The following is a 121,896-nucleotide window of genomic DNA, read 5'->3' as shown; positions in this document are numbered from 1 at the left end:
TTGCAATGGTGTGATGTCAGTCTCTTATAAGGCCTATCAAGTCACAAGTGTAATCTGCTGATCATAAAATGGTTATACTATGAAGTAAAAATTGTCAATTGTCATTTACAGTGGAAATGACTTGCAGAGGAGGACATTTTAAGTGTGTCCAACTCCTTCAATGGGAATGGTGGAGGTGTGATTGAGTTGAGTTAAATGTGTATGTACCGTATCTTAACACATTTGGGGCTGTAAATGAATAGTTTGAAAATGAGGCTCTCACTTATGTTCTGTTTTCAGAATCAAAGGTAAGTTTGCACTGCTGTGTCTAAGAGTTTCAGTCAGTGGCACAGGTGCCAAATGTTTGCAATTAGGGAAGCATGGTAATTATGTTTCACCTGTGAGTTTCATTCTGCCATTTTCTGTGTGTATAGCAGAGCAGTGTGAGTCTCTGACCCATGTAAGTTTTCATTTCTGTAGTTTTTCACTGTTTAAGTGCATTTAATACTGACACAGTATTTGTAGACTGCTTTGTTGTGGAACGCAGTATTATTTTCATGACATCTGTGCAGTAGCTGACATGTTATGTTTTGCATGTGCATTTTGCATATACAGTATTGTACATTGTGAGGGACAGAGTAGTCAAAGCAGGCAAACACAGGTTTTCAAACTCAAAGTTTGTTTTAATTTTCAAAAAATAACAAATAATCAACAAAAGATTTAAACAAAAGTTACAGGGCCCTTTAAGAGGTCAACTAAACATAACTGTAACTGAAAATAGCATGTAGTGCTGCAAAATATGAAATGAACTAAACAAACAGACCTGAGATACTGAGACAGGAGGGGACTTATATAGGGGTGGACCAAACCAATACATACACCTAGGGGAGGACAGAACTTAACAATAACTAGACGAAACCACAACAAAGCCCATCCCCCCCTCTCAATCAAGTGCCTTGGTATGGTCCAACCTGGCTCCACCCTCATGCTCAGGAACACACTGCACAAAGAGAAAAAGGTATTTTAGTACATCTGACAATACAAAAGGGTATAATATAATGCAAATGTGAATATGGATATCAGGAGTCTTGTCTCAATGTGTGGCTGTGGTCCAAGCCATCACATACATGTTACAATTTAACGATTATAATTCCAACTTCTGTTTGTTTGGTATTAGTGAATTAACAGATCGATTTATGTTTAATGTAAGCAATGTTCATTTTCATATTATGATTCCAGTTCCGTTCTGTATTTTATAGGAACCACACCCACACACATCTACACACTTATAAAAATAAAACCTTGAGTGGAAAGAACCGGATGTGGCTGCATTTCTCTGACCGGAAGTTAGACCAGATTTCAGCACGGCCAGCAAAACAGTTTTAATAATTATCATTCACCAAGATTATATTTAACAACTGCCATCACCAAGGTCACTGGCCATACCTGGAATGGCCTTGAGGTGAAAGTGAAGGTGACCATCATCAATAACAGGAAGGCAAAGGTACGTTGAAACACTTCCACATGTCTGCTTGCTTATCTTCTGATCTTTATTTTACTCATATATTCTGGTTCAGATTAAATCAAACTGATTGTGTGGGATGATTTGGGTTGATGGTGGCTTAAGGAGCTGAGTTTTCTTTGTTGTAGATTCAATTCGATCCCACAGCCCCGCAAATGATCGTCCATGCCCTGAGCGCGTGGCCTCATAACAGGACTTTAAAGAACAGTAACTTCAACGCTGTAGCACTTACAGATCTTTAGTCCATCATTTTTTAAACTTGACATTAGTGCTAGTTATTGCCTTTCCCTTCTAAAGAGTAGTAGTCTGTAGGACTAATTTATACTATGTTGCACAATGGTTTTGTTTGACCAAAATAACGTTTTTTTTAAGCTAATGAAACTTGTGCTTTGGAGTGTAAATCTGAGTATAATCCAGAGGCTCAGATAGATCCAGCTCTAGAAACATCCACATGTGCCTACACCAATGGACAACTCTGTGCCTCTACATGCAAATGGGGACCTAAATGTTTGGAATTTAATTAAGTACCTGCCATCTCTCTCTGAATATGTTGGATTGACATTGAATGCATGTTCTTTGCTTACAGTCAAGAATGGAAATCTCAAGTTTGATCAGGTTGTGTCCATCGCTCGCGCCATGAGACGCAAGGGTCGGTCAGGTTGTGTCCTTTGCTCGCGCCATGAGACGCAAGGGTTGGTCGACTGCAAGGGACCTCTCTGGTATGTTGTATATTTATGTATGTATGAAAATGGCATTCCACTTTGTAATGAACAAGCAGACAAGTATTAAATACACAAACAGATCTTAATTCATGAGCTACTTAAGCTTTATAACATTCGCCCATCTACAAGCTCACAACATATTTGTAGGATTTGTGTACAATGTCGCACTCTAGTGGATCCAATGAGGTTGAGCTATCTTCATAAATTAAATATCTTTGGTATAATCCAGTGGAGGCTGAAATTGACCCAGCTCTAGGAAGCAGGGCTGCCTACATCAATGAGCAACATGAATTTCTCCAAAGTCTAAAAATCTAAAATTATCTTAATCTTTTCCATCCTCCCAGGAACCATCAAGTAGATTCTTGCTATCACCGAGGATATGGGCTGCACAATTGGTTGGGATGATCCTCGTGGTGTCATCGAGGCCATCAGAAGTGGCCGATTGGTGTGTCCACGACGATAAATGGAGCAAGGGCTGATTTTATTTTGTTTTGTCAGGGAGTTCTAACCTGCATTTTATTTTGTTTTGACAGGTAGTTCTAACCTGCATTTGATTGCACACCAATGTTTTATGTACTTTTGACCACTTTTGACCATTCATGGAGGTCTTTGCCTGACCTTCAAAACCAAGCACTCCAGGGCAACGGACACTAATTAATCACTCCATAGGACTCACAAAGTAATTTCATTCCATGTGTGACTTCAGCTGTGGAATGGGCCTGGCATATTAAGATGTAGAATAGACAGTCGCTTGCTGCAACTTTGCAAACTGCCTGAATAATGCATATCGTTTACAATTAACGTATGCTTTTTCCAGCGCGGTAAAGATGTTCATACAGTATGGCTGCGATTCACTCCAGCTCCCCTTTTGGGTAATTGCATTTCTCCCTTCTCTTCCTTGTATTAAGATCAATGTGACTGCACCCAAAAATATAAGATTGTCTCCCCCCACGGGCCTATTCAATCTTAGCCTTGTACCTGCCCTCTTCCGGAAACCATTTATTCAATCTACCATCACAATGTTTTGTGGTAATTTCACATGGGAATCTTCCCATGTGCTGTGGCCACACATCACTCGAGCAGTGTTGAGGCGAACTAACAGTCATTAGACATTCCACTGCACTTTTCTGCCAGGGCCAAGGCTCCATTCCCTGCTGTGCACTGTGTCTTTAAGAGTTTCAGTCAGTGGCCCAGGTGCCAAATGTTTGCAATTAGGGAAGCATGGTAATTTTGTTTCACCTGTGAGTTTCATTCTGCCATTTTCTGTGTGCGTAGCAGAGCAGTGTGAGTCTCTGACCCATGTAAGTTTTCATTTCTGTAGTTTTTCCACTGTTTAAGTGCATTTTAGGCAGGAACATTCACGTCAAGAAGATTTAACCATTTATTGCATAAATTGAATACAGTCAAGCAGATTTAACCATTTATTGCATAAATGGAATACAGTTAATCTTGGCGTTTGAAGGGCTCCGCGTTCGGAGATGCTCCCTAAATTTTGTGCAGGCTTTTCTGAGCATGCTAAGCAAAATCAGGGAACGCATAACAATACCCCCCAAAACTAATGAGCTTGCTCTCTGTCTTGGCAGAGCTCGGCCATACCAGAGAGCGCGTCAAAACCCCCCAAAACACGGAACCCAACGCCACATAAAACCTGTGTCAGTCAGACTCTGGTTATGTGTAGCAGCAGAGCGCCACTGCAGACTTCTACATGACTAAAGCAAAAGACTGCAGAGTCTTGAACCATGAGAAGCCATCCTACGCTTAGCAGTAACTATGTGTAGCAGCAGCTAGCTGCGATCTCTGCGTTGACAAATGTATTTTATGCTAAAAGATACATGCTGCATCTTAAAAGAGAGACCATTCTATGATTAGTGAAATGAAATAGCTAAGAGCAGCGAATCGACGCTGCCGACCTTTGAAATAATTATTACGTTAAAAAGCAGTTCTTAAATTAAGAAAAAGGCCATTCTACCATTAGTGTATAACGTGGGTCAGCTACGCTTGCTGTGCTGTGTGTGAGCGGTTCTAACGCAGAACCAAATTGTATTAAGCAGTTGGTCTTAAAGAAGCCATCCTACAATGTGAAGAAGAGAGAATCAGCTACGCTTGCTGAGTTGTGCCACCGCCCTTAAAGGGGGAGCGAGCGGTATGAGGTTACCCACCATGCTAGGTAGACATAACCCTGCAATTGGAAGTTGATATTAACAGCTGCGATACCCGTGCCAACCACCTTTGAGCAATTAATTAGACAAGCGTCTCCTCACTTAATGCCGCTCATTGCTTTTGAGCAACAAGAATGACCTCCTTCCTGGCAAGTAACATTCATAGCTGCTGAGGATCAGTGTCCATAACTTCCGAGTTGGAGCCAGCCCAGTTGTATGCATCGAGAGATGTACCGGTGTGAAGCCATCCCCGATGCTGCAGGAAGCATCTCTGGTAACCATCCTTCCAAGGTCCGATACAGCTTGCCTCCATACCAGATACCATGAAATGGAGGATAGAAAGAAGTATTAGTTTGAGAACGTAGACTGGATTGCCTTGTTGCACTACCCGGCTGAATATTAATGAATCATACCATCATATTGGTGCTGCAGAGACTTGAAATATACTTAAAATCATCTTGAGACTTGTTGCAACGATCATCATTATTATAATCATAATAATTATTATCATCCACAACCATGCAATCTATACAATACATCTGACTTAACAGCCATATAATTATGCCTTTAGATGAAGATGCAGTTTGATTAACGAATGACCTGCCTTTCATGGCTTCGGGAGGAGGTCCAGGTGAGCATCCTCGATCCAGAATCCTCGATCATCCCGACACATGGATGTCGCTTATGAAACAGGCAGGCAGCCACTCCCCTTCTGAATCTGTAGCGCGCAAGCAGGCGGGCCAGCAGGCGGGCAGGCAGCATGCAGGAAGGCAGAAGTACAGGCAGGCAGGCGTGCAGGCAGGCGGGCTGCATTCTTTTCATTTAGTCACCAAAAGCGCAGACATGGAATAGTGAAATATAATTCAGAAAATCAAAATCCCTTTTCTTATACTGTATAACAGGGATTCGAAAACAAAAATTAAGTACATAAATCAAATTTGTACAGTTAGTGTTCAAAAGCTCTTAATATAGCACCCTCCAATTTGGCAGCCCATATTGGCGGCGACAGTGACACAAAGGAACCTGTTTTCTGACCAGAGCCTGGTACAGGATCCTCCTCATGTTCCTCTCCTCAAACACGCACTCCTCTGGCCGTTTGCCTTGGCATAAAACCGATGCAAATGCAATTGCGAAAAGCCCACAATTGCTGGAGCTTTTCTGCATTTGCACTGCAGGTTTTCGCACAATGAATTGAGGTGCCAGTGGCCGAAGAAGCCATGACAGCTTTTGCTTCGTTTTTTTGGCTCACATTAACATTTAAGCTATCATAAATGGACACCTCATTTCGGCCACAGAAAGAATTGCTTGCTGTGACCCAATGGTTATCATTCACGTGAAGAACCTGGATAAAAGGCTTCCGTGGTGTCCCAGGCAGGCGGGCTGCATTCTTTTCATTTAGTCACCAAAAGCGCAGACATGGAATAGTGAAATATAATTCAGAAAATCAAAATCCCTTTTCTTATACTGTATAACAGGGATTCGAAAACAAAAATTAAGTACATAAATCAAATTTGTACAGATAGTGTTCAAAAGCTCTTAATATAGCACCCTCCAATTTGGCAGCCCATATTGGCGGCGACATCAAGGAACCTGTTTTCTGACCAGAGCCTGGTACAGGATCCTCCTCATGTTCCTCTCCTCAAACACGCACTCCTCTGGCCGTTTGCCTTGGCATAAAACAGATGCAAATGCAATTGCGAAAAGCCCACAATTGCTGGAGCTTTTCTGCATTTGCACTGCAGGTTTTCGCACAATGAATTGAGGTGCCAGTGGCCGAAGAAGCCATGACAGCTTTTGCTTCGTTTTTTTGGCTCACATTAACATTTAAGCTATCATAAATGGACACCTCATTTCGGCCACAGAAAGAATTGCTTGCTGTGACCCAATGGTTATCATTCACGTGAAGAACCTGGATAAAAGGCTCCCCCCCCCCCCCCCCCCCATGCAGAGTCTGGAATAAGACGCACGATTGGAAGCCATCAATGTCAGGATATGCCTGTGACATGTAAAAACATGCAGCATCAATGTCCTCATCTCTGAGCCAATAGGTAGGTTTAAGGATGCTGAACATGCGATCCTGATAAATGACAGGTGCCTTCGTCAGTCTTGTGGCTGGAATGTCATCCTCTGGCGTGTACTTATTCCATATTGGTCCATAACCTCTGACGCCTTTGTGTGGCTCCCTCGTTCCCTATGGGACAAGCAACAACACATTTAGTTTAATGAGAATGCTTTACTTGAAATGCAGTATACGCTGCACACACACTACAAAGTGTGTGGTACTGCTAGCTCTGATATTACTGTAATATATCGGCATGCATGATCATGACTAATCTCTCAAGACAGATTCAGGAGGAAATAAAAGAAAGGGGGGGGGGGGGGGGGGGGGGGGGGGGAATAGTTCCCTGTTGTTGTTTTTTTGGTCGATGGGTTCCCACATGACAGATGACCATCTTGAGACTGGCATCATTTGGAAACCTGTGAGGAAGTGACCACAACGCCTTACTTTGGCACGTGCATGCCACAAAAGCGATTTCAGATCATGCTCTGTTTTTTCCACTACAGTGATGTGGCTAATGATGGGACAGAAAGGCTGTTCAAAGTCTGCCCGGTCTTGGACTATCTAAAACCTCTCCTATTATCTGTTCAGTAGAAAGAACAGCAAATTGACAAATAAGTTGGTCTATTTTGGTTTGTATGAAAAAGCCACCGACACAATGTGAACAAAAATGCAATTGATTGAATAAGAAGAAAAGGAACACTTATTTGTCTTATTCTTTGTAATTGTTTTGAAGAAAAATACTGTAAATAGGCTCACATCATTGAAGTAAAAAAATAAAAAGATCAAGTAAGTTTTTAGCTTGATACAGTATCATTTACAAACACATGTTTTGATCAGATTTATTTCCTCAGAGGGCATATTTTGGTCAAACCATGCTTTATTCAAATTTCTATAAAGAACTGAACATGCCAAAAACATAGTTTTGAAGAATATACATTCACTTCTTTCATTAAAGCTATTGTGTGATATTGTCGTCATAATACAGAATATTGGGTTTTGAAAGATTGGTCAAAATGGCTAGAAGGCTTGGCAGGAAAGCAACACAGATAGAAATAAGTGCTATACAAAATGTAATGCCTCAACTCTTAGTGCTCCCAGTTAAAATATGATTATTTTGGGGGTCGCTGCCTCCCATTCCAGCTTCCAGGATGCAACCAGCCATGCATTTACATCCTGCTAACATTATTGCACAGTCTTCCCTGTACAAAGGCTCAATCTGATTATTCTGAAGATATATGCCAATTTATTATCTTTTTTTAAACCTCAAGGCCAAGGCAGGAGTCTACATCAAAACCAGCCTATACAACTGGGTTTTCAAGAGTGACTGTGATGGAGCTGGTCTGATCTACAGGCTCTGGTGGACATGCTACAATCACCGCTAGTCTGTATTTAACAAACAGCAAAGCTTCATCAGAGAATTGGAGCCTGTTTATTTATACTGATCCCCATTAGCTGACGCCTTAAGGGGTTAGTTCAGATTTTTGAACATAAAGCATGAGGAAATACTTTCAATTAATATAGTGGTTCCAAAGTTATTAAATGGTCGCCAGAGTCCTGTGGTCAGAGTTCTGTTCAGTTTGAATGTAGTGGGGGTCCCTGCTTCATCTCTCTCTCAGCTATACAATAGGCAGTGGGCCAGGGGTCCCTGGTTAATCTCTCTCAGCTTTATAATATGTAGTGGGGTCACTGCTTCATCTCTCTCAGCTATATGTAGTGGGGGTTCCTGCTTCATCTCTTCCTGTGGAAATAAGCCTCGGCTTTCTAGGATCTCCTTTTAGTTGACCTTGTACCAGTGACTTGTACTGTCATGAAACTGTACTTTTTTCTATTGCAAACTTCTAATAAATGTTTCAATCAATCAATCAATCAATCTCTCAGCTATACAACAATATGTAGTGGGGGTCCCTGCGTCATCGTTCTCTCAGCTACGATGACACGCCTACATACACAGAAGTAAGCAGACACATATTTTTCTGCATGCATTTCTCATAGATGTATAATAATATGGTTCTGGGAGCCTGGTGTTTCTGTGCTATGCATGACTTTTACTTAAAATATTATTTATTATTTCTTGCACATGCTCTGGAGCTGCGCTAAGGTCCAAGACTATTGGGGGGGCATTCATGAGAGGCTGCAGAGGATAACCGGCCTGACTATCCCATTCAATCCCAGTCTGTTTATTCTGGGAGACCCCAACACACTGTCTGTTATTTCCCCCCTTCTGGCCGAATGGATTCAGACCGCTATCATGTTAGGCAGGAGGCTGCTTGTCAAGGATTGGAAAGCACCAACAGTGCCCACTTTCTCTCAATGGTGGGCATCTCTAGGTCAAGTTGCCTCCTATGAGAGATTGTCCTATAGATTGCTCAATAATTCGGACAAATACGATCTTAAATGGGGACACTACCTGCTGAATGACTTGGGACTGGGCGGCGTTCCCGGCTCGTGAGCGAGCCTGTACTCACTGGTGAACGTGAACAATAACATTTTTATAAGGGGTTTGACTGTGGATGTCCGTTGCTCCTGTGCGCGCTTGAAAACTGTTTATATTGTATTTTTGTATTTTTATTTTTTGTATTTGTATGTTGTATTGTCATTATTGTCTTGTTTAAAAAAAAAGGAAAACTTAATAAAGTACCAATCATAAAAAAAAAAAAAAAAAAAGAGCGCTTGTGATTAAAGAGACGTCAACACTACTGGAGAAGACACGAGAGGAGATCAAGGTCGCTACTGACCGCCTTGAAGCTGTATACACAGACAAGACTGTCTTTTTAGAAATTAAGAAAGAAATTGACCTTTTAAAAAACAAAACTCACGAAGAACTACTATCCGTGAAACGCAAGAAGTTCAACCGAGACACCAGAGACTACAAGAACGAGAACGTCTACTTCTGGAGGAAGACTACGGCACCAGACCTGCCCCCAGATGGAGTTCCACCATCGCAGAGCGACCATCTACAGGGCCGCCTTCCTCCACTACCATCTTCTTGGCTGTCCACCTCATCCGTCGACTCTGATGCCAACAGTCGGGGGGCCCCTTTTTTAGGAGAACCCACCCGGCGTCAGCAGCGCGGCAGGGTGAGAGGACGAGGACGTGGACGAGGACACCCGAGAAACTACCACCACGCTTCAGACGACTCAGAAGAGGCATACGGAAGAGATCGCGTACACTACACACGGTCCACCAAGAAAATACGGTAATGAACTTCTCATCCAAGCCTCTGCCTGACTTGGCCATATCGGCCCTAAACAAAGGGCTGTCTTTTTCACCCACTGCTACCACCAATGATTTTGAAACTTACATTGACTTTCAAAAATTATTTCGAACACTAAGACTCAGAGAATTTTTTCATCCTAGTACGTCTAACAATTTTTTTCGTTCTACTACCTCTAATTCTAATGTGTCCTCTGACATTGTACAGAGTGATGTGGTTCCAGTTATTACTGAACCAACAGGGCTTTCTCTTATGGGCAATAAAGTTAATACTTTCAAGAAAAAATCTACATTTATGCCTCCTAGAAATAGAAATGCTTCGCTTGAAACGTATTGTCGTATGGTTGAACATGATGTGCAATGTACTCTGAAAAAGAAAAGGGATTTTAAAACCTTTAACAATCTGTCTAAGGCCGAAAGAGAATGTCTAAATGATTTGGGCAAAGACACCTCCATTGTCATCAAACAGGCTGACAAAGGTGGCAGCGTGGTTATTCAAAATGCCACGGACTACAGCTGTGAAATCTTGAGACAGCTAAACGATACTAATTTCTATAGAAAACTCCCTGGTGATCCCACAGTCCAGCTCAGAGCACATGCACATGATAAACTTGATTTCTGGTTCAACAATGGTGAACTCAACAAAGATGAATTGGCTTTTATGAAGACTGAACATCCTATTACTCCAGTCATCTACACTCTTCCCAAAGTTCACAAGTCTCAAACTGTTCCATTGGTCGGTAGACCTATAGTGAGTGGAATTGGTTCTCTAACTAATAATGTCTCCACTTTTGTAGATCACTTATTGAAGCCCTGGGTCATAACTCTTTCTTCTTATACTAGAGACTCAATTGATTTTATTAATAAACTGAAAACCATTGATATACCCTCTGACTGCCTTTTAGCCACTTTTGATGTTTCCAGTCTGTATACTTGTATTCCCCACAGTGGTGGCATCGAGGCTGTCAACTTTTTTCTCAGACAAAGAGACCCCTCTGACAGACCCAGTACTCCATGTATAAGCGAACTTGCAGAACTTGTACTTACCACTAACTATTTTAAATTTAAAAGTGACTTTTATCTCCAAACCAAGGGCACTGCCATGGGCAGCACTATGGCCCCTAACTATGCCAACCTGTACATGGGTCTGTTTGAGCTCTCGTTTGTCCTTGATTCTGAAGTGAACCCCTTTTTTTCTCATATACTTACGTATCAGAGATATATTGATGACATTTTTATTGTTTGGAAAGGTACAGCTGAACACTTGGGTCTTTTCCATAATTATTTAAATTCATGCAATGAGCATTTGAAATTTACATTCGAATTTAGTGATTCACATATCAGTTTTCTAGATGTCCGAGTCATTAATAATGGTGGTTCTCTACAGACGGATTTATTCCGGAAGCCAACAGACAGGAACACTTTACTTCATGGTGACAGTTTTCATCCTGATCACTTGATCAGAAGTCTTCCCATTAGTCAGTTCCACAGGGCTCGAAGGATCTGCAGTACTGATGAAAGTTATCAGATACAAGCAGCTGATCTAACTAACCGTTTTCTGTCACGAGGGTATAAACCTGAATGGGTCAACACTGCAGCTAAACGTTTTGAATCGACCTCACAAGAAGAGTGTCTTAACCCAGTTAAACGTCCCCAACAAATAAACAATTCTCCTTTTTGTATTACTAAATATTCTCCTATTGGCTCTGAACTTAGAAAGATTCTCCATAAACATTGGCACATCATTGATACAGATCCCAAATTGAAAGTGGTCTTTAAAGAGCCCCCAAAACTAGCGTTCAGACGTTCCCCCAATTTAAGGGACCAACTCATACGCTCTTACACACCTTCTACGACGACCACCACTACTACTTTTTTATCTGATATATCTCCTGGCAACTACAAGTGCTCCAACTGTGCCCAATGTAGCTTCACCTCCAAATGTAAAACCTTTACCCATCCTCATAGTGGAAAGGAACTACCCATAAAAGGGGTTATTACATGTTCCACCACGTTTGTGGTATACCTTATAAAATGTCCCTGTGGATTGGCATATATAGGAAAGACCAGCAGAGCTCTACGTACACGCATCAGCGAACATAGAAGTAAAATCAGATGTGGGGATGAACGAAAGCCTGTAGCAGCCCATTTCAAAAAAATGGGACATAGTATTAGTTCTCTGCGCTACTGGGGCATCGAAAAAGTAGACAGACTCCCTCGGGGTGGAGATCAGAACCGTCTATTGCTACAACGCGAATCCTACTACATATATACACTCAATACCATGGCCCCCCATGGGCTCAACAAGGAATTCGATGTAAAACCCTTCTTATAATTGCTGTAAAACCCATCTTTTATAAGTTCTATAATTGCTCTAAGTTTTCTAATTTGTCTTTTTATATTTGCTTCTTATTTGTCATGCTGTACCTTATTATTTTTTTGTACTGCATTTCTGTACTCACTGCTTTTATTTATTTACTTTTTTTGGTTCCTTTGCCCAGGCCTTGTTAGGAGTTTAGAACTCTTTTATATTGTTCTACTCCTATGTGATTGGATTGGATCCCAACACCCTGTTTAATACAAGAATGCCTTTGGCCCTGTTGCCTCTTAAAATCTGTTCACCTGTTTACATGTCTAACTATATCTGTTTACATGTCTAACTACTATACTCATACTGCCTGACATTACAGATTTTCCCCTGTAGATGGGGTGGGTGTGCTATTGATCCTCTTGACACACAGCTGTCACCAATCTCAGACTTATCCTACACTTGTATTTAACACGACTACTATATGCATTGTAACCAGACCTGAAGAAGACCCGTTGGGGTCGAAACGTTGTTCTTGATGAAATAAAAAGTTGTCGCTGGAGCGTCAAAACAGTGTGCGGACTTCCTTCTCTTTTCATGGTGCGTATTTTTGGTCCAGCACCTGTAAATATTTTGGAGATGTGCGTGCTTCCTCCTCTGCTCTGTACTCCAAGTTCTGAACACCCCCACTCATGACATGGACCTGCTCCATATTAATCCAAGGTTCTTCTTTTAACATTGAGCATGTTTTATACATTTCTATATCATGTTTACTTTGATAATTTTTTAGAAAGAGGTCTGCTAAGTCTACAACGTTCTATAACTATGCTGACGCAGTATCTTGTGTAATAACAGCAATGTTACTATTTTTTGATTAGTTTACTTTCCATAAGATAGCAAAGATAAATGACTGGTGATGAGTGCTGTTAGAGAACATGTCATGGGCAGGCAATCCTGTCGAGTAAACAAAAAAGAAAAAACTAAACAAAGACATTATAATTATATAACTGTGGCGTGTCTGCAATAAACGGGCAGCTATAGTGTAGATACTATATTAATATGCTACTTTAATTTAAACAAATTCCATCCACACCATAGAGTTATATTAAGAATAGAGAGGGCAACTGATATCCCCGCCCGGCGCCCGTCCACTTGCATTGAGTTCTTGCTCACCCAGCGCATGAAGCGTACTTCCGCGTTTGAAACAAAGAAACGCCTCTGAAACGTGACGTAGTGGGGCTACTATTTGGCTTCTGAGCCAATCGCGACGGTCGGGGAGCGAGAAACGGGGAGGCGGGGGTAGCGGGGGGGGGGGCTATCTGCCTCAACTGAACTAACTGTTTGAATAGTAGCCCCAACTGCAGTACCTCAAACGGCCACCATGTACTTTTTGCTTCAAAGCGCCCCCAGGGTTCTGGGGGCTTGATCCACACTCACAAGCTAGCCAACTTGCTACCTGCTAGCTTAGCTAGTCAGTCAGTGTGAGACCTTATCGGACAAGTTCACGCACACGCACGCACACACACACACACACACACACACACACACACACACACACACACACACACACACACACACACACGTAAAGAAAATGGGGGGAAAAAGCGATCTGAGCTTTTTGATTCCAACACCTACACTAAAACTAATTTAAAAGATAATAATTGTATTAATTAGTAATTCTAATTATTCAATTATTTACCTGGATTTGGTAAATAATTGCAAAAAAAGGCCGAAATCAAATAAACATTCATCCTTCGTGTTTTTTACCACAGATGGGAATGAGTCGGAATGAGCATGCTGATTGGTCGACTCAGTCACGTGTCCCCATACGAAGCGAATCGGCGGGCCAATGGCGTTGCGCGAATCCCCCCGTGCAGCTGCGTGCAGCAGGAGCAGGTGTTTAAATGACAACAGCGGTTCTCAAGCCGTCAGATGCTCTCAGAACCTTCACTGGATCAGTCACGCATCACCAGCTCCGACACAGAGGACGTTACTTGGCTTTCAACCTAACCTAACGAACTCGTTTTGGCGTTTCAACTCCAACTACAGTTTCAGACAGTTCTTGACTTTCACGGAGGACGTTGCTTGGTTTTCAACGACGACGAGGACCTAACCCCTTGTTTACTTGATAGCCTACCTACAGCCTGCGTTTTGGTTCTTTGTTCCGAGTTTCTTCCAACTGTTCCAGACCAGAAATCATCATGGGTCAACTTGGGAGCAAACTCCGCAAAGTCCGTTCTACTGACAGCCACACGACCACCTTCTCAGCCCGCCTGGCTGATTGGCTGAAGCGTACTGAGCCAGACTGCAGCGCAGAGGTGACCCAGTACGTCTTCTTCGAAGAGGACAAGCCGTATGAAGAAGATGAGATCGATGACAGTTTGTAATGGCTTCCTGCAGCGATCTCTATCATCATCATCGGCGGTCACTCGATCGTAGTCGACTATGACTGTAGGCCTACTCCTTGGTCCCAACCTAACCTAACTGACTCGTTTTGGCGTTTCATATTTCAATTCTACATCTGCAGTTCTTGACTTTTCTTCATTTTTGGGGAGTTAACGTTCAAGTTCTTCGTCGACCGTCAACCAGTTCTACCGAGAGGGTAAGTTGACAAGTTTTTGTGACAGTTAGCTAATGTTTTCATTTAAAAAAGGGTGGCTCACAGTATGTTGTGTTGGGGAATCACTCCAGTCGTTGTGTCGCTTGACATAGCCTATTTGAACTGCTATGGTGATGTTGGGTGAGTTTCTGTGACAGTTGGCTAATGTTTTAATTTAAAAAAGTGGGCTCACACAGTATGTTGTGTTGGGGAATCACTGAAGTCGTCGTGTCGCTTGACATTTGAACTGTTATGGTGATGTTGGGTGAGTTTCTGTGATTCTGTAATTTGCCTCAAAACTATTAACATAATGCTGTTGCCTTTTAGTTTTGCGATTTTATGGGGGGTGTACATTTTGTTTTTCCTTTTGAGGAATGTCGGATTGAATCGGCTAAACGTCTGGATTGAGATGGTCAAAGGGCCGGTTGCGGCTGGGCTCTACGTTGCCCATGATGTGTGCTTTAGTGACTCCCATTTCAGTGGTGTTTGGTAGTCAGTATGCAAATGTGTTTTATGGAGTTTTCAATTTTAAGCATGGAGCGTGTGTAACATAGCATGCCTGCCTCTTGGCTAGTGCATACTGTACTTGCAAAAGAGACTTGGTCTTAATGTTTATACTGGTTAAATTCATTATATATGGGGGTAATATGTCATTTAATATTCATTTTGTAGCTATAATGGGCCAGATTTGATTGTATCTGGTTTGGTGAATTAGTTAAAGGTCTTACAGTATATACAGCAATCTCATTGTGGTTAAATTAACTTGGCCATCATTTGTCTCATGTTACTTGCCAAAAAAATTGTAGATGTGTTCATTTTTGACAATAGGTACAGCTTTAAAGTGTGGTATGAAGTATTCTTGTGTTGTGCAACCAGAGGTCCTTGTCAGATTTAGATTATAATACAAAACTATTCAAGGCCTTCGGTAGGGCGTTCCACATTTAAGTGGTATAGCAGGAGAACAGATTTTACCCTTTGTTTGAGCCGAACTGGGTTGAAGATGATCTGTGGAGCTGCCTCTGGTGTTGTAATTGTGGACATCCTTGATGTTTTGGAAGTATTTTGTCAGGTACATGGGTATCTTGGTGTGTAGTGTATCTTGTACACCAGGCCCATTGCAATATGCTGTACTCAGTAATCTACTTTGAGCCACACCACACTTGAAAAGTGAATAGCGGTGATGTGAGCCAAAGAAGGAAGGTTAAGCAAGACCCTAATTAGTTTGTTTGGGGCCTTTGAGGCATCGCAATACCATACGTGGACTCATAGTCATAGGGGCTGAATGAGTGCACCCGCTAGTGTCTTACCATCGGGGTGATCCTCTGTAAGAAATGAGTTTGTTTATTGTGATTTTTTTTTTATTACCTATATAGTCATCTTTTCATTGGAAAGATTGGCCTCAAGGATGCAACCCAATTTTCTTTCGCATTATTACATTGTCACCCACTTTGACTGTGATGTTATCAACCTTGCTAAAGTTATGATTTGATCCAAAGAGGATGGTTTCCGTTTTACCTAGGTGTATTGATAGTTTGTTGTCATTGAGCCAGGTGCAGATCTTATTTAGTTAAGAGCTAGCAGTTAAGTGGAAGTCGACATGAGTGAGGAGTCTCTTCTGATTGGTCACAGAGGTCCCCTCAGTTGAAATAGGTTAGTTGAGCCCTAATCTTGGTGCGTGTGGACGTGTTTCCAGTAAGGATGGACGTCTGAAGACGGCTGCACTACCACTTGCCAGTGAGCCTGACTCTTCAGGTGAACGCACAGTGCAATGATGGGTCCCAGGTTTGAATCCCCCACGGAGATGTCACTTTGCTCTGTATTTGTTGTTTTTTTGGGCTTTTATGCCTTTATTGGATAGGACAGTAGATTGACAGGAAATGGGGGAGAGACAGGACAGATGATGTGGCAAAGGTCTGGATCGGGAATCGAACCGGTGACGCAGTCAGGCATCAATGCCTATGTGGTATGCTCCTGGACCAGTAAGCCAGCGGGCGCCCCTCTCTGTATTTGTCTTGATTGATTGAGGAGTCTCTGACTGGTCACAGAGGCCCACACAGTTGAGCTGGGTTAGTTGAGCCCTACTCCTAGCCTCTCCTGGTGGATGTGGACACATGGACGACTGCAGTATGAAGAAAGCTGCATTATCTTGCCAGTGAGTGAGCCTAGCTCTTCAAGGGAATTCTCTTTGTAATGCCGCCCCACTGAGATGTCACATTGATTTGTATTTATCTGGATTGATTGAGGAGTCTCTTCTGACCGCTCACAGAGGCCCCTCCAGTTGAGCTGGGTTAGTTGAGCCCTACTAACCGCTCCTGGTGGACATGGACGACCGCATTATGAAGGAACCTGCATTCCCCACCTCCCACTGGGCTGTTACTTGATTGTTTGTCTGGATTCCCTCTGTACTTTAAAAATTCCAAAAACATAAAAAAAAAAAATACAAATACAAAAAAAAAAATATCTGTCTAACTAACACTACTAACTAACTCTATCTACAGGTAACTAACACTAACATGTCTGTCTAACTAACACTACTAACTAACTCTATCTAACTAACACTAACTAACTAATACACGCATGCATGCATTGCACACACACACACACACGCACACACACACACACACACACACACACACACACACAATCAAAACAGTATGGAGCGTCTGGGTGTGGTAGAGGTAAAATCACACCCTCTCCCGCCACTGCAGACGGCTGGGTTTAATACCCAGTAGCAGCGGTGCCTCCAGCTTGGCCGGGCGCTCCAATAAACACATTTGGCAGTGTTTGATTAGTTTAGTTTAGTTTATTAGCACATTGCAATACAAATATAACAATAGTTAGGGGGTGGGAAGCTGGTGAGGATCAAGTGATCGTGTTCTTTTTGCTGCTATGCAGAAGCTGCTGATGCACATAACCTTGATGCACATAGCAGTTTATACTGTAGCAGCAACAGGAACTGCAGGACACTTGGGGAACATTTGGGAATTGGCAACGACTAAATCGGTCTTCTCCCTGGATTGTTACCTTGACGTGGTGGAGAAGCTTAAGTGACCCAAAGAGCTCACCTGGCAGGTCCAACAACCATGCCAGATAGCTCAAAGGGCAGGGGTCAGACTAAGGACAATCCCTTGTCCTCCATATTGGAGGTTGGGAATGAGGTTAGCAACCTCGTCCCTTAAAACAAACATGGTTACAGAAATAATCTCAAGAAACCAAAGCAGTAAGGTGCTCCAGAGGATGAGACACCAGGAGACACAGCCACAACAACACCTGTGCAAGGTAGTAGGAAAAAGTACTCTTTTTTTTTTTTTTTTACTTTTTCTTGACGGTTTTCCAAGCATTGATGTGTAATTGTACATGATCCGTCTCTCGTGAACTGCCGGTATAGTGATCCACCCATTACATTTACACATGTATTCAATCTTTCACAGATGGTGGAGAGTCTGTATAGCTCTCAGACGTCGCTGTCTTGTGATGATTCCTCTGATGACGGGTCCGGTGAATGGTGGTGACCTCAGTGAGAGCGAGTGAGACGCACCGGAGGCGACAGTAAGATTTTATTTTATAATCGTGAGATGAATGATTATATATATGTTTTCTATATAATCTTAAATCGCTCTGGATAAATGTGTCTGCTAAATGCCTAAGTGTAAATCAATTTGTTCTTTTTTTTGTACTTCATCTGTTATTTAGGCTCAGAGTCGGTGTTGGTGATGATGACTATCATGAAGAGTCACGTGATGGTTCGGGAGGTAAGATTATGGTTATTTAAACACGTCCATTTGGTTCCATTTGTATACTGTGTCTTTGTTCATTGCTTTTCACTGGCACATGGTAACTAAGACATGATGATGATGAGACAATGATTTTATTTTGTGCACATCATAACTATTTTTGTTTGTGTGTTTTCAGTTGTGGAGGGAGCCTGCAGCATCCGTTCCACCTGTTAGGAAACCGGGAGAGACAAGCAAGGTAAGAAATAAAAGTGTGTGTGTGTGTGTGTGTGTGTGTGTGTGTGTGTGTGTGTGTGTGTGTGTGTGTGTGTGTGTGTGTGTGTGTGTGTGTGTGTGTGTGTGTGTGTGTGTGTGTGTGTGTGTGTGTGTGTGTGTGTGTGTGTGTGTGTGTGTGTGTGTGTGTCAAAATATATTTTATTGTAGTGAGAGAGAGAATGTATTGTATTGTACAGTTGTGTGTTGAGATCGGGGGACCGATCAACTGGAATCAGTATCTGCCGATATACCAATATTCCCGATCACAGTGTTTAATCCACAAATTATTTTATTTATTGTGTTACTGCAGCAGCATTTATATATTTAATGATTCTTCTTATAAAACATTGACATTGTATAAAGTATAAACATTAGGAGATTGCAAGCTGAGGTCCTTTAGTATCCAATTCAACTTATAGATAAATATTGTGAAAATAGCTGATCTAGCTTGTAGATCAGCAAAGCCATAGAGGCATTATCGGCCGATCGCGATCACTCATTGATCAATCGGCACATCTCTAGTTCATCTTGTGTGTGTGTGTGTGTGTGTGTGTGTGTGTGTGTGTGTGTGTGTGTGTGTGTGTGTGTGTGTGTGTGTGTGTGTGTGTGTGTGTGTGTGTGTGTGTGTGTGTGTGTGTGTGTGTGTGTGTGTGTGTGTGTGTGTGTGTGTGTGTGTGTGTGTGTGTGACTAAATGTATCGCATTGTAAATGGATATGTTTTTCTTTACTTATAGGTAGAGGACAGGCGGTTTCTCCTGAATGGTTCGGTGCAGAGGTGGCTTGGCAGCCTGCAGACTTCACTTTACAGCTACACCATGACTCATCAACGATGCCGCAACCATCCAGTCCGACCAACCAGCAGACTTCCTCAGCCCTTTTTTGATCGAAGTCTTGCTCAGTGGTATTGTGGAGCAGACCAACATTTATGCTGAACAGTGCCTTGCCCAGACCCTAGAGATGCCACACTCAAGGGTCAATGACTGGCAGGAGCTCACAGTTGAAGAACTAAAAACATTCCTTGGCCTCCTGTTTCTGACTGGCAAAAATACTATAAATACGTCATTGAAGTCAAAAAATAAAAAGATCAAGTTAGTTTTCAGCTTGATACAGTATCGTTTCTCTCAGATGTATTTCCTCAGAGGGCATATTTTGGTCAAACCATGCTTTATTCAAATTTCTATAAAGAACTGAACATGCCAAAAACATAATTTTGAAAACTATACATTCACTTCTTTCATTAAAGCTATTGTGTGATATTGTCATCATAATACAGAATATTGGGTTTTGAAAGATTGGTCAAAATTGCTAAAAAGCTTGGCAGGAAAGCAACACAGACAGAAATAAGTGCTATACAAAATGTAATGCCTCAACTCTTAGTGCTCCCAGTTAAAATATGATTGTTTTGGGGGTCGCGGCCTCCCATTCCTGCTTCCAGGATGCAACCAGCCATGCATTTACATCCTGCTAACATTATTGCACAGTCTTCCCTGTACAAAGGCTCAATCTGATTATTCTGAAGATATAAAACATATGTTGTGCCAATTTATTATATTTTTTTTAAACCTCAAGGCCAAGGCAGGAGTCTACATCAAAACCAGCCTATACAAGTGGGTTTTCAAGAGTGACAGTGATGGAGCTGGTACAGGCTCTGGCAGACATGCTACAATCACCGCTAGTCTTCATACTGTGACCCTTTAACAAACAGCAAAGCTTCATCAGAGAATTGGAGCCTCTTTATTTATACAGATCCCCATTAGCTGACGCCTTAAAGGGTTAGTTCAGATTTTTGAACATAAAGCATGAGGAAATACTTTTCATTAATATAGTGGTTCCAAAGGTATTAATTGGTTGCCAGAGTCCAGTGGTTCCAAAGGTATTAATTGGTCGCCAGAGTCCCGTGGTCAGAGTTCTGTTCAGTTTGAATGTAGTGGGGGTCCCTGCTTCATCTCTCTCTCAGCTATACAATATGTACTGGGCCAGGGGTCCCTGCTTAATCGCTCTCAGCTTTACAATATAGTGGGGTCACTGCTTCATCTCTCTCAGCTATACAATATGTAGTGGGGGTCCCTGCTTCATCTCTCAGCTATACAATATGTAGTGGGGGTCCCTGCTTCATCTCTCAGCTATACAATATGTAGTGGGGGTCCCTGCTTCATCTCTCAGCTATACAATATGTAGTGGGGGTCCCTGCGTCATCGTTCTCTCAGCTACGATGACACGCCTACATACACAGAAGTAAGCAGACATGTATTTTTCTGCATGTATTGAGCTTGGCGTTTCTGTGCTATGCATGACTTTTACTTGTAAAAGAGTATTTCTGCAGTGTTGATACTTTTACCTAAGTACGAAATGTTAGTACTTTTTCCACCACTAATAACACCATTGTTATTATCATTGAAAACTACTTTAAAAGAATATAGAAAATTAAAAAATAGATTTACTATTTTCCAAAAACGTTATTGATTATTTCATACTGTATGTTTGTGTAGGTCTGGGGGTGACTGGGTCCCCCAGGACTCAGGAGACACCAAATTGATTCTGAGCCAATCATTTACTTCTTCCAGACTAGAGACGACCCTTTAACAGTAGAGGGCGCCAAAAGCTTGCGTACTTTGTAACTTAGGCTACATAAGGTACCTTTCCCCTTTGTGAAGTTTGGTGGATACATACATTGATAACGAATCGGAATGATACTAGAATAGCCTACACTATTATTAGTCAGAAATTAATTTGGATATGTTTCTGGATTAGGGTTAGGAGAAGGCTTTGTTTAATGTCTTGTAGTTAGTCGTTATAAATCAATGTGTAGTTGTAAGCCTATGTGTACTGTTTACTTTGGCAAAAGAGTACCTTATGTCCACAGAGCAGCCAGCCAGCAGCCAGCCTGGGGACAGGCTAGACTAGGGTATGCACGTCCACTGGGACCCGCCCCCCTAATCTAGACTGAGTGGCAAAACATTGAGCAGCATGGAGCATTGGAGTTTGGAAGTGCTAGTTGCAAATCACTCAACGGCCCTGCATACCACCTGTTTCTAATTTGCACATAATGCAGAAGGCAGCAGGATGTTGTGTTGTTGAAAACAAGTGCTTCCAAACTCTGACACTTGGAAAAATAAAAACTAGTACAGAATATATTGACAGAAAGTAGCTCATAACATGCCTATGGTGGATTTTTATGAAACAAAAACTTTGCAGATAGAAAGAGGATAATTCAAGCTTTCAGTACAGCCGCAATGTTGGTGAGTTAACTTTGTTTAATACAATCAGATAGGACTTTTCTGTTTGGATGTATGGGCTGTCAATGGCAGAAATTAGTTTTTTGCCACTCAGTAGGCGTGTTCCCACATAATTTCCAGCAACAGTGATGTCACGTGCATACCCTCTATTGTCCATTTCTCCTACTAGAAATGGACAATGTCTAATCTATGAATGTAAAAAATCTGCCGCTTTCTGAAGAAACTTACAAGTTAATTGAGTTTGGAAGTCGTTTTTCTTGCCATGCAGTATAGTCGTATTCGTAGGCTATACACTAAAAACACACTACAAAGTGTGTGGTACTGCTAGCTCTGATATTACTGTAAAACATAGTATATCGTCATGCATGAGCTGATGAGCATAACTAATCTCTCAAAACAGATTCGGGAGAAAAACATAAAAGAGGGGGGGGGGGGGGTAGTTCCTTTTTTTATTGATGGGTTCCCTCCCAGAAGACAGATGACCGTCTTGTGATCCAAGGCCATCACACTGTGCACTGTGTTTTGGACCTTGCGACTTCCCGTAGAAATGCTGTATTATGCTTCGTATGAGATAGCAAACTGTGTAGCGGAACGAAGCTATATAAAGCTCTCATGTCGGTGTTTTATGTCTATTCACTCAACAAGACATTAGATATGGTGTCAGATGTTGTAACTTGAGGACTATCATCACAGTGACCAAAAAAATGGACAGACATGGTAAGAAAGAATGCTTGGAGTCTGATCAGCATTGTTGCTTTCCCTCAGCATTTATTTTGAACCTCTATATGATTTGAACCCATTGATTGATCGATAGGGGATAATTGTGCAGGTTACAGGCAAGGTCCTATTTTTGAAGGTAAGGGAAATGTTTCTTTGGGGTGGTGAAACTACACAGTATTGCTTGTTCATAGAACAAGCTGTCTAGAAGCTCATCTACAGCAATGAACATAATGTCTTGTCAGTTGTCATAATATGATTATATGACAAGACAAGCACGGCTTGCGACAAGTGTTCATTGTAGATGAGCTCCTAGACAGTTTGTAATTATGTCATTAATTAGATCTTAACTTGTATGACAGTGGTTCTTTCCTGGCCGAGACCCCCAAAATAATCATATTTGAACTGGGGACCGTTGGGGAAAGTCTCATATAATTTGACAATTTGGACATTTTTTGACCAGATTCAGTAAATGGTCTTCTTTCTTTCTTTGCTGTAGATGAGCTTCTAGACAGCTTGTTACTATGTCATTGATTAGGCCTTAACATGTATGACATACAGTTATGCATTCCAGGCAGTGCTGAAGCACTAGACCTACTTCCATTAAATGTAATGATGTGATGTTCTTCCTGCAGCCTATATAGGAAGCTAGAGCATCATAACGTGCTGAAACTGTGTTAAACAGCTAGGAGGCAGTTTGAAGCTATATTTTGTTGAGTAAATCCCCCAAAAAACAAGAATTATTTATAGATATTGAGTAGGCTATTTGGAATGTATAAAGAATACACATGCTTCAAGTGGCAGCTTGATATTGATCAGATTATTTTCTTATTATTCATTTATTATTCATTGTTATTGACCAAATGAACAACATATCTGTTACAAGTAAATTGAACAGTTTGCTATGCATGCATAAGCACATTCTCCTGCAAAAAAATAATTCATTATTCAACTGTTGTGTTGAATAAGTATTATTAGTAAGCCTACTTGAAAAGACAAAGTACAGAATAGGTTATTGCATATGTTGCTATCAGACATTTGTTGATGCAAAGGTCATTTTTCAGGGTGTTTTTGCTTCTTCAGGTCAGATGACTGTCTTGTCTTGTGTTTTTTAAGCTCTGTCATTTCCTTTTTGCCTGAAAGGCAATTCCCCTGTCAGTTTCTCTTATACACAATGTTTTATGCCTTACTTGGAATTTCTAAATAGCTGTTGCTAAACTGTTCTACATGGTCTCTTTTATTTTTAGAGATTTGTAAGTATGCTCATATATTTCTGCTAATATTATTATTTAAATGTCACTGCAATTTGTGGGTAAGTTGTACTACACCTGTAATTTGTGGGTAAAGTTGTACTACACCTGTAAACTTAAACTAAAGTATGACCTTATACTGTGATGACTTTCCACAATTGTGGGTGTTTGTGTGAAGGTCTACTCTACTTCGAAGTTGGAAAGATTGAGATTTGTTCCAGCCCATGTAGCTTAAAACACATGACTGATTATGGTTGGTTTTTACACCATGCCAAAAAGCCAAAGTATATGCAAACCTGATATGTTTGGTGTTGCATTTAGCAGGCACCAGCCTTGTCAAGGCCAAGGGATTGAATGCAATTCCTCCTTGATAATCAGCTTATTGCTGAGTATGAGCTAATATACAAATAATTGAGTCACACTGAAACTTTGTAAATAATCTGGCAATTTAGAGGTCTTCAGACTTACAGATAGGATTAAAGTGGGTTCAAAAGTATTAGCTGTATAAGACTTTGATACATTTTGCACTTACTATAAGGGTTCTGGGAGGTGGAACATTATGTGGTAGAAACTTGTTGCTGTCGTAGGGTAGCTGACACATTTATTGTGTACTTGTCTTTTACTACTTACTATGTGGGAGGTTAATGTGTCTACATCACTGAGATAATAAACATGTCTTGTTTTTGTTTAATGTTATTTGGTCAAACTGAGGGGGAAATTAGTTTTACCCCCTGCACAAATAGTCTAACATTAACATGCTATATCGGTGTCATATGGTCCCTCAATTAAATATTTAGGAAATCAGGCAGTGTTCTCTTTTAAATCACTTCTGAAAACCATAAAAACTCACCTTTATAGGCTTGGTTTTACTACCTGCTGCATAGTCTGTTTTGTGTTCTTATCTTTTTATGCTTTGTTATTGTTTCTCTTTTTTTTTTTTTGGACACTGTTAAGTGATTTGTAATTGTTTTAAAAAGTGCTATACAATTATGGCGTTATTATTATTACTAGAAGCTGGGCCGCCCTTCGGGCGGCCCAGCGTCTAGTCGGCGACCTGGCCAACTCGGAACAATGTAAATAGGGAATGAATGCCCCGCCCTTTAATGCAAACCCCATTATACCTGTTTTCATAGGACCCGTTTTGACCATCTGTCTGCCTGTGTCCATTTATGCCCATATATGGAGATATCTGTATCTGTCTGTCTGTCTGTCGGCGTCCATTTTATGTCCATATATGGAGATCACTGCAGTTATAGTTCTGGGTCCATTTTATGCCCATATATGGAGATATCTGTCTATCTGCGTCCATTTTATGCCCATATATGGAGTATCTGTCTGTGCCTCCAACTGTGTTGCAGACACAGTGCCGGTCCCCCCTTTAATGCAAACCTCATTATACCTGTTGTCATAGGACCCGTTTTGAACATCTGTTTGCCTGTGTCCATTTATGCCCATATATGGAGATATCTGTATCTGTCTGTCTGCGTCCATTTTATGCCCATATATGGAGATCTTTGACCATCTGTTTGCCTCTGTCCATTTATGTCCATATATGGAGATATCTGTATCTGTCTGTCTGCAATCCATTTTATGCCCATATATGGGGGCATTCATTTTATGCCCATATATGGAGAACGCGCGTGCCCGTGGGACGAACGGTTCTCGAGATACGCGGATTACATACATACATACACACTCACAGAGATTTTTTGTTGACTCATGTGGCGTACGTGATGTCAGAGCCTTTTATGAAGTGATGTCACAATGAGTCAGAGCTTTCGCCGATTTCCTCCGGAACAGCCTGATGTCAACAATCAACCCCGCATAAGGAGATTCCGAACGTTTCGCGCCGGTTCGGGAAAACCGCGCGTCGCGTCGGGTCGAGGCCCGGCACTGCACTCCGTGCCGCGGCGGGGAACGCGCGTGCCGAATCTGAAGCCGGTGGGACGAACGGTTCTCGAGTTACGCGGATTACAAACACACACGCAGAGACTTCTCGCATTTATAGATAGATTAGGTCTATTGTTATTATTATTAAATCATTCATCATTACCCACTTCTGTGAGGTTTTTGCATCATGGCATACTAGGCATAGCCTCCACTCCAGTACCACTGTTACCTCCACCTCCTATGAGTCACTGCTGGACTGACATTGTGAAATGCATTAATTGGAACATAATAGATTTGATGTATACCTTCTGCCTATCTTCTAACCCCGATGTGTAGCCTATGTTTGTAGCTGACTTGATATCACGTCTGTCGCACGCCATTAAGATAAATAGGCTAAATAGATCTGCTTTTTGTGATTTGGCATGTTGCCTGATGTGAACCGGCAAAGGTGGGCGTGGCGTGAACCGAATGTTTAAGAAAAAGAAAAAAGGGGCGTGTCAGCCGAACGCATACAGGTTGCAGACGCGAAAACCTGTTATCAAAAGAGTCAGACTCAGAGACAGAGAGCATTACTTGGGTTTAACCGTTTAACGTATTGTTTTTAACATTATAATGTTGTCCTTAAAGGAGCAATAGTATTATTAGGATATTCGATTAGTGCTTATTCTAAAGTTGCTTATATTCGTGTGAAGGCATAAACCTTCCCCACCACACCAGTACAACAGGTAGTAGGGATTCATTCTCCAAGAGGCAGGCTGGCAGCAGCGACATCAGATATGTGTTTTCCGGGAAAGTCTGTGGTTCGTATTTGACGGTAAGCAGCAGCGTGCGCTTTTGTCTTAAAACAGGTGTGCTTTTTGACAGCTTTGATTTTTAGTAGCGTTGTGATTTTCGTTGAGCTGTAGACCTACTACCGTATGTTTTGCATTATTGCCTGGACGCACCAGGTAATGATGACCTGTAGGCTATATCTCAATACAACACTGCAACATTATTTATACTTTTTCATGACTTGGATTATGCTTACATAGACGAAAGAGGAAACGTCAAAAGCAGTGGACTTTTGTGTCAAACCCAGAAGTTATTGTCACAATGAAAGTTGAAACCCTATGATGTAACCACCACCACCTAGGAAGTAAAGTAAAAAGAATATATAGGCCTATATAATAATAATAAAAAGTCAGACTTTTACTTTCCTATAGCCTAGATATGTAAATGTCAAAATCGATCAAATAGGCCTACATCTATGATAGTATTGATGTTTTTAATGTGGATATTGTTTTAATTTTGGTCTGGAACATAATTATTATTGCACATTATTATTGCATTATTATTGATCACATCACCAAAGATGGCCATTCTAGCCAACATTGGAATTTATTTGTTTCAAATATCCTGTACGTGGCACTCATGTTCATCTACTACTTACTCGTGTTTTGCAGTTCTGACAATATTAACTTAGTGGGTGTGTATGTAGCTGGAGGCTAATGCATAGCCAATTTAAAGGTTTGAATGGCATTAATAGCTTATTGTTACCTGTTGTTTAGGTTGTGTGGTGGAGCCGCAGAGCGGACTTCCCTCACCCAGTACCAGAAACCCCATCTTCTGCCCCACCTCACACATGGTAAGAGACCCTCATGTTTTTAAAGAGCCCTATGTTTTTAAAGATATGTTATGGGGCTTTTATGCCTTTATTGATAGGACAGTAGACTGACAGATTGGGAGTGACACCCAGCAAAGATAGTCGGGATCGAGAATCGAACCAGCGACACGCTGTCAAGGTACACTGAGCCTATGTGCTATGCGTCTGGACTGGTAAGCCAGCGGGCACCCCATATCCTCCTATGTTGATGGCTTCTGTTAGTTTCTGTGCTTTAGCGTAGAACAGGACTCCATTTACAAACGGTAGGGAGAGGCACACTGGTCTGGTGTTTTAGAAAGTCCCTGTCCCTGTGGAGCCCTGTGCAGTGGCTCTGGGGTATAGCGGCGAGGTTCGCAGTTTGATCCCGGGCTGCCCCAGAGTTGGTGTCGAAGTGTCCTTGAGCAAGACGCTGAACCCCTAATTGCTACCGATCTGCTGGTTGGTGCCTTCCTTGCATGTTTTCTCCGCTGTCTGTGTATGAAGGTGTGTGTGTGAATGGGTGAATGTAATGCACAATCGTTGTAAAAAGCTTTGGGATTTACTCTTATCAGTATTTTCCCAATACAGAAGCAAATGAAATACCCTAAAATATATTTCAATCACATTTAACCTGCTGTCCCTATTTCAGGCATAGGTGGAAATTGCACATTTTAGATGTAGCTGTATTTCTTTTATTTATACTTTAATAATCATAACCTACAAATAATCATAAATAGCAGATTGACATTAATACAACACATCATGAATGATACAAGTGCAACACGGTTTGAGCTTGTAGATCGTCTGGTTTTCCTATGAATACGGGTGTGCCTTAAGATTTTAACTCTACCAATGGACAATCTGTGCTCACTGCTTCTTCTGTCATGCAAAGTTGTTGCTGATAACCCTTTCTGCTGGCTCAATGAATGAACATGACTCTCCATTGCTGGCACTCTCCTGCCTCTCTTTCTCTTCTATGTTGTCCTCCTCCCCACCCCTTGCTCCCAGGATGTGCAGGGGTATAGGTGGGTGTGCTGGCGCGTGTGGCTGTGTCGACTAGGGGGCCTGCTGTCTCTGGGCCTTCTGTTCCTCCTGTTCCACTGGTGGCCACGGTTGGCTGTACTTACCCGTTGTGCCCCCTGTCCTCTGGCCCTGGCAGATATCCTGCTACTGAGAGTGAGAGGATTCGTTTTTATTTTTACATTGTAGTTAAAGGGGGCAATTATAATGTATTAAGGCATATTTGTAGCCTGCTTCCAGACCATAGACCCCACCCACTCTCAGAGTGGACTCTTTCTCTGGTCTGGAGCTGAGTACATGAATCGGGATTTATTTTCGGCTGCTCCAATGAGCGCGGGGGGTGGGGGTGGGTCTAACGAATATCCAATCCGCGCAGCAGTTGAAACAATTCAAACGAAGTTCACACACACAGGCAGGCTGAGGAAGGCACACACACACACACACGGGCGCGTTGATTTCACCAAGCTGTTAATGTTGATTACATGTTTCTGGTCGCAGTTCTGTGTGGAAGCAGTCACTGGCACAGACAGAGACACACACACAATCACACACACACTCCGCGACCACCGATCACCGTGCGTCGCGATCACTCGCAAAAAAGTCCCTCCTCCGTAATTCGCTCAGAATAGGCACAGTTTCAGACTACTGCGTGAGCTGAGTCTGAGATCAGGCTAGCATATTTGCCTTATTAGCCAGGGATCCTTTTAAGGTTAGCTGTTACTGATCTTATTGCGTTTTATCTAATTATGAAACGGCACTGATCATGTTCCCATTATATTCTCTCTGATGCAAACTAAGCACTTTTGATCTTGTGCAAGACTATATTTGCAGGGGGGGGGGAAAGCAGCGTTGAGGATTATGAAGTATACATTTCCTTTCCCCCCCCCCCCCCCCCCCTTGGTTCTTTTTCAGTAGTTCTGGTGTGATTTTATTTTTATCTCTCTTTACAGGATCATTTCGGCCAGCAGCATGTTGTGGAGGTCTTGACCAAAGAGCTGGAGGAAGGCAGGTCAGCTCCGCGACTTCCACCAGTCACAACCTACAGTAGTACACAGACAATAAGAGTGCAAGGGGATTGCATGTTATCTAATAGGGCTGGGAAATAGATTGTTCATATTGTGAGATGAGACTAGACATTGTCTGGGGTTTTTTATTTATATGTCCTAATATCATGATATAGCATAAGTGTTCGTAGAAATTTCCACTATTTTTTCACAGCATTGTTATAAAATAGGGATTTTGTCGTTAATTGATTTGTCGATACGATATATACAAAATGTAAACAATTTAAGATCAATCGCAAAACGAATTGATAGAATAATCGCTAAGAAATACATTTTTCTTAGCGACATTTTTTCGTCCCTCTTCAGTGTGGAGCTGATTGAAGACCTGGAGGATAATGAATGGAGAGACAATGTCCAGCTCCACAAAGATGAGGTAAGGTGGAGCGGCAGAAATGTTTGCCGTTGACATGTCAGAGTTTATTCCTCCTAGAATAACGTTGTCTAATACCCTTTTGTCTTTCAGAAAACACTGATGCGCTACTACTCGTTTGAGGGACTCCATTATGTCTGGCTGGCCAGGAAGGGAGCCTTCTGTCGTGTTAGGTACTATATACTATTCAGAACCGGCCCACTTCTGCCGGATTTAAACATTATTGTGCTCACTTAATCCATTTAGGCCTAGAATTATTGACTGCTTTAACTGTTAGCAGATATACAAGCTCACAGTGCAGCACAGAGTGCCACGCTGCGAGCTTGTAGATCTGCTATTTTTGAAAAAGTCGTGAAAATGTGTGCAAATCTTTGAATATATGTATTTTCAAAGCGAAAGTTTGTAACTCAAATTTTGCTTCTGGGTTAGGGTTAGGGTTAGAACTAGGATGTTAGAACTGGGACTAAGATGCGGGTCCGTGGCCAAATACATATCAGTTTGGGGGTCCTTCACATGAAAAGGTTTGAGAACCACTGACATAGTAGTCTCTCAAGAACAGACTAACTGAGTTCCAGTTAAGTGAAAAGGACCTTTTCTTTGACGGTGGCTGGCCAGATTGTTGACATAGAAACATATGTTTTAAAAAGAAACCTTAGAAGGATTCAAAAGACACTTGTAGAATCGGGTCAAAATTCATATTTTCATGATTTTTCAAAAATAGCAGATCTACAAGCTCGCAGCGCCACGCTGTGAGCTTGTATCTGCTATTTTTCAATAGTTAAAGCGTAAAATAATGATACACAATAATGTGTACCCGTTAACAAAACAAGAAATTAAATTAAAAAAAACACTTTCAACCTGACATCCCTACTGTGGATGAAAATGTAGAAATGAAAATCTTGAGAAATAGCAAATCTACAAGCTCACTGTTAATTAGTTAATTAACAGTCAAAATATGCGGAGTAGACATGTGATATTATTCCAGAAGTGTTTTTAACCCCTTTCGAAGAGTCGTTTCAGGATACATGTTACTCTGCAATCTGGATATTCTGTTTACTGAATGTTTATTTATTTATTTTTATATATCACTACACAGACATCATAAAAGTTTATTGCAGTATTACAATATTGCCTCTTTGTCTACAGTGTCCTCAATGAGGACTGGACCTGCAACGATCTGTACCGCTTCCAAGATGGCCTCAGTCATCTGGACCAAAGCATAAGGTACTGTAAAGTTGGGAGGAGCAAGTACTTATTTGATCAAGATGAACTGTCTCTATCCTTCTTCGTTTTGATTCTTACAATACAGCTCCTTCACTGTTCCATCATTCATTATGTTTTTATTTTATTTCAGGCGGCAGGTTTATGGGCCCAACCTTATTGATGTACCTGTGAAGTCCTACCTGGGTTTGCTGGTTGAGGAGGTACTGTAAAACAGAGAATGCTGTGCAATGCAACATAAAGAACACATTTGGAAGCTAGCTGTAAAGCTAACACCTGCTGGATTAATTTGAAGATTAGATTTTTGTACACTTAAAGTGTTATGTGATATCTGATTCATGTGTTTCTTGCCTGTCTGTCTTCATCTCTTGGTCCAGGTCCTTAATCCATTCTACGTGTTCCAAGTTTTCAGCATTATCCTGTGGACCATTGATAATTATTACTACTATGCTTCCTGTATCTTTATCATCTCGGTCTTATCCATCAGTGTTTCCCTGTATGAGACCCGCAAGGTAAGCTTCGGCACCTTGGTAGTTCAACCCTAATGCCTATATACTTGATTGTTTCCAAAAGGCAGCTCTACAACCTCACAACGCTCTGCTATTTTGCTCAAATGTTCACCTATGTTTGCAGAACTTTAGGTTTTTATTATGACATGCCCAGAATAGGGAGCAAGGGTTCATGTGGGTGGTTAGACCAAAGTTGGTAAACATCTTCCCCTATAGCAACTGGTGTGTTTTTAAGATGGATGGTGTTGCAATTTGTGATCATAATCTATATACCAGGCAGGCCTTGACACTAAGGCTTGCCCCCTTAGTGCCCCCTTACCTGCCTGCGGCAAGTAAATAAAACATTGGGGCAGGTGAAGTTTGCTTTCAGGTTGCCCGACCGTGCAAGTGCTCATTTGAGAGGAGAGGCAACCGTCTATAAACACAACACGAGATATCTGTCTATACACCTGAACATGGCCAGAGGGCTGTCTTCCTGTCTGTGGAATACACTTACAAATATAAAATAACGTTTGAAACCACAGACATATTTAATCGTAGCTATGTAGGTATTTGGATTTGGAGGTATGACATTTTTTAGCACACAGCCCCAGAAAGTAAAGAAATAAGTGTTTAATTGAGCGGTAATTAAAATCTTGCCCATCATTTTATACTGGACGATTTACTTTTCGGGCAAGTGGGCATGACCTTTGGGCAAGTAGAACATGACCTGTACTTGCCTGACGGGCAAGTGCCACTGAGACCTTAGTGTCAACCCCTGTACCATTATCAACAGACATTTAGCTTTGTTGTGTATTTCATGCCGTTTCTTTGCTCTTGACTAAAATGCCTCCATGTTCTGGTCTCCCTAGCAAAGAACTACTCTACGTAGGATGGCTCAGCTCATCACCAATGTCACCATTCGGAGAAGTTCAGGAGGTACTCTTTGATGTATTCGTTTATTTTCATTGACCACTTACCTGAATAATTTAGTCATTTTTGATTAAACATCGTTGCACTGTAATTGAAGTCATCCTTGACCAGTCCTGTACACTTGAATTCCGTTGGCTAGAATTTCGTTGGCTAGAATGTTCAGATCTGTGTCTGTTTTAAATGCAATAACAACACAACTTGGACAAAAGGTTTTCAAATGTTACTAAATTTATGTTGGATTACCTATCTCAAGCGATTTTCAAGTCTCTGTAATTTTAGTTTCATACCACCATTAGCGTGTGGCCCACGTTTTTTATGCTCTGGCTATTTGGAAGTTGGTTAACAGTTGTGTGTTCTTTAGAGGAGGAGTGTGTGAGTTCAGTGGAGCTGGTACCGGGCGACTGTCTCATCATCCCCCAGGGAGGCCTGCTGCTGCCCTGTGACGCTGCCCTGCTGGCAGGGGAGTGCTTGGTCAATGAGAGCATGCTCACTGGTAAGCACTGGCACACTGAGCCTTCACAACACAATGCCTCATCATTATCCTGACTGAGCTCCTTGAATATCAGGGGGTTTGTGACATTTTAACCTCTTAAGAACGATTTTATTTTATTGTTTTACGACAGTGTCTCACAAAAGTAGTACAGTAGCTTGTATTTTCTCTATTTTTGATCATTTTTCAAAATGTGTGCACACTTTTGAACGTTTTGGACATTTTGGGCCTATAATGACATCCGATCCCCCCAAAAAGGGACCACTTTGGTACAGTTTATAGTTTAGGCATTTAGCAGACGCTTTTAACCCAAGCGATTTACAATAGCAGGTAATACATCAATATAATAAGCAAGATAATATGTCAGTACATCATCAACAACAATACAACAAACTTTGTGACTTTGTGGTTATTTGACCATTTGAAGATCTGGATCCAGATCAGCACATCTTCCTAATGAAAATCAACTGGAAGTTGACATTTTATAAAGAATGAAATCTGGGTTTGGTGATTTTCCATAATATATTGTCAGATTAAACTTGGTTTGTGTTCGTTTCTGGGATAAAACAGCTCTCCTGAGTCTCTTCAATGTACAATGTAATGCAGAGCATATTTTGATATATATTTCTAATCAATGGAGCAAATATTCTTCCCCACCTTTGGACTTGCATCATGGCAAGGTAAACAAAGTGGTCCAGCCCTTTAACTATGATGAGATATTTGAGTCAAAAGGAAGTGGGAAAGCTGTCCTTCCAGGGTGCTAGCAACAAGCTGTTCATTTCTGTGTCCAGGTGAAAGTGTGCCTGTGATGAAAACACCACTGCCAGCAAGTGATGCAACGTACAACTCCGAGACCCAACGGAGACACGCCCTTTTCAGTGGCACACAAGTGATCCAGGCCAAGTCTGGGGGGGGTGTGGGAGCCATCGCTGTGGTCACAAGCACAGGTAAGAAGGGAGGACGGGGCATACAGTACCTCTCTAGACTAAAGAAGAAAATGTGTGTTCTGTGTGAAATATTTCCTTATTTATTTTCAATGTAAGAGAGCAGGTAGTTTAGTTGCTATATATTAAAATGTGTTCCCAACTTTTTTGTGATTATGGGCCACTTGAAAATCACGAAAGTGTCGTAGCCCATCCATGTGACCAATATCAAGGCATTAGAAGTCAAATGAGCACGCACATCTTGCAAAACACTTTCCGGGTGCTGAGCAAAAATACGTACATAGAGATAGAAGAAGGCCAGCACATTCGTCAGTGCCTGACGAAGACCCTTTCATGGGTCGAAACGTTGCCTAATAAAATCCCCCTGGGAGCTTCAGACGGTGTGCTGGCCGCCTTCTATCTCTACCAATATCAAGGCAGCCATTCAGCTGCCGAATGGAATCTGCTGCAGGTTGAGAATTACTGTATAAATTGTTCAGGGCTTTAGTGTTATTTCAGATTATTCATTAGAATTCAATACACCAGAGATTAGAATAAATTACAGCTGTGTAACAATCTAAGATGACGCTCGCTGCTCTGTAAACCCTTTATTAGTGAGTATCAAATGTCATTGCCAAGCTATTGTGTTGTGGGTGTGTCTCTCCCTTCAGGGTTCTTCACAGCTAAAGGTGACCTGGTTAGCTCCATTCTCTACCCTCAGCCTGTCGACTTCCGTTTCTACAGAGATGCCAGCAAGTTCTTGCTTTTCCTGGGTGCTGTGGGTAAGAGCTGAATCTTTCTGATGTGTCAAGGAATATGGTTTAAGAGATAATGTAAGGCAAGGTATGGCAAAATGAACCCCGGCAGGGAGACGCAGAACAGATGCAAAGTGGATGACCTGCTTCCTGTACGCTATCCTGTACACTACACTACTTAGAATAAAATCAATGATTTGACAGACAATACTTGATCATTTCACTAGCTTACAAGCTTCAACTTTCATAGCAACAAAGGAAGTACAGCATTTTGGTATTCAGAATAGCGGTCTGCTATAGAAAACTAACTGACTACAGAATGCCTTGATTGACCAATCAGAATGGCGCCGATAACAGAGTGGTGTACCACATAGGCTCGGCTGCCTGACAGCGAGTCCCCGGTTCGATTCCCGGGCTGGGCAGACTTTGCTGCAAGTCACTCTCTGATTTTCTCTGTGTTTGCTGTCTCTCTACACAAACTATCAATTGTGAATAGAAAATACAGAATAAATACAGTACAATTGAATATTCAACAAAGAGATGTGGTGATATGTTAATGCTAAATACGTTGTTTTAATATATTGTAAGCAATAATAACTGACTCCAAGAATCATGCAAGTAATATATAAAAAGGGCTTTCTATTATGTTATCACAGTGAAAATATGAACAATGTGACTGGCATATTTGGTCTAATTAACAAATGTTGTTCTTTTCTTTCCCTTTCGTTTTTGTTTTAGCTCTGCTTGGCACAATTTACAGCCTTTTGGTCCTCAGCAGATCCAATGTAAGTATCATATTTCTTCAACTGATGTTTTGATGATGAATGTTTTGATGCTCAAGGATCTATTTTAGTTGTTTTGCTCTATACAGCAAAATACTGATGTTTTGTTTTGTCCCCAGGTGACTGTGGAGCAGCTGGTGATCCGGGCCCTGGACATCATAACCATCGTAGTGCCGCCAGCCCTGCCAGCTGCCATCACCACGGGCACCATCTACGCCCAGAGTCGGCTGAAGAAGCAGGGGGTCTTCTGCATCAGCCCTCCACGTATCAACGTCTCTGGCAAAATCTCACTCTTCTGCTTTGACAAGGTGAGATCATGTGCGTGAGTGGAAAACGCCACAGCTGCCATAACTCAGCAAAACATCACGTCTTGCAGGAAAGTAGCATCAGGATTCAGGATACAGATCGGTGCTCATACACACAAAGTAACTGATGTCACTGACAGAAAGGCCCATACAAGGAGATATGAACATGTGTCGTGTTTGCACTACTCACTTCGCACCGGTGCGATTCCTTTTCACAACAATTCCAAAGTATGGACAAACATTATGTTACATGTCATCATCTCAAGTGATTATCAGAAAGAATGGTGATGAGTCCTGATTGGCTGAACTGCAGTTAGTAGTGGGATGAGTGACTGCATGTGTGTGTATGTGTGATATTTAAAATGGTTGATTACGTTTAGATTTGTTAACTTGGTAGTCTTTTTGGTTGTCTTTAAATCCATTTAATTTAAGGTGTTATTCCTAATGGAGGCCCTACTAGTGGCATGAAAATAATCTGAAATCCAGTCCTAATCTGCATGTCAACAGACTGTGGACCCATCAAGCCAATGTCAGCTTGCAGCTAGCTTCTCTGCTGATATCATATACTGTTGGCAATTACAGTACTAACACTATTGGAATCTGTTTGTTTGCACTGGAAATATGTAATTTATATAAAATCTCATAATGGACAACTTTCCATGTACCAAAGCTATCCAAGTGTATACAGTATACCTAGCTTTGCCCTGCTCAAACTTACATCTAATAGCGGTAAATGACTGCCGTAGTAGTGTATTTGTGGTCTATTCTACCAACCAGTCATCCACCACTGCCTCTTTGTGCTCCTGTTTCCCCAGACAGGAACCCTGACAGAGGAGGGTCTGGATATGTGGGGGGTAATGGAGGCAGGGCAGACTGGCTTCTCAGAGCTAGTGGCAGACCCCAGACTCCTGGCCCCGGGGCCCATGATCTCTGCCCTGGCCTGTAGTCACACTGTGGCCTTGCTGGGGGGCCAGCCCCTGGGAGACCCTCTGGAATTAAAGATGATTGAATCCACTGGCTGGGTAAGACGCCGAGAGGCTTCAACAGATTTTGATTATGCATTCAGCCTTGCATCCCTGTCCTTGTGTGCCTATTTTGGACGTGCCGTATGCGAACATTTTCAAAGATAAAAAGAAAACTACAGCTGCTACCTGGGATTTGAACCTGACGGCATGATCAGGCACAAACAAATCAGTCAGCTCCATATTTAACAAAAGGGGACATGCCCATATATGGGCATATACTGATGACATCACAGATCTCCATATATAGCCATAAAAGGGACAAGGACTAACAAATACAGAGATCTCCATATATGGGCATGAAAGGGACAAGGACTGACAGATATAGATCTCTATATATGGGCATATCAGTCGGATTGGCGGTGCGACGGAGGTGTCTCTAGTAGCAGAAATAGGGGATGTGCAAGCTCACAAGTTGTCACAACACGTCTGTTGTGAGCTTGTAGATCTGCTATTTGCGCTGCTGCAAGTATAAAATAGCGCTTCGTTAAAACAGTGGTTCTCAACCTGTGGGTTGGGACCCCCAAGGGGGGGTCTCCAAATTATTTTTGGGGGTCCCCAGATGATTAACTTAATGGGCAACATTGTTTTCTCACTCAACAGCAAACAAACCAACATAAAGACAAGTTTAAGTGTATAGAGGGTATCTACACATTTTTAAAGTGACAATTTAAGGACTTTTTAATACCTCTAAAATGACAAATTAAACATTGTCCAAATTGTCAAATATTAGAGGCAGAGATTGTGAAAATAGCCGATCTACATGCTTGTTGAGAGCATGTAGATCTGCTATTTTCACAATGGAACCTCAACGTAGTGCTCGTCAGGTAGGGGGGGTCCCCAGTTAAAAATATGATTATTTGGGGGGACCGCTGCGTTAAAAGATGGTTGTGATTCCCTCCATTTACTCTTGTCTCCTCTAGGAACTGACAGAACCAGAGGGAGATCAAAAGGCACTAGACTCAGAGTTCGGAGGTCACAGAGTTCTGGCGGTCATGAAGCCTCCCACACAGAAGTTCCAACCTGCAGGCGCTGTGAGTGTGATTTCAACTTTGTATGTTATTTTGCAATATTTGCAATAAAAGGCTGATCTACAAGCTCGAAATGTGACGTGTTGTGAGCTTGTAGAAAACGAATAAGATATAATAATATCTGTGGGCTTTATAAGCATTCAATCTTGGAACACATCTTGTTCCATGTGTGTTCGTTTACATTTCTAACATTACCAACTCTACACGTTGTAACAGGAGCTGGCAAAAGATTCAGTTGCGGAGAGCTGAAACGTGTCTTGAGAGATTAATGAACATTAAAGCAATGAAAAGTATTAACAACAGATTGTGACTAAATAATAAACTACATTGGAACACAGGTTATTTTAGACATAAAAAGTTTCTGCCCAAAAGCATCGATATGTATTCTATAGAGCTCATCATAATTGCTATACAACAGAGCAACAAACTGCGTTTTTTTCCCCCTCCAGTCTATAAGTGACGGTGTGGCCATCATCCGGCGCTTCCCGTTTTCTTCGTCCCTCCAGAGGATGAGTGTGGTGACGGTGGCTCCTGGGGGACATCCAGCTCGTGCCTTCATCAAAGGCGCTCCAGAGATGGTGGCTAGCCTCTGCCTTGAAGAAACCGGTTAGAATCTCTTGGCATAGCCTGGGGGAAATTTAGGCCTAGGCTACACGGAGCTGGATTTTTCATATATCCCGGTTTTTCAGATATCCACATAGAAAAATATCTAGGTCCACACGACAAAGATATCTAGGTCTAAAATAGTCTGATTCCCCAGACCTCCACTAGGGGGACAATCACACACACACACACACACACACAGTAAAGTCTTCAGAGATATCCGGCTTCCATGTCTACACGGATCCAGTGAATCGGATATTTTTCAATGTCTTCACTTATTTATCCGGTTTAAAAAATATCCGGTTTCACATCCGAAATATCCAGCTTCGTGTGGCTGCAAGCCCCAACAGCACACATAAATGTCTAGCTTCAGAAATATCCAGCTCCGTGTAGCCGGCACCTAAATGTGTATTAGCCTGATAGCATTGTTGTGCCCCTCAAAGACTGAATATACATTTCGAAGGTTCAAATACTTTACAATTACCAATAATCATAAACACTGACAACTAAAATGTATTTCTTAACAAAAACCTTACTCTACAAGTCAAGCTCATAGTTTTGACTCAATAATACATTGCAGATTGTGTTTTGTAGGTGTAATGTTAGCTTGTCTTTGTTTTATAGTGCCTACACAGTTCTCAAGTGTACTGCGTACGTCGGCGAGCGATGGCTACAGGGTTCTTGCACTCGGCTACAAACCACTGGATGAGCAGACTGACCTGAGGACCATTGAGCGGTTAGATCACACGTTGTGTTGTTGGTTTCTATGTGCTACAGAATCCTTCACTGTCTTTGAAATGCTAAAACACAGCTCACAGAGTGAGGGTAAAGTCCTGTTTTAATTTAACCCATTCAGAACGGGTACTATTGTGTATCATTAACTATTGAAAAATAGCAGGTATACAAGCTCACAGCGCGGCACCGAGTTAGTACAGGCAATCTAAGAAAAAAAACGGGCCAACCTTGAACAAATTGCAACACAAACTCTTTCAACTTTTTTTGTTTCATAAATATGTTAGTAACAACATATCAAAAGTCCTAAGAAATCCAAGTGGTGGAACATAGTGGAAAAATGCTGAAATAGATGATGTCACAATTCCCCATTAACGCCCATGTTAAAAATTGATTTATGGAAGTTTTCTTAGCTGTTGTCCAAAGAAAAGGTTCAATACTTTCCAGAATTACCTAGAAACTGTGTTGGATGCAGTAAATTGATTGTTCAAAGGGGAATTGTTAATATTATAGCCATTTTGTGAGAAAAAAGGGACAAACTTCACCCAAGAGAAAATCGGAATTAAGGTTTATCAATGCAATAAAAGGTAAAACTATAAACACAACATTATACAAAACTTTAAAGTTATAAAAGCAATGTTGTCATTATATTTAAACTGTTCATCATCATCATCATCATCATCATCATCATCAGTTTCAATCAGACATGTGTTTGCACACCCCATGTCTGCAGTTTGCACATGCAACAGAGCAGTCAATGCCATGCTTCTTGCAAGTGCACCTCATCTGATGACCTGTAGCAGTTCCTGTGGAGCTGGAGGTATGTCTGTCTGGACAGGGACAAGCCCCCCATAATTCTCTTCCCATCCCCATTATTGCGGCAGGAGCTCACATGCAGTTCCCTTCCACTGCTGCACTTGGTAGTACACACGGAGACTGTGATACTTTGCTGCTGCAGCTGTAGGTGGCAGACTCTCTGGCTTTACAGCTTGAGATGTGCTAGTAGCCACCTTCTCACAAAAGCGCTTGTATCTAATGAGTCAAGACCCTCCCCAGACTTCCCATTGTACAGCCAAACCAAAGCCTTCTCTCCTGCTGAAACAACCTCTGCTGTTGATGCTGGCTGTTTGTCAAACACTGTAGCTTGCTCACGGAAGTCATTGATGGTTGTGATTTTTTTTTGAGGGGAGCTGCTTTCCCAATGCCATAAAGCCGGGAGGTAGTGTCACACCCAGCTACTGCGTGGATGAAGAGAATGTGATTGCACACACTGGGACCCAGCTGCTGTTTCAGAGATTTGATGTTCCAGATGTGGCTTCTTCACACCCTTTAGATGAGGTTGTGTGACTTGAGGTCAGCATGGTAGATGAGGTGGACGAGCAGATAGATCTGTGTCATCACCAATGACCACAGTATTTGTTGTGGTTGCAGATTCCACTGCTTTTTGTACTATGAGGAGATCAGCATCTCCTGGGGCATGGTGTGTCTGACAGTTCTGTGTCTGTAGGTGACCACTGAGCATGTTGATGAACTGCTGTTTGTTTGTGTTGTTTGCAAGGAACTCGTCTTTTTGCATTGCAACAGGCAAGTACTCATCTATGGTCACGGTTGCTCCAGTCCTCCCACCTGCTCGCCTTAGGTGTGTCATGTCTTTGGTGGATGTGCCCTCATGTCCATCGAACACGACAACTGCCTCTCTATAGTGTTTTGTGACATACTCGCCATACCGCTTGCATGTGTCCATGTAAGTGGATCCACGTGTCCATGGGATGCGCTGAATAAGTGCTCCACCATCCAACACATGCTGAATAGGGCCTGTGACTTCTGAAAGGTCAGGTGTAGGGAGTGCCCAGATGGCCTCAGCTAGCACTGGCTTCTGTGGCTGTCAAAGCATCAGGGAGGTGTCAAACAGGGCTGGAGGATGACTACACAGCTCATATTTAAACACTGATGGCAGGCGAGTATGTCACAAAACACTATGGAGAGGCAGTTGTTGTGTTCGATCGATGGACATGAGGGCACATCCACCAAAGACATGACACACCTAAGGCGAGCCGGTGGGAGGACTGGAGCAACCGTGACCATAGATGAGTACTTGCCGGTTACAATGCAAAAAGACGACTTCCTTGCAAACAACACAAACAAACAGCAGTTCATCAACATGCTCAGTGGTCACCTACAGACACAGAACTGTCAGACACACCATGCCCCAGGAGATGCTGATCTCCTCATAGTACAAAAAGCAGTGGAATCTTTAACCACAATCTGCAAACACATGTCTGATTGAAACTGATGATGATGATGATGATGAATAGTTTGAATATAATGACAACATTGCTTTTATAACTTTAAAGTTTTGTATAATGTTGTGTTTATAGTTTTACCTTTTATTGCATTCATAAACCATATTTCCGATTTTCTCTTGGGTGAGGTTTGTCCCTTTTTTCTCACAAAATGGCTATAATATTAAGAATTTCCCTTTGAACAATCAATTTACTAAGAAAACTTCCATAAATCAATTTTTAACATGGGCGTTAATGGGGAATTGTGACATCATCTATTTCAGCATTTTTCACTATGTTCCACCACTTGGATTTCTTAGGACTTTTGATATGTTATTACTAACATATTTTTATATTAACAAAAAAAGTTGAAAGAGTTGCAATTTGTTCAAGGTTAAACCCTAGAATGCCTGTACTAAGTGCCGCGCTGCGAGCTTGTAGATCTGCTATTTTATATAATATTCTGACCCGATTCTATGTGTCTTTTGAATCCTTCTAAGATTTTTGGAAAAACCTATGTTTCTATGTCAGCAATCTGGCTAGCCATCATCAAAGAAAAGGTCCTTTTCACTTAACTGGAGCTCAGTTAGTCTGTTCTTGAGAGACTGCTATGTCAGTGTTTCTCAAACCTTTTCATGTCGAGGACCCCCAAAATGATATTTATTTGGCCACGGACCCGCATCTCAAAATATTTAGTTCCAGGGACCCCCCAGAAGAAAGATTTGAGTTACAAACGTTCGCTTAAAAAATACATATTCGGGGCGCCCGCTGGCCTAGTGGTCTAGGTGCATACCACATACTAGGCTATGATGCCTGCTGGCGTCGCCGGTTCGATTCCCGATCCGGACGACCTTTGCCACATGTCATTCCCCCATCTTTCTCCCCATTTCCTGTCGGTCTACTATATCCTATCAAATAAAGGCATAAAAAAAAAACGTATATTCAAAGATTTTCACACATTTTCACGACATTTTCAAAAATAACAGATCTACAAGCTTGCAGCGCGGCACTCGGTGCTGCGCTGTGAGCTTGTATATCTGCAAATTTTTCACTGGTTAAAGCATTCAATAGTTCATGAGGTTCCCAATTAGGGTTAATACAAAAAAAGACACTGGATGAACTCTCCTTTGGTTAATCCTGAGTATTGGCTGAATGTCCATCTACAGGGAGGCGGTAGAGAGAGACATGCACTTCCTGGGTTTGCTGCTAATGAAGAACCCTGTGAAGCCAGAGAGCCCAGATGTCATCAGAACGCTGAGGCTGGCACACCTTCGCAGTGTCATGGTCACCGGTGAGATGGAACAGCCATTTGCATTGTGTTCACTTTGTTATATTTGATCATGTAACTACGTCAAATATATTCTATTTGATTAAGTCAAATAGTATAAATTGTCGGCGCGTTGTGTGTTTGCATATTTTCACCAAATGTTTGCCTTTGGCGCAGAATGTTTGCCTAATATGACATTAACAGAAGGTTCATGTAGTTAAAACCATTATAATTGTAAAAAAAAAATATGTGTATATCACAGTATTATCTTGGTAAAAGGCAGTTGGAGAGGTTATGCTCTGCCACATCAAGCACTGAAGGGCAGGTTTCTGTTTCTCTCTCCCTCAACACCTAGGCGACAACATTTTAACGGCCGTCAATGTTGCTCGAAGTTGTGGGATGATAGGCTCCGATGACAAAGTGATATTTGTCCACGCTACCCCTTACATGGCCCAATCCATGCCCACCCTGAAATTTCACCTGGGAGAGATGGCTTCCCCAGGCTCCATAGAAGTCCTCACTCAGGTCTGTCTGTATGCTCTCTCAAAAATGCTCTGGGCAAGAAATGCCAGATTGTCAAATTTGCCATTTGTCAAATTTCCACTCTTCAGTTCTTTCACCTGAAGAAGACAATCTAGTGTCATTTTGTAGACATTCAGAAAAACAACATGAGAAGTCATGACAGTTACTATTGGGCATATAAAAGAGAATTTGGTCATCTGTGTTTTGAGTTTTCCTCTTGCAGCAAGAAACATATTAAGCAACATCATAACCTGTAATGGGTGACACGTAATATCACACAATCGCAGCCTTCTATGTCGCGTGCAATTTAATACTACCTCACAACCACTGGCTTCGAATTGGGTAGCTAGCAGTGCTATTCTTTGTTCTGGTCTCTCCCCAGGGCCTGTACCAGAGTGGTATCAGCTATCACTTGGCTATCAATGGAAAGTCCTTCGCTGCCCTCTGCGACCATTTTCCTGAGTATCTACCAAAGGTAAAGGGTGATTTATACTTAGTTATGTGAAGGTGAATGCACTTAAATAGCAGATCTACTAGCTCAGAAGCTTGTGAACAACTGATCTGAGTTCCCAGAGGTTCTTGCATAAAAACGGGAGGGGCTGAACAACTAATCATTGCTTAGATACCACACACACATACTGTACAGGGTTCCCACGGTCATGAAATTCCTGGAAATATTTTGAAATTAGAAAAATATTTTTCCAGTACTGGAAAAGTTTTGGAATTGATCAAGGGTCCTGGAAGGTCCTGGAAAAAATAGCTATGCATCGTCTTTGGTTATTGATTTTGTTAATACCTCTGAAATGATATTAGATATTAGAGGCAGAAATTGTGAAAATAGCAGATCTACATGCTCACAACGCCTCGCGTTACGAGACGTTGTGAGCATGTAGATTAGAAACGTGTTGTACAAAATTCCTCAACTCTTAGTGCTCGTCAGGGTGCCGGGGTCCCCAGTTAAAATATGATCATTTCGGGGGTCACAGCCTGAAAAGGTTGAGAACCACTGGCATACACTACCTGTCTTTGGGCATTGCGCATAGGAGTAAGCGACTTGTTATTGAGCTGAATTATTGTTATATAGTCCTGGAAATTGGGTTAAATATTCTGGAAAAGTTTTTGAAATGAATTGGTAAATTTGTGGGAACCCTGACCGGGTCTAATAACTGTGTGACTTCCATGTGGATCTCAGTCATCTTGTAGCCGGTCTATGACATCAGCCATCTCCATATTTTGGCAAAGTTTCAGCCCAATCCAACCTCCATTGACTTGATCACATAATGTTGGGCAGAAACCTCATAAGTTTGCTTTGGTAAATCAGTGCCTCATACTACAGTGTCACATAAAAGCAGCCAATCTACAAGTTCCTACGATCTGACTTGTGGTGAGCTTGTAGATCTACTATTTTTGAAAGTGGTGTGTCAGAGTTTTATAAACATTCAACCAAGGAGAAATATAACAAGAGCTTGTGACTAAATTACTATATTGGATCCTCAATTGATATCCTGGGTAATTAGTACATTAACCAGCATTTTTCAAGAACTTAAAAAATAAAAAAAATTGTGCCTAAATAAAAAGTTAAATAAAGTCTAAATAAATACAACTTTAATAGGTATATACATATATATCATTATCACCCGCTGTCATTTTCAGGTGTTGATGCGCACCACTGTGTTTGCACGCATGGCCCCTGATCAGAAAACCCAACTGGTGAAGGAGATGCAGAAACTCAAGTGGGTATTCATGCAAACGAAGTTGATGAACATCACAGCCAATTCATGCTCTGTTAGATGACCGCGTCACTTGTTCAAAATTACAAGAAAACATTTTGCAGAGCGCCACGGCATGAACAGTACTTCTCTTTTCTAACTACGTTTAGCATGCTACCTCGTTCTTCAGACCAGCTCAGTGGTCTTGTGTCCATCTGTTATTGTACCGTATGCTTGATTCTTATGTTGTGAGCTTATAGAATATCTATCTTTGTGTGCGTGCAGCGCCGTCGTACGATGATATAGAAACAGGCTTTTCATTGTGATTGTGTTGCATAAGGTGCATACAAGCAGTAATAAGAATATGTTGTTGTTAAGGACCCCCAAAATGATATGTATTTGGCCACGGACTCAAAATATCTAGTTCCAGGGACCCCCCAGAAGCAAAATTTCAGTTACAAACGTTCGCTTTGAAAATACATATATTCAAAGATTTCCACACATTTTCACGACTTTTTCAAAAATGGCAGATCTACAAGCTCGCAGCGCGGCACTCCGCGCTGTGAGCTTGTATATCTGCTATTTTTCACTGGTTAAAGCATTCAATAATTCTAGGCCTAAATGGGTTAAATATGACATTTTCAGCCTGTTATTGTGCTTATTGAACAAGAATGGATGCACTTTTTGGCTGATAATGGAGACATAATGACTGCTGGGTGTCCTTTTGACTTTGTTTATTTGGATTTGTAATACTTAAATGTTCCATGAAACTAAAGAGACAAAAGAGAGGCTGAAATCTAATCAGCTGCACAGCAGAGCCTAGGGGCTCTCAAGATAGACCTGGCGGCTCCACCCAGGAGCTGAAACCGGAGTTATAGTATAACAAATGCATCAACTGTATGTAGAGTTGAAACAGTAGTATCAAACAACAGGATATGATTGGTTTTTCCTACATACTGTATATCCATGTGCTGCCAGTGTAAAAAAAGAGAAAGAGAGCACGAGAAAAGGGGAAAAAAAGGCTTTGAAATGTCTTTAAAAGCTTTTTTCCAAGATAAATTGTGTTTTTAGACAGAAAACGACCTTTCTGGAGAGCTCAATTCTTCACACTCTATCTGAGGCTCTAGTTCAGGGATGTCAAACATACGGCCCGCGGGCCGAATCCGGCCCGCGAGATGATTCAATTCGGCCCCCCAGGCTAGAGCATACATTTCTGAGCATTTAGGAAAAAAAAGTAAGTCTCTAGCCCATTCCTGTCAAGAGTTATGATTGTTTTAAGAATTAACCTAACTAATGTCTGTACACTGCAGGCTAGGTTTCTCCCACCTGGCAGTGATTGAGTTGATTGATTGGAATGTTAAGTGACCAGCTCTCTCTCTCTCTTTGAAGATGACAGCATTGCTAGGAATAGGGTGGTTGGTCTGGCTATGAATAATACGTGAACATACCTACAATATTCGAACTGTTCTCAAAGATTACACAAATTAGACATGGAAATTAATGTTGTTAAAAAAAATAACTTATTTAAAAAATATAATAATAAAAAAATGTAAACGTTTTATTATTCCGATAATTTCGGAATATTCCATTATTGTTCATTACTTTAATTTTTTATTATAAAATACAATAAAAAGAATTATTGTCCTGCATCAATAATATTTTTTTTTAGCCATTTACAAATTATAGCGTACTGGAGACTATCAGGAATTGAATTATTCTATTATCAAATGGTTTATTCTTATTGGCACTTCTTAAAGGAGTAGTTCACCCCCAAAATGCCATGGAGCCAATGTAGACTCATTCCTAAAACAGAAATTTGATTACAATAAATGCATGCCTATTGATTCCGGATGGGGACCCAAATGCATTTGGGTCCCCATCCGGAATCAATGGGGGGAATCAATGGGGGGAAGTGTACTATTATCACATTTTTGTCTTAGTAATGCGACAAATAAAATAAAAATATATTATTGAACTCAATTCTCCATGGCGTGAGTAATCAAAGAAAAAAAAGTCATTTTGGGGATGAACTACTCCTTTAAACAAATAGCATCTCTCGTACCTAACTGCAACTGTAATACCAATAATGAAAGTAGCTATTTTACTTAATAATGAACACAATTTGTAAAATGATATACTGCTATACTGCTAGCTACAGCAGTGGCTGAGACGACAGGAAGAAAAACAGAGCGAACATGTGCGCGAGTGTGCATGCCATCCGATCCGCGACTGGTTCGGCCCTCATCAAGTCACCTTTCATCCAATCCGGCCCTCACCCCAAAATGAGTTCGACACCCCTGCTCTAGTTCAATGTAATTATTATTACGCTGCCCCCTCCTGGTAAACCAGATTATTATAACGCTTCAGTCTCAAAAAGGGTTATGTTAAAATTCCATTCATGCAAACATCTTGATCCTGCACATTTCCCAAGCCTTTATTAGTTGACAGTGGACAAAAAGAACCATTAACACCTTCTAAGCCTGGCCGTACTCCCTCGGACTTCCTACTGGGTCCCATCAGCCACGCCGTCTATTCCCGGACTTTTGATATAAATTATAATAAAAAAAAAAAAAACATCGGAAATTCTTCTCTGTGTCTTTTTGGAGCGATCTGAAAGGGTTAATATGCTCTGACAGTCATTTTCTGGTGCTGGGTGTGATACTCCTAATATCCAGCAGGCCACGCCGTTGACTCACATTCTGGATGGATGGCTGGCCAGGAGGAGCCTCATCCTCTCCCCAGTGTTGAAACTCAGCAAGAAGCTCAAACAAGATGGCTGGTCTTTGTCTCTGTTCGTGGATCGCGGTTTCAATCACGTTCGGGCGCCGCTTCTCTATCGCTCCTTTCCCTGCTTCGCCGCACGTAAACGAATGGAATTGATCTCCCCTCCGCCTCGCCAAAGTAAGATCGCCGACCTCTGCAGGATGAATATGTACGCTGTGTCGAGCACTCCAGTACGTGTTGTTATCATGTGGGCTTTGTTTTTTTAAAACATGTTTGTAAATAAATGGCTTATTTCTTCGGCGCTACCTCTGTTCAGAGGGTTCTGCCGCGGCTTGCAACGTGTTAAAAAAATATATAACATGGTACCAAATACTTTTTTTACTACTAAGACAGGACATTTTTCAAGAGGTAACAGACTTCTCATCTTTTTTTCGTTCACTAATAATGGGCAAAATCACCTTTCTTTACACTGCAGCAGTACAGTGGAATAAGCTGCCCACAAATCTTAAATGCAGTGTTTCACAGAGACCGTTGTCTTCAGTAAGGGCTAAAGGGCTAGTTTTAAACAAGAACGCAATCTGGAGCCATTTTCCTGCAGATCATTCCATTGCTTCCAACAGTGGATTACACTTCCTATTTCCGTTTTCTCCCGATGGATTATGGGGATTTGAGTTTTTGCTTCGGTGCTGGGTTCTACAGAGCGCATGCGGTGGTCGACGGTCACATTTGAAATCCTGACTTTAAAAAAAAGTTAATTCATCGTAATCGAGATAAAGGTTTGAAATAATGGTGATAATGATGTGAAGTCGTATCGACCAGCCCTAGTGCCAACGACTGTGTTTCAACTGCTCGTCTCATTGCAGCTACCGTGTGGGCATGTGTGGGGACGGGGCCAATGACTGCGGGGCCCTACGAGCAGCAGACGTGGGGATATCGTTGTCGGAGGCAGAGGCTTCGGTGGCGTCATCTTTCACCTCCAAGTCTGACAACATCAGCTGTGTACCACTGCTCATTAGGTAAACAGTAACACAAACACATAATATAAGTCAAGTATTCGTGTCCTCAGCATAAATTCAAAGACTGTCAGTAGAACCACGATTTACAACCACATTTGGTTGTAAGTTGACAGACGGCAGCATTGTTGCAATTACAAACCACTCTCTGATGCTGAACTTAATGGTACAGAATTCTACAACTTAAAGTACTCGCCTTCTTTTAGTGAAATGTCACTATTTTTTTATCACAGTATGATATCATTCATTGTCACAAGCGATATGAAGGCATTTGGTCAAAGAATTGTGTGATGTTGATTTAATTGAAGATTCTGTCTATATCGCTCAGCCCTGCTTGGCAGTGTGTGTCGGAAACGAATCATCTCCAATGTGTTTTGTGTGCAGGGAGGGAAGATGTTCCCTGGTCACTTCCTTCAGTCTCTTCAGATACATGGCCTTGTACAGTCTCATTCAGTTCTGCTCCGTCCTCATCTGCTACACAGTGAGTAGCGTCCTCATCAAACAGTCATGGTCCCTATCAACATGCGTTTCCTCACCTCCTCAGCAAAGCCACAACACTTGCACTTCGTTGGTGTTTTCCCGTAACACTAAGTAGCCACTTACCACAGACAAACAACCACTCTACCATTGCCACGGACCACCATTTGATGAGATCTAACCTCCCAAACCCCAAAATATAAGAGAGTTAAAGTAAATATATTTGGATGCATCCTGTGCTGAATACAACACATATTATGCAGGTTTGAGCCAATAAAAAATGTTTTTATTATGCGATTAATCGTGTGATTAACTACACAAATCATGCGATTAATCGCGATTAAAAAATGTAATCGTTAAACCGTTCAGGACAGAAGGGATTCTTCAGAACTTGTTCAGAACTCTCAACTCATCTGATTGGACAGAGGAGAAAAAGCAGCAACGGTCTTGAGTTGTTTCAAATAAAAAATCCCTGTCTTTTGATTTAGACCAAGAGTAATATGTTCCTATATGTAATATGTTCCTATATATCATTAGATGGCCTTTAATAGCCATGCATTTACAATAGATATTTGGTCAAGGTGTGTGCTTCATTATAATTTTACGATACAGCTGTACCCAGATAAAGAATCTTTATATTTCCCTTCCCATTTACAAAATGTAAATGTAAATTGATGATACATAATAATCAGATTCATTGTTCTTCATTACAAGAAAGTATGAGTAATGTTACCTTTAACTGCTGTGTGCATTACAATAGCCTGTCTGCTATCTTCAGTGGGAACAGTGGTATATAGCCATTAGCCACCACTTAAAGGTGAGCTTGACAAGATTTCCTCTGTAATGTTTCTGACAGCCCAGTTACATTGTGGCCTTTTTTGTCAACCTGAGTTAAATATGACAGTTAAGTGGACAGTTTTCTTTTTGTCCCAGTGTGGCCTTACACCTTTAATTGGAATGGATAACTAAGGATAACAGGCCATGGTGGAGAATAGTACGACATTCAGACAATACTGTACAGATAGTGTTCAAAAGCTTTTAATATAGCAATCAATGTAACAAACTTTTAGCTAAACAGTCCAATTTCAATGCAAAGGTTTGTGCTGCATTCTTTTCATTTAGTCACCAAAACCGCAGACATGGAATAGTGAAATATAATTCAGAAATCAAAATCCCTTTTCTTATATAACAGGGATTCGAAAACAAAAATTAAGTACATAAATCAAATGTGTACAGATAGTGTTCAAAAGCTTTTAATATAGCAATCAACGTAACAAAATTTTAGCTAAACAGTCCAATTTCAATGCAAAGGTTTGTGCTGCATTCTTTTCATTTAGTCACCAAAAGCACAGACATGGAATAGTGAAATATAATTCAGAAAATCAAAATCCCTTTTCTTATACTGTATAACAGGGATTCGAAAACAAACATTAAGTACATAAATCAAATTTGTACAGATAGTGTTCAAAAGCTCTTAATATAGCACCCTCCAATTTGGCAGCCCATATTGGCGGCGACATCAAGCACCATCTTGATGGTTCCTGGGGGGATGGAAAGGTATTTTAAGGCACAATCGCTCACTTCATCTAAACATGCACGGCTGTCATAACTGTCTAAAATGAAAACATTTTAACACTCGTCTTTTCTTTTCTCTATTACGATCTAAAATATGAACCCTTGTTGTAAAAAAAAAAAGTTGTCCTTTAAACGTGACTATCTCTTTATATTATCACTACAGTGTACTGTATTAGAAGTGTAACAGTCTCTCATTTGGGGGAGAGAGAATTTAATGACACCTCTATGTATGATTCACACCTTTCAACAAATAAAACAATCAAATAATACATACTGCCATAGCGATTTGCATATCGTCGTTGTCGTGTGGAAACCTTGTAAGTCCAAAACCGTTCATTTTGTATGTATCATTTAAAAAATGATTTAAACTAGTGAAAACAGCCGATCTACAAGCACACAAAGCCTCGCACCGTGAGGCGTTGTGTGCTTGTAGATCTGCTGTTTTCACTACTTTTGTGCGACGGCCTTGTATGATGAAGCAGGGCTTTATTTTTGCAAAAAAAACTGACAAATTTGAAACTTGGAGATACGAGGTTTCTGCTCGACAGTGACGATATAAATAAAAAGACATATGGGGCCGTTGGTGTATTTAATACTTGTCTGCTTGTTCATTACAAAGTGCATGCAATTTTCATACAAACATAAATATACAATAAAACATACCAGGGAGTTTCGTGGGCGTTCCTTTCTTCTTGGCCAACATGGCTTTAGCAACATCAACAATCTGGTCCATCGCCAGATGTCCACCCTTTACTGTAAGCAAAGGACATGCATTCAATTTCAACCCAACATATTCTCTGCTCTTTTGCACTCTTTTTATTTCCTAAGTCATTGTTACTTATTAGTTATTTTTTATCTTTAGATGTGTTTGCTGTGATGTGTTGCTTTGTTTTATATATACACCACTGCATTGTCTGTAAGGAAGCCGAACATAAACAAGTTTTACTCTTATATAGCCTACATGTACACAAGATGTAACAATAAAGTACAACCTCGCAGATGTTTCCTTTTGGATTTCTTTTTGTAGCTCTTGTTGCAAGTCCACTTGTTCAGGGCCTTTTTAATCAGTTGAGGAGCCGTGGGATCAAATTCGACCTACAACAAAGAAAACTCAAATTTGCCACCATGCAGGAAATCTGACAAGCTCCTTAAGCCACCATAAACCCAATTCATCCCAGAAACAATACGTTTGATTCAATCTGAACCAGAGTATATGAGTACATAAAGATCAGAAGATAAGCAAGCAGACATGTGGTTGTGTTTCTACAGGGAGCGTGTTGCTGTTAGATGTCATCTTTTCGACACCCGACTCTAATCCTCACCCTAACCTTAACCTCCGTGGAGTGAGTCGATAACCCTCCGGTCAAAATGATGGGCGTTCGCAAAAGCGAGATTTCCCTTTCTACGTACCACTGTATCCTCTGTATTGCCTCTTTCCTTGATGCTGATGGTCACTTTGATCGTGACTTCAAAGTCTTTCCAATCACCGCCAGTGATTTTAGTGATCTCCTTTAAAACTTTCTCTTTATCCCCCTGAAAACAGAACATGAGAATTCAAACCACTCATATACGGTACAGCCCCAAAAGTGTCAAGATACAAGTTGCCTTAATGGCTATCGGATTCATATTAATTTATGCAATTACATACACATTTAACTCACCGAAAATTTCTCACCAAATTTAGACCCATTGAAGGCCTGGGAGGCACTTGCGAAAAGTCCTCTGGTGCATGTCATGTTCACTGTGAATGACAATTGACAATTTTTACTTTTTTATTTTATCCACTCATTTACAAGTAGGGCAGATGCCAAGGAAAGATGCCAAGGGACGGCATAGCTCAGGGGTAGAGAAACCGTTATTAGAGCACGAAGGGTTCCCAGTTCGAATCCGGGCTCCCCCTGAGTTAATGGTTTCCTCCGCCACCGGTGTATGAATGTGTGCGTGAATGGGTGAATGTAATGCACAATCTATGTAAAGCGCTTTGGATAAAAGCGCTATATAAATGCACCATTTACCATTTACCATTTATGCAGTATACGCAAGTTGTGCGCAAAACACGCAGAAAGCTCTGCAATTCCAACAAAAACACTCGCATTGTAGCCTTATACTCACATTACCACTGGGGTCATTTCCATTTCCTTTTTAACCTAGTTTCCCTGCTTTTGGGGTGCGATTATAGTTGTACAGAAATTGTTGTCTTAGGATGAAGCACATATATAAGACTTAAGTAGTAAACTTGGCCAAGGTCTATAACCTTTCAACAATAAACCATGTGGCTGTATCTTTGTGCCCATCCAGGTAAAGACCAATCTGGGTGACTTTCAGTTCCTGTTCTGTGACATGGTGCTGGTGACACTGCTGGCCATTGTCATGGGAAGAGGAGGCCCCAGCGATGAGCTTCACCCCCGCAGGCCCCCGGCCAGCCTGCTGGCCCTGCCTGTCCTGGGCAGTCTGTTTCTGCACACCATCCTCATTGTGCTGGGCCAGGTGGCAGCCCTGCTCATCACCACCTCACAGGAATGGTCAGAGACACTTTCAACATTAGTAATCAGTCACGCACGTTGCAAGTATCCATTATTTTCTTAGTGCATGGGGTCTTCAACATTTTCAGGCCAAGGTCCCCATTAGTTGAGAGAGAAATGAAGCAGGGACCCCCCCCCCCCCCAACAACCTTTTCAGAGATTACATATAGTTTCATTGTTTGACAGCACAATCATCAGTGTATTTTGGATTCCTGTCAATTTGTGTTTTCAGATATTTAACCACTTGAACCGTCAATACTTAATACATTTTACCTTTCACTCTGTACTTAGTACTTGTACTTGTAGATCTGCGAATGCATCAATGAATGACATTGATGTAAACTGTAAAATGGTATTTCATGTGTTCCTCTAGGTTTGTTCCGCTCAACTCAACAGTGACTGGTGCAGCCAACCTACCCAACATGGAAGACACAAGTATTTTTGCGCTCTCTGGTTACCAGTACATTATCATGGCTGTGGTGGTTACCAAAAGCTACCCTTACAAGAAGCCTCTGTACCACAATGGTAAGCAAGACAATGAACCATACTGCTCCCAATGAGCAGGTGGGTGCCTTGCATGGTTTCCTCTGCCACTGGTGTGTGAACTGTGAATGAATGAATGTGAAATACACTGTAACGCGCTTTGGAGAAAAGCGCGTCATAAATGCTGTCCATTTACCAGTTCCATTTAAACAACCATTTTTATACTGTTGTTTTCTGTCATAGCAGGGGATTATCACTAACCTAACCCCGCCAAATGGTGGCGTATTTAGTTCCTCATAAGCCTCCATCTGTAACCATCAGAGATTGGTGCTACACCACACAGCACCCGGTTCGAACCAATCAGCGGCAGCTACAGGCAGGATCTGACCGAGACCGGGTGTGACGCGAAGTGCCTGTTGCAGTTGCACTGTAGTTCTTTCACTATTCATCTTTGCTGCTACCATGAACTAGTCGGTGCTGCTGCAAGCCTCTTTTTTTCAAGCGCACTTAACGTCGCGGTCCCCCATGGCTTGCCTCGATCCCCATTGGGCGACTGCGGCGTGAAGTGCGTTTGAGAAAAGACTAAAAGAGGCTCGCGTTTAGTGTTTACTTTCCTGACGGCGCAGCTAATATACGTCATGCAGACACGTCAATATGAGTGTTTGGAGTTAGCGCACCCAGACTGTGATAGACAGACGGTCCCATCCAATCACCTGCCAAATAGCTTGAAAACGGCCTTCAACAGCGGTCGGTCCAGATGGAGGCATATGAGGAACTCAATGCGCCTTACAACAGGGACACCAGCACTTACTTTAGAATGAATTCTTCCATTTATTTAAGAATTCATTCTAAAGTGAGTGCTGGTGTCCCTGTTGTAAAGTTCATTGGTTGCCTGAACCGTGCACCCAAGACGAGTGTTTTGTGGAACTGTTTGTTTTTTTGACGAGTGCTCCTCTTTCCCTCTTGTGAACTCAATACGCCACCATCTGGCGGAGTCAGGTTAGACTATCACTACATTTAAGCTGTTATTGCTTTCTATAGCTAAACACAAGACGGCAGAGATTTTAGTGTCTACTTATCCGTTTTTATTATTTTATTTTGTGTACTGTACTAAAGGAGGGCATCAGTTATGGAAAGGCTGCTTCTGAGCTTTAGAAAATTACTAATGTTTAAAAGTCATCATCAAAGGATTCTCCTCCTCTCCTCTTTAGTGGTGTTCTTCTGTATACTGCTGGTGCTGTTTGCACTGATGACATGGCTGGTACTTCATCCTGGTCATATCTGGAGGAAGGTCCTTCAGCTGTACAACATCAGTGATATGAACTACAAAATGTTGCTGGTGGCAGTGGCTGCCCTCAACCTCCTCCTCTGCTTCCTGCTGGAGGTGTGTTTTCTCTGTTTCTTTGTTTAATTGTCATCCAATGCATTGCACCAGACTTGGCTAATTAGCCTGTTGTCCTTGTCCCCAGATGCTGATAGACTTCGGTATGCTGAACTGTCTCCGTTGTCTCCGCGGGACACGTGAGTCCAAGAAGCAGTACAAGCGTCTAGACGTCCTCCTGTCTGAATCCCTGTCATGGCCACCCCTTAACCAACCTCTCTCCTCCACACAGTGCACAGTCATTAGTGTCAGTGTAAGCTAGCGTCCTGCTGCACAGTAAAATCCTCAGTGTACGTTTAACGCTGAGATTGTAAAAAAATTAACCAAATGGTTACAGGTCCATTTGGTTATATTTGTACACTCTTAGGAGTTGCAAAGTATCGCTAAGGATCTTACTGTGTGTATTTTGGACAGTGCGTTAACTCTTCTTTAGCCAAAGAGTGCCATGGATGACTGAGCCACATCCATAACTTGACCAAACACAGCAAGACTTATGTACAGTAGCCTACTACAGTGACTAGCCAATGGGCTAACCAAACAGCATAAGGTCTTGAAAGTGTATGTTTTAATTTAATTAATAAAATACTATTTTCTACATGTGTGCCTATTTTGATTTAAATGCTTCTGAGTATACAGACAGAGGGACCAGCAGCCATGTTATCCAAGCTGAACCTTAATAATCCAATGAAGCTGTTCTGGCCATTGTATAGCGTTAGACTAGCTGTGATATTACATACATTTCATGTCATCATGTCATAATAGTGCTGTCAATTTCAAAGTGAATGAAGCTATCTATGAAAGTGTAATCTACAATACAATTGTATACAATATGTAGTGGGAGTCCCTGCTTCATCTCTAAAATAAGGGGTCCCTGGCCTGAAACGTTGAAACCAATCAATTGGCAGTCAATTGGAATCAAAACTGCTGCTACTAAGCAAGAGCAGTGCAGGATTTTTGTTCGTGAAATACCCTTTGCATGGTTGTCAGTAACCACCTATAATGACATGGAACTTGTGGCGCAAACAGAAACAACTATAATTCACATAGATTGCGCTCATGTGAGCAAACTGATTTTAAGAGCAAGACAGACCTCTAGTGGACAAAGGGAGAAAAAGCATGGAAATGACACAATTAAGTATTGTTTAGTCACTGATGGCTTGTATTTTTGTTCTTCTGGAAATGTCTCACTACTGCGTGAAGCTTCAACAGAACTTTGTTTCTACTTTAACTTGGCTTTGGTGAATGACATCCTGAATCTGCTTGAGCTTCATTGTTATATGCTGCTGCTGCTTACACAATTTTGATTGGATTTTACTTGATTTAGTTCCGTTTTTATAAACAAGCTTTCCCTCAACTATCTCAGACTAACACTGACATCATAGGATTGTATTTTCCTTGATCCTTAGAACTCAATTTGAAACAATTTAATCTGGGGTTAGAGCTCATTTGAAGCAACCTTCCTGAATGATCATAACCATGCCACAGCCTGCCATAGCAATGAGCCTTTAAGTTCAGCACATGAAAGACTTCTTTGTTTTTACAAATAGTTTTTTTTATTAAATCAGTATTTACAGGCAGTTTGTGTTCTCTCTCTGAGCTCAACCCTGTTCGTTTCCCAGCCTTTAAGCTACATTTCCAGAAAGTTAACGGTGTTACTCATAAATTCCCTTAAATGTAGCTTGTCTCGCTTACATATGGACCATGTTCAGTAAGCAGATGGGCAAGAAACCGATACCGGAGGCACAAGCTGAATTCAACAACTACAATACAGTTTTCTGTAGGGAAAACAAACTCTTGCAATAATGTGCAGCACTGAACATGGCTACGATGAGATCTCCCCCTTGCTATGACATCAGAGGGTGGTGAGGATTTCTGAACACCTATTGGGCACAACGGTACTGGACAGCCCAGGAAGTTGCCCAAAAAAGCTTCATTTCTACGCCACATAGTTGATTCTACACATTCCATTTTGGTGCCAGAGCATGAAGTAACATACCAGCCACGTTCTCAACAATCACACGTCCGTCACCGTTTCCTTGTGTCTACTTACTTGACACAGCCATAAAGGTGAGCAAACAAGATTCAACTACCTGACAGACCTAGCTTTCATTGGTTCCTTTCATTCCAAAACATACACTCATCATTGGAGAGGGACATTTTTCAGTGACATTTCACTGCACACTCTACGAGCATTATATCTCTTAAGTAGGTGCCAACCTTAAATATGGACATTTACTTGCTGTTCATGTTGTCATCACTATCAGAAGAAAAAATACAATCTCGGTTCATTTCATTCCATTCATTTAGCCTCTTTCACTTGCACCTGAGTTCATACGTACATCAGTGAAAGACAAATGAAGAAACGAGCACACAGCTGACAGTAGATTAGAGGGTGTTAAGACACCGCCTCGACACTGACGAGTGAATTACCTGATATACACACAATTTAAAAATGGGCTTTTAGTTCATTCAGGTTAAAATACTGCGCTGACGTCACTACCGTCTTTTACAAAAAAAAGGCAGAAAAGCTGCTTAGAAATGGGCTGAAATCCACAATCCCCTCTTCATTTGTCTTTTTTGTATTTTTCAATCGTCATTTTACTTTATTTTAAATAGAAATGATGACCGTCTGAGGAAGGAAGGGAAAAAAAAGAAAGAAAAAAAAGACAAACCGTAAACAGAACATGTCAAATATTCAACTTCCACACACAACTTCACCCTCCCTCAATATTAAAACAAATGGCAATGTACATATTTCATTATTCAAGAAAAATAAAATAAAAAAAACCCAAAAACATGACAAGGACATTAAAATAGTTGTGGGTGGGGGCGGTATATCAGGGAAGGTGGATTTTAAGTGATTTCTGATATTATTGCTGGAGAGGTACACGTGCACCAGCCCATCTCATTTTGCTATGGCCCCTGTCACAACTCCTCTGTCTCTTTCTTCTTTAATTATCCATCCTTTAATCAACACTCAAGTCTTTGCCATACAGCAGTGTCCGTAGCTGACATCCAAAGGAGCCTTGAACTCCATGGGCTTCCCGCCACGGACCAGTCTCTGAGCAGAAGAAGAATCCCTGGGCTTGGTGGGTGTAGGTGTGCGGGGAAGGGGCAGTCTCTTAAAGGGATCATCACAGTGAGTCCAGAAGATGTCCTTTTATCACAGTGTCAAACAAGGAGGAGTGGGGAGACGAGAGAACACTTTCCTTTTTCACTTCCAAGTTATTTCCTCCACTCCAAATTCCACAATTACACAAGTGGGAAGTGGTGGTGGGGTTGTAGCTGTATTCATAACCCGTCCGGCACAGTGGAAATAAAAGGAAAGTTGTTCTTTTTTTAAAGCAACGCTGTGTTTGCTAGGAGGCAGGGCAATTTGATATTCCACTCTCCTCCTGTTGGTCTCTCTCTTTCCCCCCATGGCTAGGTGGCTCTTGGCCCACTTATCTGTGCTGGCGGAAGCCTTGGGTGCCGTCTGGGCCCGCTGGCTGGCGGACAGCGTGATTGTTTGATCGGGTCTCCTCTGAAGGCAGGGCAGAGTTATTGCGCCCTGGTCTGCTGGAGAAGCACAATAAACATCAGGCGGTTCAACAGGATGTGAAAACATGCAACGCTTTGAAACTGAGGCGATCGGAATCAAAAGTACATGCATGACAGCAAAACTGCACAGGCCGTAGAGCAAAAAGTGATAAATCATTGGTAAATCCGTCAACAACCTTGAGTTGGCTCAAGGACCCCGCCCACTGTTGTGTTGCAGTTCTAACATTTCCAAAGATCAATGCGCCTCCCAAACAACCAGATGGTGTTTTCTTTCATTTATATGGTAGAAGTGGTAGAAAAGCAATTTACCATTCGAGGGTTGTGGGTTGTTGGCTGATTTACCACTGTTTCGGGGTTGTGGTAAATCAGCAAACAACCCACTCACTCCCTCTCATGGTAAATGGCTTACATTATTACCTGTCTGTGGTGGGCTTATCCTGAGGCGACTCTTCGGGGCTGGCACTGCCCAATATTCTCTTTCTGGCCTCTGCGTACTCTGCCTCACGCTGGGCCAGAGACTTGACCTGTGGCGTAGGCTTGTTCTGAGTTGTAGGCGACCCCAGTGTCCCGTTGCTGGAGGGGCGCTTCAAGATTCTGATCTGGGGTGGCGGCGCTGCCGGCAAAGACTCATCCTGGATCACTATGGCTGTCTTCAACGGTGAACGTGAAGAATTATTACTGGACACTCTGGAAACAAAACAGGACATATGACAGTCAAACAGTTACAATATAGGAGGACGGTGCCCATAAAATCTTAGACTGAACCAAACAACTAGGTTTGAAGGCTGTTTTGTTTTTGCTTTGCAGTCCTTACTTTTCTTTCTGGCTGATCCTTAGCTTCTCCTCTAATCTTCTTTCCATTTCCTGTAATGAAAGAAATGTCCAAAGATACGATGCTGTGATTAAAAGACATTCAAATTGAATTTGGAAATATTTAGCATGTTGGTAGTAAGTCAGAGAGGCCAACAGACAGGAGGCTAGTTTCAGTTTCAAGCTATTTATAAGTTACTTCTGTGGGGCATTAGCCAAGTCATGTTCTTCTCCCCCTACCCACCGTGGGGGGGCAGCCCTCTATTAAGAAACACCCCTATTCAGAAATACCCCCACTGAGGTTAGGTTTAAGGTTGAGGTTCAGTGCCATAAAAATTATTCTAGATCTGAAGACAAAAATGGGTCCACATTTGCCCTAAGAAATGTTGTAACCTTCTGACTTGGGGGAGTAAGGTTCCCTAATATTTACTCTGTGTGTGTGTGTGTGTGTGTGTGTGTGTGTGTGTGTGTGTGTGTGTGTGTGTGTGTGTGTGTGTGTGTGTCTCCATGCAGGGACCCCCAGGGGTTCCTTTAGGAGTTATGGGTCAGTAACTCTGCGTCTAAATGGAAGGGTTGAGAATCACTGGTCTAGTTGCCATTACCAGGCTTCAGGGCCTAACTACCTGGTACCTGTTGACAACATGCTATGCTGTCAGCTCAGTCAAAGAGACCAAGGACAAGTAAATGACGTCACAAACAATCAGGGAAGTGTGTTGCCTCACTTGCCTGTATGTTTCATTGTTGCATGGACTTTTGCTTTTAAAGTTACTTTACTGTTCTTTAAGGCCTACACATCCGTAGCTAACTGATCAGGTGTGCAATCTGTGCATACATCTTCCCCCCCCCCCCCCAAAAAATAGGTCATTCATTTCATTGTTGTCTAGCCTCTAGCGACACCTGAACGAAAGGCATGAACGCGAACGAAAAGGTCGTACATTAGACGAATGCGACACCGGTGCCAATTTTGCGATGCCGAATGAAATCCCTTGGGGCGAAAACAGCAAATCTACACGTTCACAGCATGAAGCAGAAGTGACAGTGGCCGTATACATAAAGTTGTGATCTTTCAGATCCGCTATTTTCGTTACGCGACATCGTCGCACGAAGATGTACATGCGACTTTTTGGGGGGACGCCTCGTTGTGACGTGACTGACGCCTCCTTTGGAATCTTTACCTTAGGTATAACACGCAGACAACTACCAAGTTAGTTTAGCTCAAATGCTAATAACTAGCGGCTACCGTTAGCAAAAGCCTTCCTTGCCGGGACCCTCCAATTAAAAAAAAACTACATCTCAAGGAAGTCTCCTTTTTTGTTTGAGCCACCGCGATGTCGTCGGCTTGAACAAGTTCACACTATTAGTTAGTTGACGTCTTGTGGGCCCGAAGCGACATTTCTTTTAGCCAAGGTGGCTACAGTTAGCTACGTTAGCTCACACTAAGTTGTGTTGGGCTAACATGCTAACACGGCTGGCCTGGCTAAGAGGAGTCGTGACATGATGGGGTTGGAGGGGGAGAGGGGGGGTTGATGACTTGTTCACAGCGGTTGATCAGGCTCCATAAAGCCCAGGAGAGAGAGCCATCCTCCTGGATGTGTTTTTATGAAAGCGTAGCGACAACAAGGCGAAGCTCGTGGTTCTCTTACCCCGCTGTCCGCGGCTTCCTCCCAACTTTCGGCGACCTCCTCATCCATGTTTCATTCTGTTTCTTCAGGCCGACACGCTGCTGCTGCTGTCGGGACGGCGGAGGGGCTCCGTCGTCACGTCACGTCAGAATGGTGACGGTCCGCCCCGTTCACGTAAACACACACACACACACACACACACACACACACACACACACACACACACACACACTACACTACTGCTTCTCAAACACTGGGCCGGGACCCATGTGTGGGTCACGGACACATTCTTATGGGTCCCTTAATTTTTGGTTTCCTACATTTTGTTTTTAATTATGTTATTAATTCAAAAAACAGTCCCCAAAAAGCTAAAAAATTTCATGAAAAAAGAAAAAATGATTTTTTGACATAAATTAGAAAACAAATGTCTAAAGAAGTTGTGAAAATAGCCTTTTTGATTGATTGAAGACTTTATTAGAAGTTTGCATAGGAAAAGGTACAGTTTCATGACAGTACAGTTCACTGGTACAAGGTCAACTAAAAGGAGATCCTAGTAAGCACTTAGCTTATTTGCACAGGAAACCATTAAAGTATCTCATATAACATTGAATGGCAGACGGATATAACACAGTACTATGCAGTAGATATAGCCTAGCCCTAGTCAGAAAAAAAGGAAAATAAAATAACAGTGCAAAAAATATATAGGCCTACAGTAGATAATTACAGAGAAGGGTCAGGGGGAGGGTAAGGTTTGTTTGCTTTGATTGACTTGACTCTGAGTTGAACGTGATGCCGTGATCTGTGGCGCTGCCTCTGGTGTTGTAACTGTGGTCATCCTTGACGTTTTGAAAGTATTTTGTCTGGTACATGGGTACCTTAGTGGTGTAGTGTATCTTGTACACCAGGACCAGGCCCACTGCAAGATGCTGTACTCTGTCATCTACTCTGAGCCACCCCACTCTTAATTAACTGGTGAGTAGCGGTGAGGTGAGTCTGATAGGAAAGGTTAAGCAGGACCCTAATTCGTTTGTTTTGGGCTGTTTGGAGCTTAGTTTTCAGGGCTTTTGGGGCGTCATGATACCAATACCATACATGGACTCTGTAGTCAAAGAGGGGCTGAATTATTGCACCAGCTTGTAGCCGACCTACAAGCTGCGTTAATTTTGAGCTTGTAGATCTGCTGTCTTCACTAGTTGGGTCCCGGACAAATGGGAATCTTCTCTTTTGGGTCAGACCAGACGTAGACAGGTTAAAAAGTTTGGGAACCACAACTGCACTACACACACACAGCAACATCCTCAGTGTAAAGGCCTGTCCATACTCTCTCCAAAACCGAACTTTTTTTGGAGAGTAAAGGCCTGTCCACACTTTGACCAAAACCGCCCGGAAATTTGCACGTCGGAAAGTCCAACTCACCGAACATTTCGGAGATACTATGGACAGGCCTATAGTCTCTCCGAAACCAAACTTTTCTTCAGAGAGTTCCGACTTTCCGCTATGCAGATTTCCGAACTCTAATTCGGTGTAATGCTTTTCAGAAGTCGCGAGTGATGTCATTTTTTGTTGAACCGGACCTTTCCGACGAAAAGTTTGGTTTCAGAGAAAGTATGGACAGGCCTTTATGACTTTCCGACATGCAGATTTCCGAATTCTAATTCGGTGTAATGCTTTTGAGAAGTCGCGAGTGACGTCATTTTGTCGTCGAACCAGACCTTTCTGACAAAAAGTTCGATTTCGGAGAGACTATGGACAGGCATTTATAAAGCTGCAATCCGTAGGTTTCACTTCCTACTTTTCTACTTCCAAAAGGAATCTCGGCCCACTTGGCCATGACCAGGAGGGGAGGGACTCCCGAGGGAGGTTGTGTGTTGGACTTATAGCCTCAGGCTGTCATTAAAATACGTTTTGTATTGCTGCTTTAATTTATTTGGGTACTTTTTGACTGGTTACAAACAGATACATTAATCTGCACACAAATTAACATTCCCATTACACAAACAGAGTACCGGTAATTTAATTTACAATTTAGATAAGGAAAAGAACAAGGTCATGACTAGTCAAATAGAAAAATAGACAGAGCTTTTTTTTATTCAATAAAGGCAGATGTGCTCTCAAAACTTGAGACAATGAAGAGTTGTTAATTTGATAACAACTGTCACCATGTGTTCTGTAGTCACCTGTATTTGACACATGAGGAGTAGTAATCAAGAGTGGGAATGTTGCATTTCTTCTCTACAAGAAGTACAAGAGATCCAATTACTGCAGCCCATAGGCGTACTGCTGCACACGCTGCACACACTGGGAAAGTGTAGGCTAGTAACTCTACAGCAGTGGTTCCCAAACTTTATAGCCCCAAAAGAGAAATTAGACATTCGCCCAAGACACAAACTAAAGGAAATAGCAGATACAAGCTCACAACGCGTCGCTTCGCCCACGTTTAGAGATTGTAGATCGGCTATTTTCACTACTTCTTAATTATTACTATATTTTATTCATGGAATTCGATTTAACCCTGTTTGAACAATTATAAAATTCTTACAAAATATATAAAGGAAATCCCTAAAAATAAATGATATATTTCAAAAGATTATCCATCTTTTTAAATATATATTTGATTTTTTATAGGAAAATAAAATGGTATTCTTACTCGAGTCCTGGGCCATACAAACTGGTCCGAGACCCACAATTGTTCTTAGAGCACCTGGTCAGTGACATTTGTCACTGCCCTGCGGGGGCAGGGAACCAACATGCCAACTGCTTGTACATGTTGGAATAAGAAAACATGTAACGACAGCATGTTACAGCTGTCTTGACCTGGTAAAAGTAACACAGCTGTCCAGTCTTTCTTCATTTCCTGTCATGTGAGGCATGCAGGGATCACACAGCTGGAACAGATGGAGCCTCCTCCTCGGTGTCACCAAGACACTCACCTTCATGTCCAGCACATTCCTAGCACATTCTGGGAGGCTCACCTTACACCCTGTATGAGGTGAGCCTTTTTCTGAAGTCAATGGTTGTGCTATTCAGCATGTTTTGAATAAGGGTAATTTGATTTGGTCCACCAACCACAAAGAAAACAATTAATAGTTTCACAAGGGCTGATTAAAAAGTACTTAACGTTTAGTTATAAAACATATGATCTACTGTCCCTGTCAAGCTAATCTCTCCCAGATGACACACAGTTGTCTCAACATTCCTGACACTATCGGAAGCGATTCAGGAAGCATTGAACTGGTATGGCTCCAAGTTCTCCTGTCGCATAATTATGGATGGTTGGAATGTCATTAAATCTCTTTCTGCTTAATCCTTCATTGAGAGCACAGCGAGGCTATAGAAAACAAATGCACTGCACTGTATAAAACAAATATGAGCACTCTCAGTCTGTATAATGCAGTTTGCCGGGTGCACAGCTCACCAAGATTCACAGTAAGAAAGTAAATCCAGCACCTCAAAGTCCTGGTAGGCTACTTTTTAGCTGGTCAGCAGGACCAGCTCTTTAAACAGATTACATTGTCCTGAGACATTCAGGGGACCTAGGGGACCTATTTGCCGATTGGCTGTCCATGTCACATGGTCACCGAGCTCATGATCCATTGGCCAGGCCCTCCAGATCTGTACTGCTGTAATGACATATTTTGTCCAGCAGGGAGCACCATTCCTTCACACTGAGGCGGTGCCTGTGGCCAGCCTGCTTGTGATAAATGAAACAGAAGAAAAGAGAGGTCTATACTTGAGTAAAAGTACAAAAGTATTGGCATCAAAGTACAAAATGTTTGTATGATTGCTTGTAGATCGGCTATCATTCTTTGATTTTCACAAGTCATTGTTGACATCATCATCCATTTAAGCTTTATAATTAGCTTCATACTAACATTAACATTATTTTTCTTCTTTCAATTCTAAACGTAGAGATTAGGTTATGAAAGGAAGGTGATTAGGTCATGAAAACTAGCAAAACTATAGCAGCCATTCACTTTAATCAACGCGATGCATCCAATGTAATTGTGATGAGGATGTCAAACAAACGTTAATCACGTCGTATTTAATTATACTTCATCTGTTACAGATGATTGTCCAAATAAACCGTACGTTATTTAAACTGTGAGCCATTTATAGACAATATGCAGTGTTGCCCTGGGCATCGTTGTAGGCTGTAGTAGGTGATGTGTCACACCATCTGCATACCATCTGCATTAACATATGAACTGAACGAGTATGCAAGTTGTCAATGATTTAACTCTATGACCATGATATGGGCTTTGGTGTGAAGTCATGAAAATATCGTACCCTACACAATTTACAAAAGCAACACAAAGTACATTCATTGATGAGCTGCTTCTTCCTGTCATCTGATCAGTGTCCACACAGTAGATTAATTCGAGTTGCATTTTAATATCAAATGAAACAGAGCAAAAACGATGTGCTGAATGAACCAATGCGAGTCTTTGAGAATTACAGTTAGTATCTTCACAAATAATGAGCACATTTCTAGAGACACGGTAACACATTCATTGTACTAAATGACAAGAAAGCATATATTTAGAACGATATGTAGCAGTGAAATACCACAAGATTTTGGAAAATGCCTACAATCAATACACTTATTTGAACACCTTGGTTACATTAAGTTCTGCATAATGCGTACTTTCTGCTTTTGGTACATTTCAATACAAATACTTTTTATACTTGTACTCAAGTAAATTTTGAATACAAGTCTTCCACTTGTATGATACTTAAGTAAAGAATGCGAGTACTTTTCCCACTACTGCCTAATAAGCATGCTAGTTTTAGTAAAATCAGACATCACAGATAGATTTATAGAGTAATAGGCTATATGGCAACTGTAAACTTAGCAGGAGTCCTCCAGGCTATGGGGGAAAGTAGCTGTTGGAAAAAGTACTCAAATGTTTTACACTTGTTTTTTTAAAAGTATCTTAAAAGTATCAATACTGCACTGTAGATGTACTCAGTTATAAGTAAAAGTCACACACACACACACACACACACACACACACACACACACACACACACACATACACGGGGGGGGGGGGGGGAGTGACAAAATTCATAGATCTAGAACACAGACTTCATAGATATAGAACACAGAATATGTACAGTACAGTACAGTGAGGTACAGTATACAGTACAGTAAAGTACAGTAAGGTAATACGCAGTTATTACTGTTGTTTGAGCACGCCCGAGTTTTTTCAAAACTTTTTTTTTCCAAAAAACATTTTTTTCCAAAACTTTTTTTTTTCAAAAAACATTTTTTTTTTTTTTTTCAAAAAACATTTTTTTTTTCATCTGACCAGCTTATATATTGACTGTGTCAATTCTTGTTTCATATGTGTATGGTGTGGTTTTGTCCCCCTACCAAACATTCTTGAATAGAAACAAGAAACAACAGTATGCAATAGAACGCTGTTTCCCAAATACATTTTTATGGGTCCATTAATTATTTCAAAAAACATAACCCAAAAAGCTAAGATTTTCATGAATAAAAAAAAAATGCAATGGTTTTTCCAAGTAATTTCATTAATTAATAAAAGGAAAAATCGAAGAAATCCCATAAATTAGAAAGCAAATGTTTAAATTCAATGGTGTTCAAAGGAGGAGTGGTGTTATCATAGAGTAATACACCCCAAAAGTTCATTGAGTTCAATGGAGGAGTGGTACAAACTTGAGGATTGGTCAAGCTTCACATAACATTTTGGCTATCCAGACTATAAATAGGCAACCACACTTGCAATTTCCCAGAACTGCATCTTTCTAGTATTGATAGACAGACAGACAGACAGACAGACAGACAGACTTCTGTCCGTGATAGGGGAATCAATAGGGAATCAATGGGAGTGGGAATCAATAGGGAATCAATAGGTCGAGCTTCACATGACAGTTAGTTTACTGCAGAATATAGCAACCGTCAGCAACCACACTTGTAATTTCCAATTGCATCTTTTCTAGTTATACTTGCGCCAGCAGAAGGCGCAAGTACTGGGTCCGGTGTATCTGTGCGTCCCTGTGTGTCTGTGTTTACTCATGCAATGGGAAAACCCTTGAAAAAATCACACCTCGGTTCGAAGTGAAGCGGTGAATTTTTATTCTATGTGTTCTAGAGCTGTGAAATCTGTGTTCTAGATCTATACATTCTGTGTTCTAGATCTATACTTTCTATGTGCTTTAGTTCTATATTTCTATGCATTCTGAATGAATGAATGATTTTGTCTGGAGGGCCAAATTGTCATGTGAAGCTTGACCAATCCTCAATTCTGGACGCACGGGACATGATGACACAGACACGGGACTCCTTGGAAGCCTATGGGACAGACTGTACGGGACAAAGCCACTCCTTGGAAGCGGCTTTCACCGCTTCAAAAACACAGGGTGACCACCAACAAGTGCGATCTGATATAAATAACAAGTTGGCACCTCGGCAGAGTGCCAACTTGCCCACCCACATACATACAGACAGCACCGATCGCAGTACTTGCGCGCTCTGCTGTCCTTCATAATCCTCTCAGCCCTCCCCAAGCACCTACTGTACTATCATACATACTATCATACATGTGAGTCCTGCAGGAACAGGACGAACCCAACAATTGCTATTAACTATTAAATGTTCTGGCTCTCATGTCACTACAGTAGTACTGGTATAGTTTAACTGTAATATATATTAAAAAGATATATATATATATATTATAATGAGTAAAAGGCATCTTACAGGGTGCCCGCTGGCCTAGTGGTCCAGAGGCATGCCACATAGGCTCTGATGTCTTACAGGGTGTCGCGGGTTCGAATCCCGATCCTGACTACCTTTGCTGCATGTCACTCCCCGTCTCTCTCCCTGTTTCCTGTCTACCTACTGTACAATCAATAAAGGCAGAAAAGCCCAAAAACCTATCTTAAGACCATAGACTTATAATGCCACACTTAATCTTCCTCGCCTTTAGACCTGAGTATAATATCTATTATACAGTATTATGGAGTGATAGTCTTACCATTATCATCAGTCAGACTGCAGAGGGCCTCAGTTCAAACTGAAACTATCAGATGACCTTTGGAACAAGCCAAGCCTCTGACAAGGCAAAGAGCAATGTCAGCGCCACGGAAATACCCAATGAGACGATAAATATTTAACATTATTGTAATCAGATCTGGAATAATCAGTGATTTTCTGTGCAGTGGGGTCGTTAATTGTAATACAATGCTTTTCTCTAAAACCTAATTAAGTCTATAGTGGGGGGAAAAAAGAAGTCTGTCAGGACAATGTTATCCATGCTTACCTCGTTGTTTCCTAATTTGTCACCCTGGCAGATTCTGGATGCGAATCCACTGGATAGTTTACTTCAAGGTGAGCTCCTTGCTTCATTTACATTTATCTAGTTTGGGTAGGGCTTTGACAGCGATTGCATTCTACAATATCTAGATTACCACTTAGCTTCAGTGTGGCTATTTCTAAATCCTATTGGAGAGAGAAATGTGTTGTTGGTGATGACAAATGATGGCATCTAATATCTGACCTATACAGGGCTGATAGGCGCATGTGGGATCTCTGTGCTATGTAACCTGATGAGAGTGCATTTATTCTTAGAGGCTGAGACGTGAGTTTTAAAAATACGTTATTTGATATGCGTATGAAGATTAATTTGAATGTGTATGTTCAATACCTGGTCAAATTACAAAATAATGTTTTATTTACTCTTATCAAAATATTGATTCTGGCCTTTACTTTTTTATGTTCCTCTTTTTTCTCCCCCTCAACCAATCACTATATAGTGATGAAAGTGATGGTGAAGACAGATCAGGCCAGAAGACACCCAGACATCAAAGCAGAGCTAAAAGCGGGTTGGGTGGAACGCTCCATTTCTTCTTTTTGATGGGGCTGCTTGCTGCGGTTGGATCCCGAGTGGCCTCCCTGGTGGTTCTAGAGTTTTCTCTTCGAGCTATTTCTGCTTGGCTCACAACTAGACCAGTAAGAGGCATACTAACCGTATTAGTCTGGTAGGAAGATAGGCCTCCCGCGCACCCGAGAGATATATTTTTCTAACCTACCTTTTTAGAATCCTTAAGGTGTCTAGTTAATGAATTTTGATGTTCCCAGATCCAATTATTGTCCCATATATGTTTTTTTAACCATATGTTGTGTCCGTCCTGGATTTTTGGCTGTGAAAACGAATAACTTTAAATCAACATAGCTCCTGAACCATACATCCGACAGAAACCATTCACCCCATTTTATGTTCGTCTTTGCAAGATGAATTGATTGATATGAAGATTTGCCATGGTTCCATCATGTTTAGTGCATTAAAACCCAAATAAACACAAAAAAAGTTAAAATTCGCCTAAACTGGATCACAACAACTCCTCCCCCATGCACCCAAATGATATATTTTTTCTAACATTTGCATTTTTACAATCTTCAAGATGTGTAGTAAACAAATGTTGATGTTCCCCACTTGAAATATTGACACATGTATGTTTATTCTGGCATAGTGTTTGCTATAGTGAATCTTTGCAAATGCAAAAAAGAGAATGTAAAATATACATAAGGTCTTAACTATACATTATTCTGAGACAAATGTCCAATTTGTCTGTTTCATTTTGGCATGAGGCATTAAGGGAGATGGCTAGTGACATAATATGTACATGTATGGATCATCAATGCTCAAATAAATGCTAAAATGCAGACAATTCAATAGGCGGATTTACATAAGGTCTTAACTATACATTATTCTGAGACAAATGTCCAAGTGGTCTGTTTCATTTTGGCATGAGGCATTGAGGGAGATGGCTAGTGACATAATATGTACATTTATGGATCATCAATACTCAAATAAATCCTAAATTGCAGACAATTCAATAGGCGGAATTGGGACAGAGGACATTTACCAATACAAATGAATGATGTTTTTTTTTGTTTTTAAATTGTTATAAATATGAATGCTTTAGGTCAGGGGTGCCCAAAAGGTAGACTGTGATCTACCAGTAGATCACCAAGGGTGTGCAGGTAGACCACATGACATGCCCCTAAAAATATATAATTAAAATATAAAAAGATTACCGGTATGTCAATATGACATCAAGGACCTGTCGGCTCCCTTCATGGCTTCTAATGTAGGCAAACCTCCAATGCAATACTTTGTTCAAGAGTCAGTAGCATTACAAAGAACCCCAAAACCTACCACAGAATGGGATGAAGACATTTCCCCCAGTATTTCCCATTTATTTCCCCCTTACAGTAAGTTTGTTTGTCTAAAATGTAACGCCAGTGCTGCTATTCCAAAGCCCCCCTCAGGCCCCCAGCTAAAACATTTTGGATGGGTAGATCATGTTGAGCTAGTCATTTTAAAAGTAGATCTCGCATCAAAAAAGTGTGGGCACCCCTGCTTTAGGTGCTTGATACACACATCCCATCGCCAATTCAAAATACTAGAAATTCGCGGCCGCTCATATCTAGAAATCGCGCCCTGACGGGCGCTCACATTTGATCATAGTCATTGAAGACACAGAACTGTTTTAAAGTAGCAGTGTATAATCTACTGTCCCGTACTGGGAAAGATCATAATGTCTGCACTACTCTGTCCTGCCACCAGGGGACACAGTAGGCCTACTACACTCATCAGTACACTGCAGCGTGGAACAATTTGTAAGTCTGTGTTTCGGCCGGAAGGTTTATAATGGACGTACTATGATGTAATTCGCGTCATAGCATTAAATTATTGTTTTGTTTAATTGTACATTGTGCAAGTACAATATGTTCAGGGAAAGCAGCTAGGAATGTAGGGGGGAAATGCAGCGATGTATGTGTGAAAGGAGGAATCTGTAGAAGGAGTGGTGTGAGAGTCTATCAATGACATGCTTAAACAACACCAGGAGCTGGCCTGTCTATTATAGTAGAAAGATAGTGCTAGGTTTTAATTTTGCCTACAGTCTTGGATATCTGCAAACATTTAAAATATACATGTCTTAATTAATGATATGCAAAGACAAATTACCCTATTTTGTTTTATTTTGGCATGACATGTCATGCCAAAATATCATTTCATGCCAAGATTTGATTCTAGACAACCTCAGGTTTCCAATGGAACCAACCTTGTGCTACCTTGTCTGGCAGGGGGGGTAAATGCCTAATGATTCAAAGATAGACAACATTTTGGCAAGGGATAAACGGCCATCACCAATTTTCAAAAGGACCCTTGAGCTTTCGCGTAGATTCATGTGAATGGAAACGTGTGAAAGCCTCCCCTGTACAGACATGCCAAATTTAGGACAATCTAATGCTGTGTTGGGTAAGAGCCATGCAGTTTTTTGTATTCAGTACAAATATGTAATTTACGCCTATTGTAAATCTGTTTATGAACACATACATTAACTACTGTACTTTCTTTACAGGGGCGGCATAGCTGAATGGTCAGGGAGCCTGCCTGGGGAACCAGAGCTCCTGGTTGTCCCAGGTTCGATTCCAGGCAAGGGTAGCAATGTTGATCTGTGTGGAGGAAAATAGGTAGGTACAGCTTGCCCTACAGTGGCCTGTAGGGCAAGCTGTTACAGGGCCTGGGGCCCCAGGCTGTCCTGCATAGACCACAGTAGTGCATCTGTTGACCACTGTACTACATCTACAGACACTACATTGGTCAACAGATCCATTTGAGTAGTCTACAGATGCACTAATGTGGTAAACAGAATACCACAGTTGCACTAGAATGGTCTACAGATCACAACAGTGGTCTACAAATGTAGTACAGTGGTCTATAGATGTAGTACAGCGGTCAAAAGATACACTACTGTGGTCTATGCAGGACAGCCTGGGGCCCCTCAGGCTCTGTAATAGCTTACCCCTACACATCAGAGCTGCAGTAATCAGTCTTTATTAAAGACCTGCCTGATCTTTAGCTGAGACTGGCAGTCCATGATCTTCCTTTACTGATGCTAATGTTTTGCTTTTGTTTATTTTGATATTCTATGCTATTTATATTGCATTGTTATGTCTTTTCTATTATTGTTTTTAATTGTACAGCACTTTGGGTGACCTGGTCATGTTAAATGTGCTTTAGAAATGTGCTTTTAATTGTGTTGAGGTGAGATGCAGTGCAGTTGTCTATATAGATAGATAGATAGATAGATAGATTTTCCTCCACACACATCGACATTGCTACCCTTGCCTGGAATCGAACCTGGGACAACCAGGGGCTCTGGTTCCCCAGGCGGGCTCCCCAACTATTCAGCTATGTTGCCCATATAAAGACACTACAGTAGTTAATGTATGTGGTCTAAAACAGATATACATTTTTACATATTTTACTGGATTAAAAAACGGCATGGTTCTTACCCAACACTGCATGGGATTGTCCTAAATTTGGCATGTCAGTACAGGGAAGGCTTTCACACATTTCTGTTCACATAAATCGAGGTGAAAGCTCGATTGTCCATTTGGAAATTGGTGATGGCCGTTTATCCCTTGCCAAAATGTTGTCTATCTTTGAATCATTAGGCATTTACCTGCATGGCTAGGTTGGCTCCATTGGAAACCTGAGGTTGTCTAGAATCAAATCTTGGTATGAAATGGTATTTTGGCATGACATGTCATGCCAAAATAAACAACCCGGGCTTCCCACGCGAAGTCCAATATCTTAACCATCGCTCCAAAGGGATATCCCTATGGAACAAGGGAGATACTAGACTTTTGAGGCTTCAAGGCTGGGGCTGCGACTCTCTCCGCCACAATCACCCCCCTTTAGACCTCCTAGCCCGATCCGGGACACGGCACCATTGTAACGGAGGTGAATCGGACCTCCCCACCCGGGCTTCGAACCTGGGCCTCCCACACGAAAGTCCAATATCTTAACCATTGCTCCAAAGAGATATATCTATGGAACAAGGGAGATACTAGACCTTTGAGGCTTCAAGGCTGGGGCTGCGACTCTCTCCGCCACGTATGCATATCATTTAATTAAGATGTCACGTATATTTGATATTGTTTGCAATGTCCAAGACTGTAGGCAAAATTAAAACCTGGCACTATTTTGAATTGAGGATGGGATGTGTGTATCAAGCACCTAAAGCAAAGCATTCATATTAACAATTTGAAGAAAGAAAATGCCTATGTCCTCTGGCCCAATTCCGCCTATTGAATTGTCTGCATTTTAGTTTGAGTATTGATGATCCATCACTAGCCATCTCCCTCAATGCCTCATGCAAAAATGAAACAGACAAATTGGACATTTGTCTCAGAAAAATGTATAGTTAAGACCTTATGTAAATCCGCCTATTGAATTGTTTGCATTTTAGCATTTATTTGATTATTGATGATCCATAAATGTACATATTATGTCACTAGCCATCTCCCTTAATGCCTCATGCCAAAATGAAACAGACACATGGGACATTTGTCTCAGAATAATGTATAGTTAAGACCTTATGTAGATTTTACATTCTCTTTTTTGCATTTCCAAAGATTCACTATAACAAACACTATGCCAGAATAAACATACATGTGTCAATATTTCAAGTGGGGAACATCAATATTTGTTTACTACACATCTTGAAGATTGTAAAAATGCAAATGTTAGAAAAAATATATAATTTGGGTGCATGGGGGAGGAGTTGTTGTGATCCAGTTTAGGCGAATTTTAACTTTTTTTGTGTTTATTTGGGTTTTAATGCACTAAACATGATGGAACCATGGCAAATCTTCATATCAATCAATTCATCTTGCAAAGACGAACATAAAATGGGGTGAATGGTTTCTGTCGGATGTATGGTTCAGGAGCTATGTTGATTTAAAGTTATTCGTTTTCACAGCCAAAAATCCAGGACGGACACAACATATGGTTAAAAAAACATATATGGGACAATAATTGGATCTGGGAACATCAAAATTCATTAACTAGACACCTTAAGGATTCTAAAAAGGTAGGTTAGAAAAATATATCTCTCGGGTGCGCGGGAGGCCTATCTTCCTACCAGACTATATGATCCGAAACGTCCATGCAAATAAGCAGTTACAGGCCTTATTTATGAATCATTCAAATTTACTGAGCTCCATTCGTTGTTTAAACTACAGTTAGGGTTCCCACACATTTTTACCAATGAATTTCCAAAACTTTTCCAAAACTTTTCCAGAATATTTAACCCAATTTCCAAGACTATATTATAACAATAATTCCGCTCAATAACAAGTCGCTTACTCATACGCAATGCCTAAAGACAGGTAGTGTATGCCAGTGGTTCTCAACCTTCTGCCGTGACTTCAGAAATAATCATATTTTAACTGGGGACCCCGGAACCCTGATGAGCAATAAGTTGAGGAATTTTGTATAACACGGTTCTATTGTGAAAATAGCCGATCTACATGCTCACAACGCGAGGCGTTGTGAGCATGTAGATCTGCTATTTACACCAAACATTATGTCCTTCTTTTGTTTTGATGTGCCTCTCATCTGCATCTCCAGCCTTCAAGATCCCTGGAGTCCAGGAGGTTTCTGAAGCACCTGCTTGTTCAGTGCCAGTTCTCCTTGGGTTGTGCCCTAAGCTGTAGTCTACACTTCCTCCACGAGGGGGCGCCCCAACGCTTGCTATGCCTGCTCCTGGCTGCAGCACTCAGCTGGTTCCTGGCCAGGCAGGCTTCTCATCTCCTGCACCATGTCGTAGCTCTGTACAAACTCCACAGCTCCCAGCGATACTGTTGCGTGTGCATCGGCCTCCTCTCATCAGGGGACTCCTTGCTACCCATGCTGTGCAGGGTACTAGTATTTGCCTTTGCTGTGGCTGTGATAGCTGCCATATCGATCATCAATAAACACTTCTTGTCCGCAACAGAGGCTCTCAGGTTCTGGACACCACTGACTATATGCTACACACTGCTGGTGATCTACATGCAGGGTGAGATAAGATCCATGCAGACTGGCCTAAATTGGGCTATAGGAAATTGATAGTTTATGTCAGGTTATGTTGTTAAATGACCCTTCCTTGTGTATTCTATATCGCTGACCCATCAGGCCCCCCTAATAAACCCATGGCCCTTGAGAATTTTTTTGATCATGAATCCCAACTAAGTTTCCCTTTGTGGATTATTCAACTATATCCCTTCTTCCTTCCCGTCTTGAGTCAAGGTACCAAAAGCATATGTGTCGATAAGATATCCCTGTTTTTGTATTCAGATAACTGACGCCTCAATAGTTTCAAATTGTGATAAATAGGATGTTAAGTAGAAAATGTGGCCTTGCAGCTGTCCACCACAGTAGTCTATCTCTTTAATAGTTCTCTTAATTTTATAAATGATCTGCATGAAAGCTAACCACCACAATGTTGTTGCTGTTGTGACAGACGAGCAGCAGCGTCATCCCAACGGTCAGGCCGTTCTTAACACGGTGGTGGTGCGTCTCGGGGGCCTGTTGGTCCTGATGCTGACTGTGGGCCGCTGGGCGGACGTGATCCACATCCTCATCTGCTTCCTGGGCGAGGCCAGCTGTCTACTTCCCACCATGAATTTGCTAGATGTTGCGTCCTCACAGGTCAGTGAGTCTGCCTGGAGAGTGCTCAGTACTCGTTTAATCAAATAGACCAAATGGAGTTGACTGATAAAGGTCCCTTTGTAGCCTACACTGTCTGAGTTGCAAATGGATAAATCATCACCCAGGACTTTCACTTCCTGTCTGTTGAGCCTAAGAGTTACACATTTGGATCCCTGGCAGAAAAAAGTGTAAGGCCTACTTTATTAGCAGATATACTGTATTGTTTATCAAACCTTGATTTCAGTATTGCTCAACATTTGTTAAAAATCAAACCTCGGTTCGAAGTGAAGCGGTGAAATTTTATTCTATGTGTTCTAGAGCTATAAAATCTGTGTTCTAGATCTATACATTCCGTGTTCTAGATCTATACTTTCTATGTGCTTTAGTTATATATTTTTATGAATTCTGAATGAATGAATGATTTTGTCTGGAGGGCCAAATTGTCATGTGAAGCTTGACTGTAGCGAAGGGTCCAATATGTATATAATATATTTTTTTATTAATTCTGAGTGGATGAATGGTTTTATCTGGAGGGCCAAATTGTCATGTGAAGCTTGACCAGTCCTCACATCGGGACGCACGAGACGGACAAAGCCACTTCTTGGAAGCGGTTTTCACCGCCTCAAAAAAAATGCAATTGAAATAAAACGTAGAGGACTTGTACAATGCGGTTCACACTGCCATCCAGAACTTATTTTGATTAATAAAATGTTATTTTAACCAATCTGTAGGGTTGTTGAGTATGTTAATACAATATAACTAGCAGTGATTGGAGGTGGTCTCCCTACTAGTCCCTGGTATCAGTTTGGACACCTACTGGTTGATGCTAGGTAACCTCGTTCCCAGGCTTTTCTCATCTCGCAAGGAGAAAAGCCTGGAAAACAACTACAGCTGAAAGTGTTCATAGACTTTTTGGACCAATCACAACATGGTTTTCATGCCCTGGGAATGTAAACAGATCTACACAGCATCAACGTAACTTCCTTGGGTGGTACTTCCTGTATGTCCGCTTAGACACTTTCATTAGCAGTTCCTTTCCAACATAGTTTACAGGTCTTCCTGAAGCTCATAATGACAATATATATTCCCAGGCCAAGCGTGGATTTCCTCTGGGTTGTGTGGTAGATATTTGTTCTCCCGTTCACAAGTCCAGGGTTTGAATTATCCCAGGTTGAATTATGTTCTTCCCAAAAGTGTCTGTCTTCTAAATATGTAATTTTTTGTGTGCAAACTGTAGGATGAAGAGGAAGACTATAAAGAATACATCAGAAGAGAGAGACAACGGAAAGCAGCACCAATGCAGGGGCACTGAAGTTAACTACCCTGGCAAAGAATAATGAACATTGATTCTTTCTCATAGAATCCTTATGTGCCATTCGAAACAAATGTACTATTATATTATGCAGAACAACTTTTGTAAAGTAGCATGATGAAATAGACAGTATGTTACAGTGGCGCCTGAAGGTATTAAACCCTTAACAATTGGCATTATTTTGTGGTATTAAAGCTTGAATTCCAAAATTCAAGATATTTCCAAACTAGTTGGCTACTGCTACATGATGGAAAAAGATATATCAGTCAGTACTTTGTAATTGTGCCTGTGGAATCTTATTTGTTTTTTGAACAAGCTATTAGTTATAAGCAGGGGTCATCATATGTTATACACAGACAAATGTGTCCGTGGCAAGACTTGTCCTTGTCTGGGGTCACAAGACCCAATTACTGAATGTCAAGTCTCCAGGTCTTCTTCAGAATATAGTTATTCACTACACCACCATGGCATATTAGGAGCCTGACTAGTACTAGTGGTTCTCAAATGTTTTATTTGCAAGGACGAATTTAACTCTTGAGAGGGTACAAATGGCACCAAATGGACCTGTGAGCGTCCATTTGTACACTCAGAGTTACAGACCTGTTATGGACATTCAGGGCTAGCTCTTTATGTGTTTCTGGTAATATTGTTGTCTGTTCATTTTGTATGTCCCTGGCAAAAATGGATTTTTGACAAAAATGTCCACCACAAGCCAGCATGGAGATGACCCCTAGTTATAAGCTATACTGATCATGAGATAACACACCAACTCTTGAGAACAGCAAGAACATGAAATAATAGTGCCAAAGATGTGGGGTTTATGGAGCCAACGCATATGATCAAACTGTTTGATCATAGCACAGTACAGTTTATTCGTATAGTTTGCATGCAGCTCTATCATGTTCATATAGAGCTGCATGGTGACTGTGTAACCACCTGGATTTAAACCTCAGTTTGGAAACCAAACGTCTATTGTCTACCATCCAGTCAACTCAGCTACCCATACTGATATTATGACTAAATGAGAAAAAACAAGACGTTGGTCTAGCGGTTACTCGGTTACAGCACGTAACACATAAGGCTCTAATGCAGCCTGACAGCATGTCCCAGGTTCTATTCCTGAGCCCAAGTAGCTTTGAAGCTTGTCGCTCCCTGTCTCTCTCTACTGAGTAGGCTACTATCAATAAAGGCAAAAATGCCCCAGAAAATATAGCTCACTTTTATATAGCTATAAAAAGATTACTATATAGGACTTGACATTGTATGTCTAAACAACTAGACAATCATGTAGTAATGACACAAATGGTAATAATTACATATCAGCAAATAATCTTGGGTAATTTATGTTCATGCTATATACAGTAGATATCTGGATTTTGGTCAAATTATCAATTATTTCTATTTCATCAGATGACCTAATTGTAGGTCAAGGTCAGGCATTTCAGGCTTCACTTCTGCTTCTTTTTAACACCAAACAATTTGATGGACAGCAGATAAAAGAACTGCAAGAATGCCATAATGATTATGACACTGTTATAAAATATGAGCACAGCCAAGTGAGCCAACAATGCCTCGTGCCTTTTATCATGATATTGCAGGTTTAAGCATTAACTCTATGCAAGTAGCCTAAGCCCACTGATAATCTTTATATTTATCAACTGAACAAAGGCTCGTCCATTCCCACACCAATGGCCTATTACAGTATGGTATTGTGGTGGGCGTTAGGCCCTCACAGATTCGACAGCTTCAAAAGAAAGGCAAAATGGCTGACGACAATGTTAATGGTGTAAAGTCACAAAATGGCGTTACACAAAGAAATGGCTACTTTAACTTAGCTTGTATGCATTCTTGTACCCTACAATCAAAGATCAATGTCAAACAACACTTTGTTTAGTAGCTTTTGCTTTTATAATTAGACAGATACTATACTAGCCCAATTCAAGACGATAAAAATGTTATTAAAACCCTCTAATGCCATTTGTGACACTTCTGTTATAGCCTATTCGTCTTCATAGTAAGTGACAGCCTTACTTGCACAGAATTTTACATTTCTCTAAATTATATCCCCGACCACCCCAAATTGAATCCACATTTTGACGCTGGTATGGTGCCCATTGGGTGTATCTTTATTGAAAGCTGTGAAGTGACAGGATCATGTATATTCCACGGGGATTCTTTTTATAATTCCGTCATTACTCCACGTGAAAAAGGCTTGTGGAATAACATAGGAGGGTTTAATAACCCTGCGTGGCGGTCCGCCTTTTCCCAAGATAATCCATGGACTCGGATCGCTTGAGATGGAATTTTGTTTCGTTATTCCACCACAAAATGTTGGCCTTGACAGTGAGCAAAATTGTACTATCCAGTGGTTTATTGAATTATTGTTTTATTTGACAGGATAGTTCCCATAAATGAAGATGGATTCGATGGAGACGAGTGGTTTGGTTGTTTCCAGGAGGAGCGCCCGGCTGCCGTGAAGATCGCCATTGAAATGGCAGCTATTCCTTGGGAAACAACAGCTACATTCTTCACCGAGCCTATTTCTAGACGAGAGGCGGTCCGCTGCGCGTGCGCTCTCTGCGGGTTTAACCTTCGTTGTAGGCCGGTGTCGCGCGCCAATAATGGCCGATGTACAAGCCCACAACGCGTGAGGTCTGCGCCGATTTGTGGACTTTTAGATCGGCTATTTTCGGCACGCGACACCGATGTACGCCAGTTTATAGCCTGTTTAAGTATTTGCTTTTCCTCCCTTCTCCTTTTACCGCAGTGTTGCGCATGCGTTGGTCTATTTTAGAAAGAATGAAATGTTCCTTTCCTGACCAACGTGAAAACAATATATAACAAAAATAAATCAACAACAACAACATCTATGTGTTGTTTTTATTTAGTTCTTCAGATCATTTGAGTTGCACCCACGGGCAAAAATATAGGCTACGTCCACACTTTGATTGGTGGACTTTTGGACTCTTGTCTGATTGCTTATGTTACTACCTATTTATTACCTACTATGGCTACCCTAAAAACAAATAGAACCCGGACTAGACCAAGTAGGCTAGCTGACAAATACACTCAAAGTTGTGCAACCCATGCATTTTAAGCCAAAGAAGATATTTTTTGGCGTAGCTTTTGTGTTGTTTAGATCTCTTAGATCATATCCTTTTTTGATGAATTATTTTTATTGGCTTTTTTGCATTCAGTCACATCTACCCCCCCCCCCCCCCCCTTTCTTTACGAGGATGGTTTTCTATTTCCCTTGCAGTTTCCCAGACACACACGGATCCTACAGATTCCTCTTTATTTCTCAGGAGTGATCATTATTCCCACGCTTTGTAGATCATTATTTATTTTCACAAGATTGCCTGTTCGTATAAAAACCTTGATTATAAGCGAAATGTCACTTGGCCCAGACCAAGGGGATGCAGTCAGCCTATGTAGTCTACCCCATGAAAATGCTATGCCAAATAGACATCCTCTTAAGGCCAAATCGAAGATAATGATCTATTATATATCCAAACAAATTAACCACAAATTATAACCTGTCTATCACTTATAGCATAACATTAACATTGGTTATGAAATGGCTTATGAAAATCAGGATATGGAGCCGTTTCACCGACTCAGAAGCTTGGACAAGATACGGATGACCATGACACTGACTTTATGTGCCATACAAAAAAATAACACATTGCTTTTTTTAAAGCTCGACTACTGGTCTACTCATAAAAACGACTTTAAAGTGCTTCTGCGTGCGATCTCAGCAGATCTTCTTGGGAGCTCCACGCACAATAGGCCTAACCTCGGGTATGCCTGGGATTTAAAACAGCCTGCAAAACGAGACGGTCGCCTGTCAGGGGATCCTCTCCAAACTCGAGCCTCCTCTCTCAGATGTCAAAGCCTCCTACATTCAATAACGGGGTGAGGAGGGGGGGGGGTATTCTCACGCATGCGCGTGTGGGGGAGAAAGACGATCTCATCGAGGGGGTGGGGATGGTGGGGGGTGTGGGGACGGGATGGAGGGGGGAGGGGGGGTGTAGTTCACACAATGCCACGCGTGCGCCGTATGCCCGTCATTACGAGCCAAGTTGCTGCTGCATCTTTTTAGGTAGCTACAAGCATTCTTTCGACAGCCAAAGGTCGCATGGTGTCAGGGACGCGCCTAGTCACGGGAACAGTTTAGAGAGAGAGAGGGGGCGCGTTCACGACGAGATGCCCGGATCGCGCTTCAACCAACAGCGGAGAGTATAATCAAACAGCGTGCTGCCTGCGCGAGGAGGATCGAACCCCCTAATGTTATAGTTACATTGGGTCAAAACGAGCAAGTCAGTCAATGATTTCCACGGAGGAGCGTTCATTTCGCCGCGTTTCTTCTGCAGCCAGCTCTACCATCTTGCACGGGGAGAGAGAGAACGACGCCGCTAACTCGATCTGTATGATCGGGGGACAGGAGCGCACAGTATGGTCCGGGAAACCAGACATTTATGGGTGGGAAATTTGCCCGAAAATGTGCGAGAGGAGAAGATCATTGAGCACTTCAAGCGGTGAGTGAGAGCCTGATGTGTGTGCGAGGCGTTTGCTGAATGTAAAAGACTTAAAAGTCAGCATGGAGCCCCAGCATCTCTGGTCACATTATTGAAGTCAGGATGAGGCAGGAGGGGAACCCTGTAGTCGTTTGGCAACTGTGCTGTCAGCTCAAGCTACCTACAACATTGCGGACTGCCTGGGAGAATAAATGCATGGCAACAATTAAACAGCCAAACCGTGGCTAGATACTGTAAAATCCCCATGCAGTGCATGTCCATTATTTATTTAATGGTGAGAGTCTTCTACACATGGATCCACAATTAACTGGAGATTTTACTGTGTGGCAGGTGTGGGGGGGCTCACAATGTAATACTAATATCCTCAAAGACTTAAATGTACAACATGTGTATGTGGTCTTTTCTGTAGTGTGGCTTTTTAAGGACTTTTTCCCACGAGGTAACTTAAGAACAAGCGTTTCCATAGGCTACTAACACACAACACCACCCGGTGTAAACAAACTTCAGCTATGAGCAAAGGTTGATCCGCTTTCCAGGTGGAAGTTAAGACATTTGGTGTGTGTGTGTGTGTGTGTGTGTGTGTGTGTGTGTGTGTGTGTGTGTGTGTGTGTGTGTGTGTGTGTGTGTGTGTGTGTGTGTGTGTGTGTGTGTGTGTGTGCGCGCGTGCGTGCGTGCGTGCGTGCGTGTGTGTGTGTGTGTGTGTCTGTGCGTGTGTTGTGGTGCTGCTCCAGTCTTCCACCTGACTTTTCTGGGAGTTTGTCAGTTCATCCCACACGTGCACGTCTCCCAACACAATATGGTTAATTAGCCTGCTGCAGAGTAAAACCCTCACTATTCATTTCACCCCGACAGGCATTTTCTTTCTGTTGATGTTGCAAAATCACACAGTGAAACTCTCTCAGTGTTGATTTAGGCAGATTTTTACACTGATTGTTTTTTTTTTTTTTTTACTGGGTGACTAAATACTGCAGAGAAATCACCCAGTTTTATCCTCTCTCTGACAAGAACCAAAAATGTCAAAGGCGCCGACATCACCCTGCTTCCCTCACTCACTGCAACATTGTTGCAAAGTGCGTTTATTGCGCAACCTGGCGATGTTGTAACATTTTAATTTGTTTGCAGGAAGGAAGTTAAAGCATAATGATGCCTTTGGGTTCTCTCTGCAACATTGTGGCGACTCGCCTTTCCCCCCGCTGCTGCCATGGGATCAGTGCGATGTGAATTTGCTTGAATGAATGATGCATGCGCCTGAACTGTAACTGATCAGACGTTTTTCCTCCAGACAAATAAAAGCCTCGTCGTTATTTCTCCCCGTTTTGAATTATTGCGACTGAGCTTTTAGTTGATGCCACATTTACATGACGTAACCTGCACAGTCCATGCATTTTGCGTTGGTCTTGCGCTGTTCTTTGTTTATCGGAATCTAAATATGATGTGTGTGTGTGTGTGTGTGTGTGTGTGTGTGTGTGTGTGTGTGTGTGTGTGTGTGTGTGTGTGTGTGTGTGTGTGTGTGTGTGTCACTGCTATCTGCGCGCTCTCGCTTTGCTGGCTGGAAGTGGCTTTGCTGTCAAGGAAAAAAAGCAGCCCGCCTATCTGCTCCTATCCAAAACGAGAATAGTCTGTTCAAATATGTCGGGTTTCTCATATTTCAGTAACTACACATGACTAAGCCAAAATAGGTCACAATCTGCCAATTAACAACCAAGTATCATATAACGCCTGTGCAATAGGACGTTGCCCCGTATAATGACTCCAAATGGACATTAATTCGATCAATTAGATTTAGATCTGTTTGGGTTTTATTATTTCGTTTTGACGTCGGTGACTAATGCTTTATAACCAGGCTATACAGCGACTCAGTCTCCGCCGTTCGACGGTGTCGCGCGGCCGGGGAAAAAATGCAGACCTACAAGCTCACAGGGCTTGGATTTGGATGCAGTATGAGCGTGTAGATTGACTGTTTTTTGGGGGCACAACACCGTCGTACCATATGGTCAAACCGGGCTTCAATCTTCAGATTGCGGAGCCTTTTAATCTTGCGTCTTTCCATGCAACCTTATTCCTTCACAATTATAGCTTCTTTTCAACACGTAATAGGCTATTTGATTCACATTATAATATAGCCTGTCAATACAAAAATGCATAAAGCCCAATTTATAACACGTAATACGACGGTGTTGCCTGCCGAACGAAGCTTCATTTTTCGGGAACCTTTTTATATGGATGGCGTGTCGTGTAGATGTTTGAGAATAGCGGTTAATTCACGGCAGGGAAATGGTGTCGGGGAGGTAGCCCGTATTATTTCAGCTCCATTGTACCGCCGTGTGTGTGTGTGTGTGTGTGTGTGTGTGTGTGTGTGTGCGCGCGTGCGCGCGTGTGTGTGTGTGTGTGTGTGTGCGTGTGCGCGCGCTACGTGCGTGCGTGTTTAGCCGGGGTGGGTAGCCTATGCAGGTGCATGACAGCCCAACGTGTGATAGAAGTCATTGAAGATGGGGGACGGCAGGCACACAATGAGTAAGCAGTGTGAACAGAACAGCTTTCTAAAATGGCGTCTGAGGCTATTCAATGTGGGAATGAACGGGCATACCAATATATTTATTTATGGGCACTTCACTGTCTGTCTCCCCCCTGACACCTCCTGAAAGATATGGTCGTTGACTTCTTCTTTCGTTCTTTTTTTTAAGTTAGTCTATGTTATCCAAATATTAAAATATACAAGTTTTAATCCAGCCACATACTATGCCCACAATTTCTCTATTAGTCTATAGGTTCTGTACTGTAGGGGTGATTATGCAAAGATGCAGGGGCTATGATGAAACCTGCCTGCATGTAGCAGCCTATTGCTGCGTGAATAGCCTTATAGCCTACAACTGTATGAGGTCTCAGGTCCTTGTTAACTTATTTAATGAGTAGAATTTTTAAAAGGAGATTGTGCAAAGCTGTTATGCAGTCAAACAGACATTCTCAGGGTTAATTAAATTCTTAGAGTGTGCAAAATTGAAACAAGTGGACCCGTAAGGGTAGCCTATATGGTACATTTGGTTCCATTTGTAGGCTACACTCTCTGAGTTAAATTAACACTGAGACATCTACTGTGAAGGAGCCATGGCATTGCATAATGTATCTGTGGGTTCTTCTGAAACCCACAAGCAGCGAACCAGGATGTCACATGTCACCCAGACCCCACCGCGAGCTCAAGACAGAGCTACCTCCCTCCCTCTCATGGAAATAGTCTGGGCATTGTTCCCAAATGTATGCATTTATTAATATGCAGTGTGCTAATGTTTCAAGCACAGTTGCTGGGTTACTGTTGCCTTGAGTGAGATTTCAAAGGTACCCTTGCCTTTTCTACAGTATAGTCATAGGCACTCATAGCCATGTGTGGGAAGCTCAGCTCACTGCAATCCTCCCCATCACCACTAAAGGATCGTAATGAGAACAGTTGATTGCCTTTATTTAACAAAATTGCAATGACTTAATTAAGAACCCATAATACGTGGCTGATTATAACCACTTTAAACCTGGTGTGCATGACAATATAAGATTATCAAAATGTTCGAAAGTATCAAAACTGACATTGCTTCGCGATGCAACGTGTTGTGAGCTATTTGTCGTATGGCAAAGTACTGTATATGGTGCTTGTGTGGTTAACAAAACGCTACAAATTGTAACCCGTTCATGTCATTTCCCTTCCCTTGTTCCCTCTTTAGATATGGACGAGTGGAGAGTGTCAAGGTCCTCCCTAAGCGGGGTTCAGAGGGCGGAGTCGCCGCCTTTGTGGATTTCGTGGACATTAAAAGTGCTCAGAAGGCTCACAATTCTATCAACAAGATGGGAGACAGAGACCTGCGCACTGATTACAATGAACCGGGCACAATTCCTAGCGCCGCAAGGGGACTGGATGATAGCCTGTCATTAGGCTCTCGGAGCCGGGATGTAACAGGGTTCACTAGGGCGGCAGGGGGGCCAGTGTATGGGCCCCCTGCTTCGCTCCACAGCAGAGAAGGACGCTATGAACGCAGACTAGACGGGTAAGTGGACAAAGTTTCTCTGAAGGCAGGGGGACCTTGCTTTCTTGTATCGCCTCACCCCCAAGCATCTTTCCACCATCTATTCATTTAACTTGTTTGGGGGTTAAAGAGGATAAGTCAGAGTTCATACTCAGGAATGAATCATTTAGGCATCCTCTCTAAAGTCCTCAGAGCATTGCCATTGCTCTTGGATTCATACGTTTAAGGTAGACACCAAGATATGCTGTAACTGAGAGCATGTTTGTACATTCTGCACATAAATGTATCATATCTCTTTTGTCAGTAGTCGATAGTGTAAGTGGCTGTTGGGAAGTATCTTTGTGAGCTGTAACAGCTCTGTGAGGTGGATATATCATTTGTGGAAAACACAGGCAAATATTGGATATCGTAAAAAAAAATCCCGGGATTATTGGAGTTTGCTGGAGAGAGAGAGAGAAAAAGAGAGAGTGGTCCAGCGTCCTTCCCTGGGATTCCCCTAATCTGGAGTTACAGTGCCCTGCTCGGTGGATTAATATCACCTCTTTTACTGTCATATTACAAAACAGCCAAGAGCTCATATTTACACATTTATGAGACACTTACAAGTGTCTGGATTAGTCAAATTGGGTTCTCAATCACTCTGCATCCCTCCTGGAGGGGTTTCCTCCCTCGTGAGTTGGAGTCATGTGGATAATCTAACCAGGATGTGTACAGTATACCAACCCTATTGGATTAATACCGGCCAGTCACCTAAAGGATATCCATCATGCTAAAGGTATGGGTTTTCTTCTTTCATTTTTTTTTGTTTTTGTTTTTGTTTTTGTTTGGGATTATATCTGGGCTCAGGGCATTACCGTTCAGCGCGCTGGGAGACCTCTACTTGTGATCGAACTTCATAGAGACAACAAACAGTGAGCAAGAGCCTTTTTTTTCTTCTCAATTCATGATGATTTTTATGTGATTATTATATATTTTTTTGAGACTGGGACTTGCAGTCTTGACATGGGCGGTGGACTGGACTATGTTTGGATAATACAACTAAAAGAACTTTGGGAGTAGAAAAAGGTGGCGCCGTTGGAGATTAATTGCCTGTATCCTATGGATTACCTCACTCCATCTTAAATGTGGAACTTTACTTGGATACAACTGGAGACAGAATCAGAAGTCTATGCTGCATCTGTGAGCTGTATTTTAAAACTTTCCATAGAATTAGCTGAGGTTGCGGGACTGATAACTCGCTTGTTCTTCTGCCTGTGAAGGAGATTCACAGATAGACTTCAAATATGTATGTATGTCCACAGGCTTCAAAATGAGAATTTCCCTTGGGAATGATTACACTGCTGAACAAGATGTCTGGATTGTAAACTTTTTTTCCATTCTTCTTTTTACTATGTTGACCACTTCTTCCCCCTGATGGAATTAAGACTATTGTACCTCTATGCACAGTGTAATCAATGTGGAACGTTGCAGGACTGTTATAGATCAAGATTAAAGACTATTTTTCAGACAGCTTCTTGACAGATGAATTGCCGCTGAGGAATCAATGGAGTTTTGCTTATTGAAGTTGCTGCCCTGGATACTTTTTCTTCATTTGACTGGACTTAAAGTGCAGTATCGATTGTATTTTTGCACATTATATTTTTGGCAGTCGTTTTTTGGAGGTACATATGGACGGACATGGATGTTCCCCGATACAAGATCTCAAAAAGGATTGGGACGAGGACTTTTTGTTTTTTAATTCAAATCATGCCAGCTCATCCACACACCTGAGGTCTCCTGCCATGCTGACGAGGATGTCCTATTAATTTTGCTTCAATTTTTCATGCCCACTCAACATTTTTTTGCCCATTTTTTTGCTCACAAAGTTCTATCTCCCTAGATTGTATTTGGAAATATAGGTCAAGTTACCACTCTCTCAAAAGGTTGGTATGCCCTGCCCTGTGTATTTTAGCTGTTCTCTCTAACCTCCTAGTTTGAACCCCTGTCTCTCTCCATTTTCCCCACTAACCACAGTAAATAGACTGTTATTACTGCCTGTTTGTCCTTAAGCAGACTCTGCACCGTACCTATATTGTTTTCCTTTCGCTTCCGCTCACTTTTACCCTACTCCCAGCTAACCTCTGTGCTCTCTATACTCAAATACTTGTATGTTGCTGGCATTTGTCAGTTGAGTTCAAAGTGTAAAATGTCCTAATTGATGTAGGCTGGCTTAAGTGTGATTTATACTTTGTCGCACACCAGTGCCACGTGCTGAAGATAGCCGATCTAGAAGCTCAGAGTGCGTTGCATCCCGTGATGCATTCTGAGCTTGTAGATCTGCTGTTTTTTAGTTCACGACATCTGCGTAAGACAAAGTGTAAGTAATTAGGCATTAATGTAACATAAAACGATTAGAGCTGTGGAATGTTGCAATGTAATGCTGCTTCTTCTGGCTTTTAAAATGCCTCCGTGAGATAGAAATAAATGTTAAAATAAGCTTTAATCAAATTCAGCTCAAGTTACTCCCAAAAGGAATGTTTTGTCAACCTTTTTTTATATGGTTTCAAATTGCAGTTAGATAATATTACATTTGGTTTGTAGCTTTGGTTGTATCCTTGAATCTTTAGTAAAACCAGTGGTGCATTTCTAATCAAAGCGGTTGTCGGCGTACACAAACACAAATATATGTAATTATTTCTGTAGAGGTTTGAGGCTAATCAATCAATAATTCATCATTCAGTATTTTGTTTTTATCCCAATGTCGAAGATGTCATTTTAAATACATCTCTTGTATTAATGCAGTGATGTTCACCACCAAACCTTGAAACAGTCAATGTGCTTGACATTCACCGTAGCACAACCCTAATACTGCAATCATAAACTACTGATAGAAATTCTGTCAAATATATAGTAGAATATATTTTTCAACCTTAGTGAATAATGTAAAAGCCTGTTTTTGTGCAGAGTGAAATTGAAGGCTATCTATTGAGTGGTGTGCCTATCCCTCTGCCAAATTAGCATTTTCCAGAGCATCTAGGGGCCAAGGTAATCCATCAATTTCACAACACACACACCACTGCGCCATAGCAGATATTCATGAATTCGGCACACAAATGATTAAATAAATAAGCTCACATTGAATTTGCCACGAACATGCTGTACCTATGGTATTGTGCTGTGCTAGACTAGTTCCTTAAAGCCTTTGTTTTCTTCATCATCACAGTCAGTATGTCCACTTTGTACTCTTCCCACACTAGAATGTTTTTTTTAAGACTTAATAATAAAAGACAAGACTGCTGCATGTGACCTGAAATTATAGCTAATAATAATGCCTTTACACTTATAAAAATATCCCTCCACCCACCTTGGATATGACATTGTAGTAGATGGTAAATGACTATCCTGTGGTCTATTTCTGTCATCCATAACATTTTGTGTTTTAATCTGGCAAATATCACCAGTTTGACCTTTTTCGTTTTGTTGCAAAAATTCAGAAGGCATGAAGAAAATATTGACTTTCAGAAAAGGTATTATCCTGTTAGCTGTTAGCGTTCCAATCTAAGTTGTTGAAATTAGATACATAAAATGTAAAACCTTTTCATTTCCTTAGAATAAGCAAGTCTACTCTATCAAGACTTGCAAAAGTGTTTCACTTTGCGCCACCTAGGTCCTGCTTTTGGAATGATTATGAAAAACTATGAAGGGTTTGAGTTGTAGCTATACAAATGTACTTAAAGGAGTAGTTCACCCTCAAAATTACCTTTTTTCTATTGATTAGTCACACCATGGAGACTAGAGTTAAATAATATTTTTTTGTTTTTTGTTTTTTACCCCCATTGATTCCGGATGGGGACCCGAATCTATTTGGGTCCCCATCCGGAACGAATGGGGGTACATTTATTGTTATCACATTTTTGGAATGCAACAAAAAACTAAAAATATTATTGAACTCAAGTCTCCATGGCTTGAATATTTAATAGAAAAAAAGTCATTTTGGGGATGAACTACTCCTTTAATGCAGGCTTGTGGATACAGCATGAATGGCACAAGAACGGTCGCCACCAAAACACCGTGCCCGGGTCAAACCTTGGACTGGTCACCACCAGGTATTCCTAAACGTAACCTCAGTAAAACTATGCCTAAACCTAACCTTATTCCTAACCGTAACCTCAGTGAATACATGCCAAAACCTAATCTTATTCCTAAACTTAGTCTCAGTAAAACTAGGCCTAACCTTAAACTTATTCCTAACCTTATCCTCAGTAAAACGAATACAAGAATCGCTGGAGGGAAAGGGCAACCGAAACGCTCACCCCAAAACACTCTTGCCACCACCTTATTATTAACATTTCCAAGGGAAACAATATATGGAGAGTTCCAGCCATTCAGCTCATGAAATTTGAAAGTTTTCACTTAAATAAGCAGGGAGGACAGTTTCATGTCTCATTATATTCCTGCCTCATTGAGGAAAGTGATATTTTCTAACTGGCCAATACAGAGAAACATTCAAATTTAAATTATTTCAATCAAAACCCTTTATAATGTATAAAGATGTATAAAATAAAATAAATGTATTGTGCATTTATTACATTGATTTAAATTAGTATTAGATATAAACATATAGGTTTCTACAACACTGACAGCACCTAGACATCTTTATTCTGATTTAGCAGAGAGATAAAGGTGTAAATCCTGTGCAGGAAAATGAAGTGGAAAATGGAATGTACTCTCTTTGTCCTAAACTTTACTTGACAGCTGTGTGGGCATACATTGTACGGTGACCAGAAGTCATGGTTTGTCCGAGGTGTCCCGTTTTCAAGCTGGGTGACCTGAGTCTTGACAAATATCTCTAAAACACAAAAATGTCCTGGTTTTAAACATTCGCTAAAATGGTCCCGGTTTCCAATAATACAATATAAATAATAACATAATAGTATAGACTATGTTTTCAGCACAGATGTTTATCAGGGACTGTCCCACTCTTTATTACCTAACCATCCACGTGTTGAAAGGTGCAGTTTCTAATGCACTGAGCACCAAAATGATTGTCCCCATTCCTAGTGAACGTGCCTATGATGCGTGTGTACGTGTGCACACAATGTACGAGTGCATGAACGTGCATTTCGTTCATTTTAATGGTCCCGGTTTGGAGCTTTGAAAATATGGTCACCCTGCTACATTGCCAAATTCAGGAAATTCATGGACATGAAGACATAGTCTTATGTACAGCTCTTGTGCAAACCTTCTCATTGTTCTTGTGTTCACACACTGGACTTTGTACCAGCAGTTAGGTTGTTTCTTGGTTAAATTACTGCCCTGTCTTTTATTGTCTGATAGAACTCGTAGAATTACCGTAATTATCTGATCCCATGTTTAGTACATTACTGTGTGTGTACGTTTAAAAACCTCTTAGAATTCTACGTTATAAACCTTTTATTCAAGTTTTATACAAAAAGGACAGAAGAAAGGGGGACATTCATAAATGTATGTAAGATTATGTTAATAAACTACATGGAAACCCAAAGATGCTTTACATGGGGGGAGGAGAAAAACAACAAAAGAAAATCAACTTGTGCACAATTCTTACAGTTGGAATTATATTTGTTCATGGATGAAAACATTCAAGGTACAAATTAAAACTACACAGAAGCAGTGTTGATTTTGTCGATTTAAAACTATGATGAAAAATATTTGTTGACTACCTTTTTTCACTGATGAAAACTAAATAAAAACGAAGCTATGATGACTAAAACTATGACTAAATATACTGTACATTTCGTAAAAAAAATATAGAAAAAAAATAGACTAAAATGTTAGGGAGAGACAAGAAGAGATCCAGTAGAACTAAAAGATACATCGTTTTATGTTTGGTTTGCGCTCAGGTGTTCTGAAAATAGCAGATCTACAAGCTCACAACGATGCAATGTAAGCTTGTGGATCGGCTGTTTTCAGCATGCAGCCAATAGAAAAACAGCCATTACAACGCCATCAAGGTCCACCAAATACATTTTAGTCGATTAAATCAAAATCAACACTGCACAAAAGTGTTTCTTCATTAACAGTTTCTCTGTTAGGGGTACTTTTGCATTCTGTTAATGCTGAATATTGAATTATTCTGCGCCAGCGCCACCTCCATTTCCGAGGCATGTGGAAAAATAAGGTTGTGGCTTGAAGGTCTCATGCATACCCTGAGCCTTTATATTTGCAGCTCAAGGAATAATGGCAATATAGGTTACCATGGCAACAGTAATGATTCCACAAGTGTAAAGGCTTATTTATATCCGTGCCAGTAGCTGATGCTTCAAGACCTAATCTAGCTAGCACATCACGGATATCTCCTGCAATACCATACATTTACAAGGTCTCAATCATTTCTGTTCATGCACATTCTATGTTTGATGGAATTAATTCGTGCTCTAATGTGCAGCTGACTGAAACACATTACAGCATGCAAGCCAGCGTAATATTCAAAACAAAGAGAAAGGGGGTCATTTCTGTTTTTTTAAATGGCAGTTAATGCAATTTGTTATTTACCTTCAGGGTTCGATTTGTAAACGAAAAACAGAGAGGCGGACATTTTCTTAACCACTTAAGCTCCTTCATAGAACAAATAGTCAAGATAGTCAATCGCCAAGCTCACAACTACCTCGCTGTGAGCTTGTAAATTAGCTATTTTCACTATTTTTGAATAAAAATGAATAAAATAGAAATTTGTAAACATGACCAAAATAGGCATGCCAGGGTTAAAGTATTTATCAAACATAAATGTATTTAAACGTATGTAATTCAGCCTGACCAGGAGCAGGGATAAAGCATATCCCCACTGGCAAATTGTGGCAATAAAAAGGAATGACCAGAGGGGGTATCAAAAGCTGAGGTATGGATTTATTTCCCCCCTTCCCCCACAGCAAATCGAACATTGTCTAAGGTAGACACTACAGGATTTTAATTGTCCCATAACCTTGACTTTTATGTTGACGGAAGTCAAGGTTAGGGGACAATTGATTTAAAGTCTGTGTGTGTGTGTGTGTGTGTGTGTGTGTGTGTGTGTGTGTGTGTGCGTGTGTGCGTGCGTGCGTGCGTGCGTGCGTGCGTGTCTGTGTGTGTGTACATACATACAGACAGACTTTAGATTTTCCACACTTTTTTATGTATATATTTGATTAAGAAGAAATATTGGGCTGCCATTGATTAGCATAGTTTACCGTCTGGTAATGAGAAGGTCACAGGTCTGCCCCCTGGTCTGCACAGCATTTTTGCCAAAGTGTGTCCCTGAGCAAGACAATCAATCCCTAACGACACCCCACCACACGATTATCTTGACCATCTGAGCAGCCAACAGCTGGGTTGAGCAGAAACCGAATCCCCCCATGCGTTTAATGAAGGTCTTCCCTACTCTATATGAAGCCTTGCCAAGACGAGGACAATACAGTTTAAAAGAACAGATAAAACAAAAATAACAAAAACAACAATAACAAAGAAAGTACAAAACAATAACGGTACAAAACTAAAATGATAAAATACAGAAAATAAAGCAGTGTAATACACGTTTTTAAAACGAGAACAGTTCAATCTATTTATCTTTTCAAATCTGGTAAAGAGATAAAGTACTAAAGTTTGAGTTTAGCATGCAAACGTTTGGGCCATTTATCAAGGATATTTATTCATAAGAATTGAATCAAGTGCATCTTGAGAGCCACGTGGGAACATAGTTGCTTAATGTGGATCTCGGACAGCCTGTGACGTCATTTAAGTTCTATCTATTTTGTACTACTCCGAATTTGGGAAAGGTCTCCAAGCCCCCCATTGACTGACATTATTCAATTCAAGTTAAATATTCCAAACAATGTAGGAAAAAATACATGGAGTTACTAAGTTTGCCTACTGGCAGTGTGCACAAGACAGTCTGCGTTGATCAGCATAGTGGTTTGCAAGATTAGCTCCGGACAAACACACTTAAGGACGTTACAGAAACACACTGGCCTCCTGCAGAGCCACGCCGTAAAAATATACAATTGTTGTATCCTGCGCCTTGCAAGGGATTGCCAATCAACTGAGTTGTACAAAATGGGGGACATGCAAATCTAGAAACAATATCACCATAGTCAAGCTGAGATGCAGGGAAAGCCCACCAACTGTAATCCTTGAAGGCACGGAGAAGCATAAATGAGTGTGAATTTCAATGTTGTGCTTTGTCCCAACCAGATTCCAAAAACAAATTCAGTGTCAATGCCATTTTAATATTGAGTGAAGTCAAGTCTGTTGACTGGCAGACATTTTTATTTGTATGTAGATGTGAAAAATAAATGATAGATCTGATGCTGATTGGTTATCATGACATTTGTAGCATCTGTAGAATTGCCCAGGATTAGACAGTTAGTATCACAATATGAAACAAAATAATTATAAAATATTAAATCCCAGTTTTGATGATGTTTTTGTCCTCCTTTATCGTCAACTAACCTGGCAAGCAAACTTGTCATTCAGCCAAAGGTTAGGTGTAAATCTAACAAGGAAGGTTTTGACCCCATGTTAAACCCAGCCATATGTTCCACCTTTTTAATTTAATCTGACATATTCAGATCCTTGGTTAATTTGAATTTAAACTGTGGTGCTGGTGTCATGTCCACTCAGTGCGGAACAGGGTATAACACAGATAAGCGAAATCTACAAAAACTAAATGCAAGATTTCTGTTTGAATAATTAATATTGCTTCATTATAAGTTATTCTTTGTTTGCACCTAATGACCTACTTTGGCTTCTTGGCCCACTTGTTAAGAAAGTTTTAATTGTAGACCAGGTTATTAAAAAAGCACTTATCTCAATACTCTCTAGCCATTTAAATCTGTTCTTGAAGCCTTTAGCTTTGTGTCACTCATGCCAAACCTATTATTCACATCAAATAATCAGATGGAATTCTGTTTCCTTTTAGATTCTTGAAATATTACAACTTTCTTTTCAAAACGCTTCAAAATGTCCTGTTTTGACACTGTCTGTCACCTGTCCTAATTGTCCTGACTGTTCGACGCAAGAAGCTTTTCACGCTTCTGTCAGATGCCTGTCTAACAGGTGTTTTTCTTTCTGCCCATGTCTCCATCCCGTCCCTCTCCTTGTCACTCAGGGCTGCTGAAAGTCGAGATCGAGCGTACGATCACGGTGCCTATGGACATCACGAGCGTGCTGGCAGCAGCTTCGACCGCCAGCGACACTACGAAACGGACTATTACACCAGGGAGAGGACTCTAAGCACGGGTGGGAGTGGTTCTGGTTCCTCCAGTGGGAGTGGGGGGACAGTCTCGGCGGTAGTTGGCACCAGCATCGTCAGCTCCGTCGCTAGCGTCAGTGGAACAGGTGGTGGTGGGGGGGGCACGGCCACAACAGGAGGAAGCGGGGGCTCGACAGCCGGCGCGGTGGGCTTCTACCGCTCGCACAGCCGAAGCCCGTGCCGCTTCGACACGCCAGAGCCGCGCTACGAGTCTCGTGCCAGAGAGCCGCCTTTCACTTTAGCAAGCGTTGTGCACAGGGACCTATACCGGGAAGAGCGGGGCCGACGCGGGGACCGGACGTATCGCCACAGCCGCAGCCGCTCTCCGGCACACTCGACCCATTCAAGAAACCCCTCTCCTCAGAGACTGGCAAGCCAGGCCACCCGTCCTGCCCGTTCCCACAGTGGCTCTGGCTCGCACAGCCGCTCGTCCAGCTCCGACTCTGTCAGCAGCAGCAGCAGCAGCACCAGTGGCAGGTGAGTGGCACTGCATCCTCCAGTGTGACGCCTGCTCAAACGACCAATTGTTCTCAAGAAGACACATTAAGCTTTGGAATGGATGAACTTTTCATGATTAACTGTAATGCAGTTAAACATCCATTGTCCAAGTGATGTCTGCTCAAATGACCTATTGTTCTCAAGACACGTTAAACATTTCATGTTTAACTGCATTACAGATGAACACAACACATATTTGGTTAATAACCAAACTAATAACTGAGCAACACAAACACACTTTGTCTCACGTCAAGCTTTTATCTATGTTAGTCATCACATGGCCAAATTGGGAACAGGTGTTACCTAGCAAACCTGGTCCAGTTTTTTTGCTACTAAATTCACTTAAATGTAATTACAAAAAAATTCAAGTGCACTAGAAACCACAATCCCAAACCTCTAGTCTTTGACTTTAACCTGTTATGAATATACAATGTTGTATTATGAGGTCTCCCTGCACACCAATGGCAAAATATAGAAATGTTTGTGTGTGTGTGGCTCTACACAACGAGACAAATAGGATCTGACAGGAGCCACTGGCTCTCCACTATTCTCTGCTGTTTGGTGTTTGACTGCATCACAGCTGCACACAGCAGACTACATAGCTCGGAATGCATTTAGCGACACATGCGGTTTGACGAGGGAGTTCTACAGGGGAATTTTCGGAGGCGGCTGGTATATTTTCTCACTGCCTACCTCTGTGTACGGGTGATGGCTCCCCCCCCCTCCGTGAGATCCAGTTGGAACTGGAAATTTCTGGCCACTGCTGGCTCTCTGCCCACTCCCACAGGCCAGGCTCCATCAACGGCACTTCCGGGAGTGTCTGAGTTGAGGGAGGAGAAATGCAGAAGGAAACAAACAGCGCAGAGCCTAGAAAACGGACACAGGCATGGGAATGAGAACAGAGGTGTATGGGAGGGCATTGATTTGCCCTCCCATACACCTTATAAGATTCAGCAGTCGAATGCACATTGCTACATCTCTGAACATCAGGAAAGGTGGCGAGATGTTTTCAAGAGACAGATAAATTAATTGTCTTGTCTTGAGGATTTATGCAGATGCTCTCTGTATTTCTTTTTTTTACAGTCTATATGTGTTTACATAGATACTGAAAGTTCCCATAATATACCCTGTTCAAGATAATAGAATTTTTCAAACAACAAAGCACAAGAAGGAAAAATAATAACTAGAAAGGTGCAATTCTGGGAAATTGCAAGTGTGGTTGCACTGACGCGAGTCACGAAGAATCTACTGGGAACTGAATTCTGTCTTACCATATATATTGTGATGTCATGTGAAGCATGACAACAGTGACAACAGTGTGTGAAGCACAACCAAAAGCTTCACTTTTCTGTTATGCAAAAGTTAACAAAAAGCAGGTCCACTTTGCTGGCAAAAAGATCTCGGACAGAGAACAATAGTGTGCTGCCTATAGATTAGAACCATAGACCGTCAAAATGAATGGACTACGTTACACCCATATACTCTACAGATGGTAAATTAAGCCTATTTGGCAAACGCTACTTTATCATCCATTTTAAAATACACTGGACCGTAATTTAACAAAATGCATATCATGGTGATTGAAAGAAGACTTTAAACTAGCGACTGGAAGCATAAAGTATTTCCACTTGAATGGAGCATTATTCTTTCTGACACCAGCACTGGGGAAACAGCAAAACTAGTGGCCGTACATTCTCTTGAAGTCTCTTCCTATATCACCAAGCCGGATACTGGGCCCTTGATAGCAACCACACTAATAACAACTAGTAAGACGCCTCAGGGCGAAATGCGACCTCGCCCTAAAGAGCGATGTCGCGCCAATTCTTGGCCATCTGGCCAGTGATGTATATCGGACCAGTTACCCATATATGGAGAACCCTGCATGATAGTCAACAATGTTATGTCAAAACATGCCCATATATGTCCTTAATGTTGATGAGATTGGGAAAGGGGTCTCCATATATGAGCATAAAACGTATGTTAATTAGTAAAGCCAAGCAGGGCCTTGGCAAGTTAGGGCCTGGGTTTGATGCCTGGGGATCTCCATATATGGGCATAAGGGGGTACCCTAACAGGGCATCATCTGGGAATGCCCATACTGTATATGGACATTTTATTTATTTTATACTTTATTAATATATATCCATACACATATATGGACTTAATATTAACATTTTCGGGGAAGGTAGGATGTAAATCAGAGTAAATCAGGCTCTGATGATATCAGAAATCTCCATATATGGGCATAAAAGGGATTTTGTTTCTGGGAATTACCATATATGGACTTTTTATTTTATTTTATCCTTTATTAATAATAATTTGTATCCATATACATACAATATATTTTATGCCCATACATGGAGATCCCTATCTGAACCAGCCACACAGATATGGGCCATATTGCCATCTGGCCAGTGATATCTATATCAATGACAACAGGGATCTTCATATATGGGGATAAAATGGATACCCATATATGGACTTTTACATAGGTGATGTCACCTGTGATAACACCTGTGATGTCACAGTGACAAGGGAACCAAGCTATAGACTGTAAAAATGTGTACTGACTGACTAACTGACACAGTATGGATATCCAGGCTTTGATCTTTGATGAGGTGATGTCACGTGACATCACTTCCTGTACTGACTGAAGGACTGACAGACAAGCTGCGACATTTCTCATGGTATACTGTGACCTTTGGTCGCAATAATATTTTCTTTTCATAAGTGATTTAAAATACTGATTTGCAGTATGTAGCTTCCACAGCTGAGGGTAGTGAGGTGTGTTCAAGGACCCTGTCTGAGGCTCATTGTGGACCAACATATCTAACATGGAACTAAGAGCCTACCCTGTAAAGCTTTAAACATTATCACTAGAATCCTAAAATCAATTCATGGGCAACCAGTGCAAAGAGACAAGGGTGGTGTAATATGATCTTGTCTCTTAAAGACTAGCAGCTGCTTTTTGAACCAGCTGGAGGCGAGAGCTGTCTGACTGAGCCCTGAATATAGTTAAAATTGTTTAAATTTGATTACATAAAAGCACAGATGACCATTCTAGATCAGACTATTATAAAGAATATGACTTGATTTTGGCTATATACGCCAATTGGATTTTTTCCCCCCTTTTTTTTTTACAACTGTTCCTTCCTGTGCCATGATTTATAGCTTCTATCAGATATCAAATGTCTGTAGGATTCTGTTTTAAATGTAGCCCATCTAAAGCTAGCTGAGTTGAGTTGGAGAAGACAATCAATTTAAAATCACAACTGTTCACGTGTTGCAAATGTCAATTGCTACTCTACATCAGTGGTTCTCAACCTGTGGGTCAGGACCCCCAGAGGGGTCGCCAAATTATTTCGGTGGGTCCCCAGATGATTAACTTAATGTGAAACATTGTTTTCTCACTCAACAGTAAACAAACCAATATAACGTTTAAGTGTATAGACTATAGAGGGTATCTGCTCATTTCTAAAGTGACATTTTAAGGATTTTTTGACACCTCTAAAATGACAAATGAAACATTGGCCAAATTGTCAAATGTTAGAGGCAGAAATTGAGAGGCGTTGTGAGCTTGTAGATTGGCCATTTTCACAATAGAACCATGTTATACAAAATGTAATTCCTCAACTCTTCGTGCTCGTCAGGGTGTGGAGGGTCCCGAGCTAAAATATGATTATTTTGGGGGTTGCGGCACTGCATTCTGGAGGGCTTCTTTTTTCACGATTTACTGCACCTGTACAGTTTGAGTAAATGATACTGTTGCCAGCCTCCCAGACATCTTTATCTCTAAGCCTGTGTTCTCTCTCTGTTGCTACAGTGATTCTAGCAGTAGTTCCAGCGATGACTCTCCGGCGCGCTCAGTGCAGTCTGCTGCTGTTCCTGCACCCTCAGCACTTCCATTATCCTCCCTCGACAAGGATGAGCCACGTAAAAGCTTTGGCATCAAGGTCCAAAACCTTCCTGTGCGTTCTACAGGTGAGTGGCCAAGCTGTGTCCATGTGCAACAATGTTGTTGTTGTTGTTTGTTTTTGAAGCGGTGAAAACCGCTTCCAATGAATGGCTTTGTGTGTATCAGGCCCATATATGGTCATTTTAGTCCAGAATGAACAGGCTTTTTCAAAAACAGAATGTCCCTTTAATTACCATATATGGTGATCTCAGTCCAGAATGAACAGGGTTTTTCAAAAACACAATGTATGTCACCTCATGTCCATATATGGTCACTCCAGGCCAGAATGAACAGGTTTTTCCTGTCCCGTACGTGCAAAATATCAGTCCAGAATGAATAGGCTTTTTCAAAAAGAAAAATGTGTGTCCCATGTCCATATATGGTCATTTCAGTTCAGAATGAATAGGCTTTATCTGTCCTGTACGTCCAGAATATGTGTGCGGTGTCCCTCCCGGTCAGATGAATGGATACTTTGAGGATTGGTCAAGCTTCACATGATAATTTGGCCTTCAGGTTTTATCTGTCTTGTACATGCAATAGGTCTCACCTATTGCAGCAATGACAAATAGCCGCATAAGAGCAAAAGCAAAGGCACAATAAGAATATACAGATGCTAACAGAATGGTAAAAAGGAGCATTAAGGCAGACAAGAGTAAATACATTGAAAATCTAGCAGAAGTTGAAAAATCTAGTAGGCCACAAAGATAACAGAAACTGAAATAATTATAGAGGGATGCAGTTGACAAACAACTAAGAGACCAGCAAGCAGGACTTTTTATATATTTTTTTAAAACCTATTATACCGGCTGTCATACCGGCTCTCCAGACAATTCTATACTAAGATTCACCGCTTCACTTCGAACCGAGGTTTGATTTTTTTTTTTCAGAAATGGCATGTTTGTATTTGAATGCCTTTTGAATGTATTTGAATGCATTTGAAACATTTTGGTCGTAAAACCTTTCATCACTCTGGTCACCCTTCCTGCAGTGATGTATTTGTTATTTGCATTTGTACCTTTGTAATGTGTACCTGTCTAAGTGACTGCGAACAAAATAACAAGAGCGAATGGGGCTGTTTTTTATTAAACTTGGTCTCAAAAATCAATGTCAAGGCCAAAAGTACATCATTATAGAAAGAGCTCACACGCCAAGGTGCATTCAATAGGTTTTACAATTATGATTTAAAAATAAATAAAAAGTAACTTTTGATTCAATGTCATCTGTTCTCTACAGATACAAGTCTGAAAGATGGCCTGTTCCATGAATTTAAAAAACATGGAAAAGTCACGTCTGTACAGATCCACGGAGCCTCAGAGGATCGCTATGGACTGGTCTTCTTCCGTCAGCAGGAGGACCAAGAGAAAGCCCTGGGAACGTCGAAGGGGAAGCTGTTTTTTGGCATGCAGATTGAAGTCATTGCCTGGAATGGCCCAGGTAAAATCTGGATACCAATGATTTAATTTAAAAAAAAACTGATCAGATTATGTGCTAAAACACCATATCAAGCTTATGAAGGGGGACTTCATTTTTCAGAGACAGAGAGTGAGAATGAGTTTCGGCCCCTAGACGAGAGGATAGATGAGTTTCATCCAAAAGCCACACGGACGTTATTTATTGGAAACCTGGAGAAAACGACCAGTTACCATGATCTACTGAACATCTTTCAGCGCTTTGGAGAAATAGTGGTATGCTGACATGCCAGCAGTTTATTCTTTTAAAACAGGGGGGGAAAAAATAGAATATTATTATACTATGGCAATCATTGACCATGCATTACTGTTTTTTTTTCCTTTTTATTCCCAAAGGATATTGACATCAAGAAGGTGAACGGGGCCCCTCAGTATGCTTTCTTACAATATTGTGATATTGCAAGTGTCTGTAAGGCTATAAAGAAAATGGATGGCGAATATCTTGGCAATAATAGGCTAAAGGTGAGAATAATTGCTGCAATTCCATTTTAATCAAAGTTTGTATTGCCTCCCTTGTGAATTCAGTTATCTATGTATTATTTGTGTTAATATGAAGTAGTTTAATTTCACAGATACAAATGGCTGAGATATTTGATCCTTTTTTCCCCAATTTTTTTTCAGCTCGGCTTTGGAAAGAGCATGCCTACCACTTGTGTTTGGTTGGACGGATTGGCATTGAACACTACAGAGCAGTATCTAACTCGTCATTTCTGCCGCTACGGGCATGTTGTTAAGGTAACTATCTTTTCCTTCTTTTGCACTCTCCCTTTGCAGTTCTCCTTGCCCTGTGTTAGAGCTCTTCACGGGTCGAAACCCTAAAAGACCAGTGAAATTAGTTTTCCGATTTATTCAGAGATCCGATTTGCTCTGAGATATTACATACTGTAACCGAGCATGAATGTCATATATTATTTGGACGTGAAACCTAATAATTATTCTAAATGCTATTAAAATTGCCGTTCTACCATTGGATGGGCTATATGGGAATTCTCCATAGTGGAATCTAGCAGCTACTTGACGGCCTACAATATGAGGCGCTTACATCAAATTGCATGTTATCACCTTAGTGAAGAAGGAATCCATGATCACCCTTGCACCTTTTGATCCCACGAAGACACCCCAGTTACTGAACTCAAACTTTTCTCCATATATTACGCTGCAGTAATCTGATCCTATGTCCACCTAATCATCACGCATCACTTCATGTTTTTTCTCTCCTGACAACACTAAGTAGTATGGGTCTTCTCAGATCTGCTCCGGTATAACACATAATAATAATAATAATAACAGTAATAATATGTATTATGTTATATGTGTTATAGTATTGTTAATATTAATATTATTATATGATAATAGAAACTGACCTGGAAATAAACGTACCCGAACCCATATTGGTCTCAGTCCATGTTCAGACGACAACGCTCTGTAGAGAAAACGGCGAGCCGCATCAGGGCTTGAAACGGTGTAGTGTCCATGTAATTTCACTGGGTGGCGTGATTGTTCACCATGGTAACGTGGCTGCAGTAGGCTTTATGCAAGCCATGACATCACATATGTTGTTGTTTCTTGTGTTTCCCACTGTTCACACAGTGACACGAGGGGAGACCGTTGTCAGCTTTTCCACACAAAAATCTGGTCTTACTTTGTTCCGTTTTCAACCCCCGAAAATGCCGTTGTCGTCTGTACGGAAGGCATATCTGACATTTCATTTTGCCGAATTCTCTTGGGAGCGGCGTCGTGTGAACGGGGCCTTAGTCATTGTTGGGTATTTTCAGTTCAGGTAGACCCTTGAAGACCTATCCTATGTGACAATATTTTCTCCATCTTCCACAGGTTGTATTTGATAGAATGAAAGGAATGGCCTTAATCCTGTACAACAACATAGAATATGCACAGGCTGCCGTTAAAGAGACGAAGGGGTGGAAGATCGGTGGAAATAAAATCAAAGTGAGTGAATGGAAAATCAGAAGAACTTATGCTCTTTGATCAAGTATAGTCTTTGTTAATATTCCAGAAAAAGCTTTGAATATGACATGAATTGTAATTCTTTTCTTCTTTTTTCTATTTTCATAATCTTTTTACAGGTGGACTTTGCCAATCAGGAAAGCCAGATGGCTTTCTATCGTTCAATGCAGGCATCTGGACAGGACATTCGTGACTTTTACGACATCCTAACTGAGCGAAGGTTTGCATTCCTACACATTTTTTAAATCTAGTGTCTATTAATTATAAGTATTTTTAATTTAAAGACAATATCATTGATATTATTTTATTTATTTATGCCTTGTTTTGTTTTATTTCTTGCCAGAGATGAGCGGCGGACACAATATGAATTTCCAGCAGAGCGACCGTATTATGAAGGTGTAAGAACACCTGGGACATACACGGAGGACCCGCGTCGCAAATACCCTGCCAGGAGTCGAGAATTCTATGCTGAATGGGACCCATATCAAGGAGATTACTATGATCCACAATACTTTGAAGACCCCCGAGAGTACAGAGAATACAGAGCAGACCCATATGAGCAAGACATTCGCAAATACAGCTATCTGCAGCGGGAACGCGAAAGAGAGAGGGAGCGCTTTGAAACGGACCGTGGGCGGGATCATGGGAGGAGGACAATAGAGCGCAGCCAAAGTCCATCTCACGTTCCCTCTCGTCGCCCTGCCAGCCCCACTGCATCTCCATCACTGTCCGAGAGGATACCAAGTGATTCTGATCGTCGTGTTTGCTGTAGATCCTCAGAACGAAGCGGTAGTTGCAGCTCAGTATCACCACCCAGGTTTGAGAAGCCTGACAAGGCACGAGCTGAACGGTACAACAAAACCGATAAGCTGGAAAAGGATCGGGTTTTTGAAGTTGAACGTGTGACTGTCGTTGAAAAAGAGAAACGGTCCGGGAGAAAAGAGAGGGGGGACAAGGAGAAGAGTGAGAAGAGGCTGAAGAAGCTCAAGGTGGCATCACCGAGCATCCCAACATGTGAGACAGAACCCGAATTTGAAAGAGACATTAGCCCGGGTTCAGCTCTTCGAAGCAAAACTAGCAAGGTCCTGAAGGAAGGTACCAGTAAAGGACGACTAGACCTTTTGCCATGTGTGGTACAGCTAACACGTGTTAAAGAAAAAGAAGGAAAACTAATTGGTCATACTGTCCCCGAAAAACAAAGACTAAGAAGCGGGAATGACAGTCCAAGGCTAGCGTCACCTTCAGCTGAGCAGCGGAGTCCACCTTTCCACTTAGAAACTTCAAAAGGTGATACTGTTAAGCACGGAAAGGTGCCCAAAGATAAAAGCATGGCAAGTCTGGTAGAGGTTGTTGAAAAGGATTCTAAATTTAAATCTAAAAAACATGGAAAATGTGAACTAGGATTTGACAGTGCAGTTGCTGTGGATATCGATCGATTAGCTGCAAGGAAAAGACGTTTTGAAGACTCTGCTGGAAAAACGGATCGTCTGAAAAGGATGAGTGAGGAGGAGGATGGTAGGCTAGGATTTCGTAAACTTGGGGATAGTAGCAAGGAGATGGAGGGTGACAAGAATGTCATATTAAAAGGGATGCATAAGAAAGACCATCGCAAAGATAAATCTGAGCAAAGGATTTCCATGTACAGTCCTAGAGATGAACAAGAACCTCAAAGCAACTCCGTGGGTCTCAGTCTTGAGCTTCAGTCCCGACTAGGAGAGCCAACTGATGATACCACAGATCCATTAGACCCACCCTATCTAAAGATTGAATGTGGGGAATTAAAAAACCATAGCAGCTCAAGTCTCACAAAGCTTTCCAATGATAGTGGTCTTGATCTGGATGTATTGAAAGAACAACAGAAACAGGGCTCGTCAGAAATCAGTATTGAAGGTCAGCACAGAGTCACAGGGGAAAATGAGGAACCACTTGTATCACACCTTGACCAGTCTGCTAGCAGCAAAAAAACTATGGAACCAAGTCGATGGCCCCAACATAAGCTTTGCGAGTCTGATAAGTTTGCCAAATCTGAAAGCCCACAAGGTAATGATACCGGTGACTTTGAAAAGCACTGCTATGGGCTTGATACAAGAAAAGCAACTCAGGATGTCCCAAATGATGATTTCCCATCCTGTAAACGGAAGAAATTAGAGAATGTTGACTTGGAAATTCTCAATGCAAAAAGGGATCGTAATTTTGTGTGTTCCCAAAAGTTTAATGATGACATTGATCAGAATGTTGCATCCGGAATAGGCTCTGGACACTTTTCTGCAAATGAGGAAAATGCCCATCTTTCCTTATGCGTCACTAATAAAGAGATGAAATCCCCTCCTTCAGCTGATGATAAAATATTCTCACACATTGAGTCATTGAAATACAACTTGGACTTGACAGCCAGTCGTTTTCATTCTCCTGATACTGAATTCTCCAAGCTTAAGACAACATTGCTTGGGTGTGATGAAGAATTATTGCAACGTTGGGAAAGACTTAAATCGGACTCGGTCAGGATGGAGATGACCTTTCCCAGTGGCATTGTGAAACAAGAGAGCATCCGCAAGCGCCTTGGTCACGATTTAGAGCCTGGAGAGGTGCAGTCAGATTCAGATGATGATGATGATGGCGAGAACAAGCTTCATTCTCCAAAGACCAATACTTCCCTGTCATATATCCTCAGGGAACGTGAGGAGAGGTTGACAGATCTGAAGCTTTCAGGTTCCTTGGAGAAGAATAAGTTTTATTCTTTTGCATTAAATAAGACTATAACCCCTGATACAAAAGCACTCCTTGATCGAGCCAAGACACTGTATTCGTCCAGAGAAGATAATTGGTCCTTTCTTCCCTCTCGCTTTCCAAGTTCTCACAGTTGTTCAGACAAGGAGAAGGTAGAACTTGCACCACGACCCATTCCTTCTTGGTATATGAAGAAGAAAAAGATTCGCACTAATTCTGAAGGGAAGCTTCATGATAAAAAGGAGGAGCTGAAGCCACAGGACCAAGAGCGGCAAGAACTATTTGCCTCTCGTTTTCTCCATAGCTCAATTTTTGAACAGGATTCACGGCGTTTGCAACGGCTAGAACGCAAAGATCATGATTTTGAGATGGGAGTTGGTAGACCTCTTGCTAAACCAGGGGCTACCGAAGTACAACCAGTGTCTGGTGGAGCTGACACACCACAAGAGCCTATAGTTCTTTTCCATAGTCGTTTTTTGGATATCCAGCAACAAAAGGACAAGGATCACCCTCCACAAGATGCTGAGAGTGTTGTTATTAAGGTGGAGATAGAACAAGATGAGTTGCAGAACGGTGATAGTGAGATGCCTGTTAAGGTATCTGAGCCGGTACTGAAAATTGATGACAAATCAGGCAGCTCCTCTATAATCTTGCCAGTCTCACCATCTGCTTTGTCCTCCAGAGAGATGTCTCCATCAGAAAGGAAAGACATTATAGTCGCACCCACAGAACCTACCTCTGTCATAAAAGAAAAAGCAGAACACGTTCTTGAGGTATCCCCGCCACAATCTCCTCCTGTGGAAGATTTGAAACCAGTAGCCGTCAAACCAACTATATCCCCTCCACCAGTACTTTCAGAGGCAGATACTGAAATTAAACCAAAAGTTGATTCAACTGAACTGAAACTCAAAACAGAAAACAACTTGACAGTGGAACATAACCCTCTTTTGGAAGATAAGCCCCCCACTCCTGGTGGTTCTTTGAGTAATTTCGAGTCTGCTGAGCAACCTTCCTCAGATTATCCAAAGCTTGTGGAAAAACCTGAAAGCATTAAGACAGAGAACACAGAGAATCAAGAATCTAAACACATTGTGGAGCCTCAGGAAACAGAAACACTCAATGACGTATGTATGCCAGAGCTACAGGCTGAAATGAAACCATTACCAAGCCGAAAACAGCCCAAGAGCAAAAGGACCAAGTCAATATCACGCACAGCACGACCTTCTGCTCCTAAAGAGAAACCTGCAGTCCGTAAGAGTGAACGGATTGTCAGAGAAAAACTCATAAGGGCCTCATCTCCTAGAGGAGAGATATCAAAGGCATCATCTGAGCCTAAAAGCACGGCCAAGTCGCCAAGTCATGCCTCAGATTCTGAACAAAACCTTGAGTCAAGCTTGATCCACGGGAGGACACGGCGTAGAAATGTCCGATCAGTTTACGCCACGCTGCATGATGGAGAACAAGCCGGGAAAGAGGTAGCTGAACCTCCCCGCTCCATGCGCAAACGTGGTGCGGATAAAGAGCAAACACAGCAAGAAACTCCAATCCAAACTCCAATCCAATCACAGAATCCATCTGTGATTCGTGGGCGAGGTCGCCCACCTAAAAGGGGAGGTAAGAGGGGAGAGGATCAGTCACCAATAAAAGCAGATCAACAGAAAATTACAGAAGAAGACATGGACACCAAAGAGCCCTCAGTCACAGCCTCTGAGGGTTGGCGTTCACCCCGTATTCAGAAAGTGCAACAATCTCAGCTCTCTGCATCTGCTGGGACCTTGACTAACAAAAAAGCAAATAAACAGTCTGGGAGAGCTGTATCACCCACAGAGGCAGCTAATGATATAACAAGCACTGATGAGTTGGACACTAAATCTCAAGTTGAAGAATTAGATGGTAACATTTCAGAAAAGGACGGAAACATGAGCTCACCAGTACACAGAAAGGAAAAAGAGCAAAAAGATCAAGGTGGAAAGAGCTCTGCTGAAGAGGACATGGAGAAGATAGAACCTGCTAATTCAGAGAAAATACAGCAACCTGAAAAGAGCGGCAAAATAAAAGCGCCACGGTTGAAAAGAAATACCAGGCCAGGATCTGCAGATAAATCACACAGCCTAAGAAATCTGGAAATCCGTGTGAGTGTTGATGATGTTAAAGGTTTACTTCCTTCGGATGAGGTTGAATCTGGGTCAACTATGACAAAGTCCAACCCAGCAGAACAGGAGAACCAGGAGAAAAAGGGCACAGATGTTCAGAAAGAAGAAGCAGAGGAGCCCAGCGCACAAAACAAGGAGGAAGATCTATCAGAACCTGAACCCCCTGCTGATCCAGCTGCTGCGCTTTTGGCAAGGCAGATGGAACTGGAGCAAGCGGTTGAAAATATTGCAAATCTTACAGTAGAACAACCACCTCGACCTTATAAGGAGCCATCTGCAGAGCCACCTACCATACCTCCTCCTGTTGTAGTGGAGCCAGAGGTTGAGGTTGAGGAGGAAAAGCGAGCTAACCCCGCAAGTGAAACTGAACTGGCAGCTGCCATTGATTCAATTACTGCTGAAGATATATCTGCAGATGCAGATGGATTCACTGCTCCTCCTACTTACACGGATAGTGTTCCTACCCCTGATCCCCTGACATCATCCTCCTCCAATGAGGAGCCTGAAACTCACTTGGCCATCAACAATATTCTTGCTGCAGATTCAGATGTTAGAGTATTGACACCATGTCCTAAACTGCTTGCGACAGATGCTAAGACAGCTGAACGGCCTGTCACAGTATCAGCAAATCCATGTTTACCTGAAACACCCAAGAGAGCTGGCAAGGCCCGAGCCAAGACTCCCAAAAAGTCAAGGACTCGTAAAGGTACACAGAACAAAAAAAGTGAGGCTGAAGAGGTTTCAGAGCCGGTGCCCTCTCCTGTCAAGCTACCAGAGTCTATCCCAGAAGATCTAGAGACTGTAAATCCAAAGGCAGCTGCTGTTACAGTTGCCTCAACAGCAGCAGCTTCTGTAGTCACTTCTGCTGCAACGTGCAAGCGCGACATTACGAGTGCAATGACTGTAGAAACCCCCAAAGAGGCAGAGCAACCTGTAGTGGAGCAGCCTGTACCCCAAGAATCTGCCTTTCACACAGGTGCAAGTAATAATTCTAATTGTAAAAGACGTCTCCAAGCAACAGAGGTATCTGCCCCCATAATTGCCTCCCCTCCTGCACGCACACCACCTATATCTCAATTCAATGTACCTCTACAGAGGCCTGGCAAAATTCCAGTCTCCCCAGACTGGGTTCCAAGATCCGAGGAAAGTCGAATCCATGTTGCTCCTTCTTCTAAAGTTACAGTGGTAACGTCCTCAGCACCAGTAGTAACTGCACTTGGAGCGCCTGCAGGGAATCAAACAATGCCTCCTGACACCAAGGCGTCAGACATTGACCCTAGCTCTAGCACCTTAAGAAAAATACTAATGGAACCTAAATATGTGACTGCGTCAAACAGCAATGCCATCCCCACCACCATGGTAACATCTGTGCTGTCAGACCCTGCTCGGATGTCAGAAAATGAAAATCCCTCAGATGCAATGAGTTCAAGGCACGGGCATCTCGAAGAGAGGCCACCGTTGCCACCCCAGTTCACACACCACAAACCATCTCCACTGACCGAGTCCCAACAAAACTGTGGGGAGAAGGTGCAGCATTCAGTCATTTCGTCTCCTACTACCTCAGTTATCAGTCGAATTCCATTGCCCTATGACACGGAGGAAACACCCCGGATTTCCCTAAGCAACCGAAACACTGGCCTATCACACCCCAAGCAGAAATTTAGGTCAAGTGCTAATGAGAATAGCCGATACCATGGAATGGACACAGTGGAAGATGCGCCCAGAGGACGATCCGTTGTTGAGAACACCCCTTACAACGCAAGTTCTGGGCCAGGCCTGAGGGTCAATACATCAGAGGGTGTTGTCGTTCTCAGTTACTCAGGTCAGAAAACTGAAGGACCACAGAGGATGAGAGCCAAAATTAGTCAGATTCCCCAAGCAAGTGCTGGAGACATAGAGTTTCAGCAGTCTGTGTCCAAATCTCAGATTAAACAAGAGTCAATCACTCCATCATCCCAAATGCCAACCCCGAAAGGACATACAGCTTATGGGCACACAGGGGTACTCTTGACTGGCCAGTCCTACAACTCCCAGCCTGTTATTTCTAGTATTAAGCATGAGAGTCCTGTGTCTGATAAAGCTGAAGTTGTGTATCACACAGGATCCCAGGGTGGGGTTGTTAAGCTCTTCCAACAGCCAGTCAACAGTTCTCAAGTCTTGATGTACAACCAAGCTGTGATACAGCAGCAGCATGGAAAGAGAGGACATGGAGTTGAACCTGTACCAAAAAAGATGGACATAGGCAAGCCAGTTCAACAGTCTAATCCAAGTCCAGTTATGAGTCCACATCACCCCTCACTAGCTGGAGCCTGCATGAGCCCAAGTCACGGCATCCCGAATGAACGGTCAGCTCCACACCTAAAGCAAGAACCTCAGTCTCCACGAAGAACTGTTCACTCCCCTTCACCCTTTGCCAAAGCTTGTCCTCCAAGTAGTTCTCCCATTGGCACTTCTGTTGTTCTGGGTCCTGGCATGTCTCAGTACCATTCTAATATGCATCACCCACACCCGGAGCAATCGTCTGTCATAATGCAACCTCATAATGCCACTCAGTCAATGGCACATGAGGTCAGGATGAACTCCCCATCAATGTCAGCAATTAACTACGGAAGACGATCTGATTCTCTGCCGTCTCCTCGTCCAGGGCCTCCGCTGCGCACAAACACGCCTCAGCCTAATATAATACGAGATATGGTGCTGCAGTCCCACCCAGGGCCCCAGTCAGTGACATCAAGTGGTGGAGGCAGCAGAACTGAAGAGGATCCGAGGCACTTTCATCAAGCACTGAGCCGCCCTGCCGCACCGCCACTCCAGCAAGACGTAATGATCATGCAGAGCGAACACCGGGGACTCCACACAGGTCTGCGCTTGGACCAGTATAGAGACATGCATCAGCGCATCCTCATGCACCAGCACCAGCTGGGAGAGCAGGCCGCCACAGAGGTACGTCAGCCTCGCACTCCAGAGGCTGGAACAACCCCCTCCGGCAACATCGCTGTGCCATCCAAGAGTCCCTTAGTGGGCAAGAGCATAGGACCAACAGGGAAAGAGATGCCTAAACCATTGGAGGGGAAGATGTCACACCCACCTCATTCCGAAAGTAGGATCATGGGAGTCCATCCGGCTGGTTCTGTCATGGTGTCTCCTCAAGGGGTGCAGCTGATGCACCCAGGAACCCCTGGCTCCTTCCCGGTATACCGGGACATGCCAGGCTTCCCTTCTCAGTTTACAGGACATACTTCAATGGGACTAAATCTGGCTCAGCGAGGCATCACACCATCACAGGTTTGGGAATAAACTCATATTTCACATTAGCATTTTGATCCATGTTTTTGTTTTTGTGGAATTCTTCAAAGTTGTCATTTGCATCACATATTGGTGTTCCATCCTCTTGCATTAATGAATCCATCCTGTTTGATTGAGTATGTTTATTTTTGTTAATCAGATCCCTACAGATGCTGAGCTGGCTCACCGAGGCAAATTATCTCAGTCACTCTCGGCCAGATCACTCGGGGGAGGAGACTCCAAGTCTGAGAATACCCACCTTCGCCATTCTACCTCCATGGAACTTTCACACCTGTCCCGATTCCAGAGGGAAGCAGTCTCACCATCATACCAATCTCCTATGTCATCTCCCATGGTTTTCGCCCATAAGCCAGATCTATCTGTCCAGAAGGGCCCACCAACCTTCCTGCAAACTCCTCCAGCAGCAGCACTAACTTCAACTTCATCGCAGATGAGACCTGAATCTAAGCTAGAGCATTCTGGACACCGGTCCATGGACACGGTGCAGCTTATGACGGTATGGAGTCTGAGCGAAGAATACCATTTGAAAGAATCTTGCTCATGATTCTACAATAAACTAAATGTAACTTCCCTTCTTTTTACAGAAATACCCAATTGTGTGGCAAGGTCTATTGGCACTAAAGAATGACCAGGCTGCTGTCCAGCTGCACTTTGTTTCTGGCAACACCATATTGGCACAGCGCTCCCTGCCACCTCCTGATGGGGGTCCTCTGCTTCGCATCGCCCAGAGAATGAGATTAGAGGCCTCCCAGCTGGAAAGTGTGGCCCGCAGAATGATGGTAAGTCTTTTGATTTAAAAGCAGGCACGTGCACACATAGACATCAAAGGGGGCTTGAGCCCCTGCCCTTTCATCTGTCTGTAAAAAGTGCCCTCTCTAGACCATGAATGCAGTTTTTACCATGGTGAAAGAAATGCAAATGCCCTCTTTCCATGCCATACCTGAAAGCAGCATTCAAATTGCCATGTCCAAACTCTCCTGAACTTGAATGCAGCATCTTATGTTTAAATAATTGCCCTCTCTGTAGAAATCCATGCCATTACGCCACATCTTCAGTATTGACTCGATTATGCTTAGTTCAGTGTGGTATCAAGCCACCGAAAATAGCCGACCTCCAAGCTCACAACGGGTTGTGAGCTTGGAGGTCGGCTATTTTCGATATTTTCACCAAAAGGCCCTTTAGAAATTTCAGCCACTGCCTCTCTAACATTCTCCATTCCATGACAGGTGGAGAATGACTACTGCTTGCTACTGGCCCTGCCCTGTGGTCGAGACCAGGAGGATGTCCTCGGTCAGACACAAGCCCTCAATACAGGCTTTATTACCTACCTGCAGGCTAAGCAGGCAGCTGGCATCATCAATGTCCCGAATCCTGGCTCCAACCAGGTATGCTAACTTTGTATTAGTTCCCATAAGTTTGCACTCTGTCCGTCTATCCAAGATCTTGTCTGGAACATATCTCCTGAACCGTGATGCCCAGGATAATCAGACTTTATCTATGGGCTGATGGCCACCAGCCATCAGCCATTTTAATAATTATACAGGACCTCTTGACAGCTTCACCAGTGGGTTCAATGAGGTCCTGCTTGGTGTGATTGACTCCATTGCACCCCTAAAAACAAGAAAACGCAACTCCACAAACATTACACCATGGTTCAACGATAACACAAGGGCCCTCAAGCAATCATGTCGAAACCTTGAAAAGAAATGGAGAAAAACCAAGCTTGAAGTTTTTAGACTAGCCTGGGATGACTCCATACACAGGTATAAAACCACATTAAAACAAGCAAAAAACACATACTATTCCGCATTGATAGCCAACAATAAAAATAACCCCAAATTCCTATTCGACACCATTGCAAACCTCACCAAAACCGCACCCCCAGCTCCTCCACTTTCCATCAGCCCCCTCGACTTTATTAACTTCTTTAACAATAAAGTGGAGTCAATCCGGGAACAAGTCAAGAGCATAGCTACATCCACACCCACAACCAGCTCTCCACTACCCCCATCCTTCATATCCTCTACCCCCCATACCAGCTCCAACTTATCACAGTTTAATACAATCACCTGGGACACACTCACTAAACTGGTCTCCACCTCAAAATCCACCACCTGCATACTAGACCCCATTCCCACCAATCTATTTAAAGAGATGCTCTCAACACTAGGTCCACCACTTCTCCATATCATAAATCAATCACTACATAGTGGCACTGTTCCATCAATCTTTAAAACCGCCATAATCAAACCCATACTTAAAAAACCAAACCTTGACCCACACATACTGGCAAGCTATAGACCAATCTCAAACCTCCCATTTATGTCAAAACTGCTGGAAAGAGCTGTTTCTAGTCAGCTAACAACCTACCTCAATAACAACAACCTCTTCGACAGTTTCCAGTCCGGTTTCAGATCCCATCACTCCACAGAAACAGCACTGGTTAAAGTCTCAAACGACCTACTAACGGCAATGGATACAGACAAGACATCCCTCCTACTGCTCCTTGATCTTAGTGCAGCATTTGATACGGTCGATCACTCCATCCTCATCCATAGGTTAGAACATCTGGTTGGTATCAAGGGTCCCGTCCTTGCCTGGTTTCACTCCTACCTCTCAAACAGAACACAGCGTGTATCTTTCAATAACTTCACATCAGATTACTCCAGTGTAAAATACGGCGTCCCACAAGGCTCTGTTCTTGGCCCACTACTCTTCAGCCTATATATGCTACCACTAGGGGACATCTTCAGGAAATTCAACATAAACTATCACTGTTACGCAGACGATACCCAAATTTACATCCCCATCACAGTAAACAACCCATCCAGCCTCCATAACCTCGAAAACTGCCTCAAAGAAGTTAAGATATGGATGAACAATAGCTTTCTGCTCCTAAACTCAGCAAAATCAGAAATGCTGCTGGTCGGTCCAGTCAAACACACACATCTGTTCAATAACCTAACTCTAAATCTGGATGGCTGTTCAATAAATCCAAAAACAACTATCAGAAACTTAGGAGTAGTATTCGACCCGTCACTATCCTTCACACATCACATAAAAAGCATCACAAAATCTGCCTTCTTTCACCTACGCAACTTAGCTAGAATCCGCCCAATACTATCACTCCCTGACGCCGAAACCCTGGTCCACGCATTCATCACATCTAGATTAGATTACTGTAATGCACTTTTCTCCGGACTACCACTAACAGCAACAAATGGCCTCAGGCTAGTTCAAAACGCTGCAGCCAAAGTATTAACCAGGAAAAAGAAATATGATCATATCACACCAACACTCATAGCACTTCACTGGCTTCCAATACAGGCAAGAGCCGACTTCAAGGTCCTGCTCCTGACCTTCAAAGCCCTAAACGGACTCTCCCCATCCTACATGTCAGACTTAATAAAACCATACATCCCAGGAAGACCACTACGGTCTCAGGATGCCAGTCAGCTCACAGCCACAACACCCAATAAAGTAACTGTCGGGGGCAGAGCATTTACACACCGTGCCCCTCATCTCTGGAATGCTCTCCCTCAAGCTGTCAGGGATGCCAACTCCCTAGACACTTTTAAATCTAAGCTAAAAACCCACCTCTTCTGCCTGCACTACGGTTTGCCATAGTCCATGAACACTGTCATGACCAAATCCTATTACCCTATGGTTTTTTAACATTGGATTTTAACATTTAACATTGTGTTGCCTTATCTCTATATGTCCTATTTTGGTTGTTCTTCACAATTGACTGTTTTTTGTTGTTTTTCACATTTGATTGTTTTTATTCTTTTGAAATTGTGTTTCTATTGCCCTGTTGTGAAGTGCACAGAGACCCCTCGGGGTGATTTTGTACTATAAATAAAAATAAACTGAAACTGAAACTGAAACTAAGGTGAGGTACCATAAGTCCCTCTGTCCTTCAGTCATAGATATTGTTCAGAGTAGATCCCCTAGGCCAGTGGTTCTCAAACTTTTTCATGTCAAGGACCCCCAAATTGACACTTATTAGCCCACATACCCCCCATTTGAAAAGATATGCCAGGGACCCACCCTAATAAGAGCTCTTCAAGGACCCCCAGTTTGACACACATTAGGCTACGGACCCCCTTTTAATGGCATGTATATCTCTGAGACCCCAATTTTCTTTGTAAAATCAATGTTTATTTAACTTAGAGAGTGTACAAATGGAACCAAATGGATCCAATTAGCGTCCATTTGGTTCCATTTGTACACTCTCTGAGTTACATAACCATAAGGGTCCATTTGGTTCCTAACTATGATTTAGCTGGGGACCCCCTGGAACTCCCTCAAGGACCCCTGGGGGACCCCACTTTGAGAACCAATGCCCTTGGCCATAACAATGCATATGTCAATAAAACTTGGTATATGGTTAAATTTGATTGATTTGAAAGTAAATTGAGTAGTACCACCTGAAAACCAGCACCAACACATTAAAAAGAGTAGTACCACCTGAATACCAGCACACACTCGTCAAACAGAGTAACCACCGCTTACTTACGCTGGGTGTGATTTCTTAAATATTAAATGGGCTGATGATACAGTATAGCCTTGTCTTTCTTAAATGTATAAATATTGCCACACTGAAGAAGCTATTTCATCGTCGTCTCATCTTTCAATCCACAGCCAGCCTATGTGGTGCAGATCTTTCCACCATGTGAGTTCTCGGAGAACCATCTATCCCGCCTGGCCCCGGATCTCCTCAACAGCATCTCCAGCATTTCGCCCCACCTCATGATTGTCATCGCCTCTGTGTAAATTACCTCCATTCTTTCCAGAACCAAGCCAACACCAGCCTTTTTGGACTCATCCAGTTTTGAAAAGCTGGAAAATGCCTCATTTTTTTTTTAATGGGTTTGACCTTTTTTTTATTGATTTAAACATGCACTCACTTTTACTTCTTCACGTCACCGAGTCCTTAAGTCATCCATCCACCTCTAATTCCTGAACGCTGTGCCTTCACTAAGAGCACGTGGAAGGGTGGACTGTGGAGATTTTTGATGATCATTTTTGATTGCTCATTTCATGTTGCTCATCATCAGAGGTGTTGCAGATCGCATCCTGAATTTTAAAACTTTCAAAAGGGGATGAAGCACCTGATCGAAAACCTCTGAAGGGATATTTTTGCTTTCCTCAAAATAACGATTGTGATTTATTTTACTTTCTTTTATCGAGAACCGATCTGATCAGTCATTGCACTATGTTAAGAGAAAAAAAAATCAGTTGTGAACTTTGTACAGATTTTTGAGTATTAAATGATTCATGTTATGATATTAATACTCCATTTTGACCAGCCATGTTTGCGCAAGATAAAAGAAATTTCTTTGCCAGGAACAATGATTGAGAATCATGTCAGCCTGACGAATCATCACACCGCTTTGCTCCTTCGCCAACAGCCAATGTTCTTCTACTTCATTTCCAGAGTCAACTCTGTTCCTCAAGTGTTCCTTCCCCGAGGAGCTCGTGAGGGGATGTTTAAGAGTTGTACAGTTTACACTCAATGCCTCAACAGGGGACTATATAAAGAATAAATAATTTGTTTATTTTTCTTTGACTCTTCTTTAAGCCTAAGGGTAATGTGGACAATTGTGAAACTGTAAATATAAATATTTAAAGACTGAAGAAATGTATGGAGACCAAGTGGATTATTTTACAAGACAGATCATCCAATTTCGATGTTTTCTTTCGTTCTCTTGTGTTTTTGTAATTTTGTCTGTTTATTTGGTTGTTGTTGTTGTTTTTTTTGTTTGTTTTTTAGGGTGGGTGGGAATTTGGGGCAGGGGGAGGAGAGGAACGGAGTCCCAATGTTAACACACATTTGTTTCTTAATTGATTCTGTGCCAAAATGTCTTTTTGAAATGCTAAACAGACATAATCATTAACTAAACAAATGAGGAAAAAAGAAAATCTGAACCTATTTTCATACTTGACTTTGTATTGCCAATCAGATGGCAGAACTGGTTTCCCTTTTCTTTTCTTTTTGTCTTTCTTTCTTTTGTATTGGTCACCAACTCAGCTCTGTTACCGCAGTACTATTATATTCAGAAATTCTATCCTCATTCATGTCTATGAAGCGGTTGTATTAGGAGCTGAAGTGCAGCTTCCCGTTTGCCATACTGGTCTACATAGTCTGTATGTGATGTTTGTCCTTCACTGCCCCCTGCTGTTTGTCAGAGCATTGTCCTCCTCCCAGATGTTTGTCCTCCAGCGCCCCCTGCTGTCTGTCCGAGCATATTCCTTTACCCCACTAACAACTGTAGACTGAGGTTAGGCAATGGCCTCACAGCAGTTGAGCATGCTTTATTTTGAAACAAAAGGGTGAAGTAAAAAATATATATATATTTAAAAAAAAATCACAAGGCAAAGAATGTGACTTGAACTGTAAATCATGCTGTCAATGGATGTTAGTTGTCTGTTTCCTATCTCTCCCCTGAGCTAGTGTCTCCTTGAGCCAAGCTGTAAATAATCATGTCCTAAATCTGTGCTCTTGTGAACGTTTTGTTTTTTTGTTTTGTTTTGTTTTTTGTTTTTGTCTCTCTTCAGGGTCCTCATTTATGTTTTGTGTGACAAAACAAAGCAGTCTGAAAGAGACAGAAAGCTAGGTGCGCAAAAACCGATGCTGAAAGTAAACCATGTCAGTTTTGTGGTGTAAATATTTCTATGACTGCAGGCTGAATACTCTCATGGTTATGTTGAAGGCACTTATAATTTTTGATAAACAAATGAGAAGAAAATATGAAAAAAAAAACTTAAAGGAAAAGAAAAATGATTAATCTTAAAACTTTGTCTTTTGATCAATCTTCATTTTGAGTGTACTTTGCTGTTCCTCCATGAGGACATTTTAAACTGTAAAATAAATGGTTGTTTAACATACTTCTACAGATCATTAAATGGTCCATAACTCTTTCTTTGTGGTTGTGTCACTTGCCTCTAGAAACATAAAAGAGGATGATGCATAGACATTTATGTTTTGGAACTATATATTATATACACCATATTGAGATGGAGGATTATGGGTCTTTACCCCTAGTCAGTTTATAATCTCTGTCTTAAAGGTTGGATAAGAAATCTGATAATGGGGATATTATCCCTCTAGACCAGTGATTCTCAACCTGCTGGTCGACCCCCAGGGGTCCCTACATTATTGTTATTATTATTCTATTTATTTATTATTGTTTTTTTGGGGGGGTGGTCCCTTAAAACACTCACATGACTGAACCTGATTTTTAGATTTTGAGGTAGTTTGGGTTTGCTCAGGAAACTCAGAGAAATTTTCCCTTTCATGATTTTTCCACCTTCATACAAGCAAAGTCTTGTTTTTTTCCTACCATTTGAGACGTTTTGTAAATATGAAATAAAATGTTTTGAGTGTTTCCTGAGCATTCTAATTCCATTTCTAAATCTCAAAAACAGGTCAAAATGACCTGTTAGTCATGTAAATGCTAGATGACAGTAAAGTGACAAATTAAAGACTTTTAACCCCTTTATAATAATATACACCCCACACTTCTAATATGATTATTTTTGGGGGTCACTGCCTGAAAAGGCTGAGAACTGCTGCTCTAGTCTAGACTAACCTGTTAGAGTGCATAGCAGCCTATAATCCTTAAATTGCACCTGAGAAATCTGGAATACTTCCAATAACATTGGAAGTATTCCACATTCTATAATATTCTGTACATTATACAGACAATGTTGCCAAATAGGTAATGTTTTAGAATAGTTTTTTGTTATTTTTGATGATATGTCTGTTATACTAAATAGGTGTGTGACGAAGCAAGCAACACAGGTACAGAGCACAAAATGTGCTTACTAGCCACCAGTGCACATCAACTATAGTGAACCTTTTACAGGAAGTAGTTACAGCAGGGGTGGACAGATACTCATTGCATTTACTTGTATTTTTGGATGTTCACGATTTTCACTCCACTACGTTTCAAAGACATATATTCTGCCAATACAGCAATGCAAAAAAATTTTGCTAGTAGCCTACTTTTGGATACTTAAGTAGGCTATTTAAAAAGTACAGTATGTACTTTTGAATAGTTAAGTATTTTTAAAAGCAAGCACTCCTTTACTTTAACTTTACTTTCAATACTAAATCCCGAAAGACACTAGGAGGAGCTCTTATTGGGCCCCTCATTGATTACGGAGTCCTTGTCTGGTATCAGCCGCCTTAAAGTTAAAGCTTCAAACAGCCCAAAACAAACTAATTAGGGTTGTGCTTGGTCTCCCTCCTCTGACCCACCTTACCGATCATCACCACGAAAGCGTGGGATGGCTCAAAGTAGCTGACAGAGTACAGCATCTTGCAATGGGCCTGGTGTACAAGATACACTACACCTCCAAGATTCCCATGTACCTGACAAACTACTTCTTAAAGGTCAAGGATGTTCACGACCACAACACCAGAGGCAGCTCCACTAATCATCATCAACGTAGATTTAACACTAAACAAGGCTCTAACTCGTTCTCCTGCTACACCATCAACATGTGGAACGCCCTTCCTCAAGCCCTAAAGGAGAGCAAATCCCTAGCCTCCTTCAAAATTGGTATGAAAAGTCACCTTCAGACAGCTGCTACCCGTGACTTGTAAATAGACTAAGCCCCCATGCCCCCCCCCCCTTTTTTATTATTCTTTTTTCTGCCTTTGTATTTGATGTTATGCTTTTGAAACTGATATTATCCTAGATAAAGTACTATGTTCTATCCGTCTGTCTTTCAATGTTATATGAGATACTTAAAGTGTGGTTCCTTTGGAAATAAGGGCTTTCTAGGATCTCCTTTTAGTTGACCTTGTACCAGTGATTTGTACTGTCATGAAACTGTACTTTTTTCTATTGCAAACTTCTAATAAATTCTTCAATCAATCAATCAAACTCAAGTAGGCTAACCTACAGATTTGAGCAACTTTAATTCGTAGTTGAATAATATTTTACCAGGAGTAGCTTATCTATTATTATTATTATGACTATATTATGTCCAACATTTACAGGAAGCACTTATAGTGTATTCTTCTTTTTCTCCACCAGGAATCAACAACACCAGTAGTAATCTAATGGTGCAGTTATCTCACCAGTCAATAGGTGTCAGCATACACCCATACAGAACGTGAGTCCAACATCACACCCTATAACCAAACATTTACTTTCCCACTGAAACGCCTCATGTGCAGAAACAATGTTTCACGTAGCAGTCAAGTCCTGTTGAGACATTTTAAATCCTTAGTTTTTGTTTTTGTTTAGTTTTTTGCCTACTGTATCGTTTCCAACCAAGGACAGGACTGGGTTGAACGCTGGTCCACCTTGACAGCTTATCATCATAGCAGTTGAGAAGTTTTTGTTCAGTAGGGGTCTCTCCTGCTGTTTAGTAAACAGAAAATACATTTGCAGGTGGGATAGTCAGACAATGTCATCCTATCAGGAGAGAGAAGAACCCATTTGCCATTGAAAGTGTCCCAATTCCGATGTTTTCTTTTTCATCACTTCCAATTTCACTGTTTATCCTTTATCCTGTATGAATTCTCTCTCCCGATTGGATGAAATTGATAGGCTATCCTGATCAGAAAATCACTAAAGAGCTGGAGAGAGACAGGGAGACCCCTATTACTGATGTATTACTGATTCAGTAACAGGCAGGCCTTGAATTTCATCATTTTTGGGGCAAGGCCACTTGGCCTTTGGTGTTGTCCATTTTTTGAGGGCACAAAAGCCAAACGCCAGGGCAGGAAGGCCATCAAATAAAACAAAAATGTAGTCCATTGAAAGAATTTGTTGAATTTTAATGGCCTAATCTGCAGTGAAATATATAAATGATTGTATTTACAATCTGATCCATGCTCAGCCCTGTACCATTCAAAGTCACTGGATCGGTTTAAAGATGGGGACTCGGGGGAGTTAAGATTTAAGAATCTAAAAGAAAAAGAAGGAGACACCAGTGTCTACTGTCTACATATTGACAAGAAAGAAGCAGAGGAGAAAGTGGTACAGTCATCTGGGGCATTAAGGCCTCTGTGGACTCAGGTCATGCCATTGGTTTGAGGGGCACAAGGCCAAACTGAGGGGCAACGGCGGCCATGGCCTCCATGAAATTCCTGCCCTGGTAACAGGGGTCTCCCTCCCTGTCTCTCCAATACTCTAATTTCCCCCCCCATAGGCTATACATTTAGGCTTACATCTCAGAGACAAAAGTTGTAGCCTACTTTGGACTCCACTATTTAACAGCTTCATCCAATAAGTACTTAGTTACTGTACAGATTTAGTTTGTACCACTTAATCTCTATTTCAAACTTCAGCTATTCAGAAATAGATGATCTACAAGCTCACACGTTAACTTACAACACATCGTCGTGATGCTACGTGTTGTGAGCTTAGATCTGAAAATAATAGCACTTTTACTTTGGTAATATAAGTATATTTGGATGCCAATACTTTTGTATTTTTACTCAAGTAAAACAACAGGACAAATTATACAGGACATGTAACAGAGTATTTCGTTATAGTTCTATTGCTGCTTTTCTTAAGTGAAAAAACACCACTGCTTACATCACCTTTGAGTCTGACTTATAGGCCTACACTCAGTCCATTGTATATTGGTGTCACTTGCCAGAAATAACAGATAAGCCCACACAATCAAATCAGGCTTTACCTGCTGGCACTGTTTGGATGCAGGATCAAGAGATGGGTTCCCTCTGCTTAAAATAGTTAATTAATATCACTAATTGGCAATTATGGTCCTGCTCAGCTAGATAGAGCATTCTGTGCTAAATAGCATACATATATGAATAGGCCTACTGTAAAATGACAATAGCCTACTTTGGCTATAATTCATTAAAAAAGTATCATGTGTTCCTTTCTCCATTTGAGAAAACAACATATCAGCCACCGCAACTTCTAAAATGAGAATGAGAGCCAAAAACACAAAGTTGCTGTTTCACTGTGAACCCTGAGGCAAAAAGCTCAAAATCCTGGGGAATTTTAAGACTCTGGCCTGAACGTTCGGGTTTCCGGCTGCTGCCGTCAAATTCAAGAGCACACTGGCCTACAGATTCCTCAGAAGGATGCCTTTGGGGAGTTAGTGGCAATTGGAATTCCATTTGGGAATGTTTGGTGGTCGAGGCTGCAGGGTCTCTCATTATATTTGGAAGTGCTCTTTAGACTGAAATGAATGTGCTTGATGGCGTACACAGAGCCTACGCAGTATGGTTTTTGTACCACTCAAGTCCATCAGAAGATGATGCAGATATTAAAACAAAA

At 41.7% G+C, this 121,896-nt stretch overlaps 4 protein-coding genes across 5 annotated transcripts; 3 read left to right on the top strand and 1 right to left on the bottom strand.

The window, feature by feature from the left end:
* The first annotated feature begins 22,383 nt into the window (after window positions 1-22,383).
* On the top strand, window positions 22,384-55,501 carry atp13a2 (ATPase cation transporting 13A2). Its single transcript, XM_080733283.1, has 29 exons — window positions 22,384-22,506; window positions 27,194-27,270; window positions 28,276-28,443; window positions 29,238-29,296; window positions 29,658-29,724; window positions 29,815-29,894; window positions 30,868-30,945; window positions 31,076-31,145; window positions 31,320-31,454; window positions 32,303-32,369; window positions 32,725-32,856; window positions 33,645-33,800; window positions 34,448-34,558; window positions 35,270-35,316; window positions 35,433-35,621; window positions 36,434-36,640; window positions 37,564-37,674; window positions 38,121-38,277; window positions 38,899-39,010; window positions 42,455-42,579; window positions 42,911-43,080; window positions 43,460-43,552; window positions 44,731-44,810; window positions 48,374-48,526; window positions 48,908-49,004; window positions 52,874-53,097; window positions 53,471-53,622; window positions 54,792-54,964; window positions 55,050-55,501. The coding sequence occupies exons 1-29, from the start codon at window positions 22,494-22,496 to the stop codon at window positions 55,221-55,223; spliced, it is 3,477 nt and encodes a 1,158-aa protein (XP_080589409.1). The 5' UTR covers window positions 22,384-22,493; the 3' UTR covers window positions 55,224-55,501.
* Window positions 55,502-56,527: 1,026 nt separating this feature from the next.
* szrd1 (SUZ RNA binding domain containing 1) lies at window positions 56,528-61,084 on the bottom strand. Of its 2 annotated transcripts, none has more exons than XM_080732526.1 (4): window positions 60,955-61,084; window positions 59,316-59,365; window positions 58,919-59,188; window positions 56,528-58,519 (listed from the first exon to the last, which is right to left on the bottom strand). In XM_080732526.1, the coding sequence occupies exons 1-4, from the start codon at window positions 61,000-61,002 to the stop codon at window positions 58,405-58,407; spliced, it is 483 nt and encodes a 160-aa protein (XP_080588652.1). In that variant the 5' UTR covers window positions 61,003-61,084; the 3' UTR covers window positions 56,528-58,404. The 2 variants fall into 2 exon arrangements, with proteins under 2 accessions (XP_080588652.1, XP_080588653.1); XM_080732527.1 differs by having other exon boundaries at window positions 56,528-58,516.
* Window positions 61,085-68,005: 6,921 nt separating this feature from the next.
* On the top strand, window positions 68,006-76,932 carry tmem82 (transmembrane protein 82). Its single transcript, XM_080733572.1, has 6 exons — window positions 68,006-68,284; window positions 68,462-68,534; window positions 68,710-68,905; window positions 74,385-74,814; window positions 75,259-75,446; window positions 76,684-76,932. The coding sequence occupies exons 1-6, from the start codon at window positions 68,200-68,202 to the stop codon at window positions 76,756-76,758; spliced, it is 1,047 nt and encodes a 348-aa protein (XP_080589698.1). The 5' UTR covers window positions 68,006-68,199; the 3' UTR covers window positions 76,759-76,932.
* Window positions 76,933-81,017: 4,085 nt separating this feature from the next.
* spen (spen family transcriptional repressor) lies at window positions 81,018-116,347 on the top strand. Its single transcript, XM_080733223.1, has 15 exons — window positions 81,018-81,296; window positions 85,007-85,327; window positions 94,407-95,027; window positions 98,872-99,029; window positions 100,237-100,437; window positions 100,537-100,688; window positions 100,809-100,934; window positions 101,094-101,207; window positions 102,306-102,419; window positions 102,557-102,657; window positions 102,781-110,602; window positions 110,763-111,119; window positions 111,208-111,402; window positions 111,850-112,008; window positions 115,268-116,347. The coding sequence occupies exons 1-15, from the start codon at window positions 81,214-81,216 to the stop codon at window positions 115,397-115,399; spliced, it is 10,656 nt and encodes a 3,551-aa protein (XP_080589349.1). The 5' UTR covers window positions 81,018-81,213; the 3' UTR covers window positions 115,400-116,347.
* Window positions 116,348-121,896: the final 5,549 nt, after the last annotated feature.

The sequence above is a fragment of the Nannobrachium achirus genome (genome assembly GCF_963921795.1).
Source record: "Nannobrachium achirus genome assembly, chromosome: 9".
Lineage (NCBI taxonomy): Eukaryota > Metazoa > Chordata > Actinopteri > Myctophiformes > Myctophidae > Nannobrachium > Nannobrachium achirus.
This window is presented reverse-complemented; position numbering and strand designations above follow the sequence as displayed.

Bases quoted from the DNA above. Each gene is read 5' to 3' on its own strand.
- atp13a2 (XM_080733283.1), top strand. The intron at 28,444-29,237 runs GTGAGAGGATTC...CTCTCTTTACAG, and splicing joins CAGATATCCTGCTACTGAGA to GATCATTTCGGCCAGCAGCA. The intron at 38,278-38,898 runs GTTAGAATCTCT...TTTGTTTTATAG, and splicing joins CCTCTGCCTTGAAGAAACCG to TGCCTACACAGTTCTCAAGT.
- szrd1 (XM_080732526.1), bottom strand. From the start codon at position 61,002: ATGGATGAGGAGGTCGCCGAAAGTTGGGAGGAAGCCGCGGACAGCGGG. The intron at 59,189-59,315 runs GTAAGGACTGCA...TTTTGTTTCCAG, and splicing joins AGGATCAGCCAGAAAGAAAA to AGTGTCCAGTAATAATTCTT. The intron at 58,520-58,918 runs GTAATAATGTAA...GTGCTTCTCCAG, and splicing joins GATAAGCCCACCACAGACAG to CAGACCAGGGCGCAATAACT.
- tmem82 (XM_080733572.1), top strand. From the start codon at position 68,200: ATGTTATCCATGCTTACCTCGTTGTTTCCTAATTTGTCACCCTGGCAG. The intron at 68,285-68,461 runs GTGAGCTCCTTG...TGACCTATACAG, and splicing joins ACTGGATAGTTTACTTCAAG to GGCTGATAGGCGCATGTGGG. The intron at 74,815-75,258 runs GTGAGATAAGAT...CTGTTGTGACAG, and splicing joins GCTGGTGATCTACATGCAGG to ACGAGCAGCAGCGTCATCCC.
- spen (XM_080733223.1), top strand. From the start codon at position 81,214: ATGGTCCGGGAAACCAGACATTTATGGGTGGGAAATTTGCCCGAAAAT. The intron at 102,420-102,556 runs GTGAGTGAATGG...ATCTTTTTACAG, and splicing joins TCGGTGGAAATAAAATCAAA to GTGGACTTTGCCAATCAGGA. The intron at 111,120-111,207 runs GTATGGAGTCTG...TTCTTTTTACAG, and splicing joins ACACGGTGCAGCTTATGACG to AAATACCCAATTGTGTGGCA.